This window comes from Pogoniulus pusillus, chromosome 28 (assembly GCF_015220805.1).
Source record: "Pogoniulus pusillus isolate bPogPus1 chromosome 28, bPogPus1.pri, whole genome shotgun sequence".
Taxonomy (NCBI): Eukaryota; Metazoa; Chordata; class Aves; order Piciformes; family Lybiidae; genus Pogoniulus; species Pogoniulus pusillus.
This window is the reverse complement of record NC_087291.1, coordinates 10,011,587-10,116,701: the sequence shown is the minus strand read 5'-3', so window position 1 is coordinate 10,116,701 and position 105,115 is coordinate 10,011,587. Positions and strand designations below refer to the sequence as shown.

At 41.7% G+C, this 105,115-nt stretch overlaps 2 protein-coding genes across 2 annotated transcripts; both read left to right on the top strand.

Moving 5' to 3' along the window:
* Positions 1-40,156: 40,156 nt before the first annotated feature.
* SP4 (Sp4 transcription factor) lies at positions 40,157-64,077 on the top strand. The gene is given in 21 exon segments (XM_064166978.1): positions 40,157-40,816; positions 41,489-41,589; positions 42,058-42,175; positions 42,178-42,375; positions 42,378-42,605; positions 42,608-42,711; positions 42,713-42,805; positions 42,807-42,830; positions 42,832-42,909; positions 42,911-43,609; positions 55,211-55,216; positions 61,530-61,608; positions 61,611-61,761; positions 61,957-62,010; positions 62,012-62,057; positions 62,059-62,118; positions 62,120-62,137; positions 62,139-62,157; positions 63,202-63,227; positions 63,229-63,348; positions 63,350-64,077. Coding segments are annotated over 21 exon segments (2,328 nt in total). The 5' UTR covers positions 40,157-40,809; the 3' UTR covers positions 63,449-64,077.
* Positions 63,598-99,338, top strand: LOC135187868 (uncharacterized). Its single transcript, XM_064166919.1, has 8 exons — positions 63,598-63,686; positions 64,641-64,648; positions 74,848-75,256; positions 90,422-90,496; positions 96,751-96,834; positions 98,294-98,412; positions 98,721-98,841; positions 99,269-99,338. Exons 1-6 carry the CDS (start codon positions 63,598-63,600, stop codon positions 98,304-98,306), a joined length of 678 nt encoding a protein of 225 aa, XP_064022989.1. The 3' UTR covers positions 98,307-98,412; positions 98,721-98,841; positions 99,269-99,338.
* Positions 99,339-105,115: the final 5,777 nt, after the last annotated feature.

Here is a 105,115-nt window from a genome sequence, read left to right as displayed (position 1 = left end):
AAATGAAGATATTAATTTAAAGGCTGGTCTTAGAATACAGAAGTATATCTAAAAAAGAAAAAAAAAGCACCACCACAACACCAGACAACACATCACAGCCTACTGCTTTACTAAATATTTACAGATCATAGTGACTCTTAGAAAGATACATACCTGGCAAAGCCACCTGAAACCAGTTTCTCTCCCTGTGTGTATGGGTATGCACATGTCTGCTCATTGATGCCTACTGTCCCACACACTTGTACACACTTCCAGTAATACCTAATGAAAAAGAGCATTTTTTTAAAGACCTGCTGCAAGCACCAATGCTAAATGCCACAGAACACAGTGAGCAACAACAACAACAACAAAAAGAAAACACACAGTAAATGGTGATTATTTAATCCTGCCATGTTCTCCCAAAAAGCAAACCAACTGATTGTGGCTTTTAGCTCCCATCTTTTAGCATGACACAGCCTGGCTTGCTGGTGGCTCTCTGAAACTAAGTTCCAGCATTTCTTGATAAAACAGTAAATGTTATTGTAATTTCTGAGCAGGAATTCATAGCAGGGTGCAAATAGTTTGTTGGGTTTGTTTGGGCTTTTTGTTCTTTTTTTTTTCCCTTTCTCATCTGTTTGTTGGCTGAGTGAAAGCATTGCCATGCTTAGGACTGTTTCATATGTTAATTGATTGAGGATGTCAACACTGCAAGTGATTGATTTGCATTAAGAAATGTTATAAAATAACACATCTTCTTATACTTTGTATTGAAATGCTGAGAGCAGACTCAGGCTTCGTGCTGAATGTTGAGATAAATAATAGTGTACACTTAATACGTTTGTTAAATAGTCCAATTTGTCTTGCATCTGTATCCTTGACAGATAATGATTCACTTGCAGAATTGTTCTGTGCTTTTTGTAATAAAGGAAGACCAATTTCCATTCTTCTCTAGACATTTGAAGACGTAGTAAAAATAACAGTTGTGTAGTTTAGTTTCTCTTACTGTATTAGGACTTCAGTACCAAGGGTTGAAGAAGGTTCTACCATTGGAAGCAATATGATGGTGACTATAAAATCACACAGATGATCAGGATAAAACAACGGTAAGTAAACTAACATCAATTTCCTAATATAAAACATAGAGACTTAAGCCAGAAGTCTGGAAATTAAAGAGGGAAAATACAGAAATTCTGTGTTATTCAATGATATTGCCTCTTGCTTGCATGCTCCAAATGTGATTTATTTTTCTTTCTAGTGTTATTTTTTTTCTGAGAGTTTCATAAAATAGAGATTCTATTAAATTGAGAATATGGTAATAAGAAAGATTTGTTTATACATTCATCAAAATACATCAAATATATTTTTGGTGGAAAAAGAAGGGAAGGGGAAGGGGAAGGGGAAGGGGAAGGGGAAGGGGAAGGGGAAGGGGAAGGGGAAGGGGAAGGGGAAGGGGAAGGGGAAGGGGAAGGGGAAGGGGAAGGGGAAGGGGAAGGGGAAGGGGAAGGGGAAGGGGAAGGGGAAGGGGAAGGGGAAGGGGAAGGGGAAGGGGAAGGGGAAGGGGAAGGGGAAGGGGAAGGGGAAGGGGAAGGGGAAGGGGAAGGGGAAGGGGAAGGGGAAGGGGAAGGGGAAGGGGAAGGGGAAGGGGAAGGGGAAGGGGAAGGGGAAGGGGAAGGGGAAGGGGAAGGGGAAGGGGAAGGGGAAGGGGAAGGGGAAGGGGAAGGGGAAGGGGAAGGGGAAGGGGAAGGGGAAGGGGAAGGGGAAGGGGAAGGGGAAGGGGAAGGGGAAGGGGAAGGGGAAGGGGAAGGGGAAGGGGAAGGGGAAGGGGAAGGGGAAGGGGAAGGGGAAGGGGAAGGGGAAGGGGAAGGGGAAGGGGAAGGGGAAGGGGAAGGGGAAGGGGAAGGGGAAGGGGAAGGGGAAGGGGAAGGGGAAGGGGAAGGGGAAGGGGAAGGGGAAGGGGAAGGGGAAGGGGAAGGGGAAGGGGAAGGGGAAGGGGAAGGGAAGGGAAGGGAAGGGAAGGGAAGGGAAGGGAAGGGAAGGGAAGGGAAGGGAAGGGAAGGGAAGGGAAGGGAAGGGAAGGGAAGGAAAGGAAAGGAAAGGAAAGGAAAGGAAAGGAAAGGAAAGGAAAGGAAAGGAAAGGAAAGGAAAGGAAAGGAAAGGAAAGGAAAGGAAAGGAAAGGAAAGGAAAGGAAAGGAAAGGAAAGGAAAGGAAAGGAAAGGAAAGGAAAGGAAAGGAAAGGAAAGGAAAGGAAAGGAAAGGAAAGGAAAGGAAAAATGTCTGAATGCCTTGGGAAAATCATGCAGGCTAGCATTCATAATGGCTGTCATTTATTTGTTTGGTAATCTTAATTATTCCGTAGTTTCATAAACGTTTTGAATAACTACTACTGAAAAGTAAAATAAATTTTCAAAATAATATTTGATAATGTACACAAAAAAATATAAAGGGAAATCTCCCTCTCACAAGAGAGAATAGTTTTGTATTGCCAGACTAGAAGTGAAAAACAACCAACAAAACAAAAAAACAAAAACCCCAAACAAAAACAAAAGCCCAAACACATTTGTCTTCTTTGGCTTTCCAGGATAGTTTTTACAGATTTCCTCAGAAATCATGGGATTAATGTTTAAAAGCCGCTTCCAGTAGAGCAGAAGACTTGGCGTGCAGGATATCCCCATGACAACACGAGTTGTTCTGCTGCTGTGCTTTGCACCTGCCGCAGTGGCCACAAGAGGGCGCTCTGCCGTTGTTTGTAACTTGGTTCAACCTGCAGCTCAGGGTTTCGCCTGTTACAAGCAATACTCTCTCTTTCCCCTTTTTTCTTCCTGTTTCAAAGACAGTTTATTTTACTGCTGTCTGTGCAGACTTGATGAAATGGAACAACTACAAATCCTTAACGAGTCGCTATAATCCAAGGCCTTGAGCACAGCCCTACGAGGAGAGGCTGAGGGAGCTGGGATTGGTTAGCCTGGAGAAGAGGAGGCTCAGGGGTGACCTTATTGCTGTCTACAGCTACCTGAGGGGTGGTTGTGGCCAGGAGGAGGTTGCTCTCTTCTCTCAGGTGGCCAGCACCAGAACAAGAGGACACAGCCTCAAGCTACATCAGGGGAAATTTAGGCTGAAGGTGAGGAGAAAGTTCTTCACTGAGAGAGTCATTGGACACTGGAATGGGCTGCCTGGGGAGGTGGTGGAGTCGCCGTCCCTGGGGCTGTTCAAGGCAGGATTGGACGTGGCACTTGGTGCCATGGTCTAGCCTTGAGCTCTGTGGTAAAGGGTTGGACTTGATGATCTGTGAGGTCTCTTCCAACCCTGATAATACTGTGATACTGTGATACTTGGTGCCATGGTCTAGCCTTGAGCTCTGTGGTTGGACTTGATCTATGAGGTCTCTTCCAACCTTGGTGATACTGTGATACTGCGATGCTTGCTTGATTGATGCATCCTTATTGCAATTACATTACTGAAGCTCTCATTGAACACATTTTGGTGTGTTAGGTATACACGATACACCCAAAACTATCACTGATAAGATTTGTTTTATGGAGAGATTGAATTCTTGGGCAGCATCAAACAGAAGCAGGATTTGTTTTTCTGACCTATCAGAGGCAGGTACAGACCTTCTGTAGTACCTGAGAAGGACTACCAATAAAAAAGGTGATGTAAGTGTAATCACACTTTCATAAAATCACCCTTTTTGCTGTCAGGCTATGCTTTAACTGCAAAGCATTATACAGCCAACAGGTTGGCAAGGTGCTCTTTGTACCTGCCCCGAAAATATCTACTCTATTAGTCATTTCAGAAGTAATACCTAGTGAGACAAGTGTGGTTGTCATGGTTTGTTTTTTCCAATGTGTATTTTCTGCTGAAACAGATAATATTTTCTGCTGTATATAATATGTAAGGAACATTAACAAGAGTTAATAGGAACATCTCCAAGGTGAACACAGAATATTGCTTTGTTTTGTCTGGTTAACCTAAAGCTTTAGACCACGCAAGAGTAATCTTCTAATTAGATTTGCAAGTAAGCTTTCCAAGAAGAAAACTGCCTAGGAAAAGCTGAGAACAATCCCTTTTTCACTTCTTTTCAGAGGTACAAGGTGGTTTTTGCCTAAGTGTTGTGTCACAGAGTGGAGGGATGCTGATGTCTTCCACCATTTCCACCTTTTGACAGTTGGTCTCCATCTGGAAGACACATTCTGTCATTAACAAACCCGTAAGTATACTTTTTCCTTTTAGCTGGGCCTTGACTAGCCCCATGCTGGGTTCTGGTGCATGGGTATACAGTGGAACACAGGAAGACGGAGAACATTCGCTGTGTATTTACAGGTTATATATGGCATAGTTTAGATGTTCACTATATTTTCACCAAACTTCAGTTCAGTTGCACAAGAAAGTGGATAGGATTTCCCCTATGGAAATGTTCCAAGGCATTTTCCTCTCCATGCTGATTGAAAAGCTCAGGCACTACTATTTTAACCTCAAACTGCTTAAATTTTAATCTCAAGTTACGTGCCTGAGCTAAACAGATTCTACATGGAGGCATTTTTAGCACAAACTGCTGAAACAAACACCCTATAGAGATCTGGATGTGTAGGAGAGGATTCTGTAAAACAAAGACAAGCAACCAAGAAACACAAATCTAATAATGTATTGTGTTTTCTGATGGGAGCGTTCCTGGTGTGAGGCTAGAATGATACTGGAGACCTCAACTATTCATAGACTACTAAAACATAAATAAGGGGCTCTGGACAACCTAGTCTAGTTGAGAATGCCACTGCTGACTGCAGGGTGCTTGGGCCAGATGACCTTCAGAGGTCACTTCCAACCCAAGCCATTCTCTGGTTCTATGATTCTATGACAGTTCAACAGCTCTGACAAGGGTTGTACTGCTCTTTGCAAGAATGGAGTAAAAGGTAGTAAGAAGCTGGAGTTATTACATCAATAGCACAGTATGATACCTATGATCAATCCAGTTAAAAGAGATAATGAATTAAAGGCAAAATCACCCAAAGTGGAATGTAAAGAGGTAGACTGCATAGCACAAGTTTTTCTTTTCTCTGTCTTAATAACCTAACTTTCTTGAAGGAAGTAAGACACAACCAAAGCAACAAGATATGCTGAATGTAACTGAGTACAGGACCAGGTGTGTTTCTCTGTGTGGCCTGGGCAGGTATCACTCGATGAATTTCATCCCCTGACCCTTCTGCCAGTCTTTGCAGATGTGCATCAAGCCAAATATTTGTATAGCATTTCACTGTCAGCTGTTGATCCTGTAACTGCAAAATAAACTACACTATTCTTCTAGGATGTTAGGAAAGAGTTCTTCACCATGAGGGTGGTGAGACACTGGAATAGGTGGCCCAAGGAGGTGGTGTAAACTCCACTCCTGAGGGTCCTTAAGGCCAGGCTGGATGTGCCTCTGAGCAACCCGATCTAGTGTGAGGTGTCCCTGCCCATGGCAGGGGACTAGATGATCCTTGAGGTCCCTCTCAGCCCTGGAAGTTCTATGATTTTATGATTCTATTTGTTCTTTCCCTCTGGAGGCAGAGGAGGAAATCAATTATGGGTTTGATTGAGTTTAAGGGTGATTTAAAGGGGTGAATTTATTTACAACATCATAGCTGTTAGAAAGACAAATCATGGTCATGGTTGCTTGATAAGACTAGACTCATGCAGATGTTCTTTTGTTATTACTTGTGGTCCCTCTCCACCCATTGAGTCAGCCACGACAGGAGATGACATGAGTCCAATGCCTCCATTGGCAGTAGCTGCAGAGACAGAGACCCCCCACCTCCTGCACGAGTCAGCAGCTGTGTCTGGAGTCACATCTCACATAGGCAACATTTCTTCAATCAGTTCCTGTCTGGTGTTTCTGTTCCTTTCACTTCAAAAATGATCCTTCTCTGAGTTATGGACAAAAAAGAGCAACCTGCTTATGTGCATTTAAATATGAGCAGCTCTGAAAATAAAGACATCCAGTGTTTGGAGAGGGGACAGGGAATGATTTGATCTCTCAAAAGACCACATTCAAGCTTGAGTCCCCTCTTCCTACACCCAGTTCACAGAAGCTGTAACAACTGGAGGTTTCCTTCATTCCAATGGTCATTACCTGTGCTGTTTGAATAGAAGGAAAATTCTCCTGCTATTCTGCCATTGCATGGGTTTGTATCATTTTGGAGCATTTGATAGCAAAATTATCAGGAAAGTGCAGACTCTCAGCAACAGCCACAGAACTGTTAGTGACTGCTGGAAGTATACTGAATTAGATGGACCAATCCATTACTCTGGCAGATAAATCTTTTCTCTTGTTTGACACTAGGAAACACAAAGTTGAAATTTCCTCCTGGCTCTAAGTAATGAAAGCACAATATATGCTCTTCATGCTGAATCCATTGGAAGGCAAAAGTGTATTAAGTTTCAAGTCAAATGACTTCCCAATTAGCCAGTCAGGTTTGTATCCATGAAAAATGCAAATTACAGATGAGTGATGAGATCTTGAATGTGTTACTGTTTTGCAGTCTCAGACTTTTTAGCTAGAATGGTAGCAATAAATAATGCTTCTGAGTGCTCATGCTGTGAAATTGCTTGCTGTTGTGAATACATCTTTTCGCTACCTGCAGGTGCAGCACTGAGAGTACATGCACTGTTAATCACCCCTGAAGCTGTGAAAGAGGAAAGAAAGGAAAATCCTTCCTGGCAATGTCCTTCACATAAACCCAGTGAATCTAGACATTAGGTTATGTTCAGGAACTCAGTGGTAGCCCTGGTTGTGTCCGATACTCATTCCTCCCTTCTGATTTCATTGCCCTCCTCCTTTGTAGAAAGTATGGCACTGTGGGACACAGTTTAATGGCCACAGTGGTGTTAGGTTGATGGTTGGATTAATTTTAGAGGTCTTTTCCAGAGACAATGATACATTGACTCCATGAAGGTCCTTATATAAGATGGAGAAGAATCCTGACTGGCTTTAGAATGGACAGGATGAAAAGTTATCATGCAGCTAGCTGCGAAAGGACCAACCCTGCAAGTTCTGGATAGGTTCAAGAAGCTTCTATAAGACTCTAGACCACTTTCCTAGCATGCAGATGGTGGCAGTGGCAGTGGCCGCTGCATGATTCAGCAGTAACTTCTTTCCTCAAGGGTGCAGAAGTGGCAGCCTTGAAATGTAAGTCTGCCTCTGACTTGCATGCGTGTCTTCATAGGGTAAAAGCTTTGCTTTGTTCTCACCACAACACATACCCAGAGGTTCAGACAACGTTCTGTTGAATTTCAGACACTTCAAGGATGGTCACTGCCTCGATGGTCACTGCCCCCAGCGTTACATGCTGAATTGCAAGCCACTGACTGCACTGTTGCATTTTAATCTCTTAGAAGTAATCCTCTGCAGGTCCCTCCAGATGATGTCTGCATCTATTGCCTCGCTGTTTATTCTCCCCTTCAGAGAGAGGATATCATGCAGAAGTTAGAGTCAATTGAATTTATGGTGCAGGTATTTCTGGTGTGACACATAAAATATATCTAATGTGTTATGGAAATCTTTTTATACAAATACTTTTTTGTCTTTAATCCCTTCAGTTGATGACCTCTGTCTGCTTCTACAGCTAATTGCAAGGCATTGTCTAATCTATACCCTCTAATCTTGTGCCTGCTCTTAAAGTTGTCGAAGTGAATGTTGTATCCCATCAGTATAATGCATGCAAAGGCATTTGACAAAACAAGTCTGACAGTCTTGTGAAGATACAACACAGCTTAGAAAAAAGCTATCAGTGGCAGCTGAATATTTCCATCTGTATTTTCCAGTTTTGCAAGGAAATTTTGTGTATTCTTTCCACAACTCTCTAGACAACCTTTTTACTCAATATAGCAAAAATCAGTCTCCTCTTCTCCAAGTTAAAGAGACCCAGCTCTCTCAGCCTTTCTTCAGAAGGGAGATGTTCCTCTCCCTCAGCCATCTTTATGGCTCTCTGATGGACTCTTTCAAGCAGTTCCCTGAGATCCTTCTTGAAATGAGAGGCCCAGAACTGGACACAATATTCCAGAAGTGGCCTCGCCACGGCAGAGTAGAAAGGGAGGAGAACTTCTCTTGACCTGCTAACCACAGGCCTTCTAATACACCCCAGGATAGCACTGCTCTTCTTGGCCAAAAGGGCACATTGCTGGCTCATGGTCATCCTTCTATCCACCAGGACCCCCAGGTCCCTCTCCTTTGCACTGCTCTCCAACAGGTCAATTCCCAACCTGTACTGGTCCATGGGGTTATTCTTCTCCAGGTGCAAGACTCTACACTTGCCCTTGTTGCAAAGACGTTGTCAAGAAATTAGGATTCATTCTGCAGATGCCTGGCTCTTCAGGGGAAGACATGTGGGTGCAAACAGAAAAGAGTTAAAAATCATTGTAATATACTGCATCTAATTTAACTAAGTACTGGATCCAATTTAACTCACACTCCTCACAGAACATTTGTACAACTCACAAAGGCGAAAAATCGAACAAGTCCATACCTCAAAATAAATTCCTGTGAGTCCACCTGATTAAACAATACCATAATTAACCCATGACAATTGCACTTCAATAATGTACACATTTACTTAAGCAGGGGCTATGCAAGTCTTGGTTCAAGCTTGAAGATCAAGATAGCATTTACAGCCAAAGTGTAATATTGCCATCTAACAGAGCTGAAGTGGAGTTTGGCCTTACTCTATGTATGTTACTGTGTTAAGCCTACACTTGATGAAAAACACTTTCTTCACAGTATGAAAAACACTCTTTCTTCACAGTATGAAAAACACTCTTTCTTCACAATATAGGCGATTCTTCCCCTCTACTCCACTCTGGTGAGACCTCACCTACTGCATCCTGTTCTGGAGCCTCTATTACAAGAAGGATATAGACATGCTGGAATGTGTCCAGAGAAGGGCCATCAGGATAATCAGAGGGCTGGAGCACCTCTGCTACAGACACAGACTGGGAGTTGAGGCTGTTCAGTCTGGAGAAGAGAAGGATCCAAGGAGATCTTATAGTGGCCTTCCAGTATATGAAGGAGGCTACAGGAAAGCAGGTGAGGCACTTTTTAGGATGTCAGGTAGTGCTAGGACTATGGGCAATGGAGCAAAACTAGAAGTGGGTAGATTCAGGTTGGATGTTAAGAAGTTCTTCACCGTGAGGGTGATGAGATGCTGGAGCAGATTGCCCAGGGAGGAGGTAGAAGTCGCATCCCCGGAGGTCTTTAAGGCCGGGCTGGATGCGGCTCTGAGCAACCTGATGTAGTGTGAGATGTCCCTGCCCATGGAAGGGAGGTTGGAGCTAGATGATCCTTGAGGTCCCTTCCAGCCCTAACAATTCTATGAGTCTATAATATCCAGAATGCTTACCTTCAGAAGTATCTGTTCAGGAGAACTGGAGACATGTGACTAGTAACATGCATTTAATTACCAAGTCACTGAGGAATGAAGAACTGGAGAGATGTATTCTTAGAGGTACTTCTTTGGTCACTTTTGAAAACAACTGAGGAAAGTAACAGCTTTTAGTCATTTCTTTCAAAAAATTGTTTCCCTTCATATTACAGAAAGTTGTTTGTTTTTTTTTTTTTGAGAGGAAGAGAACAGGAAATCTGCAGACATAGTCAAAGCTCTGTTTCAAAGACATGAAAAGATTAAAGGGAAATACTGCTGTCTTCTGTCAAGCAAGACTTTTTACAATCATAATTACAGGTTTGACTACCATCAAGAACTTTAGGAGGTGTAGCTGATTACCTACATTTCAAAGGTAGTAAAAGTTCTAGGAGGACAAGCTGAAGAGAAGGCTTTGCCAGTTAGATTAGGAAGATGTGAAGATTGGAATAGATGCATCTCACAGATGCATCTCTGCTCTTTTTGATGCATGAATAGGAGTAAGGTTTGTCTTTTACTCAGATCTTTTCAGCATTTCTCTTAGTTGCCTGCAGGTAAGGAAATATATCTGGAAGAGTGAGCAAGGGAAGAAGGAATATTAGTAGAGGCTGGTAATGATCAGCCCAACTCATTACTTTCTTATTGGCTGCGTACAGGGCACGTGGATGTATCACTAGGGGAAAAGCAGAGTTCTACAAGTGGTTGTAATCAGTGAAAGGAGTCCACTGTTTACCTTGCCATTACCGTGTGTGTAGGTGTGTGCACAGAGGCAGATGGTGGGAAACAGCTGACAGTGTGGTTTATACCTGTTTAGATGGCTGGCTTCTGAATCTTGGCTAGGGCCTCACTACTCATGCTGAGAAGACAAGAGTTCCACTCACCATTTTGAATCTGTTTGCTTCTTTAAAACTGGAATCAGTCTTGTTTAAGACCTGACTTCATGGCAAAGTTAACATGAAGCCTATAGGGCTTCTTTTTCTTTCTTTGACTGGGAGACATAGTGTGATTAGAGCAACTCTCTTTTGACTTCATTATTACCTTTTCCTGGCAGCATAAAAAGTGTATTTCTTGAAACTGGATCATGCTAACCTTAAAAAAATCAGTGAAGCTATATCTAAATTTCATCAAATGCCAGACACAAGCCCTCACTGCTCTCTCTTAGCTGACCCAAAATCAGATGTCTGTGCTGAAGTAACATCAACCCAAATCCTTTGTCACTCGCCTTCAAGCAGAGGCACCTAGTAGGATTTTACATTTAGAATCTGCATGCTCAGTCTCATTAGCTGAGAGTTATCTGAAGGCTGAGCAGCAGTTGGATTAGATGATCATTGTAGGTCCCTTCCAAATGATATATCCTATCCTATGTTGTCTCATTAGAATGTCTACAATGTACACCACTCTACAGATTCCATCTTTAGATCACTCTATTCTGAGACAAAGAGCTTTTTCAGAACCTCTGTCATCTCTTTAAATGCATCACTCCATGAAAAAAACAAACCTTTTCCTTTTCAGAAACTGATGATGCAAATACAGGAGTGCATCAAGGTTAATGGTGCTGTGGTGGTTTGAGGGGTTGTGCAGGTTTGGGAGTTACCCACCCCCTTCACGGCTAGGAATTCACCAGACTAACTCAGCCAGCTGGAAGTTAAGGAATGAAGCCTTATATTTACAGCATAGCACAATTTACAAGCATATATATATATACACACACACACAATACATACAGATATATACAGCTGTGTACAATAACATACAAGTTAGAAGTAATACAGAAATACAATACCTGTCCCAAGCAGCCAGACTGCCCAAGAGGGGGTTCCCAACAAACCTCCCACCTTCTTTCCACCCCCTCCCTTATCTCAGAATACTCATTACATGCAGGGAGAGCTGCAAAAGATTGGCAAGAGGTTAGAAGAAAGAAATTACTAGTTTTGGGTTACTCAGGTCCAGGCAGAGACAGTGTAGCAGACAGCTGCAGCCAGAGACTCTGACCTATCTTTCTTTGTGTTCTTGCTTTTATATCCCTAAGCAAAACATACTACTACCAGCTACCCAAATGCAACTGAGAAAGATTCCAGACACAGTTTCTGGCCAGTCAACAGTAGAGCCACTACAAATATCTCAACATGGGAGCCTGGCTGAAGACATAGTCATTGAATGCCATATCACAAGCACATGCATAGATCTGCTGCTAACCCTCAAATAATGAATGTACCACCAGGGTGCAGAGGCATCAAGTAGCAGTTATGGTAGGACTGGGCAAGCATAAGAGTTTTAGCTTGGCATTGGCCCTACTAGAGCTGAGCTGCCATGGGCAGCCTCATCACCATTACCTGGAATATCCTAACCTCCATGTATCCCTTAGAGACTGTAAATCTTTCAAGTTTAATTTAGAATATATCCACAGATAGTCCTAAAAATTCATCTTTGATTTTAAACAGCTGCATTAAGTTCTTGTTTTCTATATTTTTACATGATTTTTTGTTACAGATACTAGGAAAAGGTTACTCCACCTCTTCAGGCTTCTACACCTTTCTCATCATTCTTACTACTGTGTCCATCACATATATTAATCATTAGGATACAGAAGAAGAAGTGAGGGCCCAGTGTCACATTGCTCTGGGAGCCTACTGCTATCCATGAAATGAATGATCAGCAGAAACAGGCAGGGTGATCAGATACACAGCTTGACTTTCCCATTAGTGCAGATGTACTAGCACAAATGTACGTTATCTTTAAGGCACTTCAGCAAGGCTCCCTGCAAGTGACTCCCAGACAGATCTTCCAGTAAATCTGAGAGAGATCCCAAAGATCAGTTCCAGACTGGGGATATACTAAATAGAAATGATTCCAGGTGACTCAAGTGAGATTCTGCCATTTAAAAACCTTCCAGAGTTGTATTTCTAGGGTCCAAGATTTGACTTGTGATCTGTACAACACATAAAATACTTAATACATGCTCTGGGTTTTTTTTTAAGGCAGCTCATAAATTTATTGCAGTCTTACAGCATACCATTCAGATTGATTTATGTGGCACAGCTCAGATTTCTTAGAGCTGAATTACCAAGCACAAACCAGGTACACCATCCTATTAAAAATGAATTTACTATGGGAACTGCACACTTAAAGTTAAATAATGGTTTGATTTTCCACCTGGAACTGAAATATTTGCTTTTCTGCCAACTAATCCAAAACAGCCCATGAATAATTGCATTACCTTTGCTTTCAAAATGTTATTTGTTTTCACTGTGGTCTTTGGGGAAAAATAAGAGAATAATGAGCATCACTTTACATGCTCTGGCCTGTAGTGTCACCACTGTCACACCTTTGCACTGCAAGGTACACTTACTGTGCTAGTTTGAGCCTAGCTAGAATGTTTTGGTGAGAAGAATTAGATTACAGGCTGTGAAAAGGAAACAATGGTGATGTCTACTGCACTCATAGGCTTGCTGAGATGTATAAGAACAAGAACATAAATATAGATAACAGAGTTGCTGTCTGGGCTTTGGGCTGAACTTCTCTCTCTAATCTAACCTGCTGTTTGTGTGACTAATCCATCTGCTTCCTAATCCCCCTAGCCGACTCTTAAAAGTACCTTAAACATAAGATCTAGGGTAAGGTAGAGGGGTGGGAGGAAGGTGGAAGGGTGGTTGAGAGCCCCTTCTGGGGACTCTGGTTTCTGGGAGGGCTGCTGTGTTTCTGAATTACCTTTTAACTTGTATATTTCTGTCTATAGCTGTATAGATTGTGACTATCTGCTTGTATATTATGCTAAGCTGTAAATATAAAGCTGCATTCAATTTCCAGAGCTGCTGAGTCTAGAGTGGGTGATTTTCCAAAGTGTAAGGAGGCAGGGAACACCCAAACCATCACACTTACCTTGGCAAAAGAACTCGGTTCATATCCTTCTTGCAACAGGGGCTCCAGAACTGGATGCAATACTCCAGGTGGGGCCTCACCAGAGTGGAGTAGAGGGAAGAATCACCTCCCTCGACCTGTTGGCCATGCTGCTCACTTTGTCTATGGTCATGAAGTCTTGGAGGACCAGAGGAACTCATAATGTGGCTATACACACTTTAACACACAGGTAGTGGCTTGGAGTGGTCCCATTCAGCTGTGCATTCATCACTTGTGAGATCCCATCTCGAATACTGCGTCCAGTTCTGATGTCTCCATCTTAAGAGGGACAAGGAGCTGTTGGAGTGAGTCTAGAGGAAAGTCACAAAGGTGATCCAAGGGCTGGAACACCTCTGCTATGAGGATAGGCTAAAGGAACTGAGGTTGCTCCAGAGGGACCTTAGAGCTGCCTTCCACTATCTGACAGGATCCTACAGGAAGGCTAGAGAGGATAAGGGGGAGTGGTTTTAACCTGAGCATGAGTAGGTTTAGATTTGATCTTAGCAAGAAGTTCTTCAGTTTGAGGGTCATGAAACTCTGAAATAGGCTGCCCAGGGAGGCTGTGGATGCCTCCTCCCTGGAGGTGTTCAAAGCCAGGTTGGATGAGGCCTCAAGCAGGCAAGTCTGGCTGAGTGGTATCCCTGCCCATGGCGGGAAGGTTGGAGCAGATGATCTCTGGGATCTCTTCCAAACTAACCCATTCTATGTATTACTTTATGTCTATGACAAACACTCTGCAGTCCTACTGCATGGCGTGGAAGATAATTTGTGCCAGGAAACCTTTATGTTACGTTGAAAGAAGAGTGTGAAAACAAGGACCAAATGCTGGAAGATTTCTGTGTTAAAACACTAGGACAGAAGGAGCTGCCAGACAATGAACTCCACAAAGAGGTATGTCTGTATTTATGTACAAGTGATACAGTCTGCAAAAGAACACTCACAAGAGGTGCAAGTGTGATGTGCATGCAGAGTACTGAGTGCTTCTAACCCACTGATTTATTAGACCATTTGACAACAGTTTCCCAGTAATAGATCATAGCTGCTAATGATGATTTTAAAGTGCAATTGAAATGAAAACAGAACTTCTTCTCTTTAATCTGTTATGGGTGACACACTACTATAGATGTGATTTACTACTTGTGTAGTGAAATACCACAACTGGCCAGTGGTATGGAATGGGATACAAAAAGATGGCATAGCTAAGTAATTTCACATCCTCCCTTTTAGCTCTCCAGCTGTGTTGGCAAGTCTTACTTTTTTAGGTACCTGTTATTTTTAGAGATATTAATTGCTTGCTTTTTATTTCCTGAGCAATTAATGGCATTAAATAAATGTCAAAATCCTTTATGAAACAGAGTATGTCAGCAGTTATAATTTATGACAGTTTAGGCTTTTAAAATGTTGCCTTACATTCTCCTCTAGTTATAAAACACTACACACAGTCAGAAATTGTAAATGACTCTCATAATGCTTAAGCTGAATCATCAGCTAGGTGAATCTGATGCAGTTCTAAGGGAATTTTGGGGCTCTCAGCACCAGTTATGCTGAAGAGACTCAGTCAGTGGGATCAAGCAAGTGATGCTGAATAATCAGTGACACAGGCCAGGGACCACATCAGCTGCCATGCAAACAAAGGCTTGATTTAAGTTCAGCTTTTCTCAACTTCCCCCTCCAGGACCAGTGCAAAGAACTGCTGGTGGGAGAAGAGACAAGAGAATGTAGCCAGGTGGGGTTGGTCTCTTCTGCCAGGCAACCAGCAACAGAACAAGGGGGCACAGTCTCAAGTTGTGCCAGGGGAGGTCTAGGCTGGATGTTAGGAGGAAGTTCTTCACAAAGAGAGTGATTTGCCATTAGAATGGGCTGTCCAAGGAGGTGGTGGAGTCACCATCCCTGGAGGTGTTCAAGCAAAGCCTGGATGAGGCACTTAGTGCCATGGTCTAGTTGACTGGATAGGGCTGGGGGATAGGATGGACTGGATGATCTTGGAGGTCTCTTTCAACCTGGTTGATTCTATGATTCTATGTCTTTGGGAAAATTGGGTTCTGAGTTGAAACTGCCTTGGAACTAACTCCACCAACTTAATTCCCAGACTAACTCAGGAGGCTTGGAAGTAAGATGAAGCTGTATTTACAGCATGGCAAAATTTACAAGCCTAGATACACAATATTTACAAGTACTTACAACTACATACAAGTTAGAAATAATAGAGGAAGCCAAATTCCCTGCTGGACAAAGCAAACTGCCCAGGAGGACTCAAAGCTATCCCCTTCTCTGTTGCTGCCCCTGCTATCTCAGATGGACAAAACACAAACAGAACAAAGCTTACATGTTATCTGCTGAGGTTAGAGGTGAGATATCAAAACAGATCAGGGTTAACAGGAAGTAATTGCATCTAATAACACAGACCAGACAGAGAAATGAACAGGGCAATGTTCCAGGACAAAGTGAGAGGACATTGTTTATATTCTGATGACCTATCCCTCTCAGCAAACCAATATAGGCGTCATCATTATTTTCTTTTCACAACCAATGGTCTAATTTCTCTCACAAAAATAGTCCAGTTAGCCTCAAATCAGCACAATTTCTCTGAAGATGGACTCAGAAATCTATACTATTTTTGAGAATACTTTCCCCAGAGACTTTTCCTGGTAGTGTTTTTAATTAAAAGTCTCAGGATCACAGGATGTTAGGGTTTGGAAGGGACCTCCATAGATCATGGAGTCCATCCTCCCTGACAGAGTAGGACCACAAAATCTAGGTCAAGTTGAACAGGAATGCATCCAGATGGGTCTTGAATGTTTCCAGAGAAGGAGACTTTACAACCTCTCTGGGCAGCCTATCCCAGTGCTCTATGACTCTTACATTAAAATTACTCAATAAAGTCTTAAAAACAGGACAGGGAGTGTGTATTAGTATCCATGATTGACAGTGTACAATCAGTTTCAATTGAAGAGTATAATTTAGATTGCTTTTAATCTCACAGTTCCACTGTGATAATCAGCTGGACAAGCTCAAGTGTCTCCTGCTTTTCAGTGGCTTGCAAGAATAATCTATGCAGAGCCAAGATTAAGCAATGGAATTCTTTTCTATCCTTAATCAGAAAATCACACACTCTTCCTAATCAGAGATGTTCTCTCTCAATGACACATAGCACTGAAATTACAGTATCACAGTATTATCAGGGTTGGAAGAGACCTCACAGATCATCAAGTCCAACCCTTTACCACAGAGCTCAAGGCTAGACCATGGCACCAAGTGCCACGTCCAATCCTGCCTTGAACAGCTCCAGGGACGGCGACTCCACCACCTCCCCGGGCAGCCCATTCCAGTGTCCAATGACTCTCTCAGTGAAGAACTTTCTCCTCACCTTCAGCCTAAATTTCCCCTGGCATAGCTTGAGGCTGTGTCCTCTCGTTCTGGTGCTGGCCACCTGAGAGAAAAGAGCAACCTCCTCCTGGCCACAACCACCCCTCAGGTAGTTGTAGACAGCAATAAGGTCACATTATTAATAGCTTTATTCATTCTCACAAAATAAGGATTACATTTTGTGCTGGTTTGAGGCTAATTGGAATATTTTTCTGAGAGAAATCAAATCCTTAGCTGTGTGAAGAAAGAAAAAAAACCAACAGTAGCCTCTATCACTCATTCTTCTGCTGAGAAATGCAACCAGTCAAAAAAGACACTCACTTCTCACGCACTGCTCAGTTAGCTCTCACTTCTGTTTCTTCTTTCTAGCAGTCTGTGTGGTTGCCTCTGCCCTAACTCTTTAGAATCATAGAAGCAATCAGGTTGAAAGAGACTTCCAAGATCATCCAGTCCAACCTAGCACCCAGCCCTATCCAGTCAACTAGACCATGGCACTAAGTGCCTCAGCCAGGCTTTTCTTGAACACCTCCAGGGACGGTAATTCGACTTAGCCCTTTTTCCTCTGAACTTTTTGACATCTCAACTCAGATCTGTCCAGATTTATCATGGGGTATATATGGGGACTGATCTGGTTATTTCTGAAGAGAGGAAAAGAAGGGGAAAGGAGAAGGAGGTTTGAGTTAGGAGCCTCCTGGGGACTCTGATATTTCTGGGAGGGGTATTGTGTTTCTGCATGACTTTTAACTTGTATATAACTGTAATATTGTGTACATATGTACTTGTAAATTGTGCTAAGCTGTAAATACAGCTTTGTTCCTTAACTTCCAGCCAGCTGAGTCTAGCCTGGGTGATTTCATCGTGTATGGGGGCAGGTAACTCCCAAACCTTCACACATTTTTAAAGAGAAACTGATTACATTTCTAAAGAGAAACACAAACGTTTGAGAGTTGATATTTTCCCTTCTTCAATTGATGCGTTTCTTATATATCTACTTGGCTTTTCTATCTCATACCTGCTAGAGAACTTATATTCCAACAGACAAAATTCCTGAAGAAAAAAGACTCTGAGTAGAGTATAATCAGTTTACTAACTGGATGTCAAACAGCTGACTACTTACACACAAGGAAAATACTAATTCTCCAAAACCACCACTACAAAGAATTGAAGAGAAAAATGGCAAAGCTGATAAAGTTCATCTTCCTGGACATGGATAATGTGCACAACCACAGGGCACACGAAAGCACATGTATTATATGTACCAATCAGCCTGCGGGTGGAGAACAGACCAGATGCTCACTTTACATCCATTCCAACATCTTCCCTCTGTGATTCTCCATGTGTGAGAATGCACACATCCATGCATAAAATATCCTTGTCAAGTAAGGACAGGACATGGCAGGCATTTAGTTACAGGTTATTAGTGATTTGAAAGAGAAGGTGTAAAACTGGACTCCTGTGGGCAGCTGAAGAAAAGGCACTTTTAAAATTATGTTTTAAGAGAAAAAAAAAAAAGAGAGAGAGAGAGAGAGAGAACACTTCACAGCACTAGAGAACAACAGACTGGGAACAATCCCTAAAGAACACCTGAAATTCCAGCTCCTTTTCTAAGGGCTTGAGCAAAACCCTCTTTGTACTTGCAGGTATTAAAGAAATGCTATACTGCCTGAGCAAGCCTAATGCTTCTATTCAAGACTGTCTCGAAGGAACGAAACCAGCTAAAAGATTAGAAGGAATCTGAGTTTCAGAGCAGAAATTCATTCATAACAGGATTCCCTTCAATGGCAAATGTTATTTAATATTATTGATGTGGGTGTTACGGCACCCAAAAGCATGTCACCTCCTCAAAGAGCTCTATAATTCCTTTAGTAAGATGACTGTAAAGAAGTCCTCCTCTTCTTTGATAACTGATCCAGAGGGCATTTGCTGAGTTCAAAGAAAAGGCACAGATATTATGTTTTCCCCTTGTAAAGGCAATTTGCATAGAAGAGAGAGCACAAAGATCTCAGTTAATTCCTGCATGTAGATGGTTCATTTTATATATATATCCACAAATAATGTTTCTTTTCTGAGCTGTTGACTCAGCTTTACTTAGGTGCATATTATCATATATACATATATATATACATCACACACATATATATCTCATATATATATCACATATATACATATATCTTTTTTATATATATATATATATAAAAACACACACACACATATATATATCACATGTATATAGATGGAGGCTGTAGCCTGGTGGAGGTCAGTCTCTTCTCCCAGGCAACCAGTAACAGAACAAGGGGACACAGTCTCAGGTTGTGCCAGGGGAGGTCTAGGCTGGATGTTAGGAGGAAGTTCTTCACAGAGAGAGTGATTGGCATTGGAATGGGCTGCCCAGGGAGGTGGTGGAGTCACTGTCCCTGAAGGTGTTCAAGAAAAGACTGGATTAGGTGCTTAGTGCCATGGTCTAGTTGACTGGCTAGGGCTGGGTGCTAGGTTGGACTGGATGATCTTGGAGGTGTCTTCCAACCTGGCTGATTCTTATATTCTATGATATAATTATCACAAAAATGATGGCATAACCTTGTATGTTATATAGCCTTTTTGAGTTAGCTGTCCCAGAAGAGAAAAATAAGGTGCATTATAAGTTGCAGAAGATGTTGATGTTGAGTTGAGATTGCAAATGTAACTGTACAAGTCAGTATGACAATGCATTGGACTCAGTGTAGCCACTTATTTCACAGAGAAATAGAAGATCAAGCCTTCCAAAACTAAAAACAAATCTCTGAATCTGTTTTCACTTTCCCTTGATCCCTCAACCTCTGTGACATGCTCAGGCTATCAGTGAACAGTTCTGGGGCAAGTGAAACATGACAGGAAAATAGGCACCTCAATTTCTTCATGGTACGGCAATATTTTGTGTATGATGGACAGGTGCATACTTCTGTTTCTCATTGTGGTTACTCTGCTCTTGTGGAGTCTTGTCTGCCTCTGGAACCAGTGGCTTCCTAATAGGTAACATATCTAATTTCTTTTTTTCCTGCTTAAAAAAAAAAACTCCTCCTGTTAATTTCTGTTAGTTTTTATTCTGAAATGTTTACAAAATCTATCTATTCTTCCTTGGCAAACCAAGACCTACGTTTAGAAGGTAATCATTCTTCTTCTTAGCTGCTCTAAGTTTTCTCTCTTGACACTTCCTTGTATTTCAATTACTTCAGGAACAAAAGAATGTTTGCAAGTTGTCAGTGCTGTCTACAGTACCTCCCATATACATTTGGATATAATAGTTATATATCTGGAAAAAAGTTACATATTTGAAACAAAAAACACCCACTTGTTGTCACAGTACAGTGTAGTTGGGCAAGTACAGTTCATATCTGTGCTTTGCAAACAAAACCACAGGAAGAACTTCTCATTCTGAGTATCTGCTGTTGGCTGTCTCTCCTGCTTGTGACACACAGGTAACACACTCTGGAGAATCCTTTCAGTGGCTTCAAACAGGCCACTTTGGCCACTTTCTCCTGGGACTGTAGGAAGAGGAAAGAAAACATCTTTGTCTTTGAGTGAGGTGCAACACAAGCATGAAGATTGCTCTTTGCTCGCCAGCTTCTAAATTTTGTTCTTTCGTATCTTTCTTCCCCAGCACTCTCTCTGCAGGTATCTTTTTACTCTGAAACCATGCAATAGTAATCTCCTATGCAGTATTTCTTCCTCTATGTTTTCTTACAGTGCAGTTGAGTGCAGTAGAGTGCAGCTGAGGTAATCCTCCTGTCAATGACTAAAAGTTCCTCATTGGGGAATCTTGGTGGGTACTAAGCCAAAAGAAAATCTTTTGTCAACAGCCCATCGCATTTCCACAGAGAGACCAGCTTGTTGACATGGCAACTTGAACTTCATCCTCCTGCATGGATGGATTTCTTGCTGACAGAGGACATGACTTGATAAATGTGAGCAACCCTGCTGTGAAGAGTGTCCCGGAGCCCATCTTGGAGGCAGGAACTAAGGCGATGAAGCAAACCCCCACGTCCAGCTGCAAGGGGCAGGATCTGCTGGCCACAGGAGGTTGACCCTACAAATGTTTGTTTAAGCCTTAACCTATCTCTGTCTTACACACAGCCTTAAGCCTATCTGTGCCTTCCAAATGCACCAATCTTAACCAAGCTAGCTGAATGCTCCTCTTCCAAGTTAGCATAAAAGACACTGTATCACCGCAGTCAAGTGAGCACAGCTTTAACCACATTGGTATGGCATCGTGACTCTGGCCACCCTCCCACCAACACTCCTGTTTTATGTACATTTATTATCTGCCATCTACTAGGCTGATTCAGGAGTTTTACCCCTACAGATCACAGCCTCCTATGCAAATAGCTTTGTTTTACCAGAAGTCCCAATAAGACTGTAATAGAAAAGAGAAGCATCTTCTCCCTCTTTAGGCTGTGAAGAAAGGTTAGGTGTGACAAACTGTCATCTTGCCTCAGATTCAAAATATCCTTCTATAGAACTGCCCCTGTTAACTGATTGGTTGGTGGTCTCTGTTTCCATAGGTTTATCATTAATGGAAATAACAGCACATGCAACAAAAACAATCTGTGTTTTTCAGCACTAAAAGAAAATCTAAAGAATAACATTTTAAGGTACCAGTATATGCTGCAATGTGGTTTTTAAATCAGGAAAGTTTGGGCAAGTGGCATGACACATATCCTCTTCTTGCTTCTCAAAAGTGCTTTCACTGTTCAGGACTTTCATGATTCAGAAAGTGATTAATAAAAGCTAGCTAAGGATGGAAATCAATTAAATATGTTTTAAAGTAGTTATTTTACCTTTTTTCCCATTTTTTTTAAACACAAATTTGTAGTTTGATGAATTATATTTAAAAGGAAATTAAAGAATTATCCCTTAGAATCTGGGGTTGTTTATCCTGGAGAAGAGGAGGCTCAGGCGTGACCTCATTGCTGTCTACAATTACCTGAAAGGAAGTCGTAGACAGGTGGGGTTGGTCTCTTCTCCCAGGCAACCAGTAACAGAACAAGGGGACACAGTCTCAAGTTGTGCCAGGGGAGGTCTAGGCTGGATGTTAGGAGGAAATTGTTGGCAGAGAGAGTGATTGCCATTGGAATGGGCTGCCCAGGGAGGTGGTGGAGTCACCATCCCTGGAGGTGTTCAAGAAAAGCCTGCATGAGGCACTTAGTGCCATGGTCTGGTTGATTGGACAGGGCTGGGTGCTAGGTTGGACTGGATGATCTCGGAGGTCTCTTCCAGCCTGGTTGATTCTATGATTCTATATCTAAGGTTGCTACAGTAAAACTAACACTGTGTGCCAGGGTCTTAATCCATTTTTTTTTAACAATATTGTCCTGGAGCACATCCATCATTTATGTACCCAGAATTTGAACAAAATTAATTGCATTTAAAGATACAATATTTCTACCTCCAATTCAATAGTAATACAAAGTTTTGGGTTATTAATCCTATATTTCAGGTTTTCATGTTGAAATTTCTATAGCTCTCGTTCCAGATTTATGCTAGAGATTAATTGCAAAAAGACAGTGTAAGAAGTTTTCATTTACTTATTAATATATCTTGGTTCTTAACTTCATCATAAATAGTAGAGTCAACATATGTGACTCATGAAGGCATACAGCTAGTAAATTTTCCTGTGGCAAAGTGCATTAAAACTCTTTCTGTATACTTTTCTTCACAGGCATATTAATGGGACTTTTTACTACCTGACTCTTCTGCCAGGCAACCAGCAACAGAACAAGGGGACACAGTCTCAAGTTGTGCTGGGGGAGGTCTAGGCTGGATGTGAGGAAGAAGTTCTTCACAATTCTCAAAAGAGTGGTCTCAACTACTGTTGTAGCTGTACTGGATTAAATGGAAAATGATGGTGCCCATCATCATCTGGGATGAGATTGAAAGGAACAAACCACCCTATGCCACTGCTGTAACCTGGGTGGGGTTTGGATCAGATTCCAGGTACTTTAAGATAGAAAACTCCTCAATTCCCCTTAGAAAGTAGTTTTCAAACAAACATGGGAAAAGCCCCAGATCACATGAGTCTTAGTTGCTAAGGAGTCTGTTGCTCAGTTCCTGATCTGTGCTTAAGCATCTCCTGAAATGAGTCAGGATGCTCTTCATTGTGTGGAATTTCCTGGAGCACAATAAGTGCTCTCGAGAGCTGTCAAATTAGGTTGTCCAAGTCTACATCTGGATTTTCCTCAGTGCATACAGAGACATCAAAGACCAGACAGCTGCACAGTTAACCTAAGCACTTTATCATTTGTCTATCCCTAGGTGGAGACACAGATCTTCCAAGGCCTCTTTGACTTGCAACGTGCACAGCAGAAACAAGACGTTCTTTCAGTAAACCTCATCTTCTCCCCTGCTGCTCCTTGCCCTGTGGGCATGACAGATAAGGTAAAATTGGTAACACTGACCAACTCCCCCTTTCTTCACAGAATTCACCCCACGGGCTGCTAAGTGAAGTGCCAGTGCTCAGACATGTCTCCTGCTGTCCTAGTCCTGTTTCCCAAGCACACTGTGATTTCTTTTCTAATCAAGAGACAGATTTGTAGCATATCCAATTCATATCTTCATCATTTTTGCAAGGTCTTTCTGTGATTTTCCCAGCTTTTATTTGTTCTCCTGTTCTCTTTCTGCTGCCCTGCATAACCAGGGGTTCACAGTTCGCCTTGGCATCACTGCATCACAGAATGGTAAGGGTTAGAAGGGACCTCTGCATATGCAACTCCCCTGCCAAAGCAGGTTGTCCTAGAATATGCCACACAAGACTGTGTCCAGAAGAGACTCCACAGCCTCTCTAGGAAGGCTGTTCCAGTGCTCTGTCACCCTCAAAGGAACAAAGTTTCCCCTCATTTTCAGCTGGAACTTCCTGTGTTCCCATCAGTGCTTGTTGCCCCTTGTCCTGTCACTGCACACCAATGAAGAGTCTGGCCTCATCTTTCCGACACCCACCCTTTAGATACATATAAACATTGGTAAGAGCTCTTTTCAGTCTTCTCTTCCCCTAAAGAGCTAAAGAGCACCAAGGATCTCAGCCTTTCTTCTCATCAGAGGTGCTCCAGTGCCTTCATCATCTTCATAGCCTTTCATTGGGCTCTCCCCAGAAGATCCTTGCCTCTCTTCAACTGGGGAGCCCAGAAATGGACACTCACTAGGGCAGAATAGAGGTGGAGGGAACCTCCCTCAACCTGGTGGCCACACTCTTCTTATCTCTGTCATTAGCAGGTGGGATGGCTGCTGGTGAATACATACTAGAGCAGGGACAATCTATTTCTAGAGGCAAAGCTGGGAAGAAAGTCCAGAAGCTGTAAGTGCTGGTTAGTGCTCATTCTCTTCTGCTGAGTCACGGCCACAGACGCACTAGAAATGATTTCTAGAGACTATAATGTCATCTCTGTGTAGAACTGCCTTCCTTTCTCCCTAAATTTCCTCTCCAGACTGACTCATTCTCCACATTTAGTGTCTGTACACAGAAGATATTTTCACCCTAGCTTTAGGCTGGTCTAATTTTTTGGCAACTTTTTGCCAAGAGCTATTTTTTTTCCCCCCAGAAATCACGTGTGTGTGGGATTCTGCCACAAACCCAACCTATTTAAAACCACCAGTACAAATAATAAGCTCTAAAATTAAAATGGGGAGGAGGACTGCATCTAAAATTGTGGCCTGCTTTAGGTGATGGAACAACATTTCTATTTTGAAGTAAATTCTCTTCCCAATGTGATTCTGTTTGTCAGCGAAGGAGCATAATAGGAAATTGAGTAGATTAGAAAGCATACACACATGTCTTTTGGTGACTGCCTGTCCCAGATTAACAGTCAGATGCAGAAACCCTTGATTCAGGCTACCAGGAGATTGTAAGCCTTCTCTTTGAAGATGACATTGGAAATTTATGAGTATCTCACAGATTTGATCTCAAACGGCAGTTAACATTTTTACAGCAGCTTTAAGACAAAAATGTTTCTTTCATTTCCTTACCAACTTCCCACAGAAATTAATCCCATTGCTACTCATTGTTTTAAATTATGTTTGAATAGCTTTTGTAAGTTATATCAATCACAGTCACATAATCAAGCTCCTTCTGTATCAGTATTTTCACATGCTAGCTAAGAATCATATCATAGAATCATAGAATCAACCAGGCTGGAAGAGACCTCCAAGATCATCCACTCCAACCTAGCACCCAGCCCTAGCCAGTCAACTAGACCATGGCACTAAATGTCCCATCCAGGCTTTTGTTGAACTCCTCCAGGGACAATGACTCCACCACCTCCCTGGGCAGCCCATTCCAATGCCAATCACTCTCTCTGACAATAATTTCCTCTTAACATCCAGCCTAGACCTCCCCTGGCACAACTTGAGACTGTGTCTCCTTGTTCTATTGCTTATTCTTATCCCAGATATTTCCCACATGGTGCATGCCAGCAATAAAAGGCACAAATATCTAACCCTATTAGTTTTGTATACAGTTGGCTGTGTAATGATGGGTGAACACCCAAGCTTGATAGAAAGCATCATCTTTCTATTTTTAATTATGCTCAACTTGGATGAAAACAGTGATGCAACTGTTCCACTCCTTAAGAAGTCAAAAAAACCCCAAACAATCCCAAACTTTCTCATACCTGAATAAATGGAAATTTTATTTTGCCTAGAGGTGAAAAAACAGCAAAAAAATCAAAGAAAACTAGGGAAGTTTCTGCTGTGGCAGCTGTGGTGGACTGCCAAGTGTAAGAGAGCATGCAAACTGAGATCTGTAACAGCAATAAGTCCAATAATTTTGGAACAGAACTCTTGCAGCAGTTGTGCTGCTGAGACACATGAAAAATATAGAAAACGCCAAGGTGGTTTCTGCAGAGGCAAATAAATGTTTGCAGTCCTGTCATCTTTCACACACACATTATCTGCTTGTGACATACAGCTGTCTGGGATGCACCCATGCTAAAAGGATAGATTTACATAGATCAAATGGTTCCCATTTTGCCTTTTTTTTCAGCTGGGATAATGTTGTAGAATCTGGTTGGAAAGGAGTTATCTTTGTTTGTGGCCACATGGTACCTGTGAACATGGAAATTCCCAATATTTTCTCATATTTCTAAGCTACCACATGGTGAAAAGAGAGTAATTCTTTGTCTGTCTCCAATCTCTTTTTCTCATCTGGCTGGAAGTTCCTGCAGGAAATGCCTGTTTTCACTCTGAAACAGATGGAAATGCTAGGGCACATCCTCTCAGAGGCCTGTCTGTCCTGGTTCTGGGTACTTAAAGAGGTGGGTTGAGGTTTCCTTTCCTTACAGTGGTAGCAAACACAGAGCTGTGCCTTTGGAAATCTGGGGAGCTCAAAGGCAGGATGTGATTACTATGAGTTGGCTGGTGAGCTTGTATCCGTGGGAGCTTCACAGGGCCATTTCACTACAGCAGCTCCTGCTCTCCTTTTTTCATGACCATTTCCACATCTTTTAGCTTCTGCCACCTCTATCTCCCCACCTGAGCCTATCATCACTGCAGATGACTATGGCTTCTGCTGCTGCTTTGCATTCAGCCTCAATGGTATTGACATGTTAGAAGAGAAAGCCATGGGAAAGCTGTATGCTGCTCCTGACTAAACAGATTCCTACTTGTGTGGCAAGCCAGAGCCTATCCACTCAGTATTTGGGCTGTGATCAGAACTTGGGATTAGTCTAAGCCTAAGTGACTTATAGAATCATAGAACCATGGAATGGTTTAGGTTGGAAGAGACCTCAAAGATCATCCAGTTCCAACTCCCCACTATAGACAGGGACACCTCTCACTAGAACAGGTTGCTCAAGGCTTCATCCAACCTGGCCTTGAACACCAACAGGGAGGGAGCAGCCACAACTTCCTTGGGCAACCTGTGCCAGTGTCTCACCACCCTCACTGGAAAGAACTTCTTCCTAACATCCAGTTTAAACCTCCTCTCTGCCAGTTTTAACCCACTACTCCTCATCCTGTCATTACAAGACCTTGTCAGTTGTCCCTCCCCAGCCCTCCTGTAGGCGCCTTTCAGGTACTGGAAGGCCACTACAAGTTCTCCTCAAAGTCTTCTCTTCTCCAGGCTGAAGAGCCCCAACTCTTGTAGCCTATCCTCGCAGGAGAGGTGATGCAGTCCTCTGAGTATGTCCTAGACTGAGTAAAACAGAGAAGCATGAATAAAATTCCAACATTAAGAATTACTTTAAATTAATTTAAAAGTCATCACATTTGCTTTATGCAAAGAGTGCAATCTGAAGCTGAATGCAGCTCAAGGAATTGGGGCTTGTGGGGTTTGTCTATGATTAGATATTGGTTTTACAGCCACTGAAGAAATAAACAAAGTGCTTACGAACTTCTTTGGAAGCATCTGCCTCATAAAATGAAAATGTAATATTTCCAGAAAACATTGGTAAGTTAGCCTTGCTATCTGTCATCAGGAAATTATCATTTGTGTTGTTTACAGTCTCATATATTTGTAATTTATCTCTTTTGCATAATAACCATTCCACTTCTTTTACACCTCAGTAAACTACCAGAAGGACCTGGGCTCTGAACTCATTCTCTCTTCCTTCATTTTTCCTCTCAACCAGGCACACATGAAAAATAACTCTTGTTATATAGAATCATAGACTCATAGATTTAACCAGGTTGGAAGAGACTCACAAGAGTCAAAGTACTGGATGCTATCTTTTCCGTGCTGAAAATAAGTCAGTTTAAATGACTCTTGCGATAGCCTGGATATTCTTTTAAATAACTATTGCTCCTTTCCTTTGAAAGAGAAAATCACTCCTTGTTTTTTCTCTGTTCTGTGTTTCCCAGCATCTGCTCCCACCATACAGGTGGCACTGGGGACCTCTCTTTGACCTGTGCAGCTCAGAAGCCTAGCACACAAACCCAGAAAAAAAAGGCAAAAAGAGCAAAGCAAGTTCTGTTTGAACTTAGAGTTTCTTTCATGTAAGGGAAAACTCCACACTTCATGCACTTCCACTTGAAATTTCCTTTTTTTTTTTTTAACACAAAAAAAATGCATTCAAATTGCCTCTAAATGTCTCCACCAAATTGATTTCATATAAAATAATGCTACAAAATTCAGAGCCACATCTATATCCATAAGTGAGCTGAAGCACTGAGAAGTATTTTAACACTACTAAAGTAAGGTCACAAAGATACAGCTTCCTATTTTCTTATTTTCCTACTTGTCAGTTTCTTAGAATTAAAACATATATATATTTAAATTTTATTTTGGTGGTGGTGGGTTTGTTATTTTTTTCATGTGGTACATTCCAAATAGATGCACAGGCTGTCACCACGCTGGCTTTCTGAACAAGAACAGCAATTTGTTCTAAAGCAATACAAAGTTCATCTATGGACTACTTCCTTCTTTTTTAGTGGAATGTTTTTGGCTTCCTTTACTTCAATCTTTCAGGGCTTCAGCATAACCTGAATTCAGGATTCCCCAATTTAAGCTTATTTATGAAGTCATGGATAATTTTTTTTCCCCAAAAAACTTTACAGCTTTCATTTTCCTTTCATAAAAGACATCATGTGCATCAGCAGCTACTTTTTATCCTTTCTGCCTTCCCCTGACCTACATCCAAAACATCCCTTTACATGAAAATCTTTCTACACACTCCCCTCTAAATCCAGCTTTAAATGAACTCTTTGTTGTAGCCTTAGTCAGACAACAAAGTCTAGCAGCAAGGAAGATTGTCTTGGATTTAGAAGGTTTAAGACAATCGCCTCTTCCACACATGTTTTTCTTACCATCTAGGCAAATCAGCTAGTGGGGTCCACACACTTCAATATCTTTGTTGAACACAGACTTTAAGATCTCTATGCTCTGATACCTCAGCTCTACTGTGGGTAATAAAACTCCTTGGTTTTACCAGAGTGCTATGAATATGAGAATATCATTGATTTTACCAGAGTGTTATGAATACGAGAATGTCAAACACTAGAGGTGTCTCACACACCTTAGCACAAGCAAGACTCCCTTTATGAGTCTTGTAGGGCTCTGATGGATGTAATGTGTAGAGTCTCAAGTAACTGTTCAGCATGCACGTATGTAGGTATGTACATATTCATTGTGAACAACAGAAAGAGCCTGATGAAATTTTGATTGAAAATGGGAATTAAGGGGGGAGGGGGGGGAAGTGCTCTACAAAGATAAACTATCACATTCTTAATTAAGAAACAAAAGTAATTACTAATTAAAGAGGGAAATGAATACAATAACTTAACTTTTTATCATTAAATGAATTATTAAATACTATAAATAGCTTAAGCTTTCCTCAGTGTTCCAGTTATGTTTGAACTGCAAATTACTCTATTATCAGTGGTATACATGTGGGAAATGGTGACTTGGATAACATTAGCTTCCCCTTTTTGCCCACATAGCAGCACTGTTGACCACAGTTTATAGAACTTTACTGATAGATACTTTCACTGCTTTTGCTTGCAAAACAGAAGGATGGTTTCACAGCTCTAGCAAGCTGAAATGACACCCCACTAGAGCTGATGTACACACTGCTCCCTCCTCTTCCCACCCTGCCTTTCTGCTCCAGTGCTAACCACTCACTCCTGCTACTTAACAGCATGCCTGCTCCAGAGCTAATGAGGTATTTCTGGGAGCAAGTCTGAGTCATTAAACCAGCAGAACTTAAACCCAGCAACCCAGGAGTGAGTTGGATCAACTTACAGCAAAGCCTGCCTGCTACCAGAGCTGGAACAGGGAAGGCAGGGTGCTGAAGGGGACAGGAAGAGGTAGATGAGGAAAACAGGGACAAGGGGTAGGCAGTAAGGCTTTCTTGGCCACTTAGATCATTTTCGCTCACTGCTGGTTCTTGTCTTTACTGGGCTCCTTCACTAATTATCAATATAGATTAAACAGATTAGAGGGTAGGGCAGTTTTGTTCATGCTAAAGTCATAGTTTAGGTGGTGTTTTTTCTTGGAGTGTGTTTGGTATCTAGTACAGTCTTCAGATTTTGAGATGTTCTTCTGGAGAACTAGTAGACTAGACTTGAGCTAACAGCAATCTTGAAAGGCTCTCCCCAAACTGCAAGCACACAGCACAAGTACCTTCTCCAAACAAACCAAACAGCAGAATGTGGCCTTCACAGAATCAGGCTGGGTTTAGGTTAGAAGTGATCATCTAGTTCCAGCCCTGCTGCCATGGGAAACATCACCTTCCAACACATCAGACTGATCAAAGCCCCACCTTGAATGCTTAAAGGGATGGGGCATCCACAACTTCTCTGGGCAACCTGCCACTGGGTTCCACTGCCACACCACAGTCAGTGTAAAGAATTTGTTCCTAATACCTAATCTAAATCTATGCTTTTTCAGCTAAAGACCATTACCCCTCTAGTCCTATGATAGAGGAGAGCAGAAAGGAGCAATCTGACATAAGCTGCACTGTGCCAGTTTTCTGCTTGTAGAGGCTCTTTCTGCTTTGTTGTGCTCACAGCTGCCCATCTCAGCTTTACAGAGACTCTGCAGGGACTGTGCAAAAAGCATATGCTGGTCCCATGAAACAGAAGGTGTCAGGTTTGACTTCAATTACCCCTGCTGTTCCCCTTCTCACTCTGTTCAAAACAGGACAAATAGGTAGTGTCAGTGTAGGGATGTGGACCAGCACATTCTACCTCCAGAATAATTTGTTGGCAAACTGACAGAATAGTTTAGCTACTTGGAGCCACATCTTCCATCTGCACCACTGCATGATTATGGCAGCCACTGCCCAGATGTTTTCTGCCCTTACCTCCCCCCAGTGACTGAGTGCATGCATTCCTGCAGAGGGGGACCTCATGGAAGTCAAGCACTTCAGCTTTCCATGTGTGCTCTGTAGTCATCTCACCCAGGCAGCAGAGCAGTGCTTACTCCAGAGCTGTGATGTGCTCTTGTGAAGCTCCAGAACAGACTTCAACTCAGGATATCTTCCATTATTTTTAAGATGTAAAACAGACATAAACCATAAACCTTATATATCTTTGTGTTAATTATTTTTAGTTATTATTTTTCAAGTAGCTGAAGAGAGAAACTATTTCCATATTATATTCTATGTTGAGCTTAGTCACTTGTTTGGCAAGTTTAATTGGAGGGAAAAAATAACAACAACAAACAAACCCAAGAAAATTTGAAAGCTATCTTTCACAATCTAGTAACTGAATTTTGCAGTGCTCATACATTTGTCACTGCAAATATGTATTTCAGCAGGAAACCACATAAGATGAATTAGATTTCCTGTTCAGCTTAGAGAGTAGCAGAAGACTATTGATGTATTTAGGTAGTTCAGTGTTGTTATCTGCTGTTGCAGGAGATGCAACTCTGACATTGAAACTCCTTGGCCATTCTTCATCTGAAGACCACTGTGAATGGGCTGCATAGTATCAAACTGGTTCCATCCTCTTCTGTGAGCTGCTTGTCACGCAGCTATGAGGACAGCAAACTACAAGAATTTGAAGCCTGGGAAAGCTGCCTTTGATGCAGGCAAGTGTGGCTGTGCTTTAAAACTTTAAACATACAGCTGTAAATGAAGGTGATCTTCTAAGTCAGACAAAGAGTTCTTCATGGCCTCATTATTTTGCCAAGGAAGAAAACCTGAACTCGCATATTTCTTAGCAACAGTTTAATTCCAAGGAGCATCCAAAAGCAATCTCCTTTTTTTCCCCCTTCTCACATAATAGCTAAAACTTGATGAAAAATGAAGACTTTTATTATGATTTAGAATGTGAATTTTACCACTTTGGGGGTGAATCTTGGCAATCTGCATGAAGATCTTTACCAAACAGAAAACATTTTTTACATTTCCATCATCATTTAACTAAAAAAAAAGAAAAAAAGAATTTAAAATATCAAAATTAAATATAACCAATGTAAAATGGCACGTTTTCTTCACTGGATTGTTGATTTTTCCCCCCCCTTAAAACAGATTAAAGAACAAAATCAGGTAATCATTGAAATTTCCTCAACCCAGAACAACAAATGGAGATAGCTTTTCTTACAAGGGCAACAGCAAACAGGTGCTCTATATAGAGGTTTAAATTTCACTAGCAAAATTCAGCTATATTTAAAGAGTTCCAATCAAGGTTTTTTGAGGATGTTGTTTTGGTTTGTTTGTTTAGGGGGGGGGGCTGTTTGGCTGGTTGTTTTTTATTGTCTGGAGTCCCATCTCTGGCAGAGGAGCTACTCTGTGCTTGGCAAAGTTTGCCATTGTGTGATGAAGCTTACCTGTACACTCACAAAGATGCTCAGAGAGACAATGGCAAGAGAGGAAACCCAAATGTGACCCTGCCTCAGACCCATAAGGGAGGCCATCAGCCTACTGAAGGCCCACCACCAGAAGCTCAGAGGAGTACAGGGATGTAAAACGGCAGGAACCAAGGACCACTGAGGAACAAACACCTTATCCAGGCCCCTCCCTGGGCTGTCCCAGAAGAGCCTCAGCTGCAGTATCCTAATGAAAAACCCATCACAATGAGGTGCTGTGAATTCTCTCAATTACATTTCAGGCCAGGGGGAGATGCTACCCAGGAGTGGGATGCACCAATTTGGACTGTACAGGATTTACTATAGGACATTTAGAGGAGGAATCAAAGGCAGAAAAACTCAGAGGTTTAGGTGACTTGGGAAGAAACAAGAGTGGGAAAATTGAGGGGTAAGGGGGAAAAAAGAGTTAGTTGTGTAAATATTGTGTTTCAGTATTTCTGTATATTGCTACCTGTAACCTACCATTTTGTTTGCTCTTTTATCTCCTTTTGCCCAGTGACTTATTGCCAGTCAACTTTCAAGTAGACAACCTGGCAACCAGCACTTCATGATAATGTAGTTTTGGTAAAGAAAATTCTCACAGGATAGAGCAATATTTTGTTCTTGGCTAAACTGCTACACAGTAGATGCACAACTGATTGCAGAAAATACTCCAAGACTTATCAATAACAAAAAGAATATATAATACAGAATTCTGCTGGGGTCTAGCCAAGGTCTGACACAATGCAACGTTTTCATTTGTGACTTGGTTAATGGAATGGAGACTACACTTACACGATGCCAAAACAGAAGGGCTTCCAAGGGAGTTGAAGTATTAGAATTGAAAATGACTTTGATAAATGGGAGAAGTGGTCTGTAATCAATAAGATGAAACTCAGCAAGCACAAGTACCAAGTAATATATTGAGGCAAGAAAAAAAGAATCAAATGCATAAACACAAAATGAAGGATAGTAACAGCACTGCAGAAAGAGACCTGGGTTTGTAGCAAGCCACACACTGAATATGAGTCAACAATATGATGCCAATGCAAAAATAGTAAAATTCATCCTGGGACATTTTAATAGATGTCTCATATGCCAGGCAGGGTTAGTAATTGTTTTTCTCAAGTCACCTCCCAGAAGTCTTAATTTGGCATAGTATAATAGGATAGTACAAAAAGATGTAGTCATTAAAAAAAAAAAGGTTTAAAATAAGGAGAATGCTGAAAAGGGGAAAACATATCTGCTCCTAAAAATAAAGCCTGATGGCAGGTGTGGAGGTGATATGATAACAACCTTCCAATATGTAGAAGGTTCTCCTAAACATGGATCCCTTTGAGTGGTTGTCACAACGCTCAGGACATGATAAAACCTAACTAGCTTCAACTGCAATGGGAAAGATTTAGGCTAAAATAGGAAAAACCTCTAGCTCAGAGGATATCTACAGGTAGAAATAGGTCACCTAAAGATGTGGGATAATTTCCACCATTCATCTTTCTAAGAGGTTAGAAAAATATTCATCAGAGAGTGTCTGTTCCTCAGAGCAAGAGGCAAACAGTTTGAACTCCTGCAGTTTTCACTCTAGCTACTGTTGCTACAGTATCAAAGAAACAGAAATTTGTAACTTAAATTAGATTTTTCCTCTTAAAACTAAATATTTCCATGTCACGTTCTGACATGCCTCTCTTATCTGCAAGAAGAAATTCATGCCTTCATGGTCTGCTCCTTGTAAGTAGTAACATCTGCAGAGAGGTTAGATCTGCTGCTACTGACCCGTTCTCTTAAGACAGCTTAATGCATCTCTTGATACTTGCAGAGCTTTGGTTCCAAATATTTATCGTTTTAATTTACTTCTCACTATGTGAATCTTCTGTGTCATTACAGAGTCACTATGATACATGCATCAGCTACAGAATTTAGTCGCCACAGCTCATGATGCTTCCTCCTGGCATCACTGGGGTTGTTAATTCTTGGTAGACTTCTTTCTTACTCAAATTTTCTTATGTCTCATGCAATATGGTTGTTGTTTTCACCATTCTATACTGTGGTGTGCTGAAATACAAGTTCATTTTAAGAATTTTAGTCTCTTAAATATTTTGCCTCTGGTTTTATGGCTCTGCTCCTTTGGACACTGCAGATCAGTATACTAATCTTCACTATCTTGCAGCTACTGTGACAGAAGGATTCAGCTGTAATTACTTCTTAAATCAGATCTCATTTGTTACTTAGGACTAAATCTCTTGTGCACCAGTAAAGCTACCTACTGCTTAAAGCAGTCATTTGTGGCAACAGGAATTTGCTACTCTTAGCTATATCCTTCAGTGGCATTTGAGACACTAATCCTGGGTACTTGAAATGATCTATTCCTACTACCTTACTTCCACTGGTACCCTTCTTTGTGCACTTCTTTTACAGGGGTCATTCCTCTACCACACAATGTACTGAGACTCGGATCTAGATAAAAACAGAATCTGTGGTTCATGATCTCAGTTCTCTCACCTCAGAAACTTCATTAAAGTTATCACATTGAAGAGCTGAGATTAGAAAATATATTTGAGATTATGAAATGTGTTTGTCAGTTTTCTCTTAGGGTTCAGAGTTAGAATTCTACCTTACCTTTTACAGTACAACTGCTGTTGACTTGAATTTCTGTGTGTATTCATTGATTTTCTCAGACAAGAATCAGCACTGCTGCTGACACATCCCTCAGGCAGCATTTTTAACATTTATTAATACAAGATTTGTGCAGAATTGGGTCACTGGTAGTATATACATAATTTGGTCACAAACTGCAAATTATACAGTATCCTAGCTGTATCCTAGTATCCTAGCTTGAGGTGCATCCCACTTTCCCATCCTCTGGTGCCTTGTAAACTGCCAGCCTGGTCTCTTTGTGGGGAATAAGGAAGAGAGATTATGCATCTGTTTTTGAACTACCCATTAACAAAAGAATCCCTGATATAAAATGCCACAAACTTGTCACCACACCCACAGTGTGTGTGTGGTGACATCATTTTTGCAAGACAAACTGAGCAAGAAACACATATTTGGGCAAGGCAGCAGTACTTTCAGTGGCAGCACAGATGCAGGCAAACTTCCTGTGCACGATGAGCCACATGAGACTGAAAAGTAGGAGTTACATTAAGGCACAACTTTCTGTAGAGTTGGATATTGTCACTGACAACAAAGACAGGATCTCTTTCAGTGTCATGTCTGGCTCTGTGAGATGAGTTCTGCAAACACAAGTGAGGCTGCAAAAAGATTTCTAGAATGGGAAGTACATTATTAATGGTAGATTTGTGATGAGTTCAGCGAGATATTCAGTGAGATAACGACTATTATAAGCATGTTCTCGAGCAAGTAGAGGAGGATAATCAGTCATGTGGGGACCCAAAGCATAATTCCACTGTACCAATGCTCTGGAAGTATGTTGGGACTGGAAAAATAACAGCAAGCAGGGTCATTTAGGAAATGAAACCATTTTGTTAAGGAGTGATAAGCAGACCTTTCTTGGATACTTTTTCAGCTGCATTAGGACTACTGAAGGACAGAAAAAAAATCTTCACCATGTATTCAGGTCTCCATGCTTTAGATCAAAAGGAAGTAATTGTATGGCAAGCTGTTGCAGATAACCATGGAAAACAAAGCCAGTGTCTAGTGACTTAGCAGACTGCATGATATCTGCATGCCCCACAGCTCTCTCCTGACGATGCTGACAGAAGCAGAGCATCCAAGTTTCCAGCACACTGAGACCAACAGACCAATCCATCTAGACACTGGTTACTGTGCCTGCACCCCACACACCCAATCTCATCCACTGGCAATCTCCACTGAGAGCTTTTCAATTACTGCTTAAGTTGCTGTCAAGTGGTAAGTGGATGTGTGTGCTTGTTCAGCTCAAAGAAAAATTATTGATCTTCTGTCAGACTTGATTCCATTCATTCATTTCCTCCAATTCTTTTACATATTTATCTATTTCCTGATTGTGAGGATGTGCACCCCAAAGTTTTTCCTTCCTTTCTTAATTTAGCACTGATGAGAGTAGCTTACATCACATGTATACAGGGGTCAGCGGGGGTTCTTTGGCAAAAGAAGGCAAAATGTTTGCAGAGACAGATCTGTCAGAAGTTAGGGACAGGAGGAGAGTAGCCAAAGACACTTCATAACAGTAACAAGTAGGGTCACACAGCTTGTGTTCAAACAGATTTTGGGCAAGATTTTATTTCAGTTTTCAAACTTGCATTACATCAGGCATAGGAAAGTGTACAGAAGAGAGTGATCACAGCTATACAGCCTTCATGCTGGGTGATGTGATTCTGACTGGTGAAAAAGCACATCTTGGACTAAGCCAGGGGAAGCCCATCAATGGATATCCTGAAGGTGATGTTCCTGCTGTGTCCTTCCACATGCCAAGCTGTGACCTGTTACAGTGGCAAGGTGTAAAGTCTGATGTCTTCAGCAATGTCAAGTGGATACCACTTCTCTATCCTAAACTAAAAGCTCACTCTTACAAGGTTTGACACAATGTCATCCAGTGGTCAGAGTTGCTATGGTAGCAGATCAGGAAGTGTATGGTCCGTGTCTAGGGTCACATTACTGCATAAATTCTGTTATGAATAAATAAGGACTTAATCCAGTCTCTGGCTTGGACAAGTTAGGGCCATGGCAGACAGAAACGGAGCATCCACTTTTTAGCACTGCTCTTCTGGAGGCAGGATTCTTAACACAGTGCTGCTCTGTTTCAAGTCCCCCAGGCTGATGCACTTGCAAAGAAAAAACACTACAGAAAAATCTGTCTTGAGCTCCCATGGTATTGTTGATTGATGTTTTCCACAGAATCCAAGCAGGTCAAATACTTCAGAGTGGGTCCACTTGGGATGTGGAAGAATGCCTAAGGTGCATGCATGCCAAGTACTCTGTGGTTCTGGTCTAGGGTCTTTCTGATCAGTAACACTATGCCATCACTAAGCTTTTTAAAGCTGCTGTTGTTGGAGGCAAGACAGTTTACAACACAACACCAGATTCCAGCAAGAGCCCAAACAGAAGAGGAAAATATGCACCCAATCCTGTATATATATGTGTATATATAAGGAGAACAATTTCTTGGAAACATTTGGGTTCCATAACAAAGCACCATCAAGAGCAAAAAGGAAGCATGAAATAATTGGCAAAAGAGCCTTTGGGCTGGTGAAGAAAGTTCACTCAGGAATGTAATTCTCTTATACCTGATCCTGTATAATATTGCCAGATAAAAAATTGCTCTTTTGTTTGTTTTTTAATATTCTCATCTCCACCTCCACTGAAAGTGGTTCAGCATCTTGTGTCTAAGGGCTGCAGCATTTTCAATCACATATTAGCTACAACTGGATTTAGAGTTTTGTGAACACACCGTCTCATTACTGTCTCAGCTGTTTACAGCTGCTGGCCTCTCCCCTCTCTGTCCAAACTGAGCCTATGCAAATGTTGGCAGATAGCAGAGAGGTTAACCAATGAAACTGGAGCATGCAGCCAGCTGTCTCTCCCTCCCCTTTCACACGCCTCTATTTTTTCCTCTTTTTCTTTCTGCTTTTAAAAGATACTTAGGTGTTGCTCTGTTCACCATTACAAGCATTACAAGCTTCACTGTGCTCTATAGAGAAATGCCTCTGTAAATTCCAAAATATCAATCAGTGTGTTGGGTGAAGAAAAGCAAAGAATGTTAAGGACAGATTAGAGAACTAGGCAAAAGCAACATAAAAGAAGATACAAGATCATTTGGGAGCTTAATAAAGGGGGGGGGGAGAAGAAGGCAAAATCCATGGAAGTAATTTCACAGAGGAAAGAGCAGGAGAAAATAAAGAAAAAGACTAATCAGTGTACTAAGAAATGTCATCAAGATTATTGAACAATAAATAAAACATAGAACTGATAAAAGAGACAGAAAACTGCACACAGAGATACAGGAAAAGGATAATTAAAGTATTTAAAAGAACTTACACACTTTGTAACTAAGCGAAAATACATGTCCACTGTGAGAGATGCCAAGCAATTGAAATTCAACACTAAGTGGATTTTCTTAGTTTGGGATGTTGTGCAAACCAGCCACCTTCATGCGATACTGCGCTTGAGGTACACCTCACATCTCAGTGGGTCTGTGCTCACCCACACATTTCCATCCTGTGCTCCCTCTCTGGGTATCAATATACTTCTAAAGTTCTGCACTTGAAAGTAGTAATGAAAACTGTGTGCTTATTTTTTTCCCCATTTCTTTTTTGTCTTTCCATTCCAGTATCAGTTGGGATTTCCCTGACAACAAATATACATCCTCAGACCTAATCCTACTTCCATGTAACTAAACAGGTGATTTCCTTTGACTCCTATGACAGCCTGCAGAGAACAACCAGTATCAAGGTGTACAGGTTTACGCAGGAACAATGCTGAAAGAGTCAAGCTGAGAAAGCTTAAGTTGGCAGGAAGAATTTGAGCAAGAATGTCATTTAGGAAGGAGTAGGTGGTATAGGAGTAACTGTGTATGGTAAAAATATATAAAAATCCTGAGACCCCTACTGAAACCACCTACACCACTAACATCTTTTATCTATCACTTGAATCACTGAGTTGAAACAGAGTTTTCACTCTCTGCCCCCTAGAACCAGATTTTCAAAATGAGATGGGAATCCAGCAGAAGTGTAAAAGCTTTGCAGGGTGCTAATACACCCCCTCAGCTTTGCTTGGATGTAGGGGACAGTGCCTTGACTTTGAAGGCACTGCCCTGCTAAACTGGCCTCACCTCAGCAGCTGTCTCTCCCAGGGCAGCCCTACTCTTCCTGCTCCCCAGCACAGACCAAGATTTCGCTGAGCTGGAACCAGTGACATATTACCGTTTGCTTATGTGAACACAATTTATCTTGCATTTTGAAGGTTTGATGCATCTACTTGTGACCACCTGGGTGCTCTGACTGTACCAATGGCTAGCTAACAGCATGCACCATGCTCGTTTCTGAATCATTTTCTTTCTGTGATAGACAATCTCAGCAATTCTGTATTCCAGAGCATATGCTGGAGGCCTGCGATGGAGATTGAGAGCATACTCGTTCCTTTGAAAGTGTTGAATAGTTGGTTAAGAAATTCTGACTCTTCTGACACTGACTTGTGGTAGGCAGGTGCTCTGTATTACTCCACAAAGTTGGGCATGTATAGAAAACTGAAACTGACAAGAGCTGCACACATCTATCTGTCGCTACAATCAGATTTCTTCCAAATTCAAATGGGGCACACGGGCCTTGGCATGCTGCTAGTTTTTGCCACTTCTTCCAACCAGTTTTAGCTTACCCTGCTGTCTTTCTAACTAAACCAGTATGGTTAAGTGGAGAGCATCACCAGCCAGCTTGAACAGGGCCTGACCTCACAGTCTGGGAACTGGAAGCAACCAACAACGCAATAATAATTCATCTGATTTTAATGCAACGACAACCAGACTGGCCCACCACAGGCTGCTAGCAGCTGGCTCTCGCTCTATAAATCTGCAGAGGCTACGCAAATCGCTGACCTGACCCGACCCGAGGCCCGGCTCCCGCCCGCAGCTTACACGGCCGCGCCAACGGCTGACGGCGCCGAACGGCACCTGCCGGCAGTAAACCCCCGCAAGCCCCCGCCTCCAGCCGCCCCCTCTGCGCACGCGTGGCTGCCGCTCTGCGCGACCCGTACCGGCTACACGGAAACTGCCCAGAACTACAGATCCCGGCGTCCTGTGCGGGCCTGCCGCCACGGCGGAGCCAATGGGCAGAGCAGAGGCCGCTTCCCGCCCTCTCGCCCCTGGCTGAGGGATATATCGCCAGCAGGTGTGCAAGAAATTCTGTGCCGCCCTGCCTCTGCCCCTCTGTAAACCAGGCGCGCAGGCAGGCGGCTGGCTCGCAAGGGTGCTACAAAGGAATAGCGCAGCGGGGAAAAAGGGAGTAGGCCTTAGGTTTCACATAGAAACCACAGTGGTCTCTCCCCTGCCGGGCGGGCTAGGGGAACCAATGAGCGGTGCGCCAGCGAGGCACTACGCGAAGCGAGGAGGGTAGCTGTGCCTCGGGGGAAGCTGCGGAGCAGCTTCCCGCGCGCTGTCAGTTACGAGCGCACCAGGCGGGCAGGTGTCAGCGGGTTGGCCAGTACTGCGCGCGGCCCCGCCCACACAGCTCCGGATTTGCTGGCGGCAGGCGTGCGCGCTGTCAATCAGTGCCCGAGCCGCGGCGGGCCGCGGGGCAGCCCCTGGGCCACGGCTTAACTGAGCCCCGCCCCGCGGCGGCTGGGCCCCGCCCTTCGCCTGCCCTCCCCTGGCGCTGCCGAGAGAGGCAGGAGCGCGGGAGCCGTGGCGGCCAGACCGCGCCGGGGCAGCTACCGCCCCTCGGCCCCGCCTCAAAGCGCGCGCCCTGGCGGCCACGCCCCCTCCCTCGCGGCGCGGGCGGCCAGAAGACGAGGAGGAGCTGAAGCAGGAGGAGGAGGAGGAGGACAAGGGCTGCCGCCTGCCCCGCTGCCTGCCGGGGCCGGGCTCGCAGGGCGCCGTGTCCCGCCCCCGCCCCGCCTCCTCTGCCTCCGGCGTGGGGAGCCGGGCTGAGGCGGAGAGGGGCGGCAGAGAGGCTGGCAGCTGGGCTCGGTTTCCTGCTCAGTGGGCGTCAGCCGGGCCTCGGCGGGCCCCGCCCCCGCTGCCACTCGCCCTCCCTCCGCCTCGCAGCTCTGCCGGCCCGCAGCTGTCACTCAAGGCGGCGGGCTGAGGCCGGCGGCGGCGGGCGGAGAGAAAGGCAGCTACGCCACAGCCAGCGGCGGCCATTCGTGGAAAAATAGGCCGTCCTGCTCCTCCCAGCTCGGGCTGCGACCGGCCTTCTCCCCGCTACCCCCCACCCCACCCTCCGCCTCCTCCTCCTCCTTCTCCTCCCCCCTAGAGCGGCGCCTCAGCGGGGCATTAATGCGGGATGAGCGGTATGTAACCCCCTCCCTCTCTCCCTCCTGTGCACACCCCTCCCTCCCTCTGCTCCTCCCTCCACCCTTCATCCCCCCTCTATCCCGCCCTCACTGGATTACCCCTTTTCTTCTCTGCTTCTCCCCCTTCCTACCCTGCTCTTCTCTTGCTGCCCCCTCCACCCATCTGTGCTGCTTCCTCTATGCCCCTTTCTTCTCTTCCTCCCTGCCAGCCCCTCCGACTTGCCTCCTTCCGTACCTCCCTCCTCCATTCCCCCTTTCTTCGCTAACCCTCCCTCCTGTGCACATCCCTCCCTCCTTCATTTCTCTTTTCCTCCCTCTTTCCCTCCCATGCACAACCCTCCTCCTGCCCCCTAAAGCATCGACGGCCACTGAGTGGCCCGTCGATGCTTTAGGGGGCAGGAGGAGGAGGAGGGTTGTGGGTGGTTTTTTCCTGCTGTCTCTGGGAGAGGAAACCAAACCTCCCCTTTCTGGGTGTTAACTCTCCAGCCCCCATGGGTTGGGTTTCAAACCACGTTTCTTAGGAGTCGTTCTTTTGTAATAATAATTTGCACTGTTGTTTTTATGAAGAGGTAAAGGCGACAAGCTGGGAACCAAAAGGGATCTGTTCGTAGGCTTTGTTACTGTGCAATGAAGGTGAATATTAACCTGTTACACTTGATATTTTCGCAGATCAAAAGAAGGAGGAAACTATGCCCACAGAGGGAGAGAAATCTCCCGAGGCAGAGAATAACAACAATAATAATAAAAAAGGGAAAACTGGAGGATCACAGGTAAAGCACACACACTGAAATAGGGAAGTGCCCAAACTATTAGCATTTAAAATTAAATGCTCAGCTAAGAGCCTTTCCTTCTCAGAGCATCTTTCTTTGGGTTGGATGAAGCATAGTTGCTTAGGTGCAACATTTTGACTGGCTGAATTTGGAGGAGGAGGGAGTGTTTGTTATATTTTGCAGTGATCAGCTGCTTTCCATTTTCTTTGTTTTAGGGTTTAAAAAAAAAACAAACAACTAAATTGAGGATGTGGTTGAGGTCCTGCCTGTCACATACAAATTGATCATTGAGGGCTTTAAATGTAAAAAATTACTTATAGAAATACATACTTCCTTATTCAGTGCTAGATTGTTGCTGTCAATGCAGAAGCACTTTTTTTTTTAATTCTAGCTTCCTGTGTAAACCTTAGTGCTCGGTTCATACTCTTGCTCATCTGAATTTGTTCTGTTTTCTCTCTTTATGGGTAGGATTCTCAGCCTTCACCTCTTGCTTTGCTAGCAGCCACTTGCAGCAAAATAGGAACCCCCGGTGAGAATCAAGGAACTGGCCAGCAGCAGATTATTATAGATCCAAATCAAGGTTTGGTGCACTTCAGAATCAGCCACAGCAGTTAGAATTGGTAACAACTCAGCTTGCTGGCAATGCTTGGCAGCTTGTTGCTGCTGCTCCTTCTGCTTCAAAAGAGAATAATGTTGCTCAACAAGGGTCTTCTGTTGCTTCAAATGCATCAAGTCCCACCAACAGTAACAATGGAAGTACATCTCCTTCAAAAACCAAATCAAGCAATCTTCTTCAACAACTCCTGGACAGTTCCAAGTCATTCAAGTACAGAATCCAAGTGGCGGTGTCCAGTATCAAGTGATCCCACAGATTCAAACAACAGAAGGTCAACAACTGCAAATCAACCCATCAAATGCTACTGGTCTACAAGACATACAGGGTCAAATTCAGCTTATTCCTTCAGGGACTAATCAAGCTATCCTCAACACCTGCAAATAGGACAGCTTCGGGAATGTTATGCTCAAAATCTAGCAAATCAGACAGTTCCAGTCCAGATTAGGCCTGGTGTTTCCATACCGCTGCAACTGCAAACTATTCCTGGTGCACAGGCACAGTTGTTACACAACCTTACATATAAACATTGGTGGGGTACCTCTAGCGTTGCCTGTGATAAACAGTGTAGCAGCTGGAGGAAGTTCAGGTCAGGTTGGCCAGTTCTACCGAGAGTGGAGTTTCCAATTGGAAATCAGCTAACATCTACACCTGTCACTTCTGCTTCTGTTACTACAATGCCAGAGTCTCCTTCCTCATCTTCCACCCCCTACGACCACTGCCTCAACATCTCTAACTAGCAGTGACAACGCTGGTAAGCTCTGCAGAACAGGCCAATACACAAGTACAGCAGGTAGCAGTTCAGAGCTAACGACTGAAGAACCTCAGACAACAGCTACAGACTCCGAAGCACAGAGTTCCAGTCAGCTTCAGTCCAATGGACTACAGAATGTCCAGGATCAGTCAGGTTCTCTTCAACAGGTCCAAATTGTAGGTCAACCTATTCTGCAGCAGATACAGATCCAGCAACCTCAGCAGCAGATTATTCAGGCCATTCCTCCACAGTCATTTCAGCTCCAGTCAGGGCAGACTATACAGACCATCCAGCAGCAGCCTTTGCAGAACGTTCAACTGCAAGCAGTGAGTCCAACTCAGGTGCTCATCAGGGCTCCAACTTTAACACCATCAGGGCAGATCAGTTGGCAAACTGTACAGGTTCAGAATCTGCAAAGCCTTTCAAATCTTCAAGTTCAAAATGCTGGGTTACCCCAGCAGCTAACCATTACTCTGTGTCTTCAAAGTGGTGGCACAACCATTGCACAGATTGCACCAGTGGCTGTTGCTGGTACACCCATCACTCTCAATGCTGCCCAGCTTGCTTCAGTACCTAATCTTCAAACAGTAAGTGTTGCCAACCTGAGTGCTGCAGGTGTTCAAGTTCAAGGAGTTCCTGTTACCATTACCAGCGTTGCAGGTGAGTGGACTGACACAGTTTTGGGTTTGGTTTTGTATGTGTGGGATTTCACTATGGTAGGAGTACCAGTTTTTAAGTGAATACTTTTCCAAGATTTTCTGTAATAAACAGGAGGCCCTTCACTATGCAGAAACACCTTATCATTATAATTCATATTTTATATTTGCATTAGAAGCTGGTGCTTCTCCTAAATATTGAGGTAATATTACTAGTTGTGTCAATTGACATGGAAGTGTTTGTGTTGATAAACTATTCTTAACTGATCTCATTCTCCATCTCATTAAAGACTTGTAGACTTTGGTAGTCATTGTGAGATTTGACTGTTAGAGTTCTGATTATTTAAAAGCCAACAAGCTTTTCCCAACCAGTCAATATAGTTCTTGACTCTGTGTGGAGGATGTAGGATGAGAATAATGACAGTATGTGTCCTGGATTATCTTGTCATGGTATGCTTTTGTATGGATCTATCTGTTGTATTCTGCATTAACTCCCAAAGTTCCCTTACAAGTTTGAGTGTGTGAAGAGAGTGAATGGCTAAGATGTGCTGCATGCAGCATTGTTTCTGTGACTTTTTTAAAGAGTAAAAGCAACTGGTAACAGTACCTCAGTACTTGCTAATGAATTTTTGTTATGTGTTACAAATGCCTGTTTGGTTATACAGCCCATGGGAAGGGAGCTATTAAAAGGCTCTAGGCTGGATAACAGAGCTAATTCTGGAGTAAATCCTGTGCAGAGGTCCTCTGCAGTGCTTCACAAGGCAACTCTGTGCAAAACTTGCAACTTCTAACATTTCAGATAAAACTTAATTTAGAGACTCTGCCTGTTTGATAAACTCTTACATAAGCTTGGGTTTATTTCATGCAAGTTAAAGTCCCCTGTTGTAGTAGTTACAATAAACTCTTGTCTCACTGTCAGCCTGACTGTAGGCAGCTTTTTAGTGTAAAACTGTGAGGAAAAAAAAACATGTTTAAACATCTAGTCTGCATAAACAAATGTTATTATCATGTTTGACTCAGTCTGCTTTTCACAGTCCATAAGCTAAGATGAGAAGTGTTTAACTGGGCAAAGGATTGCTCCTTTTAATTGGGACATTTATGAAGAGACTAAACACAGTCTGGTGATAAGACATTGGCCATTAGAAGAATTTCATCTGCTATGTACACTTTGGCAGTTGACAGCATGTTGGAATACCAAGAGCTGGGTTGGATGCACTAAACCTGACTTAAGGAGCGTTACAGCAACATTAATCTGGGCAATCAAAATCCTGACCCTGTGTCTGTATTCTTCAAAAAGAAGTGGATTGTCTGAGCTGACCAGCTGCTGTAGTATTTTGCTATTCAGTTTCCCTTGGGAACATTTTTTTTTTCCTTCATGGGAAGGTGCTGATTGGCTACTGCAGTTGAGTTCCCCACTTAAGTAGGATCTCTTTCTTAGGAAATGGATTTGGGAACAGCCTAAATTTTGGCATACAGGAAGAACATTCCTGCATGCCATTTTTTCCCTGCTTTCTGATGATACACCAACTATTTAATACACACTAATAGGTATTAGAAACAAAAGATTCGGAATATCACTTGATCAGTTCTGTTGCCTGCACCTCTGATTATGTTTACTGTCTTATGGAAAAAAAGGGATTGAGATTTGTAATTGAAGATGAAATGTGAATGAGTCACTGGAGCTTCTTGGAGAAGCAAGCTTCACTTGTTAACTAAAAGTAAGCTTTGTGACACTGAACTCGTTCCAATTTCTTCTTTTCTCCATCTTTCTCCTTTATTTGTTGGCGTGGCTTGTTTCGGGGTTTTTTTAGGAGGGGATTTGGGTTCTTTTTTTGCCTCTCTAAGATCGACCTTTTGGGTGTTTCAGCAGCACTTGTCACTGCTACTGCCATAGCAGTGCCCTTTTCTCTGTTCTTTGTCTCTAAGGTACTGTTTCTGTACCCAAGGCTTTGAGGCTACAGAGACAGAACAAAATTTGAGAATGTGAGAGCTTACCTATGAGAGAAGGAATAAGACAAAGAAGTATCTACTCTCCTGTTGAAACTTCCAGAATGCTACGCTTCAGAAATGGGAGACATGGTTAGCACAGGGAAGGAGATTGAAGAGTGCAGTCCTTAATGCTGGCTTCAAGCATTCAAGGGAAAGAAGGGTTATTGATATGGAAAATTATAAGCTTGCTAAAGTCCAGGCATTTGCTTGCCTCTTGTAAGGAATAAGCTGTCTTGATCAGGGCTATTAACTTTCTCAGATTTACTAGTTTATATTTGAAATGATTTTTGCTCTCATTGTTGCAGGGAGACCTTTTAAAGATGTATCCCCCTTGGTCACCTCAGCATCTTCAGTTATCAATTCCTTTCTTTTTCTGCAGCACATCAGCTTGTCCGTGTGAATTCTTGTACATCAGTTGATCTCTCTAGAAGTAGATTTTTTGCTACAAATGAGCAGTAGGTGTTAAGAAATGAGCCATATGGAGCATGTCTGGAAAGTGTGAGGGAGAAGGATGAGTGAAGGACTCATCCCATGCATTGATTCAGGTGCTCTAACTTTGTTAAAGAAAAAAATATTGTATTGGCCTTCAAGATGAACAAACTGATCAAGCTAGCCAAGTTTCAGGGGGAAATAGGAAATCACAATAAGTACTTGAAATAACTTATTGTGATTCTTTTGTTTGTGTTGTAGTTTCTGTTACATGAACATTTCTTGCTTGCTTATTTCCTAGCTGTCTCTGCAGTGGGGTTAATTTAGGTACTGTCTCTTTTTCAATAGTAAATGAAGTAGTAAAGCATTAGAATTCTAAATTGTTGCCTGCAAATAGCAAACATTCTTATTGTAAAAGTATGGAGGTGTTAACTGCAGAATGGTTTTGGGGATATCTTTTTTTATGAGACAAATTTCATATTGGGGAGAAAAATACTAAAATCCTCAAGTAAATATTATATTTTAGTGTGCTTTCTCATAGTTTCTGTTATTCAAAGTCTCTACTCTCAAGGCAGCAAGATGAGTAAGTACGTTTGGAGGTTTTTGTTGTCTATCACTTAAGAGTTCAAATGTTGCTCATGGTAAGTATCACACTTTGAGCCATATGTTTTTTGTGGTCAAAAAGCAGGGCAAAAATGAGAAGTTCTCACATCTTTTAATTCTCTGGCTGGAGGGAAACTCATTAATCTATAAATGAAAATTACTTTTTTTTTTACTGGGAGAGTGGCTGAGGACTGATACAAAGTTACCCAGAGATGTTGTGGATCCCATCTTTGGTGATATTCAAAAGTTGTCTGGATGTGGTCTGCACAACCTTCTGTAGTGTTTGGACTTGATGACTTCAGGGGTCCTTTCCAGTCTACTCCAATCTGATTCTGTGAAATTTTACTGAGAAGATACTGTGTCCATCAAAGGAGTCATTAAATGTGTCAGAAGAAAGCTAGATGGGAAGATAAAAAAAATAAGTACCTGAGCCTTAAAACAGATCTTAGACATTTAAATAAGAACTAACTAACTTTTATGTAGATGGACTACATAAAAGCAACTGAGTTTACTTGAATGTGCCAGGTTCTGCAAATACTGCCTTGCTGTGAGATCAGTACCTGGCATAGTCTTTAAATTAGCTAGTTCTGTACAAAGTGAACCACATTTCTTACGTGCTGTGTAAATTGTTGTTGTTCTGTAATGATTCCCCTGTGGAACAAGATAACTTTAATGTTAATAAGGTGGTGACTTCCTGAATTAGCACATATGAGCTTGGGAGAAGCAGGTACTGCACAGTTCTCTTGCCTTTTTCAAGGTTTCTGCTGTGATAGCTGTAGATGTGTCTGTCCCCACAGCTCTCTTCCCTTCTTAAAATGTCTTCTGCCTCTTTTAAAGCTTATTTTCAGGCCCTTTTATTTGTCTAGATATGCTAATTAACAATATAAGTGACTATGTGGAAGGAACCTAGTTTGGTACCTGATGATTCTAAGAAAAAATAGTTCAAAAATTTGTTTCTGTTTTTTGTGAGCTAAGTTGTTTTTGTCCCTCAGCATATTGAACATGGAGTGTGTTGTTTTAGGAATAGCATGGAATATGATTATTTGTGGATGCAGAAGAGTATTGAGGTGACGCCAAAACAGATCAGTCTGTTATGAAATCGCTGAGAATGATGGATTTCCCCATAGAGTTTTGTGTTCTGCCAGTAACGTTTCTTTCACTGGAACCTTCAGAAGAGTTCTCCAGCTTTTTCTGAAGTTACTGGGTTTTTGCTGGCAATAGGGATCAGGTGATTGCGTCGGTGAGATACCTGCCCTTCTTTAAAACCCAACTACCCAAGTAATAGATAAGACTTCTCTATTATTGAACATCTCTAAATAATTTTGTTATATGATGATGAAGATTTTCATCCCATACAAGAGTGTATAAGACACCTTGTTTTAAAACAGTGAAAAATATTACTTGTATTTTATGTGTATTTAATTCAAGCTTTATTAGTTGAGTTAGGCAACCAGTCACCAGATTCCATGAACCTTGCACCTCAAGTTCAAGCATTTTGTTTAAGATGAGTGGGTGCTCGTCGGTCTGAATTATGCGGAATTTGGAATCCATCCACTGAAATAAACGGAATGACTTATTCAGTGGAAATGTCCTGTTGCCTGGCAATACTGGAACTGGAGAGATTTAAAGTCGTCTTCAGGATGTGCTGTGGACTCTAGAACATTTATTCTATGTGAATGGGACGCCAATATTGGTGTTATTACTGGGGCACTTTGAAAACATAATGAACCTTACCATTCTGTTTTCATACTCTTCTAGTAATGTCAGTTACTAAGGTACACTCTTGCCTCTGAGCAGCTATTTTCATTGTTGCTATTGGTAGTTATTACAATTGCTCAGTACCTTCAGGTCTCCTTTGCTTTCTTGAGCCTTTTCTCATTCATGTGTATCCAACTTCAACCTGTCTTAAGGCTTTCCTTAATTATTAACTCTTCTGTGTGACAGTCACTAGTTTTCTGGCTTGCTGTTAGAAGACAGAAGGCACTGTTTAGATATTGCTATCGTTCTAGCTTTGAACTTTCGTGCTAGGAGTTTGAAACATCTCTGAAATTCTTTGACAGGAAATAATATGCATGTAGCTCAGGAATAGTTATTGGAAAAAGGAAAACATTCCATATGTTTTTAGAAAGGGGGAACTACCATAAGTCATTCACTTCTGTGCTGCTAAGATCACAGAACAGATCCCTCTGGAAGCCATGTCAAAACAGATGGGTGACAAAGGTGATTAGAGACAGCCAACATGGCTTCAGAAAGGGGAATCATGCCTGACTAATCTGGTGGCCTTCTCCAATGTAGTAACCATGCTGGTGGGTAAGGGAAGAGCAGCCAATTATCATCTACCATCGCTTTCATAAGACCTTTGACGTGGTCTCACAAAGCAGCCTTGCAGAGGTACAGAATTTATCAGTGTGGCTCAGTCTCCAAATAGAGATCAGTAATCAGTGTATTCCATAGGAGTCTGTACAGGGACCAGTGCTGTTCAGTAGCTTTATTAATGACACAGAGATGCTGACCACACCTTCAGCAAGTTTGATGACACCAAGCTGAGTGTTTCAGCTTCTGTACTTGAGGGAAGGGATGCCCAGAGGGACTTGGACAAGCTCGAGAGGTGTGTCAGTGCAAAACTCAAAAAGTTCAACAAGGTCAAGTGCAAGGTCCTGCAACTGTGTTGGGGCAATCTCCAATATTGATACAAACTGATGAATGGATTGTGAGCAGCCCAGAGAGAAAGTCTTGGGGATGTTGGTAGATGAAAAATGGTACACCAGCTGACAATGTGCACTTGCATCCTGGAAAGTCAATTGAATCCTGGGCTGCATAAAAAGAAGCAAGGCCAGCAAGTAGAGGTTGATGATTCTGCCCTTCTGCTCTTGTGAGACCTCATCTGTAGTCCTGTGTCCAGTTCTGGGGTCTCTGGTAAAAGACAGATATAGGCCTCTTAGAGTGGGTCTGGAGGAGGGCTGTCAAGATAATCAAAGGGCTGGAACACCTCTCTGATGAGAAAAGGCTGAGAGTTGGGGTTGCTTAGATTGGAGAAGAGAAGATTGTGGGGGACCTTACTGCAGCCCTTCCATTACACAAAGGGAACTTGTAAGAGAGATCAGAAGGGACTTTTTACCAAGGCTTGCCTGTAGTCACAGGACAAGGTGCTGAGAAAGAGGAGGTTTGGATTGAAGGACAAATGCATTTGCTATGAAGGTGATCAGTTGTTAGAACAGGTTGCCTAATGAAGTTGTGGATGTCCCCTCCCTGAAAGTGTTCAAGGCCAGGTTGGAAGGGGCTTTTAACAATCTGATCCAGTAGGTGTCCCTTCCTATGGCAGGGGAGTTGGAACTAGACAATCTTTAAGGTAGCTTCTAACCCATGCTGGCTTTATGAATATGAAAGTCAAAGGTTTCTGACCCTGTCTAGTGATGAATGAATGTGATGCATACAAGAGTATGCTGAGATACCCTTCCCACCATTCAGTCATCTGCAGCTCAGGTCTTGAGCAAGAAATGGCATTTAAACTTTGTTTTCAGTAGTTAGAAATCCTTGATGGATTTATTTTCTTCTCTGAATTTCTTGTTTTGTTATTTTTTGGCTGTGCACTATTTTTACATGTTCAGTACTTGTCTGCAGTAATGGTCTTAATTTTTATACAAGACACATTTTAATGTTCTCAAACTCCTGCACTGTGAAAAAAACTAAGCTGATTCACATTTAAACTACTCATAGTCTTCTGCTATCTCTGTCATATATACTAGTTGTTGAGGGAGGGGAAGGTATTTATTCTGAAGTCCTAAAATATGATACTGGTGTTGTTGAAAGAAGAGAAAAAGGCATTTTCATGACAACATGTGACCTGTGGGTCTCCTTGCTTGTGTCCAGAAGCAGAACTTAGTGAGTTGTGTAGCTAGGAAATGAGGGATTCCTGTAGGTGGTTACAAGGTGAAAAGGGTTTAAAAATAACTGTAGTATATACAAGCAAAGTGGCAAACGTAAATACTAAGAGTGGAAGTCAAATGAGTTGAAGGGCGATGGTTGCATGATTTACTTTGAATTTATTTTATTTTTAATTATTTAACACATCTGGTATGTCTCTGGATGTTCTTTTCAAGCAAGCTGCAGCAAACACCTTGAAAGAAACAAGCTGCAAGCTATGGAATCTGCATAAAAAGCTAAGTACAAAGAACTGAGCTATTTTCCACACAAATAAACAAAAACAAAAGAAAAAAACTGGATTTTTTTCCCTTATTTTTGTACTTCTGAGTGTGCTGCTTGGTATTGAGGGTGTTGTTGGGAGGAGTAGAGAAATTTGACATATTTTTGTCCAAAGTCATGAAGTCACTTAACAACTGTTCTCAGGTTGCCTTGTTGCAGAACTGAAATGCTCTAAATATTGTAGTGCTGCCATCCTTTTCAAATGTTTCAGAGTAATTATAGGAGAAGCATTCACTTTGCTAATGACAAAATTGCCTTAGTTGTGGGATTTTCCTAAACTGAAATTCAAAATAGTGGCAGAAACAGTTTAACAGAAAACTATGCTGATGAAAAACATTTACCTTTGTGATGGTAGCTTAAAAATAAAGTATTAATGTAGCGTCCCTCAACTTGATGCATAAGGAACATGCAATCTACTTTTTCAACTAGATTGCCTATGGAGAATAACCTGGTAAAAATGCCTCAGTAAAATAAGCCTTTTCATTCTGACCTGTGAGAGTAGCAAGGTGTGACTTCATCCTTACTTCTGGATAAAGTGTGTAGGAGAAGCATTTCAAGTATCAACTTTGCTCACAACTGTGAGGTGAGATAGACTTCTAATGAGCTGTTTCAGTGCTACTAACTTCAAGAATTAATAGTGAGTCCTTAAGTCTTTAAAGAGGAATATTAGTAGAACTGTATTTCCCTATTAGAGTGTGTGGTCTTATAAATGTTCCATCAGGATAGGTGCAGTCTGAGAATATTAGGTTTTGCCATCCCCCTCTCTCATTCTCTGTTGTCAAGAAACAGCATATGGAGCAGCAAATGAAATGGCTGAACCTTCTTGTTCAGAAAATGTTAAAACAAGCTAACTGAGTGATGCTGTACATCTTTCTCAGCCCTTTAGTTTTGGGATATTTTTTGTTTGTGGGGCTTTTTTTGGTGTTTTGTTGTTGTGGTGTGGTGGTTTGGTTTTTTTGTTTGTTTGGTTTTAAAGGGTGCTTACACCTGCAAATGTTGGTTCTTCCATTACCATCTGAGGACACAGCAGCAAGAAGCCTGTTTAAAATCTGATTTCAATAGCTTCCTCAGTGTAACTTAAAATTATGGAGTACTTAGCTTTGAATGGTTTTGGTACTGGTAGATAAGATAAATCGGTTCTTACTGGTTTAATAAAGCTTAATGGCAATGGTGGTTATTGAAAAGTCTAACTATATATGGAATGGGATGTCATGTTCTAAGGAGAATGTTAATTTCAAGTATAAATGTTATTATCAGAAAACTGTTTTCCAATGATCAGTGATTAAAATTTTAGCTAACAAAAGTTGTTTTATTTGTAAGCTGTAGCTTAGTGGCTTTGAAAGTAATCAGAGCTGCACAACCATGTCATTTTTAGATTAAATATTTTGCTCTTGTCATGACCTTTTCAACAAAACAGTATCTCTGGACATCTGCAGTCTCTTGAGAAACCACAGAATCGTTTTGGTTGGAAGAGACCTCTAAGATCAAGTTCAACCATTAAACTAGCACGGCCAAGTCACCACTAAAGCAAGCATGGCTACTACAAGTCTTTTAAATACCTCCGGGGATGATGACTCTACTACTTCCCTGGGCAGTCTGTTCCAATGCTTTACAACCCTTTCTGTGACAAAAAAATTCCTGATAGAAAACACACATCTCCTTTGGCACAACTTCAGGTTTACCTTAGTTCAGGGTATAATTAAATAGTTCTGTTGAGTTCTGTATGTATCTATCCTTCTGAGAGGAGTTGCCAGTGATGTTTAATACTACTGATAGTGGATAGAAGTCATATACCTGAATCAAGTGGTCATGGTAAGCCATGTTGTTCCAACATGCATATTTAGGCTTCATAGATTGACAGACTAGTATAGTTTTATTATAAAGAGAAAATGATCAGTTAATATCCTCCTGCTCCCCCCCTAAAAAACTTGAAATACATGTTAGCTACAAGTCTGACTTGCCCTTAATTATAGATTAGTTTAAAGTGATGATATCACTGCTTTCCCCTTGAGCAAAATATTGAAGTTTAAGAAATCTGGACCTTGATTTTCTTGTTTCTGTGGACATTTGGGAAGTAACTGATGGCGATATCAAGCTCTTATTTTTTTTCTGAGCTGGAAAGGAAGGTTAAACATATGGCGGCTTTAAAGGGATAGTAATGTTACAGAAGAGGATGGCAGAACATTTAGGAGTTTGGATCTTAAGAGATTTACATGGCCTTTCTTTTGTGATTCTACAATGTGTAACTTTGTTACAGTCTTCATCAGGCAAGAACTAAGGAAGTTACAGGTTTTATGTCTTTATTGAAGTAGTTTTCATATTGGTTATCTTATTTACCCATTGGCTGTTACAAAACCAAGGCTTGTTTAGTCCTACTGTCAAAAGTCTTTAAAAATGATTTATTATAGTTTATAGACTATAGTCACCTTGCCAGTGTTTTCAATTCCAAATGAATTCTCAAGTGCTATACAACTTTAGCTAGTTCTAAAGTCAATTGTCTTCCCTTCTGTTGACAGAATTCTGCATTTTCCAGGTGGGTGCCTGTTAACTAATCCCTCCTGCGCATAGAACCATATTTATATTTATCTTGATCAATATGAGGGTAGCATTTCATGTAGCCAGAATGTTTATTTCAAGGATATTTGTTAACCCTCTAGTCAAGTACAAAATACATAAGATAACAAAATTGTTGTTAAAAAAAAAAGGCAAACAACAACATAACAACAAAACACAACCAAGCCTGCGTCCCCCACTCCTACCCTCCAAAAAACCAAACCAAGTACTGAAAGTTGTCTTTCATTTTTTCTTGTCAGCTTCCTTCTGTCCTTCCAAGATGAGGCTATTACTATTTCCATGGTAATATAGATAAACTGAACTGAGATGCTAAAAACAAATTTCCTGCAACCAATATTTTAGTTTCCATATGGCCACAGCGTGCAAGGTTTTTGTTAGTTTGTCAGGTATTGAGCTCCTCTAGTCAGGCTGTGTAGAGCCTAACAGTCAACAAGTTTCCTTCTTGTCCTATCCCTATTTCAGAGTTAAGGGGAAGAGCTGGAAAACAGAACTGAGGCGCATTCTGTTGTGGGTATAAGATGCAGAAAAACCTGGGATTTGGGACAGGGTGATGAGGTAGAGGGAAATGTTTCATAAAAATAAACTTTAAATCCTCCATTTCTTACATCTGTTACTAACTTCCATGTAGTGCATCTGATGTCCTGCAGAACAGCTGGTGCTTGGCTTTTCAATTACTGACTTGATTTAAGGAGTCAGTATTCTTCTACAGGGAAGCATTCTTGAGTACTCATCCTAAATATGCTTCTTTTTTGGCTGTTTTTTCCAATGATAATGAAAATCATTTTTTTTTGCTGAACAGTCTCTCACCTTAGCAGTAGTATAAGTTATTTTTCTGATTCCAACTCCTTCTTTAGATTGCCTAATAAATTGATCATAGTTTCATTCCATCCAAAGCCACAGCATCCAGAACAACCAGAGTCATTGTCTTGCTTTGACTGAAACCTTTACTTGGTTGTGCAAAACTAAATTTTGTAGTACTGTAGCTCCATGGTTGATTTTTATACCATTTCTGTATAGTTCTTCCTCTATTGTATTTGTGGTAGCTCTTTCCTTTGTTTAATAAAGTAAGAAAGAGAAAACTGGATTTCAGTTTAATAAAAGATACTGCCAGCTGGGAAAACTTTTCAGTCTCAGAGTAATGAAGTGACTTCAGGTTATCCTAAAACACTGGAGTAAATCCTTATAGTTCCAAAAAGTCATTAAAGTAATTTCATGAAACTTTTGGGATGTTGTTTTGCCTTTGTGTTGCCATTAGGATTCTTGCACAAAAGGAAGAAAACTTCAAGTTTTTTAAGGTGCTTTAAAATTTTCAGATGTACTTTTTTACTGCTTTAAGTCTCATGCTTTAAAGTGTAGTATTTTGCACAGAAGTTAACCTTAATGATTATGCTATTCATTAGTTTTTGAACACACTGAGACATCTGATACAGGAAGCTTTGGGGCGAGAAAATAGGTTTGTACAAGTCTTGTCAAAATCAGCAACAGGCAAAAGATAGATACTTACTGCAGTGCCCCGATAGCAGGTAGAAAAGACAGATGTCTAGTTAATATTGCAGTTTGCACTAAAAAGTTTCTGCTTGTAGTAGCATCTGGACAAAATGCTGTGCTGTGATGACCTAACTGTCCTCTTCTAGTTGAGTGGATCCAGTTCCTCTCTCTATTCCAAACTGATCTCTGCAGAACACATGGGTCCCTTGCATCAGCCCTTGTATGCTTTCTGTTCTGGGGAGTTCTCCCCTTGTTTTTTTAATAAACCTCTGCTTCAGGGTAGGATAGAGGGCAAAATTGTGTACAATTCAGGTAGCAGTGAATCCCATTGTCTTCTATGTAAATACTGAAATGTGGTATTTTCACATACATTTAACTTTAAGGAACTATTTGCATTTCATTCTTTGTCATGAAACCTCCTTCCTAAGCGCTTTTGTTAGAAAAGTGATCTGAATAAATTATTGCCACAGGGTTTCCTTTCCATTTGAAAATACTGTCTATATCTTAAAGTTTTATCTATTATTATATAAAAATGTTCTGTAAATATTTTAAATTAACAATATATAAAAACAATTCCTTAAAAATTATCTCTATGTCCTTGTGTAGAAAGAATAATAGAGTAAAGAATGTTTGCAAGCTGACTGTACTTTGTTCACACAAGGGAGGGGGAGATGAGAAACTTCTTTTCTCCCATTGCTTTGCATCAGTAAGTTGTTGAATGGGTGGATTGCTGTATTAGCTCTGATGATTGTAGAGCTTTGGAATTCTGCAGAGTGTCATTAACTTAGCTGTTCTGTAGGAATGCACATTAAATTATGAACATCAGTTGCAACCTTCTCTTTTGCTTGTAGAATATGCAGCTGAACAATTTTTTTTTTTTTTTGCAACATTGGCCACTCTGGTTGCAGATATGTGCCTCAGATTTTACAGTACTGATAACTCAGACCTGACAGACAATGAAATGTAATGGAGTTGGTATCAGTTTTCACACTACCATTTTATTGTAACTCAATTCTGTAATTGACTGCATGTACGATAAAGTTCATTCATGGATGAGTTGAGTGATTCTTTTGTTAATCAGGACTGTTTCTCAATTTCAGGAAATCACTCTTAAAGAAATTTTGGGAACCTGAGAAAAAACTTTTATCTTCTGAATGTAAATGTGCGGTGTCTGCTTTGACAAATCATTTATAGTAACATAGATGATGTGAAGTGTGACTTCATTCCCTCATGTAATGGTTTGCTTAGACTTCTTAAATCTGTTTTGAAACATGTTACTCTTTGTGCTGGAAGATCTGATTGCAAGTGGTAAAGTGTAGTGATATAGGGTAGGGTGTCCCTGCCAGTGGCAGGGGGGTTGGAACTAGATGGTCCTTGTGGTCCCTTCCAACCCTGACTGATTCTATGATATTAGGTCTTGTGGTTTGGAGTGTGCCAGGAAGAAGCAATGTCAAGAGCTCTCAGGATTATAGCAGAATTTCTGGAAGGCTTTAAATGGTGCTTTAATGCCCCTAGCAAAGATCCATGTGGATTATTTTTAAGAGGTGTTTTTGTCTGTCTCAAAAGTGTCAGGAGATCGTTCTGTTCCTGTGTGGATAACATTGCTTCAGCCACCTGTTTTTAGAATAAGCAGGGTTTATTTTGAATAAAAATATAATTTACATTTAGAGTAAAGTTGATTTGAGAAATAATGAAACGCCTTTATCTTCCCTCAATAAATATAAAATGATGTAAAAGTTAAAGCCCTTACTAGAATCCACTATGGATCATTTGTAAAATGGATCAGTTTTGAAAAAATCCAAGTCCCATACAAGTCAAGACTAGAGCAGGCTTAATTTGAGATTTAGACCAGGATATGTTTGGTCAGTTGTTTCATGAAAATTTTCCTTCCAAAGCAAAGATTTTTCAGCAGCTCTGAAACACATTAATTTTACTCTCAACAAGAATAAAGCATTTAATGTTTAATAGCTTTAAACTGAGAAGAGATGCATTTCTATCCTGTATAGTTTGCTAGCTTGTCAAGATGCTCTTTCAAGAGTGCAAAACCAAAATTAAGTCCAGAAATTACACTTTGGAACATCCAATGTTTTCTGACTGTTATGTAAATCTCTTGCAAATAATATTTATCAGATATGTATGCTTCCTTCAGTTACTCTTTTAAGTCAAAATGTAGAGATTTGCTCATTGAATATTGTGGCCTGGATCTTTAAATAAGGTTTCTATGAAGACAGACTGAGAGAGTTAGGGCTGTTCAGTCTGGAGAATAGGCTCCAAGGAAACCTTCTTGTGACTTTCCAGTACCTGAAAGCAACCTACAGGAAGGCTGGTGAGGGACTTATTAGGATGTCAGGGAGTGATAGGACTAGGGGGAATGGATCCAAGCTAGAAGTGGGTAGATTCAGATTGGATGTTAGGAAGTTCTTCATGAGGATGGTGAGGGGTTGCCCAGGGAGGTGGTGGAAGCCACATCCCTGGTGGTCTTGAAGGCCAGGATTGATGTGACTCTGAGCACCCTGATCTAGTGTGAGGTATTCTTGCCCATGTCAGAGGAGTTGGAACTGGATCATCCTTGAGGTCTCTTCCAGCCCCGACAATTGTTTGATTCTATTTCTGTGGTATTTGGAGCATCAGAACCTTTTGTTCTGCATTTAATTAGTGTAGTCTAAGGGAAAGGAGTTTAAAATAACTTCATGAGATTAATTTAAAGAAGAAAATCAATATTCACATTAGAAAATGTAATAACTTCGTTAATGCTGTCTAAAGAAAAGTCATTTAATTACTCTTTAACTAAAGCCATATGGGTAATGTAATTGCCTGATCAACCTTACTTTTGACATTTTCTCTTTCCTATTTTTATTGTCGACTTTACAGTGAAAATTTCCACTCAAATATGTCACAGTGTTTATTAACTAGATTAAGTCAGCAACTCAGTAGTGATGTCCTGTACTCCTTGATAAGTGTGATCCTCACATGGGAAGGGGAAGAAAAGTTCAGAGCAGGTGATATGTGTGTCAGCAATGTTCTGAAGTATTACTAGACCTTCCTGTGGTTGTTTGTCTCATGGCTTAGAGACTAAAAGTTGGTTTCTATCTAATCAGCACAACAGACTGGATTTTTAGAAATGCTGAATGGGATTCCCCATAAGCATGGATTGATCAAATCCAGCAAGAGTTGTGTTGGCATTTAGCACTAGCACTAGTCATGGAGTCAAAAAAAGGAGTTGTCTGACTGGGTGTGCATCAATTTACATCTTACTTGGAAGGCCTTGGTCTAGCAGCTGGAATGAATGAAACTTTAATGTCTATTCAAGAAAATTAGAGGAAAGTGAAAATTGAGGGGAAATTATGCTGTTCAGCTGTGTTCTGACCGTAGAGCAGTTAAGTCTTAAGACTTTTTTGCTCAAATAGGGTTTGATGACATAGATGGAGTCATCTCTCTAACAGACAAATGGCAAAGGTTAACTTCTATTAATGTACTTGAAAACATAACTTGATAACAAAATTAGTGTAGGAGGCTGCAGTAGTTGTGGCCAGAATCTGTTACATCTTTATCTTTTGCAGTGACCATTCCTAGATTCATCATTTATCATGCTATTCTGTGAATTAACTGAGTTTGCATCTTGAGTATGTTTGAAAGGCAGAGAGCTAATCATGCTCTGTGCAAGATTACAAGCTGAAAAAGTTCTTCCTGTTAGTTTATTTACCTTTGGCTAACCAGAATCTGCAGCTGGTTTTCATCACAAGCAATCATGTTCTCTTGTTAAGCTGAGCATTAGATATAACCAAAATGATCAAGCCATTTGGACTGGCTGGATATTGATGGTGGCAATCAGTACTTCAGCAGCTTAACAGCTTGACAAGGAGATGCTTCTGGACTAGCTCTTTCTTTGGAAGCTATTCAGTCCTCTTTGCCACTGTTAGACCTGTTTGTATTTACACCAAATATATAGAATCCACTACTATTTGCATTTATTACAAAATATTCTCCTTAGCCTATTCTCCTTCAAGTATTCCTTTTGACTGTTTTTCTTTCTCAATGGAATATGGGAAATACATTTATTTCCAGTTGATTCTGAAAAGAAAGACTGTCTTTGCATATGGAGACTCTTCTTACACATATGGAGATTCTGCACTCAAGATTAAGCCTGTAATTATTTTTCAGTGGTTCCCTTCCTGCAAATACCAGCCTTTTAAAGAGATTTTGTTGTTGTTCTTTACTATTGTCTGTCCAACAGCTAGTGAAACTCAAAAGTTTTATCTCATCTGAGTTTGCGCCTCTATCTTTCCAGAGATCTTAAAGCTCTCAGCATCTGTCAATACTTGTGGTCTGGCTTAATAAAACAAGTAATTTAATGTTTTTTTTTTCATATCTAGGCAGAGCAGGTACAAGGTCCAGATGGACATCAAGAGTAGTAACTGGGAAATCTGGTTGATTCTTATGGTGAAAATAATTCTGGTATGGATTTAGGCACGTGACAGGTTTATCTGTTTCCTGTAGCCAACAGGACAATCAACTTACATTGGTGAGGTCCTCTGTATTTTCTGTTCTTTAGTCCTAACCTGTCATCATTTGGTAGTGGTGGTGGTTGTTTAGATTTCATCTGTGGCTGTTCGTGGTGGTGTAAGATAGCCAAGCATATATTGGTCCTCAGCAGCCATGTGAAGGGAGTAGTCATTATCCCTTGCTGTGTTCTGTATGAACTCGCTTGGTAGCTGCGCTTCAATGTTTCTTAGAAGTCTGTATCCCCATTGATGATGCCTGTTATAGAGGCTTGACAAGTTTGAACCTCATTTGAATCTCTTTGAATCATGTTACCTCCAGGGATTTTCTAAGGGTTTGAATTAATGCTTCAGTACTGAGCGCTTTCAAGTCTTAAAATATTGCAGGCTATTCTAAGCAAGTCTGGTTGGTCACTGCCCTCTCACTAACTAGCTGGTATTTCCTCTTCCTGTGAAGGCACTGAACTTTTTTAAGTCACAGCATCTAATGATACTTTGTCCTTTCCTGTTTACTGACAGACTGGCATGCAGTGTTGTCAGACTGTAGCTGGGAAGTCTGATCTCTGTATTAGATTTAGTTTGTCACCTTATTTTCTTAGACTGTATAGTACTAACTTTAAGCAAACATATATTACTCTGCTGCTCAGGAAACTACACTTCTTACTTACATTTGGAATTGTCTTTATTTTGCTTTGATGTCAGTCAATAATCCTGATTCCCTTGGATCAAGAAAACCAATGAGATCAATGATACTGAATTCTTAATTCATCAAGTCAGTCTTAGAATTCTGTCTGATTCAGGCAAGCTGCTTTCCAGGCTTCTTGAAAACGTGCTCTCTTCTGCAAAATAAAAGTCATGGAACATCTGAACTGAGAAGAGGCCTATAAGGATCAGAGTCCAGCTTCCCTGCTTCTTACAGGGCTACCTAAAACCTAGGAGTGGCATTCAGACGCTACATGAACTCTGATGAGCTTGGTGCTGTGACCACTTCCCTGAGAAGCCAGTTCCAGTGACAAACCACCCTCTCTGTGAAGAACCTTTAATGTCCAATCTGAACTTCCCCTGATGTCAGCTGCTTCATACCATTTCCATGTGTCATTTGCTGGTCACTAGAGACGAGAAAATCAACCACCTTTCCTTCTGCTTCTCCCCATCATGAGGAAGTTGTAGACTGCAATGAGTTCACTCAGTCATTCTTTTCTCCAAAATGAACAAACCAAGTGAACTCAGCTGCTTCTTTTTAAGTCTTGCCTTCCAAAGTCTTTCGTATGTCTTGGGTCACAACTCTAATATTTTTGAGTCCTTGCTTATAGTGATGTGCCTAAAAACTTCAGTACTCGAGACTGGGGCCAGGCGAATACGTAGCACAGGAGTCACCCTTCTTGACCAGCTAACTATGCTGTGCTTGACACACCCCAGAGCACAGCCAGAGCTTGTGGATTCTAAGGCACACTGTTGACTTGTAGTCCCATCAGTCCAATACCACCATATCTTTTCTGCAGGGCTACTCTCCAGCTACTTGTCCCTTAGTCTGTATGTATGACCAACACACCTTACCCCCATCCCTGGTGGAGAATCCCGTGGGAAAAAACAACCCAGCAAAGCTCTGGTATGCTAGCTTGTTCAAGTCTAGTCCTACAACATTTCTTTTCCTTTATGAAAGTTCCTTTGTGGCTCAATGCTGATTCCAGGACAGACTGTAGAAGTGGCTTATGACACATTGTCAACTTTTAAAATGAACTGAGTGTTAATCTTCTGAATGTAGATATGTTTTCAAAGTTTGAGACATCAACTGGCAATAGATTAACAATAATTTGGTGTAACATTTGTTGAGTGGGGTTTTCTCATTTACCTCAACTTTTAAAGACTTGTTACACTAATTCACATTTTTAGTGTCAGTCAGTAATTTGCAGTCTTGTACTGTTCTAATAACCCAGTTGCATTACACTGGCCATCTCTAAGCTAGCAGGCAAGTCCCATGGTAGTGCTTCAGGGAAATGGTTGGATTTATTCTTTTGTAGCTTCCCTGCACTTCAGGTGCATTTTTGTTCTGTAAAAGGTGTAAAGTTTATTTGTGCATCTTACTTATTGAAATAACTAATGAAAGGTACAAACACTTACCTGTTATACAGGGTCAACAGCAAGGGACAGATGGAGTAAAAGTACAGCAGGCCACAATAGCTCCTGTTACCGTAGCAGTAGGTGGCATTGCTATGCAGCAATTGGTGCTGTTAGTCCTGATCAGATAACACAAGTGCAACTGCAACAAGCTCAACAAGCTTCTGACCAGGAAGTGGCAACCTGGGCAAGGAGGTTGAGAAGAGTTGCCTGCTCATGTCCATAATTGCAGAGAGGAGAAGGAAGGTAAATGTAAATGTTATTCCAACTTGCCTCATGATTGCCTGTATTTTGAATGTTTTCTATTAGAAAGTGTGTGTAGATATTCTTCTTGGACAGGGGATTGCAATTGTTGCTATTAGCATGGAAATATTTTCCCTAGTAGCTAATGTAACATTTTAGACTGAATTACTTACCTTTTTTAATTTTACCCTTTTAGAGGGCACCAATGGAGCCAGGCAAAAAGAAACAACACATCTGCCATATGAAGGATGTGAAAAGTGTATGGCAAGACCTCTCATCTCCGAGCACACCTGCGCTGGGCATACCGGTGAAAGACCATTGTATGCAACTGGGATTTTTTGTGGCAAGCGATTTACGAGGGAGTGATGAGTTACAAAGGACACAGAAGAACCCACACAGGTTGGTCAGCCCTCTCTGTATGCATAGTACAGGCAAGTCTGGATCTTAATGGCCATGGTTAAAGAGTGATATTAAAGTTCTCACTAAAATGTAGAATATAGTAACTATAAAACAGAGGAAATTGTAGATTTCAGTTTTCATCAGTTTCAAGATGGCTGAGAGATGAAACCAATAAAATGAAAGCTGTTACAGATTGTACCTATGGTAGGAAAAGACCATAGACCACAGATTGCTGATGTACATTGGTAACGCTTGGTCTGAACTTTGGCACACCAGACATATAGGACTGGCCATGACCCAGTGTCATTGTATCCTTAGAGCCTTAAGAAATGTATTAACCTAGTTATTTATCAGATTTGGTCTTCTGGGGACGTTCCTGGCATTTTAAATGAGAAACTGAAAAGCAAGTTCTCTGAACAGTTCAGATTGGAAAGGTTGATTCTTAGAAACTGGAAAATGTGATCAACTTTCTTAAATATAGCCACCAGAAGGTGTGCCCCCCCTGTTTTACCAGCTGTGCCAACTTGTAGGCATGAGAAAACAGCACTTGAAGGTCTAAGAGCTGGTTAAATTTGAATAGTGACAGGACTGCTTAGTATGTTGAATTTATCTCTCTTGGCATAGAAGTTGTACATCCTCATGGAGCTTTGGCATTCCTGCTTCCAAATTCCCTTCTCATCACTACAGTCTAAATAACAAAAGTATACTTTAAAAATGCTATCAAGTCGTCTTCCAGGTCTTCTACCTCTCCTACTCTGTCAGGTTTATGGAAGTTTGGTGACCTGAAATTCAAACTTCTCATCAGACAGTGGCAGCATAGCAAATACTTGTTGAGAACATTTTAGTAGTGAAGATTAGTTTACCAAAAGCCTGCGACTGAACAGAACATATCTGGAAGCCAGACAGGTAGAGAAGAAAACACTGTATCCTTTTAAAACTGCTTCATAAAGACACTTTCTGTCAAAGAGAAAAGGGCCAAATTATCAGTCAGAGTTCGGTGCTATCTCTCTGTAACATTTTGGTTTTTTTCTTCTTTTAAAAAAGGTGAAAAGAGATTTGAGTGCCCAGAATTGTTCTAAAAGGTTCATGCGAAGTGACCACCTCTCAAAGCATGTCAAAACTCATCAGAACAAGAAGGGTGGTGGAACAGCCCTTGCTATTGTTACCTCAGAGCTGGACTCTTCAGTTACTGGAGGTTCTTGGTTCTCCAAGAATTGTCACTGTTGCTGCCATTTCTCAAGATTCAAACCCAGCAACCCCTAATGTCTCAACAAAACATGGAGAATTCTGAAAGGATCGTTTCTATGGACGCCTAGTGCTGCACTTAACGTTTACATACCTTTCAGGATATGGAAATGGGCTGGTGAAGTGGATTACAGAGCAGGAGGAAAACGCATTTTCAGTCATGACTTCTGTAAGTTTCCAGGTTGGAGGGTCGGCATGGGAAGTGTACACCAGTGCAACAAGACAAAAATCTCAAAAATACAAGCAGTGCAAATTGATGTACTGGATAAACAGCTGGGGGAATGGTATTTCCAACTCTGCTTATTTTAGTTCTATGTCTGTATATCATTTAATGATTTTAAATGAACTGTTGTGTGTGTGTTCCCCCCCCCCATTTTAGCATTGTGAGTGTTGATGTGTTTCTAAAATCAGATAATATCAGTGTAAACTAGGGTGGACCTTGAGGATAGGATTAAATATCGTTTGATGAAGATTACTTTGTCTCTAAAATAAATCTGTAATATTTTCATGAGAACATCTTTCCCCATATGACACAGCAAAACTGAATGCAGATCAAGCAATGGGGTAGGAATAGTTCAGGTTTTTTCTGAGTCCACAGAACATGTCAGTTGATTTGCCGTCTTTTCTCACGTTTTGGAATTGCTCAAACAGCAGCTGATGATGCACGATGCAAAGGTGGTTTGTTCTTAGGGTGAACCTCAGATGAATTTTGGCCACTACATTATAGTAGTGTGTATAAATGACAATCAGGTGAGTTCTAATTCCTCTCTTTGTTTGGGAGCTAAGGTTATGTAGACTTAGTGTATGCTGGTAGGAAAGATATTAACGTAAGATTCTACACAAGTATGGTGTCTGGTATGTAGGATGAAAAAACGAATACAGCAACTTTTTGTGTCAGTTCTTGGTATTTAATTGTTCTAAAACATCCACAAATCCGTTTCTAACTCATAGCTTACATGAATTAATAACTCAATTTTAAGTATTTAAGTGTTTTGGTTTTTGTTAGAATTTGTGGAAAGTTAATCAGACAATTGAGTGTTGTAGCTCATTCTCCAGGCATCTTTTCTCTGTAAATACTAGTTTATTATATCATGGTTAATGGTGCTGAGTTCTTTCTGCTTTGACTTAATATCCAAAGAAAAGAATTAGTTACCACCATTTTAACAAAAAAAAAAGTATTGAAAGTAAATGTTTTTTCTCTTTTTCCTAAATGTTACTGTCTTTATTTTCTCTTCAAGGATTATAGGTGAGATGGTAATAATTATCTGATGCCTATCAAATCTTACATTGAGCTTCCAACCACAAAACAAAGTGGGGAAAGAAGAATACAGCTACATTTTTTACCACATGGCTTTTGATTTCAGAGGTTTGGTTACATTTTCAGATGTGCCAGCTTAATAGGAATACAGAGAAAAATGAAAGACCACAACAAAAGCAAACTGCATTTTTTTATGTGAAAACTCCAACTTGGAGAAGGAGGGAAAGATGGCCAAATGTTTCATACTCAGGATTTTTAATTACTTCCCATAGGCATAAAGGTAACCTTTTACACATACAGTCATTTAGTAATACTTCTCATGATCAGTTTTGTAATAAATTTATATACCAAAATATTTTTGCTGTAACTAAAGGAAATACAGTGCCAAGAAGGAAAAGATTTCTTTTTTTCCCCTGCAAACTACAGAAGGGAAGAATGTCTTTGGTAGCTGTTGGTTTGAGAGGACATAGCAGATACCTGGTGCGTTCCCTCAAAAAACATCTACTTCCTCATCTGAATACTTTAATCAATGTTGTGGTGTCTTCTGTATTTTTGAAGCAAGAGAAATACCAATCATTGTTTACACTGTGTACACTTTAGGCCAGCCCTCTGTAGCAAAATACTAAGCTGAAAGTATTTTAATGCTTTCAGTTTACGTAAAAAGCTTTGAGATTAAAGAAAAAAAAAAAAAAAGCAAAACAATTTTACACTGTGGTTATAAATTTCAAGTTTCTTAAAGCTTTTGTAGACTTGTAACAAAGTCTTTAAATTTTAGTTGGGTTTTGTACATTTATTTTGTATATTTTATTTAAAGTACTCTTAACTGATGTATCCTGGATTTGAAGCATCAGAATCAATTAGATGTTACATTTACTACAGATGAACATTAGGTAGTATTAACTGTTCACTTTATTATATAGGAAAATGAAACGTCAAATATATATTTTTATCATTACGCTTCACAATCAGTGCTAGGAAATTTACTTTATGCAAAGAAGAACTTTCCTAATGTTAATACCATGTTTCCTAGAAGTTAACAGTTTTTGTAAGCCGAAGTTTATGAACATTCTGCACAACCATTTCATGTAGAAATTTTTTTTTCCATGCATACTTAGGTATGCAAATAGGAAGCCGAAGTCATTTTTTAATCTGCAATGAATCCCTATTATAGATGTATCAGAATCTCAATCCGGTTTGGCTTTGTAGCATCTCAAGTACATTAACTTGTGTTAGCAGGTGCAACATTTTACCGCTGGCATTAGAAAACATTTTGACAGTCTGTTCTGCATACCATCCTGGATCCACTTTTCTGTCTTAAAAGGATCGTAAATTTCAATGTCCTTTATTTGACTCAGTGGGATATAGCTGTTGTAAGTAATAGGGCACAGATGTGCAGTAGTATCTTGTTTAATGGCATTTCACTGTTCATTCCCTTTGCCACCGTTAAAAATTTTTGCTTTATTGTAATGATCAGTGCAAAGTGTATTTACCATGGTAGAACTCCAGTGTTAGAATAGTTTTTTTTCTTACAGTATACTTTCTTTGGTTAGGTTCGTGTATGTGTTGCCGATTACATTAGAAGTTGGTGTTAAGTCATTATTTATCACATTCTTTCATGAGAGCAGTAATAAAAGTGTGTAATCTAGGAGAAAAAAAAAGTTAATTTGTCAAAGTTAAGTAAGCATGATGTTTAGGTCCTATTTTCAATTTTATAACTGTTTTATTGCAACAATATTTGTATTTAAGTCTTCATTTTAATGCCTTGTGGTGGTTTTTTTTTTTTTTTATGCATGTCACTGAATTGGTCATCCTGCAAGAATTGATGTGCAGCATAGGGTATTAAATCTACATAATGATTTTTGAAACAGAAAAAAATAGTTGATGGTAAGAAAAAAAAAATGTAAATGTTTTGCAAAAATTCCTTATAAAAAAAAAAAAAAAGTTTTGTAGTAATATTTCACTTGTAAATTTTTCTAAAAAAAAAAAAAGGAAAAGGAAAAAAATGAGAGTAACATTTCCCCACATCTAGAATTTAGAAATTAATTCTGCCAGCAAAGCCTGTGAGGCATTAATTTGACACTTTTACAATGCTGATTTGTAATAATTTTTTTTTTTTTTTTTTGGTGGGTTTGGAACTAAAATCATGTACAAGTTTGTTGCCTGCAATAACATTTTGCAAGTAACCTATTAAAATTCCCTTGAGTTTAAAAGGTTTCTTCATTTAATTACTTACAATATAAAGCAGCAATAAATTAGGTTTGAGTGATAATCTGTTCATCAAGAAGAACGCTAGAAAGCAAATGCTTCTCAATGGGGAAAGGTTGGCAGCAGCTTCTGGATTTGTGTAATTAAGACCTGTACTTGCTGGTCAGCTTTTCCCAACTGGCAGACTCCCAGCAGGGAATTAAACCAGCAGATTCTAGCTCAGCATGAATTCTGTGGGGGTTTGGTTCAGCTCTTGCAAATGGAAGTTAGGGTTGTTCCTGAACATACCAAAAGACTAATCAAAGGAAGAGCTTTGCTAAGGTAAGTAGGTACGCAGACACACACACAAATAAATGCCATTAAGAAAAAAAGCCATCACAACCCCCCTAGATAATTCTGTCTGAGAGAGCAATGCATTCAGTGGCACTTCTGTTAGTTATTGCAGACAGGGAATTAATAGAACAAATAAATGCAAATCTGGACTTCCCTTCATAGAAGAGCCATTGAGCTATTAGTCAAATGTAAACAGGCTCCTGCATTGTGTTCTATTAAAATTACTTTGATGATAGAGTAAATTGCTAAGTATAATGGTATGCTAATTACTTTTTTTTTAAATGCTGGAAGAATTTTTATGTTAAGCCTTGACAATTCTTTTGAAATTAACAAATAGTAGCATTTCACAAGAAAGAAATAAAGAATTACAGAATTATGTAGGTTGGAAGAGACTCCTAAAGATCGTGGAGTCCGACGTTATGAAGTTAGAAAGGCTCTACAGAGGGACTTGGATAGATTGGATCAGTATGGGCCAGTGTTGATGGCATGAGCTTCAACAAGGCCAAATGCCAGGTCCTGCACCTGGGCCACAACAACCCCAGCAATGGTACAGGCTTGGGGCAGTGTGGCTGGAAAGCTGCCTGCAGAACACCAAGCTCCCTTTCTGATTGACAGGCAACTGAATATGAGCAAGCAGTGTCTTGGAGGTCTCTTCCAACCTGGTTGATTCTATGAATCATAGAATGGTAGATCATAGAATGGTAGAATCAACCAGGTTGGAAGAGACCTCCAAGATCATCCAGTCCAGCCTAGCACCCAGCTCTATCCAGTCAACTAGACCATGCCACTAAGTGCCCCATCCTGTCTTTTCTTCATCACCTCCCTGGGCAGCCTATTCCAACGCCAGTCACTCTCTCTGTGAAGAACTTCCTCCTAACATCCAGCCTATCTTCCCCCAGCACAACTTGAGACTGTGTCCTCTTGCCTGGGAGAAAAGACCAGCCCTACCTGGCTACAACCTTCCTTCAGGTAGTTGTAGACAGCAATGACGTCATCCCTGAGCCTCCTCTTCTCCAGTCTAAACAGCCCCAGCTCCCTCAGCCTCTCCTCATTCTCTACACTATCCTTGTTTGCTAGAATAACTTTTGTAGAGAGAATAGCAGAGCTGCTTCCCTCTAAAGACAGTTAGTTGCTATCACCAGCAGCTAGATGGCTGATGTAATCCACTGATGTAAATTCCACTGAAGGCACTCTCTTCAACCAATCTGGGCAGTAAAAAACACTGTGGGGGATTTGGCTCCGTATGCTCGTTCAGTAATTTGAGACATCTACCATTGCCAGCAACACTAGAAATGTCCTCATTTTGGTGTAGATTTGTCTCTTCTCCCAGGGAGTTTAGGGTAAAACTTCCATAGCTTGCAAAAGAACTTGAACAGGCTCTGATATTTGGGAACTGTGCAGGTGAAATGTTTTTTTTAAGTCATTCCAGTAGTATTGCTGAGGTGGTTTTCTGTCTGTTTTAGTTTGTTGAGTGTATTTTTTAGCAAGGATTGAAAATTACCTATTTCTAAATTGCCAGATCAAGGCACACAGGCATTTCCTTAACCTACACAAGCAGCAGTGTGCAATGTCAGATTCTCAATCTGTAGATTCCGGTTTTGACTGTCCCTCATACTTAAATGCATGGAAAATGCCTAGTCTTGAACCATTCCATAATTTCTTGTGATAATTTTTTTAGCTCAAATTTTCATAAAACAGCAACAAAAACACCCCCAAAACCCCCACAAATTCCCACCACACACAAAAGACCCCGACCAAAGAACCACGAGCCCAAAACAAACCACCAAGCAATAGAAACAAAACAAAAGGCATTTTGTCATCCTTTATAATTTCCCCTAGCAAGAAACCCTTTATGTTCTAAAATTAAGTGTACTGAAGACCATAAATATTCAGAGCTTTATTTCCCATCAATACACTTTACAGCATTTTCCAGGCTTTTCTCTCTCCCTGTCTCATGTTCTGCGTCCTATCCTAAGCTTTCTGTTAAGATCTCACTGCATCCTCAAATTCCCCAGCTTTATATCTTAATAATAGTCATCTTAATAATTAAGTGTACTGAAGACCATAAATATTCAGAGCTTTTTTTCTTATCAATACATTTTACACCATTTTCTAGGCTTTTCTTTCTCCCTGTCTTGTTTGCTGCATCCTAGCCTAAGCTTTCTGTTAAGATCTCACTGCATCCTCAAATTCCCCAGCTTTATATCTTAATAATCTTAATAATAATCATCTTAATAACTAAGTGTACTGAAGACCATAAATATTCAGAGCTTTCTTTCCCATCAATACATTTTACAGCATTTTCTAGACTTTTCTCTCTCCCTGTCTTGTCTGCTGTGGTCCTAGCCTAAGCTTTCTGGCAAGATCTCACTGCATCCTCAAATTCCCTAGCTTTATATCTTAATAATCTACTCCTTGCTAAAACCAGTGCCAAAAAAACCCACGTAGGCTGGACAAAAGAAGTACTCTGTCCCAAATATTTATCTTGGGAAACTCTTTTGGAAAGTGTTTTGAGTTGAATGAAGTCTCTGTTCCATCCCCACCTATGAATGGAAGTATAGTCCAAGGTAGAGTTTAAAATGGAGTATCAATTTCCAGGGTAGGGGAAAGTTCACACAAGAACATGTGCACTGCTGGTCTGATATTCTGTTCAGTGTTAATTGTTAGGCCATTTTAAGTTTAGTGCATATCTTTGTGTCACTTGTATATATTTTAAAGGAAAGTCTTGAGACAAACTCCAGGAAGGACCCAATCTTAATGCTGGCTGACATTTCAGCTTTGACATAGCTGTCAAAGTTTAGGAAGGGGTTTTTTTTCAGACAACTAAAATCAAGCACTAAAAGAAGCTTGCTCTCTGTAGACCTAAGCACATTTTTAAATGGAAGTTACTTTTTCAATGTAAATTAATTTTAAAATGTACATTAATTACATGAGGCATAGATTTACTTTTTTTTGTAGTGAGTTTACACCACTTAGAGTTTGGAATTTACCCCCTCAAAGGTTAATTACTATGCTACACAGAATTTGGAAGTAAAATGAAATTGTTGTTTTGAAAGGTAGGCTAAAGATATTAAATCACAGAATTAACCAGGCTGGATCAGCAAGTCCAACCTATCACCTAAAACCTTCTAATTTAAACCATGGCTCTAAGGGCCTCATCCAGGCTTCTTTTAAAAGAACACCTCCAGAGATGGTGACTCCACCACCTCCCCAGGCAGCCCATTCCAATGCCAATCACTCTTTCTCTGAAGAGCTTCTTCCTAACATCCAGCCTAAACCTGTCCTGGCACTGCTTGAGACTGTACCCTCCAAGACTGTTAAAATGTAGGGTCCTCTGGAAGCTGTGCATGGACATAGTAAGTGTCAGTCACCCTGGATCTGTTGCCACCTTTTTACATTAAAACAAGCAATCAGTTTTCACAGGCTGTCATGAAACAGAATTTTCTATTTACATAGAAAAAAAATCAATTTCCCTCAATTTTTTTCCCCTTCTTCCTTTATAGCAGCATGAAATGATGCAGAAACCAAATATTCTGGTTTAAGTGGTAAGATCTTAAGACATCCTGCTCTTAAACAGAACTGATTTCACTGTCTTCCTACATCAACTCACTGAAAAAAAATCAAGTTACGTAATTCAGAGTTATTCTGGTCAATATGGCTTCTGCATTAAACACTATCCACACTTTTACATCAAACTTCTGTTGAACTAAATGCCTGAAGCCTCTTTGAAACTAATACTGAAACCACAGTATCATCAAGGTTGGAAGAGACCTCACAGATCATCAAGTCCAACCCTTTACCACAGAGTTCAAGACTAGACCATGGCACCAAGTGCCACGTCCAATCCTGCCTTGAACAGCTCCAGGGATGGCGACTCCACCACCTCCCCGGGCAGCCCATTCCAGTGTCCAATGACTCTCTCAGTGAAGAACTTTCTCCTCACCTCCAGCCTAAATCTCCCCTGATGTAGCTTGAGGCTGTGTCCTGAGTAGCTTTCTCTTTTTACCCTTTGGCCTTTCAACACTAGTTTGCCATTGTGGCTCACCTAGAAGCCACTCTGATTGTTATTTACTATTGCTACAAAGCCAGCACTAATGAGTGATTGCACCTGTGCTGTTCCTTTGGTTATGGCTATTCCATAGTCTCTATCTTCTGTTTATTTTAGCCCAGTAGTCTGCTTACCACATTGTTACAATAACAATTCTTAGTCCTTTAAAAACTCTAGTCTGTACATGATTGCCAACTAACTAATAGGCAGTAACATGCATGTGAAGAGCAGAGAGATGGACCACAGTGGAGTATGTAATAAGTCAGTTTACAGAAGCATTACCTGCAAAAATGCTAATTTTAGTCCTGTCTCTATTTTTTTCCCCCATTCCTTTAAATTCTGCAGAACAAAACAAACAAAGAAACAAAACCTTTGGTTTGGACTAGATGATTTTTCGAGGTCACTTCCAGCCCTTAACCTCCTATGCTTCTGTGATTATCCTTCAGGTAATATCTTTAGAATCTCTTCAGCAAACACACAGAAACACATGCAGTGAAAAAAAAAAAGGTGGCTGAGACAAGTATTTACTGCAACCACCTCCCTCTGGCTGGACAGCAATCAGGAAAATTGAGGAAAACCAAAGGCAGAGTTTGTTGGGAAAACAGTTAACAGATTTCAAATGCCTCACAGGTTCACAGAATGAATTTTGGGGGATTACCTTTCTGTCATATTGAAGAAATGAAATTTTGCATATCACAATGATCTGTATGAATCCTTCCATGTAAATGAATTCTCAGGTTGTCCCATGTAGAGCCTCAGCTGAACTAGCCAACGCTCTCCACAAACGTTCTACAAGCAGCAGTTTGTAAGGACCAGAAAGAGACTTTTTGAAGGTGCCAACCCCTTTTCAGTTCGGAAAACAAAGGCTTCTACTGAACTACTTCACTGAGGTCTTAGGGGTCACTATCTATTTCATGCACCTCTAGTCAACTCTCACCTTCTATTCCTTGTGATTTAAGGTTAGGATTTCAAATTACTGTTGAATTTGTCTGTTAATCGTCTGTTAATTGTCCTTCTGATTAGCCAACTAAAAGATTCCAACACCTGCTCTACACGTGCAGTGTTGCCTATTAATTGTGCTACAGCTGCAACAGCTAACTACAAAATTTACCTTGAAGCTTTCACCCAAACTCCATGAACTGCACTGCTAGAAGACTTTTACTGAATATCTGAGACAAGATTTAAAACTTAAAGAAAAGGACAATAAGAAAAGAATAAGGCAAATAAAACTTGAAGAGAATTTATGACAGTCTTTGAGGTTACAGAAGAAATCAGCAAGATACATAGTGTCAGTCTTTAGGATTTTTAGCCATCACTTAATGATAGAATTATTTTCTTTAAGGAATGCTGCGTTTGGTTTCCTCCCATGAACATGGGGAAATTGCCTGTCTTATAAATAGATAGACAGATAAATACTTTTTCCACCAGTTCCCACTAAGTATGTAGACTGCTCTGATGGGACCCAACAGGCAGGTTTGCTTGTCTGTGAGGAAGCCCTGAAAAAATACTGCATTTATACTGGGACAGCTGTTTTGTCTCCTGCTCCGTGATTCCTGGTTGTTTTAGGAGCTATACTGCCCAGATCAATGGTTCCAAAGAGCAAGAGAAGGTGAAAGAAAAGATTTCTCTTGCTGTTTTCCTGGAGGGGTGGGAAGTGCCCTAAACGTTAGCGCTAATTTCAGCCCAATACAGCATGAAAAGCTGGATGGCACCGGTGAGAGACCCAAGCTCCAAGCCACAGCTACGTTGTTGAATTCTGGCTGGCCCCTGCAGGGTGGGACGTAATCCCCTCCTCAAACACAAAGGAGCTCACGGGAAAGAAGATAGAGAAGTAAAGGTGATGTCCTTGGTGCTACAGAAGAATGAAGGGGAAATTCATCAAGGAGCAACACAGTTTCTTTCACAAAGTGAAAATGCAAATTCACCCCTAAAGGTCTGTGAGGCAGCAGCCTGAGACATAGTGGATGATTACTGTAGGCATTGCCTTGCTGTCTGTGCTCAGCTGCTAGGAGAGCTTGACACGCGGTAGAGCAGAGCTCAGCACAGCAGAGCTTTGCCCACCTACAGGCTTTTAGGGCATGGTGGCTGTAGAGGTCAACCCACAGTCACTGTTCTGTTTTTTGCCTGTTTTTTCTTGACAAAACCCTCTATGATCACAGAGGTCATCTAGGCACCCATGTCAGGAGCATGCCTATATTTTGACAAGGGTGTTGTTTATTAGTCACATGGGGGGAAAACACCTTTTGCTGAGATGACTGGCCAGCCACAGCAGTGCTCTGCAGTTTAGCTGCCCACCATGGGCTGATATTGAATAGCCTGTAAGTGTGAAGAAGCCTTGGGGAAGAATGTGTCACCCCCCAAATGAACCTGGTTTTCTGTACAACTGAAGTAATGGATGCTTTTCTCAAACATCTACAGATTTTTGCCCCCATTGGATTGAAAACACACATTCTGCTAATATTCATATTACAGGATCACAGGGTGTTAGGGGTTGGAAAGGACCCAAAGAGATCGTGGAGTCCAATCCCCTTGCCAGAGCAGGACCATACAATCTAACTCATTTTGTTTGTGCTTGACCATCTGAGTTACTAGCAACTAGTAACCATTTGAGTTACCAGCAACTAGTAACTGTGAATCAGAGAATGGCATAGGTCAGAAGGGAGATCATTAGAGATCATCTCTTCCAACATGGCAGAGATGTCTCTCAGCTAGACCTGGCTGCTCAAGGCCTCATCCAACCTGACTGAACAATCTCAGGGAGGGGGCATCCACAACCTCTCTGGGCTTCCCATCAGCTTCATACTGAAGAATTTCTCCCTCTAAGACCCAGTCTGAACCTAGTCTACCTCAGTTTAAAACCATCCCCCTTGTCCTAGATTTTAGACACTCACATATAAAGTCCTCTCCAGCCTACCTGTAGGCTCCCTTCAACTACTGGAAGGCAGTTCTAAGGTTCCCCTGGAGTTCTCTAGGATGAACAATCCCAGTTCCCTCAGTCATCCTCAGAGCAGGGGTGCTCCAGCCCTTGGATCATCTTTGTGGCCCTCCTCTGGACTCATTTCAGCAGCTCTGTGTCCTTCTTACAATGGCAACGCCAGAACTGTAAGCATTATTCCAAGTGGGATCTCACAAGAGCAGTGTAAAGGGTCAGGATCACCTCTTTTGACCTGCTGGCCACACTCTTGGTGCTGCCTAGGGTATGATTTGCCTTCTGGGCTGCACGAGCACACTGCTAGCTCATGGTGAGATTCTCATCAATCTATACACCCAAAGCTACTCTCAACCTGCTCTGCATTCAGCCTGGATTCGTGCCTGTGCTTGGTGTGAAGCTGGGAAGACTTCTTTCGTCTGAAAAATCAAACCAAGGCGCAGCTTTAAGCCGCAGTAGTGCTTCAGGCTGCAGCTGTCCTCGCACCACTGTGTACGAGGAGCTGCATTTCTCGTGACCTAAAGTTTGCTGCAGGTGCACAGTGCTCCCCTCTGAGCCTGCACCGGCGGCACGTGTGTCAGCGGGGGCGGCGGTGCTGGGCCCCGGGGTACACAGAACACCTGCGCTCTGTTTCATTGCTAACACCTGCTGTGTGATGCGCTGCGCCGGTAGCTCCGGGCCATGCTGCAGAGCAAGTCTGGGCAGGCAGCAAGCAGTTAGTTGAGGGCAGTTTTGTTAACGCTGGCGGGGGGGATGCTGCGGCAGGATCCGTGTTTCGCACATGCGAGCGGCGGGCGGTGCGCGAGTGTTGCTCCATCAGGATTCGGCGAGGAAAATCATCGCGAATTCCTTCAAATCCGGCCGTGCTCTCCCCTGCCGCGCTGCCCTCCCCTGCCGCCCTGCCTGCTGGGGCTGGTGCGAGCGGCGGGCGGCTGGGGGTGGCCGTCCCCGGGCAGGCAGGGAGGGAAGCGGGCGGAGAGGCGCGCGCCCCCGGCCCCGCCCGCGCGCTCGGTGCGCAGGTGGCGGCAGCGGGCCGGGATAAGTGCCCAGCACCACCGCACCCTCAGAGACCGGGCCGCAGGTGAGCGATAGGTACGGAGCGGGGGTTCGGGGTGGTGAGTGGGGAGCCTCCGCGGCGGAGGCGGCGGGACAGCCGCCGGGGCTCTCGGTGCTGCTGCGCCAGGCGGTCCCGGGCGCAAGACGTGAGTGAGCCTCCTTCGGCACCGCTGTCCCGCGAGCACCGCCCGCAGCCACCCTTCGTCCTTCCAGCCCGGCACGTCGCGGGGACTCGGGGTGAGCTTTTCCCGGGGAACGTGGGACTCTGGCTCCCCCGCTGCGGGGCGAGTAGCGGGAGAAAGCGGCGCGTTTGCGTTTCTCGCTTTTCGGTCCCGAGGGCTGTGTGAGTTTGGAAGCCTGAAAAGCGACCAGCAGCGCCGGCGGGGAGAACGCCGACTCGGGAGCTGGGATTGGTTAGCCTGGAGAAGAGGAGGCTCAGGGGTGACCTTACTGCTGTCTACAACTACCTGAGGGGTGGTTGTGGCCAGGAGGAGGTTGCTCTCTTCTCTCAGGTGGCCAGCTCCAGAACGAGAGGACACAGCCTCAGGCTGTGCCAGGGGAAATTTAGGCTGGAGGTGAGGAGAAAGTTCTTCCCTGAGAGAGTCATTGGACACTGGAATGGGCTGCCCGGGGAGGTGGTGGAGTCGCCGTCCCTGGCGCACTTCAAGGCAAGGTTGGACGTGGCACTTGGTGCCGTGGTCTAGCCTTGAGCTCTGTGGTAAAGGGTTGGACTTGATGGTCTAATGAGGTCTCTTCCAACGCTGATGATACTGTGATACTGTGATAGTTGCAACCCCAAACAAAAAAGTTGTGGGGTTTTGTTGTTCTTTTGGTTTTGCGGGAGGCAGAGGACAGACAAAACCTGAGGCTCTTTCCAAATACTTGGAAAATGAAGTGTTCGTGTAGCTCTTTGCGTCACTATGAAGCTGCCTTTCCATCCCTTCTCAAATTCATTTTGTTCTTCTCGGTTCATTTTAAGAATAACTGAACTCTGACAGAAATGCTGGTGCTGTGCAATGGCAGTCTTTCTCCTGGCCTCTCCTTCCTCATCCTCCCTGCAAACTGAGTTGTTTTGAGCACCTGTGCCATTTGCTTTGCTGAAGGTGACAGAGTTCTCTGCTGCCGCACTGCTCTGGTAGCATCCGTGCGGAGAACTAGAAATGTGGGAAGTGTGTAAAGCCTGGTTCCAAGGGAAATGCTTTGTGGCAAATGTGTTTCCTCGTGCATTTAGTGTCCAGCTGGAAAATCTGTGAAACTGCAGCTGTGTGTAGCAGAGATCCTTTTCTCCCCCCTCACCTTGCACCCGTGGTTGTGCTGTGGCCAGGACTCGCTGTTTCCTACCTCTGGTTGCTGATTTATGCCAGGAGTGTGCTGACCTTCTCTGAGGGGATTACTCCTCTGCTGAAGAGCTGCCTCAGTCCCTATTAGCCCTCTGCCTGATCCATTTAATGGGCTACAACCTAACAGCAAGGGTCACTTAATGCTGCTGTATGTGCTTGTTTGTGTGAGAGAGTGAACTCATCTCTTGTTGCCACGATCCCAGGCCACGCACAGTTTTGCCTGTGCTCAGTTATGGCTTTTTAACTTTCTCAGGTAAGATAAAAGTATTTTGTTTCAGTGCAAGTTTAGATTCTGTATTTCTGAGCAAGCAGTGAAATTTACAGTAATTTGCACAGCTGCCAAGCCATGAAATAGAGAGCCCTGGTAAATAACATTTGTTGTGGTTTGAGGGGTTCCAGGTTATCTCAGATCTCCTAAAAATCTACAAAGGCCAAGTCTGTCTCAAAGGGAGGGACTGGAAGCCCCTGCATATTGTAATTATGTTATTCAGTCTCATAATCCTGAAAACACTTTAAAAGTAAGCAGCAAGGACAGTTCTTTCTCTTTTCTCCCTACCTCTCCAGCTTTCCAGTGGGATCCTTATCTGAGTAACTGTGTAATATATGCCTTAGAGTAAAGTGAGATAATCTCAGTCTGCTGTGCTCTTAAACAAAATCCTACAACATTCAGTTTATTTTTGGGCATGAATACATAATCCATGGCAAGATTATGCTGTTAGACATACACTTTTGGTTCCCACTACCAAAAAAAAACCCAGGAGTAATGTGTGTAGAGTTAGGTTTATAGCTCTGTCTTCTCATGGCCTAAAATACAACCTCTCTGGTACCTGAAGGTATGACCCCTGTGTTATATCTGTTAGCTACAAAGCAGGCTCACTGGAAGATGAGAGTATACAGCTGCCTAGCAGAACACAGTGTAGATGATTAAATGTAATTATGCATATTGAAATATGGCACTGATGAAAGGTGGTGTGGAGTATCCAGGGATGTTTTACAAAATATTATTTGCATGGTCAAGTTTCCAAGCCCAGAGGCTTGGAAAAGGTCAATCTGCATTCATAGGGAAGCTGGAAAAGCAGGTTTAGGAAGAAGACTAAGACACACACACACACACACATATATATATGTTGATGTCTTCTGGAAAACATTGCTCAGGCTTGTAACTTTCCTATTTACATAGCATGCTTTCTCCACTCAATCACAACAAAATGTGCTAAGATGACTTTTTGCTTTCATGATGTATCAGTTGTTGGAGAGCTGATGGGTAGCTAAGGGTCTTCCCATCTTGTTTACTCTGTCTAAATAGTAGTGCAACAGTGACAGTGTCAAACAGGTCACCTGCATCCTACTTGCTTCAGGTGCCACCTGGGGTGGTGCAGAACGCTGACTGTGTTATGAGGAAGACCACAGAATGCTTTGGAATGGAGAACAAAAAAGGACTTTACACTTCAGGAACTGCCTGAAATACCACTCTAGCATACAGTAGCTTTCATAGAAGGGGTATATTTATAGACAAATGCTTGTCATAAAGCAGCAAAACCAAGGGTGAGATTTGAGCTGGCATCAGAGACAACTGATGCAAACTAACTCTGATGAAAGGGAAAACAGTGCCTCTAAGAAAAGCAACTGCTTCACTATCAACTCATCAGAGATGATTTGTTGCTGGAGGCTCAGTTCTGTGTGGTATGTTGCTCTTGTTTTCTTTTGGTTGTGTTTCGTATAAATGGATGTGTCTGCTATCGTCTGAATTGTTTACTGCATAATATTCTCTCCTGTGCTCCTCGTGTTTCCAGAGCAATATGCAGTGGTAGGTGGTGTGCTTCATGTCCAGTCTATGTCACTGTGAAAGATGAGGGATGAGTCACTTCCCTTGTGGGCAATGATGACTAACCACTTCTCCTTAGGGAGCAATGACATGGTGAAGCTACTGCAATTAGGCACACAGGGAATCATTACCTCGTCAGCTCTCTGCTGACTGTATCATGTATAACCAGTTTATTAAGTCACATCATTAAAGGCTTTTGAAGCTCATAAAGGAGGAAAGCTCCTTTAAAGAGGTAATAAGAAACAGGAAAAAAAAGTATTTATTTTTCCATCAGTTTTCCCAAAATTGCCCTGCTTCTGAAATGTAAATAGCGAGAGAGTTTTGTATGTTTCAAAACTTGTCTTACACGAGTTATTGGGGTAAAAATAGGCATAAGTATTTAAAATAATATTTGTGCAAATGTTTTTAATGTAGATGTCTTAAAATTGCATAGGAAGCCTGTTTTATTAACAACATTGTGTAGTAGATGCTCAGAATTAGGGCTGGTTATGAAATGTTTGGAGGTTGTTGATGGTTTGGGAGGGTTTTTTGTGTGTGTTTTGGTTTTTTTTTTTGTTTCATAAAAGTTCTGGGAATGATATGAAATATTTAGTTCTGAAGTGTAGGTGAGTCTGTGTGCTGTGAATATCTTAAAGAGAAAGCAGAAAGACACTGTAGTCCAGATCATACTCATACTTTCACAATAAAGTTTCATTTAAATTGCATTGGAAGCTCTGCTTTAAACCAGAAAGGAACCTCAGGGATGTAAAGGTGTTATACTGTTCTTTCCAGCTCCTGAGTCATGCCTCTGGTCCTGACCCAATGGCTCCCTGGCTTGTATCAGGAACAGTGTGGCCAGCAGGACAAGGGAGGTTATTCTGCCCCTGGACTCAACACTGGTCAGGACACACCTTGCATCCTGTGTCCAGTTCTGGAGTCCTCAATTCAAGAGAGATGTTGAGATACTGGAACATGTCCAGAGAAGAGCAGCAAGGCTGGGGAGGGGCCTAGAGCACAGCCCTGTGAGGAGAGGCTGAGGGAGCTGGGGATGTGCAGCCTGGAGAAGAGGAGGCTCAGGGGTGACCTCATTGCTGCCTACAACTACCTGAAGGGAGGCTGTAGCCAGGTGGGGGTTGGTCTCTTCTCCCAGGCAAGCAGCAACAGAACAAGGGGACACAGTCTCGAGTTGTGCCAGGTGAGGTATAGGCTGGATGTTAGGAGAGTGATGGTTTGGGTGTTCCCTGCCCCCTGCACTTTGGAAATCACCCAGACTAGACTCAGCTGGTTCTGGAAATGGAATGAAGCTTATTTACAGCTTAGCACAATATACAAGCAGATATTTACAGTGTATACAGTTATACACAGAAATGTAAAAGGTAATACAGAAACACAGCAGCCCTCCCAGAAACCTGAGTCCCCAGGAGGGGCTCCCAACTGCCCCTTCACCTTCCCCCTACCCCTCTCAACCTTAACCCAGTCCCAAGGAAGAATGGAGGTTCGGCCAGGGGGTTAGAAGCAAAGTGGATTAATCAAAGAAACGGAGGGTGCGGTGAGAGAGAGAGAGATGCAGCTCAGAGCTCCCCCACAGCAGAAGTGCTTTTATCTACGTTTTGATTCTTATTCTCATATCTCTCATCAAGCCTATGAGTGAAGTAGACATCACCACTGTTTTTCTTTCACAGCCTGTAATCTAGTTGTTCTCACCAAAACATTCTAGCTAGCTTTAAACTAGCACAGTAAGTATACCTTTCAACCTGGTTGATTTCGCGATCTGGGTCTCTCCCCCAAAATTTTGGGAAAGCATTTGAGAAGCTTTGCCTCAGCAAAATGGCATTTTTCGTAAATGGAAATGCTCTAGTTCTGAGTAAACTTTTGTGATTACAGATACAGGACCAAGTTTTGGTTTGGGAAATGCAGATTTAAGAGCAGGACAGCCAGACAGGTATCAAAGAGCAGTTTTAGTTGTTACTGCTAACAAGTTCTGTGAAAAAAAAATGACATTTCAAGAGGGAAATAAATGTGTGCCATTTGTCACAATGTTCTGGATGGTGTGTATAAATACTGATGGCAGTGACAATAAGAGCAGTTTTCATCTTCCTGTCTCTCAGTACTTTGTTAGCAGCATTCAGATTTCAGGCTGGTTGTTATCTCAGTGGTTTGATCTTGAGAGATGGTAGTTAAGAATAGGGGCAGGGATGGAATTGCTGCTCTCCTCCTGAGAAGGAAATCTCTTCCTGATTGAAGCCCATGACAAAACTCCCAACAACTTCAAAGGAGAAGGATTTCAAGCACAACAACCTGAATGCATCTAAAATCCAGCCTTGGCTAGTCTGGAAAGGTCATTATTTTTTCAGTTAGGTAGAGAAAGAATGAGAGCAAATCACGACTAACATAAAGAAAAGGGAAGAGGAAGTCAACCAGTAAGTTCATAGTTGCTAAATCTGTGTTTATTAAGGAAGCTGGTTTCTGTGAAATCTCATGTAAATAGCTGGGTTAGATATGTCTGCTCAAAATGAGCATGGGATTATGTCTCCTTTGGCTTGATGCTATGGAAGCAAGTATCTCAGGTTTGGTTGTCAAACCAGTATCTGTAGCACAGTTGTAGCTGTTTACTTAAGTAGCTTATTCAGTAGAGAGAAGCCAAGATTTATTAGGGCATACTAAAGTTTTAACATAAGTATCTTGTAACTACCAGGGTCCTGTGCTGTTCATCTGTGTTACTAGAAGAATAAAATAATAAAGGGGGGGAAAAGTGCTTCAAAATATTTTAAACTTTTTGAAAAGGAGGGGGTACATGACAAATGAAAGTTTAGAGGTATTGATGTTCATTTAGTGTTTGCTCAGTATATGCACAAGAGTTTTCATTAGTAGTCTTGATGTTTCAGTCTAGTCTATAAACCCCAGTGCTATCTCACGCTCTGATTTCAGTCTTAAGACAGACAAAACAACCCTCAAAAATGTCAGTTTTGTTTCCCATTTCCATACCGGGGCAAACCCAAACACTATCAGATTTATGAAGTTCTGGAAGCTGAAGGAGTTTATTACCTTAAAGGAGCAGAACTTTCATAAGCCACAAATGGACTCAATACATTAATGTCTGCCTTATGAGTCTCTTGAGAGCACAGATGCAGTGCAAGGCATGCCCTCATCATGGGTGAGATGGGAACTAGCCACAGTGACAGATCTCAGGAAGACTTTGAAGAGAGGAGGATAGGATGCCATGGGAGCAGGACACCACTGCTCTGAAGCAGTTGGTGGTGCTCAGGTTGGAGGCTTGGATAGAATGTCAGCCTCAAAATCATGAAGAAACCAGGTGTTATTCTATCAGGGCCTAATAAATTATCTCCTTGGAGGGAAATGATGGCTAAAAGAGATAAATAGCAGCACTGTGCTGCTCATCCTAGCTTTTCTAGCTTCTGTTCTTGCCTGCTTACAGCTCAGAACTACAAAGCAACAGGTACACTGAGGCTGCTATTGTGCTATTGATGTCTTCACTGTCAAAACAAGCAACATGGAACCTGAAAAATGGACCTTGAGGTTGTAACTAGTCACACAAGAGCAGACTTGCATCACTGCTTTCCTTTTTGTTTCCTTTTCAGTTATTTTTCAGTTTCTTGCATGTAAATCATTCTGGCACAGAGAGAAGTAAATGGGATATAGTATAGGTGTAGCTATAGACTGAGTTCATAGCAAGGATCCATCTTCCTAAATCATGTAACTCGAAGATTGCTTGTTGATTTCTGTGTTTGATAATAAAATATTCTGAGCCTTATAAGGACCTAAAGGGACTAAAGTCTATACATTGAAGGAAGGCATTCCCCCAAGAAGCTCATCTGGGATGCTGGTGTGAAGTTTTAGTTAACCTACCTATGCCTTGGATGTGATTCACCAAAGTACTTTAATTTGAGCCTGTGCTTAATTTTAAGTGTCATGAGAAATAGTGTCATACTTCAAGTTCCTACATGCTTTTCCAAGAACTTTGTGTATGTGGTTTAAAAGAAACAATGTGGAGAGAATTTAGGAAACACTGATGAGGTGAAGGAAGATGGGATGAGAGGAAATGTGCAGAGGAGGGCAGCAAAGCTGGTGAAGGACCTGGAGAATAAATCTTATGAGGAGCAACTGAAGGAGCTGGTGTTGTTCAGTTTGAGGAAGAGGAGGCTGAAGGGAAACCTTATTGCTGCCTACAGCTACCTGAAAGGACATTGTGGAGAGATTGGTGCTGGTCTCTTCTCACAGGTAAATAGTGATAGAACAAGAGGGAATGGCCTCAAGCTGAGACTGAGTGTGTTTGGACTGGACATTAGGAAAGTATTTTTCACAGCAGGAGTGATCGGGCATTGGAATGGGCTGCCCAGGGAGGTGGTGGAGTCACCAACCCTGCATGTGTGTAAAAGTCATTTGGATGTAGTGCTTGGGGATATGGTTTAGGGTGCACCTTGTAGAGTAGGGTTATGGGTTGGACTTGGTGATCCTGGGGGTCTTTTCCAACCTGAATGTTTCTATGATTCTGTGCAATGGCCTGAATTTGTACTGGGGGAGGTTTCAATTTTATAGTAGGAAAAATATATTTACAGAAAGTGGTCAGGCACCAGGAATAGGCTGTGCAGGGACGTGCTGGAGTCGACATCCCTGGAATTGCTCAAGAAATGTGTGGACGTGGCGCTTCAGGACATGGTTTAATCGCCATGGTGGTATTAGGACAATGGTTGGACCTGAGAGGTCTTTTCCAATAAAAACAGTTCTAGGATTCTGGAAGATGAAGGATTTAAAATAAATGTCTGAACTGGAGAAAAATTGATAACCAGCATTAGGTGTTTGCACCACAGAAAAAGTATCTTCCATGTTGATAGAAAGTGTAAAGATTATTTTGATCCATACAGTCTCAAATTTGAGAAGAGTGGCTTGAGTTAGCTGGTTCTCAGATCTGAAGATGCAGTTTGCAGAATGTGAGCAACAGCTGAGTACTGTTGTTGCTGATTTCTAGTGGTATTTCTCCCACTTTGCCTCCGGGTGTTACTGCTTATTCTAAGCAATACTCACAGAATCATAGAATGGCCTGGGTTGGAAGGGACTTGTAAAGGTCATCTAGTCCAAGCCCCTCCACAGTAAACAGGAACAGCCTCAACTAGATCAGGTTGCCTAGAGCCCTCTAGAGCTTCACCTTGACTATTTCCAGGGACGGGGCCCCCACCCTGAGCAACCTATTCCAATGTTCCACCACCCTCATGTAAAGAACTTCCTCCTAACATGCAATCTAAATCTACTCTTGTCTAGTTTGAAACCATTGCCTTTCATCCTATCACTGTCAATAAGGACAATCATAACTGCTGTCCAGGTTGCATTTCCCAATATATGGAGCATCATGTGGAAATCATGAAAGAGAAGAAACACAGATTGTGACAGGGCTGGTGCTTGGAAGATCTCATTGTCCTATTCCCACAGATTTAGCAAAGACTGGCTTGCATCAAATATATGCTGAAAATAAGTAAGGAAGGACTGTTGTGTGACCTGTGTCACACTGGAGGGGGAAAAAATACGTGGAGCAAGGCGATAAGAAATGCATGCTGCTTTGGGCAATTCATAGTCTCAGATATAAGCTGGTAGTAAATTGCATTAATGAGAAAGTAATTACATGCTTAGTGTTCCAAACGTAATCATTTTATTATTCCACTTTAAAAAATCATTAAAGGGTGTTTTGAAGCCTTTTCTTTGAGTTTAATGTATTTTAAACGTTGTAATAGCTCTGTTAGATGAAAACATAAATACCCAAGAATCTATATTTGGGGTTTATTAATTTCAAAGGCAAGACTTAAGCTGTCTGTAAAACCACTAGAATTTGGAATCTCATGAAGCTATGCTTCCAGAGTACAAAACAAGGTTATTCTGTTGAATTACCTTTCAAATGTTTTTCCTGTAGATTACCCTGCTCCTTTGCCTTGAGTGTTGAACTAATCATAAAAGGTGTCTTACTGTTTTCACTGAATTTGATATTAATATCCAAGAATGACATCAGATGGGAACATGGTGCTAATCATTGGGATCACAGGGTGTTAGGGGTTGGAAGGGACCCCTGGAGATCATTGACTCCAGACCCCCTGTCAGAGCAGGACAAATTTATCTTAGGAGGAACACATCTGGACAAGCCTTGAAAGTCTCCAGAGAAGGAGACTCCACAACCTCTCTGGGGAGCCTGTTCCAGTGCTCTGAGACCCTTACAGTAAAGAAGTTCCCCCTTGTGTTGAGGTGGAACCTCCTGTGCTGCAGCTTATATCCATTGCTCCTTGTCCCACCACAGGGAGCAGTGAGCAGAGCCTGTCCCCTACCTCCTGACACCCAGCCCTCAGGTGTTTATAAACATTGATTAAATCCCCTCTCAGTCTTCTCCAGACTAAAAAGCCTCAGGTCCCTCAGCCTTTCCTCATCAGGCAGAGCTCCAGTCCCCTAGTCATTCTTGTAGCCCTCTGCTGGACCCTCTCCAGCAGATTTCTGTCCCTCTTAAACTGAATGCAGTACTCAAGATGAAGTCTCACCAGGGCAAAGTAGAGGGGGAGGAGAACCTCCCTTGATCTGCTGGACACTCTTCCTAACATACCCCAGGATCCCATTGGCCTTCTTGGCCACAAGGGCACCTTGCTGTGCCATAGTTAACTTGTTATCAACCAGGACCCCCAGGTCCCTCTCCACAGGTCTGCTCTCCAGCAGATCACCTCCCAGTATGTACTGGAGCAATTTATTGTTCCTCCCCAGATGCAGGACTCTGCACTTATCCTTTTTGAACCTCATCTGGTTCCTCTGTGCCCAGCTCTCAGTCTGTCCATTTTTTTCCTGTAGAAACTGCAGTTAGATGATCTACGTCCTGGAGAACTCCAAAGGTTTTATTTCAGTTTAAGACTGTGTACAGAGATGATTGACAATCAGTTGTTGGATAAGGGAAGATGTATACTCCTTTTTGTAATAGCTTCTGAATGCCCTGGTCAGGGTCATCTCCTTGCTGTACATCATGGCACTGAAATAAATGTGCTAGGCAGAGTGGTATAAGTAACCACAGAGTTAAAACTGAGGCAGAGCAGATGAATTAGGTTAAATAAAAAGACTGAGGAGAAAAAAATAGTGTGAAAGAGAGAAAGTAAACTTTAATGTTCCATTAGTATTTTATTAAAATGCTTTGCATTATTAGTTGTTTATTTTGGTGGGTTTTTGTTGTTTTGTCAACACTGGGAAAATATATTAACTGATTGTGGTGGGTTAGGAACTTACCACCACTACTGGAATTTGCCAGACCAGTTCAGATGGCTTGGAAGTAAGATGAAGCTGTATTTACAAGCCTGTATACACAATATATTTACAAGTATTTACAGTTATATACAAATAAGAAATTATACAGAGATCCAAACTCCCTCCCAGACAATAGAAACTGCCCAGAAGGGGGGTGAAGCTGCCCTCTCTTTCTCCTCCTTTCTTCCCAGACAAACAAAACAACCAGCAAAGCTTACGCTGTTGTCTGTTAGGCAAGGCTAGTGGAGAGATACTAGTCTGCTAGTTTGAAACTTGCTAGGATGTTTTGGTGAGAAGAACTAGATTACAGGCTGTGAAAGGAAAACTATGGTGATGTCTACTTCACTTATAGGCTTACTGAGAGATACAAGAAGAATCAACACACAGATAAGGCACTTCTGCTGCTGGGGAGCTCCAAGCTGCATCTCTCTCTAACCTCACCCTCTGTCTTTCTGGTTAACCCACTTTGCTCCCTAACCCCCTGGCCCAACCTCCGTTCTTCCTTGGGACTGGGGTAAGGTTGAGAGGGGTAGGGAAAAGGCAGCTGTGTCTCAGAACAGTGGGACAAATTGCTTACATTTTGGGTTTTAATCCCTTTTAGCAAACCAGTGAATGATATAGACTTTGTCATTGTTTTCTTTTCACAACCAATGATCTAATTTCTCACATGAAAATACTTCAATTGGCCTCAAACCAGCACACATACATTAAACAAAATCTAGTAAGTATTGATGTTTCAAGTATCAGCATTTGTTCAAACACCAAATGACTTGCATGTTAGAAAATGAAACAGCAAAATGCAGGTTTTTCACATCTGGAATAACTGCAGCTGCTCAAAGCATCTGCCTCCAGTAATTTCTGAGAGGGTGTCTTGGTCATGGTATTAGTAAATACATCTGGCAGTGTGATCTGTGTCTTCACAAAGAGCCTTTTAGCTCTGTCTTCAGAGGGTTTTCTTACAATGTTCTTCTTACAGAACTAAAAAAACTTTTTAAAGGGAAGTGAAGTGAGCTCTGTACTATTGCAGTACTTACTTTGAAATTCAGGTGTGGGTTTGTTGGGTTGTTTTTATTTTTTTGGTGGTGGTTTGCAAGCCAAAACCTAATTCCAGGGCAGTAATACATGTTATCAATTCAGTAGTTATTAGGTGGTTACATCAGATATGTGAATACAGATTCTGATGAAGCTCTTCTGTGTAGCCTTCATCCAGATCCCCAAACTGAGCTGAACTTCTGCAAAGCAAGCAAGGACAATCTATTATATATACATAAGCAAATAAGTGATTTCAAGTATTGCTGTAAACATCAAATAGAACTCTCTTTTGCTTTGCCTGTCCCCATGCACTCAGAAAAATGAGGTACCAAAATGATTTTTCACTGTTTTATTTTTGCAAATACCTTCTAGTGGTTTCCCAAAGTAATCAGACTTTGTGTAAGTTACCAAAGCAAAACTGAGTTAAACATTAGAGGACAGTGAAAGTTAGTGATGAAAAGCTGTGTCATGTTGTTTTTCTTTATCCTCTCTAAATTTCTCCCATAACATTTCTCAAACTCTGGAGAAGAAAGTTTGTATTCAGGGAATTATTGCCAAGTCTGGCTGAGATGGATACTGTTGTTTAATGATAATAATCATTAGCTTGTTACAAGTGAAACAGGTCTTATTAATTGAAAAAAGATGGGCAAGGTTATTTACTTTCCAGTTATTGCATGCTGTCAAGTGCTGTTTGATCCTGTGGTTCTTCTGTGCTTTGTTCCTAGTGGTGTTACGATGTCAGGTGAGTGAACTTTATGAACAGCCCAGTTCATTCCCCACTGAAAGCTTTTGGGACCTTTCCATTATTTTAGCTGGCATGGATCAGCCTTTCCCTACTGGTAGACTTATTAATTCTTTGAGTGCAATTGTAAGTTGCTTGAGTTCTCCATTCCACTCTTTTGACAGGTAACCGTCACCATTAATTGCTTTCTCTCTCCTTTGTTAAATTATAGCTTTGGAGTCCTGTGGTTCAAAAAGTGATTAAGGTCTTCAAAGTCAGTGGTAGCAGCTATTATCCTGCTTCTCAGAACGTTTCCAGGAGAGTAGAAGATGCTAAGGGGAGGGTGAATGAGATGTATATTTTGTCTGTGTTTGTACATGTGTGTGTTACAGAATAATCTATAATTTGTCTTGATGTGAGAGTGTTAAGTCATGATGGTGAGATGTATCAGGGCTACAGGGGCATACACATTTAAATCAAGCTCCTTTGTGTGCTGAGATGGCTCATTACTTCTTGTTAGGTGTTTGTTGTTTGTTTGTTTAAACTTCATGTGCTTATTTTCCTGTCATAAAGATAGGTGGGAGACATAGCAGTTACAAAAGCAATTAGTGTGTGTGCGGTTTTTTTCAGCAGCACTTCTGCTGCAGTATATCTGATAGATAAATTCTGCTAAAAGAAATTAAACAAGGCAGTTAGCAATAAAGAATTATTTAGCTAATACACTAAATTGTATCTGGAATTAACATTTAATGGAATGTAATAAAATGCCAGCTTCTATGATTTTATTCAGTTTAGGAGACACTATCTCTGCAAATAGCTTACACTTGTGTTGTCTTGCCTGTTTTATTCACAGTTGAAGGTCCCAATTAAAAGCTTTGAAATAATAATTTCAAATACTTGCATGTTTATGTATTTGGGTGGAGCTTTTTGTTTCTGGATTTTTGTTTGTTGAATTTTTTGTTTTGTGGGGTGTTTGGTTTTAGTTTTGTGGGGGTTGTTTTGGCTTTTATTCTAGTGATGAGATTCTAGTTTCTGTGATAGAACAAGAGGGAATGGCCTCAGGCTGCAAATGGGTGGGTTTGGACTGGACATGAGGAACTCTTTTTTTCACATCAAGAATAGTCAGACATTGGAATGGGATGCCCAGGGAGACAGTGGAGTCACCTGGATGTGTTTAAAAGTTGTTTGGATGTGGTGCTTGGGGATATGGTTTAGGGTATACCTCGTAGAGTAGGTATATGGGTTGGACTTGGTGATCCTGAGGGTCTTTTCCAGCCTGAATGTTTCTATGATTCTGTGAATATTCAGAACACAGAACTGCAGCGCACTGGAAGAGTTAAAAGAGTGTTGAACAGGATGCAAATGCTGTGTAAGGAGCAGACTCCTGACAGTAGTAAGATAAATGACAAATCTCTTTCCTAATTCCAGTCTTCATCAGGGTTTCATATGCAGCCTATGTCTGGGACTTTCTCCTGAGCATGGCACCTGCCTATTTTTGTAAAACTGAGTCATGTGTTTATAGCTAGAAAGAAAGTGATGATTTAGGCTTGTCCTTGGGTGAGACAGAATACTCTTCACCTCCCCTTTTTAAACTACTCTGACAAGCCAGGTAAGATGAAATATATGAGGTCAGGAAAAGAGTGTACAATACTTTTCTAATATTGTGGTTAGGGTAGTTGTGTAGAATGGGAACAGTCATAGCTTTGGGCTCTTCCTAGGGCCTTTTTTAATGCTTTCCTGAGCCTGGAAGCAGTGGCAGTAGGAGTCAGGACTGGCTGTTGATTCAGGTTCCCTTCTAGGTAGTGGGAGATTCACTTTCGGCATCTGAGTTGAAGAGGTTTGCAATCGTGTAGCTAGTGTGTCTTTCCTTCCCACCCTTTAAAAATATTATCAGAGAGTAAGAAATCTATTTTTGTGGTGTCTGGCAGTGCCTAGCAGAGTAACCTCTGAAAGGGATTTGAGGTGAAGGCTTTGGCTTTTGGCAGTCCATTGGCAGACAGGCAGGTTGAGGCGCTCTGGATGGGAGAGGTTGTAGGTGCTTAGGAACAGCATCTCATGCCAGCAGTTTTACAGACTTGGCTACTTCTGCTCATCACAGGCATCATGTACAGCCACAGCACATGAACTCACTCTTGCTGACAGTCTTGGTTCTTGCCGACAGTCTTGGTTCTTGCCAGTCAAGTGGACCCTCACAGAGCCCTGATTGTGCAAGCAGGTTCCTTCAGGGTGAGGGGACAGCTGAGTGAGGTCTTTGTAGATCATCATAGTGAGCCTAGGGGTCTGTAGTCCACCTTGAGTCTGCATGGAGAACTTGTGACTGGTCTCCTAAAGAGATTAGGTGTTACACATTTCTAAACAGGCAAGGAGCAAGATATTTTTGTCCCTTTGGGACAGAAAACAATTACAGTATCACAGTATCACCAAGGTTGGAAGAGACCTCACAGATCATCAAGTCCAACCCTTTACCACAGTGCCCAAGGCTAGACCATGGCACCAAGTGCCACATCCAATTCTTCCTTCCAAGTGAAATCAGAGACTATAGAAATTCATTTGGCACATGCTACAAAGGAGGTTAAAGTGAGTTCAGTCTTACTCCTCTGACCAGGATTTATGTTTAATTTTCCTAACAACATTTTGTGTTTTCATAATAAATCATATGCTTTTATGCAAAAGTATATGTTTAGTAGTGCTTGCTCTGGTTTTATCTAGGCATTTTTTAACTTAATCTGATCAAATTAAAATGGAGTTATTATGGCACATTCGTTCCCCACTGTATTTTAATCTTACAAGTGACTCAGGCAGGATAAAGCCTTGCTGGAATTACCTGTTGCTCCTCCACTTGTTTTCCTGATAATTACTTAAGACGACACAGATTTCAACTTCTCATTCTGCTAGACTGGAAGAGAGAAGGTCAAATGAGGCCAAAACCATCTCAAACATCAGGATGGTTAATGGGTTTTGTTACTGTTCCTTGTGGAGGCACACTCTGAATTAATTTTTATTCATTTGATTTAGGAGATTACCATTGACATGTTGGGATTTCAAAAGCTTGAAAAGCTGGAGTTTGGTGGAATCAAGGGAATGTTTTAAGTGAGTAGATCTTCAGCATGAATGAATGGTTTGTGGAGAGCTGTGAAGTTTTCTGAGACAGAACATATGATCCTCCAGGTCACAGTACTGTGAGAATAATGCACCCTGCACATAGGCATCTGTGCTGTTATTTCCTTCTTTACTTAAAAATGTCTCTAAGCTTGGAGGTTGTGAAACTGAGAGTTTTACACTGCTGAATGGAACTAGGCATGAGACTGGCTTCCAACAAGGCTGGTTTCAGTGTCTGCCATGTCTCCTTTAAACCAGAAATTCATTTTTCTTGAGAGGAGATTTCTGGATGCTTTTTGCTGATCAGATGACTTTAGAAGTGCCACATGGGGAGAGGCACTGAGGTAGCTTTCACCAAAGACAAAAATCCTGCCCCTTTAATCTGCACTGGTTAGACCACACCTTGAGTACTGTGTTCAGTTCTGGGCCCCCCAGTTTAGGAGGGACATTGAGATGCTTGAGCATGTCCAGAGAAGGGCGACGAGGCTGGGGAGAGGCCTTGAGCACAGCCCTATGAGGAGAGGCTGAGGGAGCTGGGATTGGTTAGCCTGGAGAAGAGGAGGCTCAGGGGAGACCTCATTGCTGTCTACAACTACCTGAGGAGTGGTTGTGGCCAGGAGGAGGTTGCTCTCTTCTCTCAGGTGGCCAGCACCAGAACAGGAGAACACAGCCTCAGGCTGCGCCAGGGGAAATTTAAGCTGGAGGTGAAGAGAAAGTTCTTCACTGAGAGAGTCATTGGACACTGGAATGGGCTGCCCGGGGAGGTGGTGGAGTCGCCATCCCTGGAGCTGTTCAAGGCAGGACTGGACGTGGCACTTGGTGCCGTGGTCTAGCCTTGAGCTCTGTGGTAAAGGGTTGGACTTGATGATCTGTGAGGTCTCTTCCAACCCTAATGATACTGTGATAAAGTCAATTGAAAAAAACCAAACTTGGATAAACTGAAACTAAGTCTCCCACCAACATTGCCCAGAACTGAAAACAGTAAAAGTTTAATTATTGACATACAATATACAGAGCTGACAGTCAGTTCTATAAGCTTTTCTGTTGGTTTTTTTTTTCCTGAGTGTTAGGATGTAATTTATATGCACTTCTGGTGTAAATGAAAAATCAGTTGGTTCCACTTGAAAGACACAGAAAGCTTTTGAAATGTTGGTGTGTAGCAATGTCGTGCAGGAGTAGCTAACTGCAATTACTGTCATGCAGTAATTGCTAACACTGCCCACTAATGGTCATATATATCCAATAAAACAAATAATTATCTGATAGAACAGAAATAAGTTTATTACTGTCCTTTTCATTGAATTTTTGTTCTTTTGGGAATTGTCGTGATTTTGGTGTTAATTCATAGCTATAAGTGTCTCTATGCTTGCAAAGTGATGTTTTCTGCATTATTTCACCCACTTTGAACAGAAATTCAAATAAAGAAGTACTCTGTTGTGTTACGGAGCTGGCTTTGCAGTTTACTGCATAGAACTGGCTGCCATCAGAGTGGGCTCTGGTCCCAGTGCACAGGATGGTTTTAGGTGTGCACTGGGCAGCCCGGCACAGAGCAGAGCTGCATGGCATTTTTCCAGTGCTATGCTTCTCCACCTGGCACCAATGGCAAAACTGCCATAAAATTCACTCTTCTTCCTTTTTTTCCACCTGCAGCTTTGTGTACCAGGACACTGTATTTGGGGATGGGGAGGTATTAAATTCCTCTAGAAGCAAGGAGGCTGGGAGACCCAGGTCTGCCCCCTCACACCTGTGTGCCCCAGCTAGGGGAAGTAAGGCAGCCCCAGCTGCAGGTTTAATGGGTGCTCTCTGGTGACTCTTTGCTGTCCTGATCCAAAAGCTCACCATCACAGGTAGAATCCAATCATCCTAAATAATCTACATGAAAACCATACTTTATTTAATCATTTTGCTGACTGAATTTCATCTCCTGTTTCTCCTTCTCTATTAGATGACTGTTTGGGTTTTTTCTCTTCACACTTACACCCACTCGTTCCCCCTAAAAAAAAAATTCCCCATGCTCCCAACACCTGCTCCCTCTATTGGGTCTGCACAGATGCAGACAATCAGGAGGGGTGGGAGGGAGCCTCCTTGTGGGTGTAAGTTTTGCTGCCCTTTGGAAGCTTGGACCTGCAGTGTGGTAATTTTGACAGTGAGTGAAGGAGAGAGAGAGAGTGCTGCATGTGCAAGCAATCTGTGTTTTGGGTAAGATGTTATTTTAACGGGCACATTTTCTGAAACAGACCCAAAACTTAAAGCTATTATAACAATGTATACTACTAACAATGGAATTGTTAAAAGGTTATAGAAATTTACTGTTGTGTTAGGTGTGGTAGGAGGTATATTTTTTTCTTGTATGCACGCAGAATTCTCTTGCAAACATGTGGCTCAATCTAAGTAATTAAAAGCCCAAAGGAGTGGTCGCAAACCAGGTGAACAGCACAGGTGTAACTCATGCAGAAGGCTTGCAAAGTGGTTCATCTTGGGGTAAAATCCTGGAACTGCTTTAAAATCCACAGCAAAGCTTCCTGTGTGTTAAGGTCAAGACTCCCTATACTGTGCTTCTAAATTTGATTGTTCCTGATAAAAAGCCCTGTGCTAGGCTGCCTGAGAAAGAAGTGAGTGGCAGCAGAGACCACATCGCTGACTTTATTTACTTTTTCTTTGCCTTCTGAGGTGGTAGGATGCTGCGAAGTGTTCTGTGTGCAGGAAACATTGTTTCCAGGCTGTGCTTCTCCGGTCTCTATGTGGTTTTCCTGGTTTTGCCCTCACCCCTGTGCATACTCAGTATATACGTGTAAATAGTGTCAAGGCACTTGGATAACCCTTTGAAGGCTTTCCTTCCATGGTGACTTGACTGACTTAGAACAAAAGCAGCCCTTTTAGCACACTTCTGAGCCCATGGTCTTCATTGTAGGTTTGTTGACTTTCCAGCTGACTGCCAAGTAAAGCTTAGTCAGTGAGCATTAGTTTTCAGGTTTGAGCCACTCTTATGTGTGCAGGCTTAATGTTGACAGAAGTCCAAGTGGAATACCAAGCACCAATTACTGTGCTATTTTTATTTCCATCACTACAAGATTGTTTTTTTCCCCCAAATTCTTCAGAAACTACTTGCCTTTGGGTTTGACAGTACTAATCATGAGCTTTATCAAACAATAGCTGTCATCCCATAGCTAATGCATTTGTCAGAAGCATCAAGGTTCGCACCAGTCAAGTGTGTGATATGTGAACAGTGTCCACATGTTCCCAGGTCACCTTATGTGCTTCTGATTGGCAGTGTGTGGTATGTGTCTGGTTAATATGTGGATGACGTTGCCCAAAATCCAGACCAGTGGCCTGTTCTGTGGTGTGACTGGGAAGTCTAGCCATGAAGAGGACCAAAGGGTGCTTAGGTTTCAGGGTAGAAATGTAGGCTTCACAGACTAATTGTCTTAAATACATTGGTGTGTTAAGTATATGTAGTTGCAGAACTAAACCTGAATCTTGAACTTTCTGTGGAGAAGTGCCTGCAGGTTATCTCATTGTGTGTTTTGGATATCTGTGTGGGCTTATGCAGTGCATTTAAATGTAACAAAACCAAAACCCAGGCTAACACCCCCACTCTCTGGGGAGAGAGTGTCTAGTTCTGGGGCCCTCAACTCAAGAGAGACATGGACCTGCTGGAGTGGGTCCAGAGGAGGGCAACAAAGATGATCAAAGGGTTGGAGCACCCCTCCTGGGAACACAGGCTGAAGGAATTTGGGTGGTTGAGCCTGGAGAAGGCTCTGGGGAGACCTTATAACTACATTTCAGTATCTGAAGGGGACCTGCAGGAAGGCTGGGGAAGGACTGTTTAGAAGGGCTTGGAGCAAAAGGATGAGGGACAATGGCTAGAAACTGGAGCAGGGTAGATCTAGGTTGGATATAAGGAATTTACAATGAGAGTGGCAAAATGCTGAAACAGGCTGCCACAGGGATGTGGATGTGGTTGAGACCCAGTCCCTGGAGACATTTAAGATCAGACTTGATGTGGCCACAGGCAGTCAGAGATGTCCCTGCTCACTGCAGGTGGGTTGGACAAGATGACCTTTGAGGGTCCCTTCCAAGCCCACGCAGTCTTTGAATCTTTGAAATCAGCTGCAGGGGGAGAAAAGGTTAGAAGGGAAGAAGATCTTTAAATAAACAAGTTAATTTGCTATACCTTTCCAAAGATGCAGGATTTTACTGAAATGTTCACCTTGGCTAATGGTGCTTTTAAATTTAGGGTTTTTTTAATTGTATTTTTCAAGTGGTTTGTAGCAGAGAAGAGATGAAGCCAAGCTGTAAAAAAAAACAACCAGCCAAGCTGTAAAAAAACCAACCAAAAAACCCAGAAAAAGACTGCCTCAAACAAACAAAAACCCCAAACAAACAAAACCAACACAAATAACAACACCCAAAAACTGCCTCCAAAAAAAAGCAGAGTGTTTTCTTTGAGGTGTTCCATGTTTAATGTATTTAACAAACCAGCAGCTTTGCCTTGCTCTGTTCCTTTTTTGTTTGCTAACAGGACAACACAGAAGGTGCTGGAGCTCTCCCTTTAGAGCCAGCATGAACATACATTAGTGTGCATCTGTATGTCCTGCTCTAGTATTATTTTTTGAGAAGTCCTCCTCTGTGAACATGGTTAATTACCCTGGGTATTAAAAAAACACAGCTGTGCTACAGCAAATGACTGATTTTCTGCTGCCTTATACATATAGCACTTGTGGATTCTCAAGATAATCTAATTAAGTGTAACAATGGGAGTCAAAAGGTAGCTTAGTGAGTCGACTTCAAGTATTTGAGTAGCTGGTTTGATGTTCATAACATCCTCCTTAATGAAAACATGCAGAGATAATTTGTGCTTGCAAAAACTTGTTGAGATATTCTTTAATAAGATGGAGCAGCATTAAAGTGAGGAGTAATATTAGCTGGCATAGATGGTTGTCCCTCTCACCAAACTTGCTAAGCAAGATATTGTAATAAATTGCTTTTCTTGAATATCTGCATCACTGTTATGAACATGTATTGATCTATAAGCACATGGACAAGTGCAAGATCTTACACTGGTCCTCAAAAATAACCTGTATTGCTCACCAGGTACTAAATCTAATGATATTTGTGGCAGCTTTGCACTGCACAGAGTTTGGGATTTACCTCCCAAAATGTAAATTAGAATCATAGAATCAGTCAGGGTTGGAAGGGACCACAAGGTTCATCCAGCTTCCTCAGAATTTAGAAGCTAAATATAAAAGGTAATAAACATATACAAATACCTATATGCAGCTAGGCTACCCCCTGGACACCCCTTTGGACTCAATGATCTCTAGAGGTCCCTTTCAACCCCTAGCATTCTGTGATTTGATTCCAAAAGTGTTATGGTTTTGATTAAAAAAAACCACCAATCAAACAGCACAAAACAACAACAAATAAACAGCAACCAAAAAACCCAAACAGTAACACAACAGCAAAGCCAACAAAATGCAACAGCAACAAAACGGATCAAACAAACCAGAAACCAAAGCTGAAATTACTGAGGATTTTCCTATTCCTGTTTTTATTTAAGTTATACTGCTGTGTTTCAGGATATGCAGACCAAAACCGTTTGTCTTCTCACTTTAACCAGTTTCAAGATCATCTCAAAGCAAACCGACCTGTGTTTCATTCTGAGCTTTTCTGATACCAGTAGCTTGCTCAACTAATTAATTGAGTAAAAATTCAGAAAGCCAGGACTGAAGATTCTATGTCAGAAATCTACAGAAGGCTAGATATGAGCATCCAGAAAAGAGAGTGTGCAGACCTGCATGGGAAACCTGCCTTGTAAAGTTCTGTTTCCCTCAAAAAGTTGGGGTATTTTTGTGGGCAAAGCTAAGAATATGTGTGCTAGATTTTATTTCTATGATGATATGCATAGAATTTGTATTGCCAGGAGGAGGTGCAAGGCAGTTTACCTCCACATCTCCCATGTGCACCAGTGCATATGTGTTCAACAGCAGAAGAAAGGCCTGTGGGTACACCTGTCAGATACTGAGCCATGAAACTACTTAAATGTTTGTCTTTGGAGGGTCAAATTTTGATACGATGAATTATTTTGTATGCTCTATAGGTTGTAGTGGCATAGGGTTGGACAAAAGTAAGGTTGAAGAACTGTTGCTGTGTGGTGGGCTTTCCCTTCTATCCATTTATCTGTGATGTAGGAGTTTGTCTATACCAAGTGCTGTTGACACTTTTATCTGTACTTTCTGTTCCAGAGCAGCATTGATGATTGGACTGAAACCCAGTGGAGACAGATTAATGTGGAACAGATGGATGTGCAGCTCACAAAGTTTGCCAAGGCAGGTTCCAGATCTGTCTCTTTGTGCAATTTATCTGTCTTGGTGCCACCCTTTCCCCACTCATCCCACCCACTATGATGTTTGAGGGGATTAGTTGCTGATAACCAAACTGAATGTCCTGGAACATGGTTTGTTTTGGTGGATTTCCTTTAAAACTATTACAGTGGATGATTATGAAACAAAGCAGACCTTTCTCATAAACCTCCTCATTTTTTCTTACAAGCTATCAATAAAGTGACTGTTAATGTCATTATTGCAATTATTTTAATCCTATTCCTTGGGAAATGTGGTCTTTGGATACAGTGATTTGTTCTGGGTTTGGAGTTAAAGGCGAAGGATCTGATGTCATCACTGAGATCAATACTCATGTTGCAGAATCCTGCAGTCAGAGACAGTGGTACCAGGTTACAAATATGACAGAATTAAACATTCAGCCAGAGACTGATGATAGTATCTCATGCTCTGCACATAAATGCAGCAGCACCATCAGGCAGGTGTTAGAGCCACTGCTGCCAGCTATTCTGTGTATAAGTGGAGGAGAGATTTTTAGCTTCAAATAGAGGCACCTTTTGAGTCAAAAAGTCAATTTGTCTCTGCTCAAACAAGTGGACCCAATCCTCTGAAGCTGGCTTGCTGAGCTAGAGCCTTCTTCTACACCTGGCTGCCACCTGCTTGAGCCTGAAAACAATACTAAGTTTGAATGATTTTCTTTTGTTTGGAACAGGGGAATAGTTCAGAGTAATAATTTACATTAAATATTTATAAGAAAACCAAGCAATGTGGCTAGAAACTTTACTGGGTAGCAAAGGAGACTGTTTCTGAGTAGTAAACAGAAGAAATGATGGGCACAAGAAAAATGGAAGGTAAGGATAGTAGGGTTGTTTTTTTTAAGTTAGTGTATAGGGAGGCTTGACAGTAGGTAGGAGAAAAAAATAGAGAGAAAAGAAAACTAAATAGACCATAAAGAGGAGAAGTATATTTTACACAATGGTTTATCACATAGCTGGAAAACCAGAGAAGTTGTTTAGCCTGGAGAAGAGAAGTCTCAGGGGTGACCTCATTGCTGTCTACAACTGCCTGAAGGGAGGCTGTAGCCAGGTGGGGTTGGTCTCTTCTCTCAGGCAACCAGCAACAGAGCAAGGGGACACAGTCTCAAGTTGTGCCTGAGAAGGTCTAGGCTGGATGTTAGGAGGAAGTTCTTCACAGAGAGTGTGACTGGCATAGGAATGGGCTGCCCAGGGAGGTGGTGGAGTCACTGTCCCTGGAGGTCTTCAAGCAAAGACTGGATGAGGCACTTAGTACCATGGTCTAGTTGATTGGCTAGGGCTGGGTGCTAGGTTGGACTGGATGATCTTGGAGGTCTCTTCCAATCTGGTTGATTCTGTGATTCTATGAACATTTTCTTATGTCTGATTTTTCTTATTCTTATTTTACTGTCTGCTGTCTTTTTGCTTTATAGGCCAGGCTTTTAGCAGCAAAGAAGATACCACCTTGAAAGATATTCCAGGACTCCATGAAGTAGGAGGTGAAGTCTGAAGTATAGGGGAAAATGCTTTGAAAGAGTTGGGTACTGAAAAGGTGAGAGGTGCACTTTTTTTTTCCCCCTCCATTTTGTTGGGGATTTTGTTTGTTTGTTGTTATTTTTTTTTTTCTGCAGTAGTACATCACAGAATATTTCTTTGCTTAAGTTTTGCCTCAAGTAATTCAGGATAGAGTTGAATAGTTTCATGCCGCTTATCTAGAGAGCAAAACTTACAGCCCAGTGAAAGTAGCTTCTTGTGTGTGGTGCAGTTTACCACGTGAATTAAATAAATTTAATTAAAGTTCTCAAAATGTGAAAGGTGATCTGTAGGGATAGATGTTACTACTACTTTTCCTCTTCCCAGATTTTGGCAGAAATCAGCTGACCATGGGCGTGCAGTGGGATTGTCTTACAAAGAGCATCACAGGAACAGAGCTCCTTTATTAAGCTCAGATGAACAGCTGGTGGAAACTTTGGACAACCAAGTAAGAGTTTAATTAATTAACAGAAATACTATTAGTGTATCAATATTATTCAATCCTTTGATGCACTGTGGTTAGTTAGTTAAAACTATTTTCCTGAGTCTTTATGGCAAAGAGTTGTGTTTTCTCCAGATACTGGTCAGGGGAAATTACCTACCTGTATTCTTAAAAAGAATATTGAAGTCTTGTCTCCATGTAGCAGTTAGCAAACCTACATCATTCTAAGCCTTTGTTTTCCTAGGGGAAAAAAGGCATCTTAAACAACAACAAAAAAAACCCAACTTTGTTCTGTCCATTTACAGGGTTTAAAGCTGTTATGATATATCATAATATCAAGTTAGAAGTTAAACTTCTAATAGCCCTAGTGATAATCTGTGTGATAAGTTGTTTAGGTTACTGCAATTTTTTTGCTGCTTTTTTGCTTTTCTAGGTTCATCTGTAAATGGTTTTGAGAAATGAATTTGTGGTATGTTTCACTGAACAAGTGAAATTAAACAGCACAGGTTCTGTCATTTCCATTTGACTAGATAGAAGTTCAATACATGTGGTCTTATCTAGAAAGTACATAAACCTGCTACATTGGTGGTGAATGGTGCCACATCCAGCTGGCAGCTGTCACTAGTGATGTCCCTCAGGGATCAGTGCTGGGCCCCATCCTCTGTAACATCTTCATAGATGATCTGGATGAGGGCATGGAGTCAGTCATCAGCAAGTTTGCAGATGACACTAAGCTGGGGGCAGATGTGACTGGGTTGGAGGGCAGAAGGGCTCTGCAGCAGGACCTTGAGCTCCTGGACAGATGGGCAGAGTCCAATGGGATGGGGTTCAATAGCTCCAAGTGCAGGGTGCTGCACTTTGGCCACAACAACCCCATGCAGAGATACAGGCTGGGGTCGGAGTGGCTGGAGAGCAGCCAGACAGAGAGGGATCTGGGGGTGCTGATTGATACCCGCCTGAACATGAGCCAGCAGTGTGCCCAGGTGGCCAAGAGAGCCAGTGGCATCCTGGCCTGCATCAGGAGTGGTGTGGTCAGCAGGAGCAGGGAGGTCATTCTGCCCCTGTACTCTGCACTGGTTAGACCACACCTTGAGTACTGTGTTCAGTTCTGGGCCCCCCAGTTTAGGAGGGACATTGAGATGCTTGAGCATGTCCAGAGAAGGGCGACGAGGCTGGGGAGAGGCCTTGAGCACAGCCCTACGAGGAGAGGCTTAGGGAGCTGGGATTGGTTAGCCTGGAGAAGAGGAGGCTCAGGGGTGACCTTATTGCTGTCTACAACTACCTGAGGGGTGGTTGTGGCCAGGAGGAGGTTGCTCTCTTCTCTCAGGTGGCCAGCACCAGAACAAGAGGACACAGCCTCAAGCTACAACAGGGGAGATTTAGGCTGGAGGTGAGGAGAAAGTTCTTCCCTGAGAGAGTCATTGGACACTGGAATGGCTTCTGCTACGAGCTGTCACTTTTTTTTGGGGGGGAGGAAGAAGAGATTTAATAGTATGACCAGTGGTGCTGCTTTCCTGCAGTGCAGTTCTCTCTGTTCACTTCACATTTCCTTCATGTTCAGTTTAAATACTGTCAAAATAAGTGTTCCATTTACCATTGAAGAAATAGAACCTAAGCCTTGGTGATGAGGTGCCTTCTCCCAGCTCTTTTTCCTAGTGCTTTTCTTGTCTCAATAACTTCACACTTTACTAAAACAGTCCAAAGTAGAAAAAAATCTGAGAGCCTTCCCACAGAATTGTTCCAGACAGGCTTTTGTTTCATGTTAATGTACATGTGATGCAGAACTTTCAACACCTGAAGAGGAGGAGCAAGCTGCATGTTAGTGACAGTTTTGGTACAACAGAAATCTTTGCTTTTTCTTCCTGAATTGGGTCTTTGCAAATCCTTGTTTACAGTCAACATTCTATTTTTTCTTCAACTATTATTATTATTGAAATGGTGAACAATTATAAATGTGACTTTTCTAACTTCAGAGAGTTACTCTAAGGCAAAGTAACATCACATCTGAGGAATCTCAGACACTATTGCTATCTTTAGATATTCAATGCTCAAATTAAATGGTTCTAGGAATGTTGCATGAATGTGTCAAGAAAACTTCAGGACATTTAGAGGTAATTTTCAAATTATGCAGGCGTGAAAATAAATTTACTTTGGCTTTTGTAGTGATCCTGCTTGCTGGAGTATATGGCTTAAGGTTGAAAGGTTCACCATGTTCTTATTCCACTAATAAAACTGAAAATTAACAACATCTTGTGAAAAATCATACAGCTGGAAAGGAGTGAACAGCATGGAGGCAGCAAAGAGATTGTAAACCTTCCAAATGTTTTAAGTTGCAGATTTCTAACATAACCATTCTGTACCTGAATTCTTCTTAGTATACTGAGGACATTTTTTAGCAATGCTTTAATTAGATTTTTCAAACAATCTTCTGGTGCATTTACTGGGAAAAGCTTGGAATACATTCATTTTGGATGCATTGTTATTTTTCTTATTCATAATAACTCCTACTTGAAGATCTTTTGTTCTCTCCCACTGATATATAGATACTGCACAACAGCATGATGCTGTTCAGCCATCCCAGGTGTGAAGCTGGGATATACAATTATTTAATGCACAGTTGACACATGACAAATGTCCTAAGATCAGAGGAAAGGGCACTTTCTTCTAAATCCATATCCAACAGTTTAATAGGGATAGGCATGTAATTTAAGATGTCTTCAAAGTAAAAGACCATAGGCATTAAAAAAAAATCCCTGCTATTACACAATGTCCAGCCACACTATTATGGAGTAAATGTTGATTTAGCACAAATCAAGCCCAGAATTCCAGAGACCCTCACTCGTTTAGAAGGTAGCTCCCCACAGAGAGTATACAAGGTACTAAGTTTCCTGGCTAACAGACTTCCATCAATAAACCCTTCAGCAACCAACTCAATTTCAGAGATCAGGTCAATGTCAGAGGGACACCCATGGCACAAGGTCTAAGGAAGAAAACAGATCCCATAATCCAAACACACAGTTTAGCATTTAAACATAGTAAGAATAAGTCACTTAAATATTGACTGATGTGTGCAAACATCTTTAAAAACAGAGCTCCAGAGAGTCACAATTATGAGTGTCAGTCAAAGATAACAAGGGCCTTACTTCAAAGTAAAAGGAGCTAATTAGGCACTGTTGATTGTTAGTATTCAGTAATGTTGCTGTACACAAAGGAGGCAGCTGACAAACACAGGGCTTGTGAGACAGGTACCACTAAAACCTAGAGCAGGCACAGACTCCAGTGACCAAACTTGCCACCAACGTCTTTAGGATGCAGGCAGCAGCTCTACAGGGTCTGAAAGTCAAGCACAACACTCTGCTGTTGCTAAAAATACCATCGTTGTTCAAAGGACTTTGATTCTGGGAGGGCTTTCATGCTTTTGTGTGAAGTTATGGCAGCCTTTTTTTTTTTCCTGTTTGCTTCTTTTTTTAAATGCAACTTTTTAGCTCGAACTTTTAGAACAAAACCGCAACTGGTTTTATGGTATGAGTGAGAAAAATCTCCAATTAAAAAAGTTTCCCCATTCATATTTATATGACCAAAGTAAGACCAGTGATTTAGCTCAGCAGTGTGCTTCTGACAAAAATTGTTAGCATATAGTTCAGAAAACAGTAAAGATCTGTTAAACAGTTTTTAAGTAAGCTATTTCTTATGAAGCATTCCTTCAAAAACCCAGACAAAGGCTGCTACACACATTGCAGTCAACTATTAAAAAATACATGCTCTTCTAACCTTTAGAGGTTCTACCTCTTCTACCAATACCCTTTTTTTGCAAATAGAATAACTGCTTGCACAAAAAATACCATACTGGTACTGTTTAATATACCTTTTCTCCCTTGTGAGACTTTATTGGGTGGCAAATACATGGAGTTAATGCTTTATGACTTACCTCCTGCTTGTCCTCATGCATTGTACAATGGGTAAAAGCTGTTATAGGCATCAGCTACAGGGCTCAATTTCTATCTCAAATGCAGCAGCTCATACTGTAATTCCAAAGGAGTTTTATTTTGTGTGACAGCCAAAGAAGGTAACTTCAGCTCCATGTATCAAGTACATTTGGAAAATTAGGGAAAAAAAAAAACAAAACACAACAAAACCAGAGAAAATCTGTGGTAGGGTTAAAACTGCCCCCAAAATAAAAATCACCAGACTAGCTCAGAAGGTTTGGAAGCAAAATGAAGTGTTATTTACAGCAAAGATAAAATCTAAGAGCATAAAGTACGATGAAGTTGTGCCAGGGTAGGTATAGGCTGGATATTAGGAAGAAGTTCTTCACAGAGGGAGTGATTTCCCATTGGAATGGGCTGCCCAGGGAGGTGGTGGAGGCACCGTCCCTGGGGGTCTTCAAGAAAAGCCTGGATGAGGCACTTAGTGCCATGGTCTAGTTGACTGGATAGGGCTGGGTGCTAGGTTGGACTGGATGATCTTGGAGGTCTCTTCCAACCTGGTTGATTCTATTCTATTCTAAAATATATTTACACATATTTACAATTCAGAAATAACAAATAAATATATCCCCTGGAATTGTTCTTCCACCCCACTGGACAAGGGAGCAAGGTAACAGCTCTACCCTCAGAAAGGAATCAGAAAAGCCCCACTACTGTTATCCACTTAGCTGTAACGAGAGATTCAGCCTAAGTCAGCCAAGACATGCATAGGACTAGCCAGCAGCCAGAGAAAAGGAAAGAAAAGGAAGGAAAGAAAAGTTTGTGCAGCAAATTATATACTGATTAACAATCTAATGGAATTATATAGACTACTCTATTGTTTTTCTCCTCCCTTGTGCAAAGCTCTGAATTGAGGGACTGCCCAATATTGTTCCCGTGGTGCGAACCAATCCTGCTTTGCCTTGAAGAGTTCTTAGATGGCAATTAATTATAAGGCTGGGTAAAGCAACAGCTAAGTTGAGAAATATTAAAACACCTTCCCACTAATGGAGAAGAGGAAGGCATATGAGAGTCTCCCTCCAGTGTTTGTTAAGGCTCAATTATAGGGTCTTACTTCAGCAACAGTCTTCACAGAGCCACGTGAATTCAAATCCTAACCTCCTTCTAAACAGATGTTACTTACTGCTTGTTACAAGTGATTATAATTTAAGCTCAAAGGAAAAAGCTAATTGCTGCTGCCGCCCTGTGCTGCTATTTGAAGCAGAATGTTTGGTTGACAAGATGTGCCTGAGCAAACAGCTTTCTAACTTTAGCACTTTGTGTCTTGCTGCAGTGAAAACACGAAGGAGGAGCACAGTGTCAGGAATTCCGTAGGTAAAGAGGATTTAAAATAACACCAAAATCTCCATGTACTTCTAATAGAGAAGAGCACAGTGTCTGTGTTTCAACTGGCTTACAGAAGCAACATTGATGCCCAGTTCTGCCCCATGTTTGTATGCTTTAAAAATCTGAGATCTACTGCTCAGGAAAGCAGATCCCAGGCACCACGTCTATACTTGTGCCTCTCCAGGCAGCCTGGCAACGCCTTGCACCTTGCCCCATTGAACTTCAGTATGGTGAGAGATGAGATCTTCCCCCCCCCCCCCCCCCCCCCCCCCCCCCCCAAATCTTGATTAAATCAGTGAAAAGTGTTAATGCAAGAACAAGGATTTCAAGTGACAACTTTTTTAAGCAAGGCCTGCACCATTTAATTCAGAGACCATTATGACATAGTTCCAACACTTTGTCAGAATAAATTGGCGTGATATTACTGCCCATCATGCAGAGGAACCCCTTGTGCAATCGATTCACTCTTAAAAAAAAACACCAGTTGGATACAAACTCAGAGTGCAGTGTGGAAAATACAGCCAGACCTTTTCAATGCAAAACTTTCTTCCATGAAACTAACATTAAGCTATGGTGTATAAACATGGTCTTTCAAGAAAAACATTATAGAGTGTCCCACAGTGCCCAAAAGTGCAGTAAGTTTTTTGCACTGGACTTTGCAGAGCTTCTCAACAACTGTATATTCAATATCTAAGCAGGTAAGAGTAAGTGGCTTCACCTTCAACTGGTAGTTATAGAATCGTAGGATCATAGAATGGTTTGGGTTGGAAGGGAACTTCAAAGGTCATCTAGTCCATCCCCTGCTGCAGTAAGCAGGGTCATCCTCCATTAGATCAGGTTGCCTGAGCCCCGTTGAGCCTCACCTTGAATATCTCCAGGTATGTGGCCTCAACTACCTCCCTGGGTGACCTGTTCCAGTGTTCTACTACCCTTATGGTAAAGTACTTGTTCACAACATCCAATCTAAA

Bases quoted from the DNA above. Each gene is read 5' to 3' on its own strand.
- LOC135187868 (XM_064166919.1), top strand. From the start codon at position 63,598: ATGGGAAGTGTACACCAGTGCAACAAGACAAAAATCTCAAAAATACAA. The intron at 75,257-90,421 runs GTGAGCGATAGG...CATTTGATTTAG, and splicing joins CCTCAGAGACCGGGCCGCAG to GAGATTACCATTGACATGTT. The intron at 90,497-96,750 runs GTGAGTAGATCT...TTTCTGTTCCAG, and splicing joins GAATCAAGGGAATGTTTTAA to AGCAGCATTGATGATTGGAC.